The following is a 144,179-nucleotide window of genomic DNA, read 5'->3' as shown; positions in this document are numbered from 1 at the left end:
CCAATTGCAGTTTCTACAGAAAGAGTGTTTCAGAACGGCTCAATCAAAAGTAAGGTTCAACTCTGTTAGTTGAATGCACAGAACAGAAAGAAGTTTCATACAATGCTTCTGTGTAGTTCATATTTGAACATATTCTTTTTTCCACTATTACCCAATTAGCGCTACGAATGTCCAGTTGCATTTCCTACAGACAGAGTGTTTCAAAACTGCTCAATCAAAAGTATGGTTTAACTCTGTTAGCTGAATGCTCAGATCAGAAAAAAGTTTCACAGAATGCTTCTGTGTAGTTTATATTTGAATATATTCCTTTTTCCACTACTACGCTCTTAGCGCTCCAAATGTCCAGTTGCATTTTCTACAGAAAGAGTGTTCAGATCTGCTCAATCAAAAGTATGGTTTAACTCTGTTAGCTGAATGCACAGATCAGAAAGAAGTTTCACCGAATGATTCTGTGTAGTTTATATTTGAAGACATTCCTTTTTCCCCTATTACCCACTTAGCGCTCCGAATCTCCACTTGCATTTTCTACAAAAAGAGTGTTTCATAACTGCTCAATCAAAAATATGTTTTATCTCTGTTAACTGAATTTACAGATCAGAAATAAGTTTCACAGAATGCATCTGTGTAGTTTTTATTTGAAAATATTCTTTTTCCCAATGTAGGCCTCTTAGCGCTTAGCATGTCCAATTGCAGTTTCTACAGAAAGAGTGTTTCAGAACGGCTCAATCAAAAGTAAGGTTCAACTCTGTTAGTTGAATGCACAGAACAGAAAGAATTTTCACATAATTCTACTGTGTAGTTTATATTTGAATATATTCCTTTTTCCACTATTACCCTCTTAGCGCTCCGAATGTACACTTGCATTTTCTACAGAAAGAGTGTTCAGAACTGCGCAATCCAAAGTATGGTTTAACTCTGTTAGCTTAATGAACATATCAGAAATAAGTTTCACACAATACTTCAGTGTAGTTTTTATTTGAAGGTATTATTTTTCCCAATAGAGGGCTCTTAGCGCTCAGAATGTCCAATTTTAGTTTCTACGGAAAGAGTGTTTCAGAAAGGCTCAATCAAAAGTAAGGTTCAACTCTGTTAGTTGAATGCACAAAACAGAAAGAATTTTCACAGAATGCTACTGTGTAGTTTATATTTGAACATATTCTTTTTTCCACTATTACCCACTTAGCGCTACGAATGTCCAGTTGCATTTTCTACAGACAGAGTGTTTCAAAACTGCTCAATCAAAAGTATGGTTTAACTCTGTTAGCTGAATGCTCAGATCAGAAAGAAGTTTCACAGAATGCTTCTGTGTAGTTTATATTTGAATATATTCCTTTTTCCACTAATACTCTCTTAGCGCTCCAAATGTCCAGTTGCATTTTATACAGAAAGAGTGTTCAGATATGCTCAATCAAAAGTATGGTTTAACTCTGTTAGCTGAATTCACAGATCAGAAAGAAGTTTCACAGAATGATTCTGTGTAGTTTATATTTGGAGACATTCCTTTTTCCACTATTACCCTCTTAGCGCTCCGAATCTCCACTTGCATTTTCTACAGAAAGAGTGTTTCAGAACGGCTCAATCAAAACTAAGGTTCAACTCTTTTAGTTGAACAAACAGAACAGAAAGAAGTTTCACACAATTCTTCTGTGTAGTTTTTATTTGTAGACATTCTTTTTCCCAATATAGGCTTCTTAGCGCTCAGAATGTCTAATTGCATTTTCTACAGAAAGAGTGTTTCAGAACGGCTCAATCAAAAGTAAGGTTCAACTCTGTTAGTTGAATGCACAGAACAGAAAGAAGTTTCATACAATGATTCTGTGTAGTTTATATTTGAACATGTTCTTTTTTCCACTATTACCCACTTGGCGCTACGAATGTCCAGTTGCATTTTCTACAGACAGAGTGTTTTAAAACTGCTCAATCAAAAGTATGGTTTAACTCTGTTAGCTGAATGCTCAGATCAGAAAGAAGTTTCACAGAATGCTTCTGTGTAGTTTATATATGAATATATTCCTTTTTCCACTACTACTCTCTTAGCGTTCCAAATGTCCAGTTGCATTTTCTACAGAAAGAGTGTTCAGATCTGCTCAATCAAAAGTATGGTTTAACTCTGTTAGCTGAATGCACAGATCAGAAAGAAGTTTCACAGAATGATTCTGTGTAGTTTATATTTGGAGACATTCCTTTTTCCACTATTACCCTCTTAGCGCTCCGAATCTCCACTTGCATTTTCTACAGAAAGATTGTTTCAGAACGGCTCAATCAAAACTAAGGTTCAACTCTTTTAGTTGAACAAACAGAACAGAAAGAAGTTTCACACAATTCTTCTGTGTAGTTTTTATTTGTAGACATTCTTTTTCCCAATATAGGCCTCTTAGCGCTCAGAATGTCCAATTGCAGTTTCTACAGAAAGAGTGTTTCAAAACGGCTCAATCAAAAGTAAGGTTCAACTCTGTTAGTTGAATGCACAGTACAGAAAGAAGTTTCATACAATGCTTCTGTGTAGTTTATATTTGAACATATTCTTTTTTCCACTATTACCCACTTAGCGCTACGAATGTCCAGTTGCATTTTCTACAGACAGAGTGTTTCAAAACTGCTCAATCAAAAGTATGGTTTAACTGTGTTAGCTGAATGCTCAGATCAGAAAGAAGTTTCACAGAATGCTTCTGTGTAGTTTATATTTGAATATATTCCTTTTTCCACTACTACGCTCTTAGCGCTCCAAATGTCCAGTTGCATTTTCTACAGAAAGAGTGTTCAGATCTGCTCAATCAAAAGTATGGTTTAACTCTGTTAGCTGAATGCACAGATCAGAAAGAAGTTTCACCGAATGATTCTGTGTAGTTTATATTTGAAGACATTCCTTTTTACACTATTACCCTCTTAGCGCTCCGAATCTCCAATTGCATTTTCTACAAAAAGAGTGTTTCATAACTGCTCAATCAAAAATATGTTTTATCTCTGTTAACTGAATTTACAGATCAGAAATAAGTTTCACAGAATGCATCTGTGTAGTTTTTATTTGAAGATATTCTTTTTCCCAATGTAGGCCTCTTAGCGCTTAGCATGTCCAATTGCAGTTTCTACAGAAAGAGTGTTTCAGAACGGCTCAATCAAAAGTAAGGTTCAACTCTGTTAGTTGAATGCACAGAACAGAAAGAATTTTCACATAATGCTACTGTGTAGTTTATATTTGAATATATTCCTTTTTCCACTATTACCCTCTTAGCGCTCCGAATGTCCACTTGCATTTTCTACAGAAAGAGTGTTCAGAACTGCGCAATCAAAAGTATGGTTTAACTCTGTTAGCTTAATGAACATATCAGAAATAAGTTTCACACAATGCTTCTGTGTAGTTTTTATTTGAAGATATTATTTTTCCCAATAGAGGCCTCTTAGCGCTCAGAATGTCCAATTGCAGTTTCTACAGAAAGAGTGTTTCAGAAAGGCTCAATCAAAAGTAAGGTTCAACTCTGTTAGTTGAATGCACAGAACAGAAAGAAGTTTCATACAATGCTTCTGTGTAGTTTATATTTGAACATATTCTTTTTTCCACTATTACCCACTTGGCGCTACGAATGTCCAGTTGCATTTTCTACAGACAGAGTGTTTCAAAACTGCTCAATCAAAAGTATGGTTTAACTCTGTTAGCTGAATGCTCAGATCAGAAAGAAGTTTCACAGAATGCTTCTGTGTAGTTTATATTTGAATATATTCCTTTTTCCACTACTACGCTCTTAGCGCTCCAAAAGTCCAGTTGCATTTCCTACAGAAAGAGTGTTCAGATCTGCTCAATCAAAAGTATGGTTTAACTCTGTTAGCTGAATGCACGGATCAGAAAGAAGTTTCACCGAATGATTCTGTGTAGTTTATATTTGAAGACATTCCTTTTTCCACTATTACCCTCTTAGCGCTCCGAATATCCACTTGCATTTACTACAAAAAGAGTCTTTCATAACTGCTCAATCAAAAATATGTTTTATCTCTGTTAACTGAATTTACAGATCAGAAATAAGTTTCACAGAATGCATCTGTGTAGTTTTTATTTGAAGATATTCTTTTTCCCAATGTAGGCCTCTTAGCGCTTAGCATGTCCAATTGCAGTTTCTACAGAAAGAGTGTTTCAGAACGGCTCAATCAAAAGTAAGGTTCAACTCTGTTAGTTGAATGCACAGAACAGAAAGAATTTTCACAGAATGCTACTGTGTAGTTTATATTTGTATATATTCCTTTTTCCACTATTACCCTCTTAGCGCTCCGAATGTCCACTTGCATTTTCTACAGAAAGAGTGTTCAGAACTGCGCAATCAAAACTATGGTTTAACTCTGTTAGCTTAATGAACATATCAGAAATAAGTTTCACACAATGCTTCTGTGTAGTTTTTATTTGAAGATATTATTTTTCCCAATAGAGGCCTCTTAGCGCTCAGAATGTCCAATTGCAGTTTCTACAGAAAGAGTGTTTCAGAAAGGCTCAATCAAAAGTAAGGTTCAACTCTGTTAGTTGAATGCACAGAACAGAAAGAAGTTTCATACAATGCTTCTGTGTAGTTTATATTTGAAAATATTTTTTTTTCCACTATTACCCACTTAGCGCTACGAATGTCCAGTTGCATTTTCTACAGACAGAGTGTTTCAAAACTGCTCAATCAAAAGTATGGTTTAACTCTGTTAGCTGAATGCACAGATCAGAAAGGAGTTTCACAGAATGATTCTGTGTAGTTTATATTTGGAGGCATTCCTTTTTCCACTATTACCCTCTTAGCACTCCGAATCTCCACTTGCATTTTCTACAGAAAAAGTGTTTCAGAACGGCTCAATCAAAACTAAGGTTCAACTCTTTTAGTTGAACAAACAGAACCGAAAGAAGTTTCACACAATTCTTCTGTGTAGTTTTTATTTGTAGACATTCTTTTTCCCAATATAGGCCTCTTAGCGCTCAGAATGTCCAATTGCAGTTTCTACAGAAAGAGTGTTTCAGAACGGCTCAATCAAAAGTAAGGTTCCACTCTGTTAGTTGAATGCACAGAACAGAAAGAAGTTTCATACAATGCTTCTGTGTAGTTTATATTTGAACATATTCTTTTTTCCACTATTACCCACTTAGCGCTACGAATGTCCAGTTGCATTTTCTACAGACAGAGTGTTTCAAAACTGCTCAATCAAAAGTATGGTTTAACTCTGTTAGCTGAATGCTCAGATCAGAAAGAAGTTTCACAGAATGCTTCTGTGTAGTTTATATTTGAATATATTCCTTTTTCCACTACTACGCTCTTAGCGCTCCAAATGTCCAGTTGCATTTTCTACAGAAAGAGTGTTCAGATCTGCTCAATCAAAAGTATGGTTTAACTCTGTTAGCTGAATGCACAGATCAGAAAGAAGTTTCACCGAATGATTCTGTGTAGTTTATATTTGAAGACATTCCTTTTTCCACTATTACCCTCTTAGCGCTCCGAATCTCCACTTGCATTTTCTACAAAAAGAGTGTTTCATAACTGCTCAATCAAAAATATGTTTTATCTCTGTTAACTGAATTTACAGATCAGAAATAAGTTTCACAGAATGCATCTGTGTAGTTTTTATTTGAAGATATTCTTTTTCCCAATGTAGGCCTCTTTGCGCTTAGCATGTCCAATTGCAGTTTCTACAGAAAGAGTGTTTCAGAACGGCACAATCAAAAGTAAGGTTCAACTCTGTTAGTTGAATGCACAGAACAGAAAGAATTTTCACAGAATGCTACTGTGTAGTTTATATTTGAATATATTCCTTTTTCCACTATTACCCTCTTAGCGCTCATAATGTCCACTTTCATTTTCTACAGAAAGAGTGTTCAGAACTGCGCAATCAAAAGTATGCTTTAACTCTGTTAGCTTAATGAACATATCAGAAATAAGTTTCACAAAAAGCTTCTGTGTAGTTTTTATTTGAAGATATTATTTTTCCCAATAGAGGCCTCTTAGCGCTCAGAATGTCCAATTGCAGTTTCTACAGAAAGAGTGATTCAGAAAGGCTCAATCAAAAGTAAGGTTCAACTCTGTTAGTTGAATGCAGAGAACAGAAAGAAGTTTCATACAATGCTTCTGTGTAGTTTATATTTGAACATGTTCTTTTTTCCACTATTACCCACTTGGCGCTACGAATGTCCAGTTGCATTTTCTACAGACAGAGTGTTTTAAAACTGCTCAATCAAAAGTATGGTTTAACTCTGTTAGCTGAATGCTCAGATCAGAAAGAAGTTTCACAGAATGCTTCTGTGTAGTTTATATTTGAATATATTCCTTTTTCCACTACTACTCTCTTAGCGTTCCAAATGTCCAGTTGCATTTTCTACAGAAAGAGTGTTCAGATCTGCTCAATCAAAAGTATGGTTTAACTCTGTTAGCTGAATGCACAGATCAGAAAGAAGTTTCACAGAATGATTCTGTGTAGTTTATATTTGGAGACATTCCTTTTTCCACTATTACCCTCTTAGCGCTCCGAATCTCCACTTGCATTTTCTACAGAAAGATTGTTTCAGAACGGCTCAATCAAAACTAAGGTTCAACTCTTTTAGTTGAACAAACAGAACAGAAAGTAGTTTCACACAATTCTTCTGTGTAGTTTTTATTTGTAGACATTCTTTTTCCCAATATAGGCCTCTTAGCGCTCAGAATGTCCAATTGCAGTTTCTACAGAAAGAGTGTTTCAGAACGGCTCAATCAAAAGTAAAGTTCAACTCTGTTAGTTGAATGCACAGTACAGAAAGAAGTTTCATACAATGCTTCTGTGTAGTTTATATTTGAACATATTCTTTTTTCCACTATTACCCACTTAGCGCTACGAATGTCCAGTTGCATTTTCTACAGACAGAGTGTTTCAAAACTGCTCAATCAAAAGTATGGTTTAACTGTGTTAGCTGAATGCTCAGATCAGAAATAAGTTTCACAGAATGCTTCTGTGTAGTTTATATTTGAATATATTCCTTTTTCCACTACTACGCTCTTAGCGCTCCAAATGTCCAGTTGCATTTCCTACAGAAAGAGTGTCCAGATCTGCTCAATCAAAAGTATGGTTTAACTCTGTTAGCTGAATGCACAGATCAGAAAGAAGTTTCACCGAATGATTCTGTGTAGTTTATATTTGAAGACATTCCTTTTTCCACTATTACCCACTTAGCGATCCGAATCTCCACTTGCATTTTCTACAAAAAGAGTGTTTCATAACTGCTCAATCAAAAATATGTTTTATCTCTGTTAACTGAATTTACAGATCAGAAATAAGTTTCACGGAGTGCATCTGTGTAGTTTTTATTTGAAGATATTCTTTTTCCCAATGTAGGCCTCTTAGCGCTTAGCATGTCCAATTGCAGTTTCTACAGAAAGAGTGTTTCAGAACGGCTCAATCAAAAGTAAGGTTCAACTCTGTTAGTTGAATGCACAGAACAGAAAGGATTTTCACAGAATGCTACTGTGTAGTTTATATTTTAATATATTCCTTTTTCCACTATTACCCTCTTAGCGCTCTGAATGTCCACTTGCATTTTCTACAGAAAGAGTGTTCAGAACTGCGCAATCAAAAGTATGGTTTAACTCTGTTAGCTTAATGAACATATCAGAAATAAGTTTCACACAATGCTTCTGTGTAGTTTTTATTTGAAGATATTATTTTTCCCAATAGAGGCCTCTTAGCGCTCAGAATGTCCAATTGCAGTTTCTACAGAAAGAGTGTTTCAGAAAGGCTCAATCAAAAGTAAGGTTCAACTCTGTTAGTTGAATGCACATAACAGAAAGAAGTTTCATACAATGCTTCTGTGTAGTTTATATTTGAAAATATTCTTTTTTCCACTATTACCCACTTAGCGCTATGAATGTCCAGTTGCATTTTCTACAGACAGAGTGTTTCAAAACTGCTCAATCAAAAGTATGGTTTAACTCTGTTAGCTGAATGCACAGATCAGAAAGAAGTTTCACAGAATGATTCTGTGTAGTTTATATTTGGAGGCATTCCTTTTTCCACTATTACCCTCTTAGCACTCCGAATCTCCACTTGCATTTTCTACAGAAAGAGTGTTTCAGAACGGCTCAATCAAAACTAAGGTTCAACTCTTTTAGTTGAACAAACAGAACAGAAAGAAGTTTCACACAATTCTTCTGTGTAGTTTTTATTTGTAGACATTCTTTTTCCCAATATAGGCCTCTTAGCGCTCAGAATGTCCAATTGCAGTTTCTACAGAAAGAGTGTTTCAGAACGGCTCAATCAAAAGTAAGGTTCAACTCTGTTAGTTGAATGCACAGAACAGAAAGAAGTTTCATACAATGATTCTGTGTACTTTATATTTGAACATATTCTTTTTTCCACTATTACCCACATAGCGCTACGAATGTCCAGTTGCATTTTCTACAGACAGAGTGTTTCAAAACTGCTCAATCAAAAGTATGGTTTAACTCTGTTAGCTGAATGCTCAGATCAGAAAGAAGTTTCACAGAATGCTTCTGTGTAGTTTATATTTGAATATATTCCTTTTTCCACTACTACGCTCTTAGCGCTCCAAATGTCCAGTTGCATTTTCTACAGAAAGAGTGTTCAGATCTGCTCAATCAAAAGTATGGTTTAACTCTGTTAGCTGAATGCACAGATCAGAAAGAAGTTTCACCGAATGATTCTGTGTAGTTTATATTTGAAGACATTCCTTTTTCCACTATTACCCTCTTAGCGCTCCGAATCTCCACTTGCATTTTCTACAAAAAGAGTGTTTCATAACTGCTCAATCAAAAATATGTTTTATCTCAGTTATCTGAATTTACAGATCAGAAATAAGTTTCACAGAATGTATCTGTGTAGTTTTTATTTGAAGATATTCTTTTTCCCAATGTAGGCCTCTTAGCGCTTAGCATGTCCAATTGCAGTTTCTACAGAAAGAGTGTTTCAGAACGGCTCAATCAAAACTGAGGTTCAACTCTTTTATTTGAACAAACAGAACAGAAAGAAGTTTCACACAATTCTTCTGTGTAGTTTTTATTTGTAGACATTCTTTTTCCCAATATAGGCCTCTTAGCGCTCAGAATGTCCAATTGCAGTTTCTACAGAAAGAGTGTTTCAGAACGGCTCAATCAAAAGTAAGGTTCAACTCTGTTAGTTGAATGCACAGAACAGAAAGAAGTTTCATACAATGCTTCTGTGTAGTTTATATTTGAACATATTCTTTTTTCCACTATTACCCACTTAGCGCTACGAATGTCCAGTTGCATTTTCTACAGACAGAGTGTTTCAAAACTGCTCAATCAAAAGTATGGTTTAACTCTGTTAGCTGAATGCTCAGATCAGAAAGAAGTTTCACAGAATGCTTCTGTGTAGTTTATATTTGAATATATTCCTTTTTCCACTACTACGCTCTTAGCGCTCCAAATGTCCAGTTGCATTTTCTACAGAAAGAGTGTTCAGATCTGCTCAATCAAAAGTATGGTTTAACTCTGTTAGCTGAATGCACAGATCAGAAAGAAGTTTCACCAAATGATTCTGTGTAGTTTATATTTGAAGACATTCCTTTTTCCACTATTACCCACTTAGCGCTCCGAATCTCCACTTGCATTTTCTACAAAAAGAGTGTTTCATAACTGCTCAATCAAAAATATATTTTATCTCTGTTAACTGAATTTACAGATCAGAAATAAGTTTCACAGAATGCATCTGTGTAGTTTTTATTTGAAGATATTCTTTTTCCCAATGTAGGCCTCTTAGCGCTTAGCATGTCCAATTGCAGTTTCTACAGAAAGAGTGTTTCAGAACGGCTCAATCAAAAGTAAGGTTCAACTCTGTTAGTTGAATTCACAGAACAGAAAGAATTTTCACAGAATGCTACTGTGTAGTTTATATTTGAATATATTCCTTTCTCCACTATTACCCTCTTAGCGCTCCGAATGTCCACTTGCATTTTCTACAGAAAGAGTGTTCAGAACTGCGCAATCAAAAGTATGTTTTAACTCTGTTAGCTTAATGAACATATCAGAAATAAGTTTCACACAATGCTTCTGTGTAGTTTTTATTTGAAGATATTATTTTTCCCAATATAGGCCTCTTAGCGCTCAGAATGTCCAATTGCAGTTTCTACAGAAAGAGTGTTTCAGAAAGGCTCAATCAAAAGTAAGGTTCATCTCTGTTAGTTGAATGCACAGAACAGAAAGAAATTTCATACAATGCTTCTGTGTAGTTTATATTTGAACATATTCTTTTTCCCACTATTACACACTTAGCGCTACGAATGTCCAGTTGCATTTTCTACAGACAGAGAGTTTCAAAACTGCTCAATCAAAAGTATGGTTTAACTCTGTTAGCTGAATGCTCAGATCAGAAAGAAGTTTCACAGAATGCTTCTGTGTAGTTTATATTTGAATATATTCCTTTTTCCACTACTACTCTCTTAGCGCTCCAAATGTCCGGTTGCATTTTCTACAGAAAGAGTGTTCAGATCTGCTCAATCAAAAGTATGGTTTAACTCTGTTAGCTGAATGCACAGATCAGAAAGAAGTTTCACAGAATGATTCTGTGTAGTTTATATTTGGAGGCATTCCTTTTTCCACTATTACCCTCTTAGCGCTCCGAATCTCCACTTGCATTTTCTACACAAAGAGTGTTTCAGAACGGCTCAATCAAAACTAAGGTTCAACTCTTTTAGTTGAACAAACAGAACAGAAAGAAGTTTCACACAATTCTTCTGTGTAGTTTTTATTTGTAGACATTCTTTTTCCCAATATAGGCCTCTTAGCGCTCAGAATGTCCAATTGCAGTTTCTACAGAAAGAGTGTTTCAGAACGGCTCAATCAAAAGTAAGGTTCAACTCTGTTAGTTGAATGCACAGAACAGAAAGAAGTTTCATACAATGCTTCTGTGTAGTTTATATTTGAACATATTCTTTTTTCCACTATTACCCACTTAGCGCTACGAATGTCCAGTTGCATTTTCTACAGACAGAGTGTTTCAAAACTGCTCAATCAAAAGTATGGTTTAACTCTGTTAGCTGAATGCTCAGATCAGAAAGAAGTTTCACAGAATGCTTCTGTGTAGTTTATATTTGAATATATTCCTTTTTCCACTACTACGCTCTTAGCGCTCCAAATGTCCAGTTGCATTTTCTACAGAAAGAGTGTTCAGATCTGCTCAATCAAAAGTATGGTTTAACTCGGTTCGCTGAATGCACAGATCAGAAAGAAGTTTCACCGAATGATTCTGTGTAGTTTATATTTGAAGACATTCCTTTTTCCACTATTTCCCTCTTAGCGCTCCGAATCTCCACTTGCATTTTCTACAAAAAGAGTGTTTCATAACTGCTCAATCAAAAATATGTTTTATCTCTGTTAACTGAATTTACAGATCAGAAATAAGTTTCACAGAATGCATCTGTGTAATTTTTATTTGATGATATTCTTTTCCCAATGTAGGCCTCTTAGCGCTTACCATGTCCAATTGCAGTTTCTACAGAAAGAGTGTTTCAGAACGGCTCAATCAAAAGTAAGGTTCAACTCTGTTAGTTGAATGCACAGAACAGAAAGAATTTTCACAGAATGCTACTGTGTAGTTTATATTTGAATATATTCCTTTCTCCACTATTACCCTCTTAGCGCTCCGAATGTCCACTTGCATTTTCTACAGAAAGAGTGTTCAGAACTGCGCAATCAAAAGTAAGGTTTAACTCTGTTAGCTTAATGAACATATCATAAATAAGATTCACACAATGCTTCTGTGTAGTTTTTATTTGAAGATATTATTTTTCCCAATATAGGCCTCTTAGCGCTCAGAATGTCCAATTGCAGTTTCTACAGAAAGAGTGTTTCAGAAAGGCTCAATCAAAAGTAAGGTTCAACTCTGTTTGTTGAATGCACAGAACAGAAAGAAATTTCATACAATGCTTCTGTGTAGTTTATATTTGAAGATATTCTTTTTTCCACTATTACCCACTTGGCGCTACGAATGTCCAGTTGCATTTCCTACAGACAGAGTGTTTCAAAACTGCTCAATCAAAAGTATGGTTTAACTCTGTTAGCTGAATGCTCAGATCAGAAAGAAGTTTCACAGAATGCTTCTGTGTAGTTTATATTTGAATATATTCCTTTTTCCACTACTACTCTTCTAGTGCTCCAAATGTCCAGTTGCATTTTCTACAGAAAGAGTGTTCAGATCTGCTCAATCAAAAGTATGGTTTAACTCTGTTAGCTGAATACACAGATCAGAAAGAATTTTCACAGAATGATTCTGTGTAGTTTATATTTGGAGATATTCCTTTTTCCACTATTACCCTCTTAGCGCTCCGAATCTCCACTTGCATTTTCTACAGAAAGAGTGTTTCAGAACGGCTCAATCAAAACTAAGGTTCAACCCTTTTAGTTGAACAAACAGAACAGAAAGAAGTTTCACACAATTCTTCTGTGTAGTTTTTATTTGTAGACATTCTTTTTCCCAATATAGGCCTCTTAGCGCTCAGAATGTCCAATTGCAGTTTCTACAGAAAGAGTGTTTCAGAACGGCTCAATCAAAAGTAAGGTTCAACTCTGTTAGTTGAATGCACAGAACAGAAAGAAGTTTCATACAATGCTTCTGTGTAGTTTATATTTGAACATATTATTTTTTCCACTATTACCCACTTAGCGCTACGAATGTCCAGTTGCATTTTCTACAGACAGAGTGTTTCAAAACTGCTCAATCAAAAGTATGGTTTAACTCTGTTAGCTGAATGCTCAGATCAGAAAGAAGTTTCACAGAATGCTTCTGTGTAGTTTATATTTGAATATATTCCTTTTTCCACTACTACGCTCTTAGCGCTCCAAATGTCCAGTTGCATTTTCTACAGAAAGAGTGTTCAGATCTGCTCAACCAAAAGTATGGTTTAACTCTGTTAGCTGAATGCACAGATCAGAAAGAAGTTTCACCGAATGATTCTGTGTAGTTTATATTTGAAGACATTCCTTTTTCCACTATTACCCTCTTAGCGCTCCGAATCTCCACTTGCATTTTCTACAAAAAGAGTGTTTCATAACTGCTCAATCAAAAATATGTTTTATCTCTGTTAACTGAATTTACAGATCAGAAATAAGTTTCACAGAATGCATCTGTGTAGTTTTTATTTGAAGATATTCTTTTTCCCAATGTAGGCATCTTAGCGCTTAGCATGTCCAATTGCAGTTTCTACAGAAAGAGTGTTTCAGAACGGCTCAATCAAAAGTAAGGTTCAACTCTGTTAGTTGAATGCACAGAACAGAAAGAATTTTCACAGAATGCTACTGTGTAGTTTATATTTGAATATATTCCTTTCTCCACTATTACCCTCTTAGCGCTCCGAATGTCCACTTGCATTTTCTACAGAAAGAGTGTTCAGAACTGCGCAATCAAAAGTATGTTTTAACTCTGTTAGCTTAATGAACATATCAGAAATAAGTTTCACACAATGCTTCTGTGTAGTTTTTATTTGAAGATATTATTTTTCCCAATATAGGCCTCTTAGCGCTCAGAATGTCCAATTGCAGTTTCTACAGAAAGAGTGTTTCAGAAAGGCTCAATCAAAATTAAGGTTCAACTCTGTTAGTTGAATGCACAGAACAGAAAGAAGTTTCATACAATGCTTCTGTGTAGTTTATATTTGAACACATTATTTTTTCCACTATTACCCACTTAGCGCTACGAATGTCCAGTGGCATTTTCTACAGACAGAGTGTTTCAAAACTGCTCAATCAAAAGTCTGGTTTAACTCTGTTAGCTGAATTCTCAGATCAGAAAGAAGTTTCACAGAATGCTTCTGTGTAGTTTATATTTGAATATATGCCTTTTTCCACTAATACGCTCTTAGCGCTCAAAATGTCCAGTTGCATTTTCTACAGAAAGAGTGTTCAGATCTGCTCAATCAAAAGTATGGTTTAACTCTGTTAGCTGAATGCACAGATCAGAAAGAAATTTCACCGAATTATTCTGTGTAGTTTATATTTGAAGACATTCCTTTTTCCACTATTTCCCTCTTAGCGCTCCGAATCTCCACTTGCATTTTCTACAAAAAGAGTGTTTCATAACTGCTCAATCAAAAATATGTTTTATCTCTGTTAACTGAATTTACAGATCAGAAATAAGTTTCACAGAATGCATCTGTGTAGTTTTTATTTGAAGATATTCTTTTTCCCAATGTAGGCCTCTTAGCGCTTAGCATGTCCAATTGCAGTTTCTACAGAAAGAGTGTTTCAGAACGGCTCAATCAAAAGTAAGGTTCAACTCTGTTAGTTGAATGCACAGAACAGAAAGTATTTTCACAGAATGCTACTGTGTAGTTTATATTTGAATATATTCCTTTCTCCACTATTACCCTCTTAGCGCTCCAAATGTCCACTTGCATTTTCTACAGAAAGAGTGTTAAGAACTGCGCAATCAAAAGTATGGTTTAACTCTGTTAGCTTAATGAACATATCAGAAATAAGTTTCACACAATGCTTCTGAGTACTTTTTATTTGAAGATATTATTTTTCCCAATAGAGGCCTCTTAGCGCTCAGAATGTCCAATTGCAGTTTCTACAGAAAGAGTGTTTCAGAAAGGCTCAATCAAAAGTAAGGTTCAACTCTGTTAGTTGAATGCACAGAACAGAAAGTAATTTCATACAATGCTTCTGTGTAGTTTATATTTGAACATATTCTTTTTTCCACTCTTACCGACTTGGCGCTACGAATGTCCAGTTGCATTTTCTACAGACAGAGTGTTTCAAAACTGCTCAATCAAAAGTATGGTTTAACTCTGTTAGCTGAAAGCTCAGATCAGAAATAAGTTTCACAGAATGCTTCTGTGTAGTTTATATTTGAATATATTCCTTTTTCCTCTACTACTCTCTTAGCGCTCCAAATGTCCAGTTGCATTTTCTACAGAAAGAGTGTTCAGATCTGCTCAATCAAAAGTATGCTTTTACTCTGTTAGCTGAATGCACAGATCAGAAAGAAGTTTCACAGAATGATTCTGTGTAGTTTATATTTGGAGACATTCCTTTTTCCACTATTACCCTCTTAGCGCTCCGAATCTCCACTTGCATTTTCTACAGAAAGAGTGTTTCAGAACGGCTCAATCAAAACTAAGGTTCAACTCTTTTAGTTGAACAAACAGAACAGAAAGAAGTTTCACACAATTCTTCTGTGTAGTTTTTATTTGTAGACATTCTTTTTCCCAATATAGGCCTCTTAGCGCTCAGAATGTCCAATTGCAGTTTCTACAGAAAGTGTGTTTCAGAACGGCTCAATCAAAAGTAAGGTTCAACTCTGTTAGTTGAATGCACAGAACAGAAAGAAGTTTCATACAATGCTTCTGTGTAGTTTATATTTGAACATGTTCTTTTTTCCACTATTACCCACTTGGCGCTACGAATGTCCAGTTGCATTTTCTACAGACAGAGTGTTTTAAAACTGCTCAATCAAAAGTATGGTTTAACTCTGTTAGCTGAATGCTCAGATCAGAAAGAAGTTTCACAGAATGCTTCTGTGTAGTTTATATTTGAATATATTCCTTTTTCCACTACTACTCTCTTAGCGTTCCAAATGTCCAGTTGCATTTTCTACAGAAAGAGTGTTCAGATCTGCTCAATCAAAAGTATGGTTTAACTCTGTTAGCTGAATGCACAGATCAGAAAGAAGTTTCACCGAATGATTCTGTGTAGTTTATATTTGGAGACATTCCTTTTTCCACTATTACCCTCTTAGCGCTCCGAATCTCCAATTGCATTTTCTACAGAAAGAGTGTTTCAGAACGGCTCAATCAAAACTAAGGTTCAACTCTTTTAGTTGAACAAACAGAACAGAAAGAAGTTTCACACAATTCTTCTGTGTAGTTTTTATTTGTAGACATTCTTTTTCCCAATATAGGCCTCTTAGCGCTCAGAATGTCCAATTGCAGTTTCTACAGAAAGAGTGTTTCAGAACGGCTCAATCAAAAGTAAGGTTCAACTCTGTTAGTTGAATGCACAGAACAGAAAGAAGTTTCATACAATGCTTCTGTGTAGTTTATATTTGAACACATTATTTTTTCCACTATTACCCACTTAGCGCTACGAATGTCCAGTGGCATTTTCTACAGACAGAGTGTTTCAAAACTGCTCAATCAAAAGTATGGTTTAACTCTGTTAGCTGAATGCTCAGATCAGAAAGAAGTTTCACAGAATGCTTCTGTGTAGTTTATATTTGAATATATTCCTTTTTCCACTACTACGCTCTTAGCGCTCCAAATGTCCAGTTGCATTTTCTACAGAAAGTGTGTTCAGATCTGCTCAATCAAAAGTATGGTTTAACTCTGTTAGCTGAATGCACAGATCAGAAAGAAGTTTCACCGAATGATTCTGTGTAGTTTATATTTGAAGACATTCCTTTTTCCACTATTACCCACTTAGCGCTCCGAATCTCCACTTGCATTTTCTACAAAAAGAGTGTTTCTTAACTGCTCAATCAAAAATATGTTTTATCTCTGTTAACTGAATTTACAGATCAGAAATAAGTTTCACAGAATGCATCTGTGTAGTTTTTATTTGAAGATATTCTTTTTCCCAATGTAGGCCTCTTAGCGCTTAGCATGTCCAATTGCAGTTTCTACAGAAAGAGTGTTTCAGAACGGCTCAATCAAAAGTAAGGTTCAACTCTGTTAGTTGAATGCACAGAACAGAAAGAATTTTCACAGAATGCTACTGTGTAGTTTATATTTGAATATATTACTTTCTCCACTATTACCCTCTTAGCGCTCCGAATGTCCACTTGAATTTTCTACAGAAAGAGTGTTCAGAACTGCGCAATCAAAAGTATGGTTTAACTCTGTTAGCTTAATGAACATATCAGAAATAAGTTTCACACAATGCTTCTGTGTAGTTTTTATTTGAAGATATTTTTTTCCCAATATAGGCCTCTTAGCGCTCAGAATGTCCAATTGCAGTTTCTACAGAAAGAGTGTTTCAGAAAGGCTCAATCAAAAGTAAGGTTCAACTCTGTTAGTTGAATGCACAGAACAGAAAGAAATTTCATACAATGCTTCTGTGTAGTTTATATTTGAAGATATTCTTTTTTCCACTATTACCCACTTGGCGCTACGAATGTCCAGTTGCATTTTCTACAGACAGAGTGTTTCAAAACTGCTCAATCAAAAGTATGGTTTAACTCTGTTAGCTGAATGCTCAGATCAGAAAGAAGTTTCACAGAATGCTTCTGTGTAGTTTATATTTGAATATATTCCTTTTTCCACTACTACTCTCTTAGCGCTCCAAATGTCCAGTTGCATTTTCTACAGAAAGAGTGTTCAGATCTGCTCAATCAAAAGTATGGTTTAACTCTGTTAGCTGAATGCACAGATCAGAAAGAAGTTTCACCGAATGATTCTGTGTAGTTTATATTTGGAGACATTCCTTTTTCCACTATTACCCTCTTAGCGCTCCGAATCTCCACTTGCATTTTCTACAGAAAGAGTGTTTCAGAACGGCTCAATCAAAACTAAGGTTCAACTCTTTTAGTTGAACAAACAGAACAGAAAGAAGTTTCACACAATTCTTCTGTGTAGTTTTTATTTGTAGACATTCTTTTTCCCAATATAGGCCTCTTAGCGCTCAGAATGTCCAATTGCAGTTTCTACAGAAAGAGTGTTTCAGAACGGCTCAATCAAAAGTAAGGTTCAACTCTGTTAGTTGAATGCACAGAACAGAAAGAAGTTTCATACAATGCTTCTGTGTAGTTTATATTTGAACACATTATTTTTTCCACTATTACCCACTTAGCGCTACGAATGTCCAGTGGCATTTTCTACAGACAGAGTGTTTCAAAACTGCTCAATCAAAAGTATGGTTTAACTCTGTTAGCTGAATGCTCAGATCAGAAAGAAGTTTCACAGAATGCTTCTGTGTAGTTTATATTTGAATATATTCCTTTTTCCACTACTACGCTCTTAGCGCTCCAAATGTCCAGTTGCATTTTCTACAGAAAGTGTGTTCAGATCTGCTCAATCAAAAGTATGGTTTAACTCTGTTAGCTGAATGCACAGATCAGAAAGAAGTTTCACCGAATGATTCTGTGTAGTTTATATTTGAAGATATTCCTTTTTCCACTATTACCCACTTAGCGCTCCGAATCTCCACTTGCATTTTCTACAAAAAGAGTGTTTCATAACTGCTCAATCAAAAATATGTTTTATCTCTGTTAACTGAATTTACAGATCAGAAATAAGTTTCACAGAATGCATCTGTGTAGTTTTTATTTGAAGATATTCTTTTTCCCAATGTAGGCCTCTTAGCGCTTAGCATGTCCAATTGCAGTTTCTACAGAAAGAGTGTTTCAGAACGGCTCAATCAAAAGTAAGGTTCAACTCTGTTAGTTGAATGCACAGAACAGAAAGAATTTTCACAGAATGCTACTGTGTAGTTTATATTTGAATATATTCCTTTCTCCACTATTACCCTCTTAGCGCTCCGAATGTCCACTTGAATTTTCTACAGAAAGAGTGTTCAGAACTGCGCAATCAAAAGTATGGTTTAAATCTGTTAGCTTAATGAACATATCAGAAATAAGTTTCACACAATGCTTCTGTGTAGTTTTTATTTGAAGATATTCTTTTTACCAATATAGGCCTCTTAGCGCTCAGAATGTCCAATTGCAGTTTCTACAGAAAGAGTGTTTCAGAAAGGCTCAATCAAAAGTAAGGTTCAACTCTGTTAGTTGAATGCACAGAACAGAAAGAAATTTCATACAATGCTTCTGTGTAGTTTATATTTGAAGATATTCTTATTTCCACTATTACCCACTTGGCGCTACGAATGTCCAGTTGCATTTTCTACAGACAGAGTGTTTCAAAACTGCTCAATCAAAAGTATGGTTTAACTCTGTTAGCTGAATGCTCAGATCAGAAAGAAGTTTCACAGAATGCTTCTGTGTAGTTTATATTTGAATATATTCCTTTTTACACTACTACTCTCTTAGCGCTCCAAATGTCCAGTTGCATTTTCTACAGAAAGAGTGTTCAGATCTGCTCAATCAAAAGTATGGTTTTACTCTGTTAGCTGAATGCACAGATCAGAAAGAAGTTTCACAGAATGATTCTGTGTAGTTTATATTTGGAGACATTCCTTTTTCCACTATTACCCTCTTAGCGCTCCGAATCTCCACTTGCATTTTCTACAGAAAGAGTGTTTCAGAACGGCTCAATCAAAACTAAGGTTCAACTCTTTTAGTTGAACAAACAGAACAGAAAGAAGGTTCACACAATTCTTCTGTGTAGTTTTTATTTGTAGACATTCTTTTTCCCAATATAGGCCTCTTAGCGCTCAGAATGTCCAATTGCAGTTTCTACAGAAAGAGTGTTTCAGAACGGCTCAATCAAAAGTAAGGTTCAACTCTGTTAGTTGAATGCACAGAACAGAAAGTAGTTTCATACAATGCTTCTGTGTAGTTTATATTTGAACCTATTCTTTTTTCCACTATTACCAACTTAGCGCTACGAATGTCCAGTTGCATTTTCTACAGACAGAGTGTTTCAAAACTGCTCAATCAAAAGTATGGTTTAACTCTGTTAGCTGAATGCTCAGATCAGAAAGAAGTTTCACAGAATGCTTCTGTGTAGTTTATATTTGAATATATTCCTTTTTCCACTACTACGCTCTTAGCGCTCCAAATGTCCAGTTGCATTTTCTACAGAAAGAGTGTTCAGATCTGCTCAATCAAAAGTATGGTTTAACTCTGTTAGCTGAATGCACAGATCAGAAAGAAGTTTCACCGAATGATTCTGTGTAGTTTATATTTGAAGACATTCCTTTTTCCACTATTACCCTCTTAGCGCTCCGAATCTCCACTTGCATTTTCTACAAAAAGAGTGTTTCATAACTGCTCAATCAAAAATATGTTTTATCTCTGTTAACTGAATTTACAGATCAGAAATAAGTTTCACAGAATGCATCTGTGTAGTTTTTATTTGAAGATATTATTTTTCCCAATGTAGGCCTCTTAGCGCTTAGCATGTCCAATTGCAGTTTCTACAGAAAGAGTGTTTCAGAACGGCTCAATCAAAAGTAAGGTTCAACTCTGTTAGTTGAATGCACAGAACAGAAAGAATTTTCACAGAATGCTACTGTGTAGTTTATATTTGAATATATTCATTTCTCCACTATTACCCTCTTAGCGCTCCGAATGTCCACTTGCATTTTCTACAGAAAGAGTGTTCAGAACTGCGCAATCAAAAGTATGGTTTAACTCTGTTAGCTTAATGAACATATCAGAAATAAGTTTCACACAATGCTTCTGTGTAGTTTTTATTTGAAGATATTATTTTTCCCAATAGAGGCCTCTTAGCGCTCAAAATGTCCAATTGCAGTTTCTACAGAAAGAGTGTTTCAGAAAGGCTCAATCAAAACTAAGGTTCAACTCTGTTAGTTGAATGCACAGAACAGAAATAAATTTCATACAATGCTTCTGTGTAGTTTATATTTGAACATATTCTTTTTTCCACTATTACCCACTTGGCGCTACGAATGTCCAGTTGCATTTTCTACAGACAGAGTGTTTCAAAACTGCTCAATCAAAAGTATGGTTTAATTCTGTTAGCTGAATGCTCAGATCAGAAAGAAGTTTCACAGAATGCTTCTGTGTAGTTTATATTTGAATATATTCCTTTTTCCACTACTACTCTCTTAGCGCTCCAAATGTCCAGTTGCATTTTCTACAGAAAGAGTGTTCAGATCTGCTCAATCAAAAGTATGGTTTTACTCTGTTAGCTGAATGCACAGATCAGAAAGAAGTTTCACAGAATGATTCTGTGTAGTTTATATTTGGAGACATTCCTTTTTCCACTATTACCCTCTTAGCGCTCCGAATCTCCACTTGCATTTTCTACAGAAATAGTGTTTCAGAACGGCTCAATCAAAACTAAGGTTCAACTCTTTTAGTTGAACAAACAGAACAGAAAGAAGGTTCACACAATTCTTCTGTGTAGTTTTTATTTGTAGACATTCTTTTTCCCAATATAGGCCTCTTAGCGCTCAGAATGTCCAATTGCAGTTTCTACAGAAAGAGTGTTTCAGAACGGCTCAATCAAAAGTAAGGTTCAACTCTGTTAGTTGAATGCACAGAACAGAAAGTAGTTTCATACAATGCTTCTGTGTAGTTTATATTTGAACCTATTCTTTTTTCCACTATTACCAACTTAGCGCTACGAATGTCCAGTTGCATTTTCTACAGACAGAGTGTTTCAAAACTGCTCAATCAAAAGTATGGTTTAACTCTGTTAGCTGAATGCTCAGATCAGAAAGAAGTTTCACAGAATGCTTCTGTGTAGTTTATATTTGAATATATTCCTTTTTCCACTACTACGCTCTTAGCGCTCCAAATGTCCAGTTGCATTTTCTACAGAAAGAGTGTTCAGATCTGCTCAATCAAAAGTATGGTTTAACTCTGTTAGCTGAATGCACAGATCAGAAAGAAGTTTCACCGAATGATTCTGTGTAGTTTATATTTGAAGACATTCCTTTTTCCACTATTACCCTCTTAGCGCTCCGAATCTCCACTTGCATTTTCTACAAAAAGAGTGTTTCATAACTGCTCAATCAAAAATATGTTTTATCTCTGTTAACTGAATTTACAGATCAGAAATAAGTTTCACAGAATGCATCTGTGTAGTTTTTATTTGAAGATATTATTTTTCCCAATGTAGGCCTCTTAGCGCTTAGCAGGTCCAATTGCAGTTTCTACAGAAAGAGTGTTTCAGAACGGCTCAATCAAAAGTAAGGTTCAACTCTGTTAGTTGAATGCACAGAACAGAAAGAATTTTCACAGAATGCTACTGTGTAGTTTATATTTGAATATATTCCTTTCTCCACTATTACCCTCTTAGCGCTCTGAATGTCCACTTGCATTTTCTACAGAAAGAGTGTTCAGAACTGCGCAATCAAAAGTATGGTTTAACTCTGTTAGCTTAATGAACATATCAGAAATAAGTTTCACACAATGCTTCTGTGTAGTTTTTATTTGAAGATATTATTTTTCCCAATAGAGGCCTCTTAGCGCTCAAAATGTCCAATTGCAGTTTCTACAGAAAGAGTGTTTCAGAAAGGCTCAATCAAAACTAAGGTTCAACTCTGTTAGTTGAATGCACAGAACAGAAATAAATTTCATACAATGCTTCTGTGTAGTTTATATTTGAACATATTCTTTTTTCCACTATTACCCACTTGGCGCTACAAATGTCCAGTTGCATTTTCTACAGACAGAGTGTTTCAAAACTGCTCAATCAAAAGTATGGTTTAATTCTGTTAGCTGAATGCTCAGATCAGAAAGAAGTTTCACAGAATGCTTCTGTGTAGTTTATATTTGAATATATTCCTTTTTCCACTACTACTCTCTTAGCGCTCCAAATGTCCAGTTGCATTTTCTACAGAAAGAGTGTTCAGATCTGCTCAATCAAAAGTATGGTTTAACTCTGTTAGCTGAATGCACAGATCTGAAAGAAGTTTCACAGAATGATTCTGTGCACTTTATATTTGGAGACATTCCTTTTTCCACTATTACCCTCTTAGCGCTCCGAATCTCCACTTGCATTTTCTACAGAAAGAGTGTTTAAGAACGGCTCAATCAAAACTAAAGCTCAACTATTTTAGTTGAACAAACAGAACAGAAAGAAGTTTCACACAATTCTTCTGTGTAGTTTTTATTTGTAGACATTCTTTTTCCCAATATAGGCCTCTTAGCGCTCAGAATGTCCAATTGCAGTTTCTACAGAAAGAGTGTTTCAGAACGTCTCAATCAAAAGTAAGGTTCAACTCTGTTAGTTGAATGCACAGAACAGAAAGAAGTTTCATACAATGCTTCTGTGTAGTTTATATTTGAACATATTATTTTTTCCACTATTACCCACTTAGCGCTACGAATGTCCAGTTGCATTTTCTACAGACAGAGTGTTTCAAAACTGCTCAATCAAAAGTATGGTTTAACTCTGTTAGCTGAATGCTCAGATCAGAAAGAAGTTTCACAGAATGCTTCTGTGTAGTTTATATTTGAATATATTCCTTTTTCCACTACTACGCTCTTAGCGCTCCAAATGTCCAGTTGCATTTTCTACAGAAAGAGTGTTCAGATCTGCTCAATCAAAAGTATGGTTTAACTCTGTTAGCTGAATGCACAGATCAGAAAGAAGTTTCACAGAATGATTCTGTGTAGTTTATATTTGGAGACATTCCTTTTTCCACTATTACCCTCTTAGCGCTCCAAATCTCCACTTGCATTTTCTACAGAAAGAGTGTTTCAGAATGGCTCAATCAAAACTAAAGTTCAACTCTTTTAGTTGAACAAACAGAACAGAAAGTAGTTTCACACAATTCTTCTGTGTAGTTTTTATTTGTAGACATTCTTTTTCCCAATATAGGCCTCTTAGCGCTCAGAATGTCCAATTGCAGTTTCTACAGAAAGAGTGTTTCAGAACGGCTCAATCAAAAGTAAGGTTCAACTCTGTTAGTTGAATGCACAGAACAGAAAAAAGTTTCATACAATGCTTCTGTGTAGTTTATATTTGAACATATTGTTTTTTCCACTATTACCCACTTAGCGCTACGAATGTCCAGTTGCATTTTCTACAGACAGAGTGTTTTAAAACTGCTCAATCAAAAGTATGGTTTAACTCTGTTTGCTGAATGCTCAGATCAGAAAGAAGTTTCACAGAATGCTTCTGTGTAGTTTATATTTGAATATATTCCTTTTTCCACTACTACTCTCTTAGCGCTCCAAATGTCCAGTTGCATTTTCTACAGAAAGAGTGTTCAGATCTGCTCAATCAAAAGTATGGTTTAACTCTGTTAGCTGAATGCACAGATCAGAAAGAAGTTTCACCGAACGATTCTGTGTAGTTTATATTTGAAGACATTCCTTTTTCCACTATTACCCTCTTAGCGCTCCGAATCTCCACTTGCATTTTCTACAAAAAGAGTGTTTCATAACTGCTCAATCAAAAATATGTTTTATCTCTGTTAACTGAATTTACAGATCAGAAATAAGTTTCACAGAATGCATCTGTGTAGTTTTTATTTGAAGATATTCTTTTTCCCAGTGTAGGCCTCTTAGCGCTTAGCATGTCCAATTGCAGTTTCTACAGAAAGAGTGTTTCAGAACGGCTGAATCAAAAGTAAGGTTCAACTCTGTTAGTTGAAAGCACAGAACAGAAAGAATTTTCACAGAATGCTACTGTGTAGTTTATATTTGAATATATTCCTTTCTCCACTATTACCCTCTTAGCGCTCCGAATGTCCACTTGCATTTTCTACAGAAAGAGTGTTCAGAACTGCGCAATCAAAAGTATGGTTTAACTCTGTTAGCTTAATGAACATATCAGAAATAAGTTTCACACAATGCTTCTGTGTAGTTTTTATTTGAAGATATTATTTTTCCCAATATAGGCCTCTTAACGCTCAGAATGTCCAATTGCAGTTTCTACAGAAAGAGTGTTTCAGAAAGGCTCAATCAAAACTAAGTTTCAACTCTGTTAGTTGAATGCACAGAACAGAAATAAATTTCATACAATGCTTCTGTGTAGTTTATATTTGAACATATTCTTTTTTCCACTATTACCCACTTGGCGCTACGAATGTCCAGTTGCATTTTCTACAGACAGAGTGTTTCAAAACTGCTCAATCAAAAGTATGGTTTAATTCTGTTAGCTGAATGCTCAGATCAGAAAGAAGTTTCACAGAATGCTTCTGTGTAGTTTATATTTGAATATATTCCTTTTTCCACTACTACTCTCTTAGCGCTCCAATGTCCAGTTGCATTTTCTACAGAAAGAGTGTTCAGATCTGCTCAATCAAAAGTATGGTTTAACTCTGTTAGCTGAATGCACAGATCAGAAAGAAGTTTCACCGAATGATTCTGTGTAGTTTATATTTGGAGACATTCCTTTTTCCACTATTACCCTCTTAGCGCTCCGAATCTCCACTTGCATTTTCTACAGAAAGAGTGTTTCAGAATGGCTCAATCAAAACTAACGTTCAACTCTTTTAGTTGAACAAACAGAACAGAAAGAAGTTTCACACAATTCTTCTGTGTAGTTTTTATTTGTAGACATTCTTTTTCCCAATATAGGCCTCTTAGCGCTCAGAATGTCCAATTGCAGTTTCTACAGAAAGAGTGTTTCAGAACGGCTCAATCAAAAGTAAGGTTCAACTCTGTTAGTTGAATGCACAGAACAGAAAGAAGTTTCATACAATGCTTCTGTGTAGTTTATATTTGAACATATTATTTTTTCCACTATTACCCACTTAGCGCTACGAATGTCCAGTTGCATTTTCTACAGACAGAGTGTTTCAAAACTGCTCAATCAAAAGTATGGTTTAACTCTGTTAGCTGAATGCTCAGATCAGAAAGAAGTTTCACAGAATGCTTCTGTGTAGTTTATATTTGAATATATTCCTTTTTCCACTACTACGCTCTTAGCGCTCCAAATGTCCAGTTGCATTTTCTACAGAAAGAGTGTTCAGATCTGCTCAATCAAAAGTATGGTTTAACTCTGTTAGCTGAATGCACAGATCAAAAAGAAGTTTCACCGAACGATTCTGTGTAGTTTATATTTGAAGACATTCCTTTTTCCACTATTACCCTCTTAGCGCTCCGAATCTCCACTTGCATTTTCTACAAAAAGAGTGTTTCATAACTGCTCAATCAAAAATATGTTTTATCTCTGTTAACTGAATTTACAGATCAGAAATAAGTTTCACAGAATGCATCTGTGTAGTTTTTATTTGAAGATATTCTTTTTCCCAATGTAGGCCTCTTAGCGCTTAGCATGTCCAATTGCAGTTTCTACAGAAAGAGTGTTTCAGAACGGCTCAATCAAAAGTAAGGTTCAACTCTGTTAGTTGAATGCACAGAACAGAAAGAATTTTCACAGAATGCTACTGTGTAGTTTATATTTGAATATATTCCTTTTTCCATTATTACCCTCTTAGCGCTCCGAATGTCCACTTGCATTTTCTACAGAAAGAGTGTTCAGAACTGCGCAATCAAAAGTATGGTTTAACTCTGTTAGCTTAATGAACATATCAGAAATAAGTTTCACACAATGCTTCTGTGTAGTTTTTATTTGAAGATATTATTTTTCCCAATAAAGGCCACTTAGCGCTCAGAATGTCCAATTGCAGTTTCTACAGAAAGAGTGTTTCAGAAAGGCTCAATCAAAAGTAAGGTTCAACTCTGTTAGTTGAATGCACAGAACAGAAAGAAGTTTCATACAATGCTTCTGTGTAGTTTATATTTGAACATATTCTTTTTTCCACTCTTACCCACTTAGCGCTACGAATGTCCAGTTGCATTTTCTACAGACAGAGTGTTTCAAAACTGCTCAATCAAAAGTATGGTTTAACTCTGTTAGCTGAATGCTCAGATCAGAAAGAAGTTTCACAGAATGCTTCTGTGTAGTTTATATTTGAATATATTCCTTTTTCCACTAGTACTCTCTTAGCGCTCCAAATGTCCAGTTGCATTTTCTACAGAAAGAGTGTTCAGATCTGCTCAATCAAAAGTATGGTTTAACTCTGTTAGCTGAATGCACAGATCAGAAAGAAGTTTCACCGAACGATTCTGTGTAGTTTATATTTGAAGACATTCCTTTTTCCACTATTACCCTCTTAGCGCTCCGAATCTCCACTTGCATTTTCTACAAAAAGAGTGTTTCATAACTGCTCAATCAAAAATATGTTTTATCTCTGTTAACTGAATTTACAGATCAGAAATAAGTTTCACAGAATGCATCTGTGTAGTTTTTATTTGAAGATATTCTTTTTCCCAATGTAGGCCTCTTAGCGCTTAGCATGTCCAATTGCAGTTTCTACAGAAAGAGTGTTTCAGAACGGCTCAATCAAAAGTAAGGTTCAACTCTGTTAGTTGAATGCACAGAACAGAAAGAATTTTCACAGAATGCTACTGTGTAGTTTATATTTGAATATATTCCTTTTTCCACTATTACCCTCCTAGCGCTCCGAATGTCCACTTGCATTTTCTACAGAAAGAGTGTTCAGAACTGCGCAATCAAAAGTATGGTTTAACTCTGTTAGCTTAATGAACATATCAGAAATAAGTTTCACACAATGCTTCTGTGTAGTTTTTATTTGAAGATGTTATTTTTCCCAATAAAGGCCACTTAGCGCTCAGAATGTCCAATTGCAGTTTCTACAGAAAGAGTGTTTCAGAAAGGCTCAATCAAAAGTAAGGTTCAACTCTGTTAGTTGAATGCACAGAACAGAAAGAAGTTTCATACAATGCTTCTGTGTAGTTTATATTTGAACATATTCTTTTTTCCACTCTTACCCACTTAGCGCTACGAATGTCCAGTTGCATTTCCTACAGACAGAGTGTTTCAAAACTGCTCAATCAAAAGTATGGTTTAACTCTGTTAGCTGAATGCTCAGATCAGAAAGAAGTTTCACAGAATGCTTCTGTGTAGTTTATATTTGAATATATTCCTTTTTCCACTAGTACTCTCTTAGCGCTCCAAATGTCCAGTTGCATTTTCTACAGAAAGAGTGTTCAGATCTGCTCAATCAAAAGTATGGTTTAACTCTGTTAGCTGAATGCACAGATCAGAAAGAAGTTTCACAGAATGATTCTGTGTAGTTTATATTTGAAGACATTCCTTTTTCCACTATTACCCCCTTAGCGCTCCGAATCTCCACTTGCATTTTCTACAAAAAGAGTGTTTCATAACTGCTCAATCAAAAATATGTTTTATCTCTGTTAACTGAATTTACAGATCAGAAATAAGTTTCACAGAATGCATCTGTGTAGTTTTTATTTGAAGATATTCTTTTTCCCAATGTAGGCCTCTTAGCGCTTAGCATGTCCAATTGCAGTTTCTACAGAAAGAGTGTTTCAGAACGGCTCAATCAAAAGTAAGGTTCAACTCTGTTAGTTGAATGCACAGAACAGAAAGAATTTTCACAGAATGCTACTGTGTAGTTTATATTTGAATATATTCCTTTCTCCACTATTACCCTCTTAGCGCTCCGAATGTCCACTTGCATTTTCTACAGAAAGAGTGTTCAGAACTGCGCAATCAAAAGTATGGTTTAACTCTGTTAGCTTAATGAACATATCAGAAATAAGTTTCACAAAATGCTTCTGTGTAGTTTTTATTTGAAGATATTATTTTTCCCAATATAGGCCTCTTAGCGCTCAGAATGTCCAATTGCAGTTTCTACAGAAAGAGTGTTTCAGAAAGGCTCAATCAAAACTAAGTTTCAACTCTGTTAGTTGAATGCACAGAACAGAAATAAATTTCATACAATGCTTCTGTGTAGTTTATATTTGAACATATTGTTTTTTCCACTATTACCCACTTGGCGCTACGAATGTCCAGTTGCATTTTCTACAGACAGAGTGTTTCAAAACTGCTCAATCAAAAGTATGGTTTAATTCTGTTAGCTGAATGCTCAGATCAGAAAGAAGTTTCACAGAATGCTTCTGTGTAGTTTATATTTGAATATATTCCTTTTTCCACTACTACTCTCTTAGCGCTCCAAATGTCCAGTTGCATTTTCTACAGAAAGAGTGTTCAGATCTGCTCAATCAAAAGTATGGTTTAACTCTGTTAGCTGAATGCACAGATCAGAAAGAAGTTTCACAGAATGATTCTGTGTAGTTTATATTTGGAGACATTCCTTTTTCCACTATTACCCTCTTAGCGCTCCGAATCTCCACTTGCATTTTCTACAGAAAGAGTGTTTCAGAATGGCTCAATCAAAATTAAAGTTCAACTCTTTTAGTTGAACAAACAGAACAGAAAGTAGTTTCACACAATTCTTCTGTGTAGTTTTTATTTGTAGATATTCTTTTTCCCAATATAGGCCTCTTAGTGCTCAGAATGTCCAATTGCAGTTTCTACAGAAGGAGTGTTTCAGAACGGCTCAATCAAAATTAAGGTTCAACTCTGTTAGTTGAATACACAGAACAGAAAGAAGTTTCATACAATGCTTCTGTGTAGTTTATATTTGAACATATTCTTTTTTCCACTATTACCCACTTAGCGCTACGAATGTCCAGTTGCATTTTCTACAGACAAAGTGTTTCAAAACTGCTCAATCAAAAGTATGGTTTAACTCTGTTAGCTGAATGCTCAGATCAGAAAGAAGTTTCACAGAATGCTTCTGTGTAGTTTATATTTGAATATATTCCTTTTTCCACTACTACGCTCTTAGCGCTCCAAATGTCCAGTTGCATTTTCTACAGAAAGAGTGTTCAGATCTGCTCAATCAAAAGTATGGTTTAACTCTGTTAGCTGAATGCACAGATCAGAAAGAAGTTTCACCGAATGATTCTGTGTAGTTTATATTTGAAGACATTCCTTTTTCCACTATTACCCTCTTAGCGCTCCGAATCTCCACTTGCATTTTCTACAAAAAGAGTGTTTCATAACTGCTCAATCAAAAATATGTTTTATCTCTGTTAACTGAATTTACAGATCAGAAATAAGTTTCACAGAATGCATCTGTGTAGTTTTTATTTGAAGATATTCTTTTTCCCAATGTAGGCCTCTTAGCGCTTAGCATGTCCAATTGCAGTTTCTACAGAAAGAGTGTTTCACAACGGCTCAATCAAAAGTAAGGTTCAACTCTATTAGTTGAATGCACAGAACAGAAAGAATTTTCACAGAATGCTACTGTGTAGTTTATATTTGAATATATTCCTTTTTCCACTATTACCCTCTTAGCGCTCCGAATGTCCACTTGCATTTTCTACAGAAAGAGTGTTCAGAACTGCGCAATCAAAAGTATGGTTTAACTCTGTTAGCTTAATGAACATATCAGAAATAAGTTTCACACAATGCTTCTGTGTAGTTTTTATTTGAAGATATTATTTTTCCCAATAGAGGCCTCTTAGCGCTCAGAATATCCAATTGCAGTTTCTACAGAAAGAGTGTTTCAGAAAGGCTCAATCAAAAGTAAGGTTCAACTCTGTTAGTTGAATGCACAGAACAGAAAGTAGTTTCATACAATGCTTCTGTGTAGTTTATATTTGAACATATTCATTTTTCCAATATTACCCACTTAGCGCTACGAATGTCCAGTTGCATTTTCTACAGACAGAGTGTTTTAAAACTGCTCAATCAAAAGTATGGTTTAACTCTGTTTGCTGAATGCTCAGATCAGAAAGAAGTTTCACAGAATGCTTTTGTGTAGTTTATATTTGAATATATTCCTTTTTCCACTACTACTCTCTTAGCGCTCCAAATGTCCAGTTGCATTTTCTACAGAAAGAGTGTTCAGATCTGCTCAATCAAAAGTATGGTTTAACTCTGTTAGCTGAATGCACAGATCAGAAAGAAGTTTCACAGAATGATTCTGTGTAGTTTATATTTGGAGACATCCCTTTTTCCACTATTACCCTCTTAGCGCTCCGAATCTCCACCTGCATTTTCTACAGAAAGAGTGTTTCAGAACGGCTCAATCAAAACTAAGGTTCAACTCTTTTAGTTGAACAAACAGAACAGAAAGAAGTTTCACACAATTCTTCTGTGTAGTTTTTATTTGTAGACATTCTTTTTCCCAATATAGGCCTCTTAGCGCTCAGAATGTCCAATTGCAGTTTCTAAAGAAAGAGTGTTTCAGAGCGGCTCAATCAAAAGTAAGGTTCAACTCTGTTAGTTGAATGCACAGAACAGAAAGAAGTTTCATACAATGCTTCTGTGTAGTTTATATTTGAACATATTTTTTTTCCACTATTACCCACTTAGCGCTACGAATGTCCAGTTGCATTTTCTATAGACAGAGTGTTTCAAAACTGCTCAATCAAAAGTATGGTTTAACTCTGTTAGCTGAATGCTCAGATCAGAAAGAAGTTTCACAGAATGCTTCTCTGTAGTTTATATTTGAATATATTCCTTTTTCCACTACTACTCTCTTAGCGCTCCAAATGTCCAGTTGCATTTTCTACAGAAAGAGTGTTCAGATCTGCTCAATCAAAAGTATGGTTTAACTCTGTTAGCTGAATGCACAGATCAGAAAGAAGTTTCACAGAATGATTCTGTGTAGTTTATATTTGGAGACATTCCTTTTTCCACTATTACCCTCTTAGCGCTCCGAATCTCCACTTGCATTTTCTACAGAAAGAGTGTTTCAGAACGGCTCAATCAAAACTAAAGTTCAACTCTTTTAGTTGAACAAACAGAACAGAAAGAAGTTTCACACAATTCTTCGGTGTAGTTTTTATTTGTAGACCTCCTTTTTCCCAATATAGGCCTCTTAGCGCTCAGAATGTCCAATTGCAGTTTCTACAGAAAGAGTGTTTCAGAACGGCTCAATCAAAAGTAAGGTTCAACTCTGTTAGTTGAATGCACAGAACAGAAAGAAGTTTCATACAATGCTTCTGTGTAGTTTATATTTGAACATATTCTTTTTTCCACTATTACCCACTTAGCGCTACGAATGTCCAGTTGCATTTTCTACAGACAGAGTGTTTCAAAACTGCTCAATCAAAAGTATGGTTTAACTCTGTTAGCTGAATGCTCAGATCAGAAAGAAGTTTCACAGAATGCTTCTGTGTAGTTTATATTTGAATATATTCCTTTTTCCACTATTACGCTCTTAGCGCTCCAAATGTCCAGTTGCATTTTCTACAGAAAGAGTGTTCAGATCTGCTCAATCAAAAGTATGGTTTAACTCTGTTAGCTGAATGCACAGATCAGAAAGAAGTTTCACAGAATGATTCTGTGTAGTTTATATTTGGAGACATTCCTTTTTCCACTATTACCCTCTTAGCGCTCCGAATCTCCACTTGCATTTTCTACAGAAAGAGTGTTTCAGAATGGCTCAATCAAAACTAAAGTTCAACTCTTTTAGTTGAACAAACAGAACAGAAAGTAGTTTCACACAATTCTTCTGTGTAGTTTTTATTTGTAGATATTCTTTTTCCCAATATATGCCTCTTAGTGCTCAGAATGTCCAATTGCAGTTTCTACAGAAGGAGTGTTTCAGAACGGCTCAATCAAAAGTAAGGTTCAACTCTGTTAGTTGAATACACAGAACAGAAAGAAGTTTCATACAATGCTTCTGTGTAGTTTATATTTGAACATATTCTTTTTTCCACTCTTACCCACTTAGCGCTACGAATGTCCAGTTGCATTTTCTACAGACAGAGTGTTTCAAAACTGCTCAATCAAAAGTATGGTTTAACTCTGTTAGCTGAATGCTCAGATCAGAAAGAAGTTTCACAGAATGCTTCTGTGTAGTTTATATTTGAATATATTCCTTTTTCCACTAGTACTCTCTTAGCGCTCCAAATGTCCAGTTGCATTTTCTACAGAAAGAGTGTTCAGATCTGCTCAATCAAAAGTATGGTTTAACTCTGTTAGCTGAATGCACAGATCAGAAAGAAGTTTCACCGAACGATTCTGTGTAGTTTATATTTGAAGACATTCCTTTTTCCACTATTACCCTCTTAGCGCTCCGAATCTCCACTTGCATTTTCTACAAAAAGAGTGTTTCATAACTGCTCAATCAAAAATATGTTTTATCTCTGTTAACTGAATTTACAGATCAGAAATACGTTTCACAGAATGCATCTGTGTAGTTTTTATTTGAAGATATTCTTTTTCCCAATGTAGGCCTCTTAGCGCTTAGCATGTCCAATTGCAGTTTCTACAGAAAGAGTGTTTCAGAACGGCTCAATCAAAAGTAAGGTTCAACTCTGTTAGTTGAATGCACAGAACAGAAAGAATTTTCACAGAATGCTACTGTGTAGTTTATATTTGAATATATTCCTTTTTCCACTATTACCCTCTTAGCGCTCCGAATGTCCACTTGCATTTTCTACAGAAAGAGTGTTCAGAACTGCGCAATCAAAAGTATGGTTTAACTCTGTTAGCTTAATGAACATATCAGAAATAAGTTTCACACAATGCTTCTGTGTAGTTTTTATTTGAAGATATTATTTTTCCCAATAGAGGCCTCTTAGCGCTCAGAATGTCCAATTGCAGTTTCTACAGAAAGAGTGTTTCAGAAAGGCTCAATCAAAACTAAGTTTCAACTCTGTTAGTTGAATGCACAGAACAGAAATAAATTTCATACAATGCTTCTGTGTAGATTATATTTGAACATATTCTTTTTTCCACTATTACCCACTTGGCGCTACGAATGTCCAGTTGCATTTTCTACAGACAGAGTGTTTCAAAACTGCTCAATCAAAAGTATGGTTTAATTCTGTTAGCTGAATGCTCAGATCAGAAAGAAGTTTCACAGAATGCTTCTGTGTAGTTTATATTTGAATATATTCCTTTTTCCACTACTACTCTCTTAGCGCTCCAAATGTCCAGTTGCATTTTCTACAGAAAGAGTGTTCAGATCTGCTCAATCAAAAGTGTGGTTTAACTCTGTTAGCTGAATGCACAGATCAGAAAGAAGTTTCACCGAATGATTCTGTGTAGTTTATATTTGGAGACATTCCTTTTTCCACTATTACCCTCTTAGCGCTCCGAATCTCCACTTGCATTTTCTACAGAAAGAGTGTTTCAGAACGGCTCAATCAAAACTAACGTTCAACTCTTTTAGTTGAACAAACAGAACAGAAAGAAGTTTCACACAATTCTTCTGTGTAGTTTTTATTTGTAGACATTCTTTTTCCCAATATAGGCCTCTTAGCGCTCAGAATGTCCAATTGCAGTTTCTACAGAAAGAGTGTTTCAGAACGGCTCAATCAAAAGTAAGGTTCAACTCTGTTAGTTGAATGCACAGAACAGAAAGAAGTTTCATACAATGCTTCTGTGTAGTTTATATTTGAACATATTCTTTTTTCCACTATTACCCACTTAGCGCTACGAATGTCCAGTTGCATTTTCTACAGACAGAGTGTTTCAAAACTGCTCAATCAAAAGTATGGTTTAACTCTGTTAGCTGAATGCTCAGATCAGAAAGAAGTTTCACAGAATGCTTCTGTGTAGTTTATATTTGAATATATTCCTTTTTCCACTACTACGCTCTTAGCGCTCCAAATGTCCAGTTGCATTTTCTACAGAAAGAGTGTTCAGATCTGCTCAATCAAAAGTATGGTTTAACTCTGTTAGCTGAATGCACAGATCAAAAAGAAGTTTCACCGAACGATTCTGTGTAGTTTATATTTGAAGACATTCCTTTTTCCACTATTACCCTCTTAGCGCTCCGAATCTCCACTTGCATTTTCTACAAAAAGAGTGTTTCATAACTGCTCAATCAAAAATATGTTTTATCTCTGTTAACTGAATTTACAGATCAGAAATAAGTTTCACAGAATGCATCTGTGTAGTTTTTATTTGAAGATATTCTTTTTCCCAATGTAGGCCTCTTAGCGCTTAGCATGTCCAATTGCAGTTTCTACAGAAAGAGTGTTTCAGAACGGCTCAATCAAAAGTAAGGTTCAACTCTGTTAGTTGAATGCACAGAACAGAAAGAATTTTCACAGAATGCTACTGTGTAGTTTATATTTGAATATATTCCTTTTTCCATTATTACCCTCTTAGCGCTCCGAATGTCCACTTGCATTTTCTACAGAAAGAGTGTTCAGAACTGCGCAATCAAAAGTATGGTTTAACTCTGTTAGCTTAATGAACATATCAGAAATAAGTTTCACACAATGCTTCTGTGTAGTTTTTATTTGAAGATATTATTTTTCCCAATAAAGGCCACTTAGCGCTCAGAATGTCCAATTGCAGTTTCTACAGAAAGAGTGTTTCAGAAAGGCTCAATCAAAAGTAAGGTTCAACTCTGTTAGTTGAATGCACAGAACAGAAAGAAGTTTCATACAATGCTTCTGTGTAGTTTATATTTGAACATATTCTTTTTTCCACTCTTACCCACTTAGCGCTACGAATGTCCAGTTGCATTTTCTACAGACAGAGTGTTTCAAAACTGCTCAATCAAAAGTATGGTTTAACTCTGTTAGCTGAATGCTCAGATCAGAAAGAAGTTTCACAGAATGCTTCTGTGTAGTTTATATTTGAATATATTCCTTTTTCCACTAGTACTCTCTTAGCGCTCCAAATGTCCAGTTGCATTTTCTACAGAAAGAGTGTTCAGATCTGCTCAATCAAAAGTATGGTTTAACTCTGTTAGCTGAATGCACAGATCAGAAAGAAGTTTCACCGAACGATTCTGTGTAGTTTATATTTGAAGACATTCCTTTTTCCACTATTACCCTCTTAGCGCTCCGAATCTCCACTTGCATTTTCTACAAAAAGAGTGTTTCATAACTGCTCAATCAAAAATATGTTTTATCTCTGTTAACTGAATTTACAGATCAGAAATACGTTTCACAGAATGCATCTGTGTAGTTTTTATTTGAAGATATTCTTTTTCCCAATGTAGGCCTCTTAGCGCTTAGCATGTCCAATTGCAGTTTCTACAGAAAGAGTGTTTCAGAACGGCTCAATCAAAAGTAAGGTTCAACTCTGTTAGTTGAATGCACAGAACAGAAAGAATTTTCACAGAATGCTACTGTGTAGTTTATATTTGAATATATTCCTTTTTCCACTATTACCCTCTTAGCGCTCCGAATGTCCACTTGCATTTTCTACAGAAAGAGTGTTCAGAACTGCGCAATCAAAAGTATGGTTTAACTCTGTTAGCTTAATGAACATATCAGAAATAAGTTTCACACAATGCTTCTGTGTAGTTTTTATTTGAAGATATTATTTTTCCCAATAAAGGCCACTTAGCGCTCAGAATGTCCAATAGCAGTTTCTACAGAAAGAGTATTTCAGAAAGGCTCAATCAAAAGTAAGGTTCAACTCTGTTAGTTGAATGCACAGAACAGAAAGAAGTTTCATACAATGCTTCTGTGTAGTTTATATTTGAACATATTCTTTTTTCCACTCTTACCCACTTAGCGCTACGAATGTCCAGTTGCATTTTCTACAGACAGAGTGTTTCAAAACTGCTCAATCAAAAGTATGGTTTAACTCTGTTAGCTGAATGCTCAGATCAGAAAGAAGTTTCACAGAATGCTTCTGTGTAGTTTATATTTGAATATATTCCTTTTTCCACTAGTACTCTATTAGCGCTCCAAATGTCCAGTTGCATTTTCTACAGAAAGAGTGTTCAGATCTGCTCAATCAAAAGTATGGTTTAACTCTGTTAGCTGAATGCACAGATCAGAAAGAAGTTTCACAGAATGATTCTGTGTAGTTTATATTTGAAGACATTCCTTTTTCCACTATTACCCTCTTAGCGCTCCGAATCTCCACTTGCATTTTCTACAAAAAGAGTGTTTCATAACTGCTCAATCAAAAATATGTTTTATCTCTGTTAACTGAATTTACAGATCAGAAATAAGTTTCACAGAATGCATCTGTGTAGTTTTTATTTGAAGATATTATTTTTCCCAATGTAGGCCTCTTAGCGCTTAGCATGTCCAATTGCAGTTTCTACAGAAAGAGTGTTTCAGAACGGCTCAATCAAAAGTAAGGTTCAACTCTGTTAGTTGAATGCACAGAACAGAAAGAATTTTCACAGAATGCTACTGTGTAGTTTATATTTGAATATATTCCTTTCTCCACTATTACCCTCTTAGCGCTCCGAATGTCCACTTGCATTTTCTACAGAAAGAGTGTTCAGAACTGCGCAATCAAAAGTATGGTTTAACTCTGTTAGCTTAATGAACATATCAGAAATAAGTTTCACAAAATGCTTCTGTGTAGTTTTTATTTGAAGATATTATTTTTCCCAATATAGGCCTCTTAGCGCTCAGAATGTCCAATTGCAGTTTCTACAGAAAGAGTGTTTCAGAAAGGCTCAATCAAAACTAAGTTTCAACTCTGTTAGTTGAATGCACAGAACAGAAATAAATTTCATACAATGCTTCTGTGTAGTTTATATTTGAACATATTGTTTTTTCCACTATTACCCACTTGGCGCTACGAATGTCCAGTTGCATTTTCTACAGACAGAGTGTTTCAAAACTGCTCAATCAAAAGTATGGTTTAATTCTGTTAGCTGAATGCTCAGATCAGAAAGAAGTTTCACAGAATGCTTCTGTGTAGTTCATATTTGAATATATTCCTTTTTCCACTACTACACTCTTAGCGCTCCAAATGTCCAGTTGCATTTTCTACAGAAAGATTGTTCAGATCTGCTCAATCAAAAGTATGGTTTAAATCTGTTAGCTGAATGCACAGATCAGAAAGAAGTTTCACAGAATGATTCTGTGTAGTTTATATTTGGAGACATTCCTTTTTCCACTATTACCCTCTTAGCGCTCCGAATCTCCACTTGCATTTTCTACAGAAAGAGTGTTTCAGAACGGCTCAATCAAAACTAAAGTTCAACTCTTTTAGTTGAACAAACAGAACAGAAAGAAGTTTCACACAATTCTTCGGTGTAGTTTTTATTTGTAGACCTCCTTTTTCCCAATATAGGCCTCTTAGCGCTCAGAATGTCCAATTGCAGTTTCTACAGAAAGAGTGTTTCAGAACGGCTCAATCAAAAGTAAGGTTCAACTCTGTTAGTTGAATGCACAGAACAGAAAGAAGTTTCATACAATGCTTCTGTGTAGTTTATATTTGAACATATTCTTTTTTCCACTATTACCCACTTAGCGCTACGAATGTCCAGTTGCATTTTCTACAGACAGAGTGTTTCAAAACTGCTCAATCAAAAGTATGGTTTAACTCTGTTAGCGGAATGCTCAGATCAGAAAGAAGTTTCACAGAATGCTTCTGTGTAGTTTATATTTGAATATATTCCTTTTTCCACTACTACTCTCTTAGCGCTCCAAATGTCCAGTTGCATTTTCTACAGAAAGAGTGTTCAGATCTGCTCAATCAAAAGTGTGGTTTAACTCTGTTAGCTGAATGCACAGATCAGAAAGAAGTTTCACCGAATGATTCTGTGTAGTTTATATTTGGAGACATTCCTTTTTCCACTATTACCCTCTTAGCGCTCCGAATCTCCACTTGCATTTTCTACAGAAAGAGTGTTTCAGAACGGCTCAATCAAAACTAACGTTCAACTCTTTTAGTTGAACAAACAGAACAGAAAGAAGTTTCACACAATTCTTCTGTGTAGTTTTTATTTGTAGACATTCTTTTTCCCAATATAGGCCTCTTAGCGCTCAGAATGTCCAATTGCAGTTTCTACAGAAAGAGTGTTTCAGAACGGCTCAATCAAAAGTAAGGTTCAACTCTGTTAGTTGAATGCACAGAACAGAAAGAAGTTTCATACAATGCTTCTGTGTAGTTTATATTTGAACATATTCTTTTTTCCACTATTACCCACTTAGCGCTACGAATGTCCAGTTGCATTTTCTACAGACAGAGTGTTTCAAAACTGCTCAATCAAAAGTATGGTTTAACTCTGTTAGCTGAATGCTCAGATCAGAAAGAAGTTTCACAGAATGCTTCTGTGTAGTTTATATTTGAATATATTCCTTTTTCCACTACTACGCTCTTAGCGCTCCAAATGTCCAGTTGCATTTTCTACAGAAAGAGTGTTCAGATCTGCTCAATCAAAAGTATGGTTTAACTCTGTTAGCTGAATGCACAGATCAAAAAGAAGTTTCACCGAACGATTCTGTGTAGTTTATATTTGAAGACATTCCTTTTTCCACTATTACCCTCTTAGCGCTCCGAATCTCCACTTGCATTTTCTACAAAAAGAGTGTTTCATAACTGCTCAATCAAAAATATGTTTTATCTCTGTTAACTGAATTTACAGATCAGAAATAAGTTTCACAGAATGCATCTGTGTAGTTTTTATTTGAAGATATTCTTTTTCCCAATGTAGGCCTCTTAGCGCTTAGCATGTCCAATTGCAGTTTCTACAGAAAGAGTGTTTCAGAACGGCTCAATCAAAAGTAAGGTTCAACTCTGTTAGTTGAATGCACAGAACAGAAAGAATTTTCACAGAATGCTACTGTGTAGTTTATATTTGAATATATTCCTTTTTCCATTATTACCCTCTTAGCGCTCCGAATGTCCACTTGCATTTTCTACAGAAAGAGTGTTCAGAACTGCGCAATCAAAAGTATGGTTTAACTCTGTTAGCTTAATGAACATATCAGAAATAAGTTTCACACAATGCTTCTGTGTAGTTTTTATTTGAAGATATTATTTTTCCCAATAAAGGCCACTTAGCGCTCAGAATGTCCAATTGCAGTTTCTACAGAAAGAGTGTTTCAGAAAGGCTCAATCAAAAGTAAGGTTCAACTCTGTTAGTTGAATGCACAGAACAGAAAGAAGTTTCATACAATGCTTCTGTGTAGTTTATATTTGAACATATTCTTTTTTCCACTATTACCCACTTAGCGCTACGAATGTCCAGTTGCATTTTCTACAGACAGAGTGTTTCAAAACTGCTCAATCAAAAGTATGGTTTAACTCTGTTAGCTGAATGCTCAGATCAGAAAGAAGTTTCACAGAATGCTTCTGTGTAGTTTATATTTGAATATATTCCTTTTTCCACTAGTACTCTCTTAGCGCTCCAAATGTCCAGTTGCATTTTCTACAGAAAGAGTGTTCAGATCTGCTCAATCAAAAGTATGGTTTAACTCTGTTAGCTGAATGCACAGATCAGAAAGAAGTTTCACCGAACGATTCTGTGTAGTTTATATTTGAAGACATTCCTTTTTCCACTATTACCCTCTTAGCGCTCCGAATCTCCACTTGCATTTTCTACAAAAAGAGTGTTTCATAACTGCTCAATCAAAAATATGTTTTATCTCTGTTAACTGAATTTACAGATCAGAAATACGTTTCACAGAATGCATCTGTGTAGTTTTTATTTGAAGATATTCTTTTTCCCAATGTAGGCCTCTTAGCGCTTAGCATGTCCAATTGCAGTTTCTACAGAAAGAGTGTTTCAGAACGGCTCAATCAAAAGTAAGGTTCAACTCTGTTAGTTGAATGCACAGAACAGAAAGAATTTTCACAGAATGCTACTGTGTAGTTTATATTTGAATATATTCCTTTTTCCACTATTACCCTCTTAGCGCTCCGAATGTCCACTTGCATTTTCTACAGAAAGAGTGTTCAGAACTGCGCAATCAAAAGTATGGTTTAACTCTGTTAGCTTAATGAACATATCAGAAATAAGTTTCACACAATGCTTCTGTGTAGTTTTTATTTGAAGATATTATTTTTCCCAATAAAGGCCACTTAGCGCTCAGAATGTCCAATAGCAGTTTCTACAGAAAGAGTATTTCAGAAAGGCTCAATCAAAAGTAAGGTTCAACTCTGTTAGTTGAATGCACAGAACAGAAAGAAGTTTCATACAATGCTTCTGTGTAGTTTATATTTGAACATATTCTTTTTTCCACTCTTACCCACTTAGCGCTACGAATGTCCAGTTGCATTTTCTACAGACAGAGTGTTTCAAAACTGCTCAATCAAAAGTATGGTTTAACTCTGTTAGCTGAATGCTCAGATCAGAAAGAAGTTTCACAGAATGCTTCTGTGTAGTTTATATTTGAATATATTCCTTTTTCCACTAGTACTCTCTTAGCGCTCCAAATGTCCAGTTGCATTTTCTACAGAAAGAGTGTTCAGATCTGCTCAATCAAAAGTATGGTTTAACTCTGTTAGCTGAATGCACAGATAAGAAAGAAGTTTCACAGAATGATTCTGTGTAGTTTATATTTGAAGACATTCCTTTTTCCACTATTACCCTCTTAGCGCTCCGAATCTCCACTTGCATTTTCTACAAAAAGAGTGTTTCATAACTGCTCAATCAAAAATATGTTTTATCTCTGTTAACTGAATTTACAGATCAGAAATAAGTTTCACAGAATGCATCTGTGTAGTTTTTATTTGAAGATATTATTTTTCCCAATGTAGGCCTCTTAGCGCTTAGCATGTCCAATTGCAGTTTCTACAGAAAGAGTGTTTCAGAACGGCTCAATCAAAAGTAAGGTTCAACTCTGTTAGTTGAATGCACAGAACAGAAAGAATTTTCACAGAATGCTACTGTGTAGTTTATATTTGAATATATTCCTTTCTCCACTATTACCCTCTTAGCGCTCCGAATGTCCACTTGCATTTTCTACAGAAAGAGTGTTCAGAACTGCGCAATCAAAAGTATGGTTTAACTCTGTTAGCTTAATGAACATATCAGAAATAAGTTTCACAAAATGCTTCTGTGTAGTTTTTATTTGAAGATATTATTTTTCCCAATATAGGCCTCTTAGCGCTCAGAATGTCCAATTGCAGTTTCTACAGAAAGAGTGTTTCAGAAAGGCTCAATCAAAACTAAGTTTCAACTCTGTTAGTTGAATGCACAGAACAGAAATAAATTTCATACAATGCTTCTGTGTAGTTTATATTTGAACATATTGTTTTTTCCACTATTACCCACTTGGCGCTACGAATGTCCAGTTGCATTTTCTACAGACAGAGTGTTTCAAAACTGCTCAATCAAAAGTATGGTTTAATTCTGTTAGCTGAATGCTCAGATCAGAAAGAAGTTTCACAGAATGCTTCTGTGTAGTTCATATTTGAATATATTCCTTTTTCCACTACTACACTCTTAGCGCTCCAAATGTCCAGTTGCATTTTCTACAGAAAGATTGTTCAGATCTGCTCAATCAAAAGTATGGTTTAAATCTGTTAGCTGAATGCACAGATCAGAAAGAAGTTTCACAGAATGATTCTGTGTAGTTTATATTTGGAGACATTCCTTTTTCCACTATTACCCTCTTAGCGCTCCGAATCTCCACTTGCATTTTCTACAGAAAGAGTGTTTCAGAACGGCTCAATCAAAACTAAAGTTCAACTCTTTTAGTTGAACAAACAGAACAGAAAGAAGTTTCACACAATTCTTCGGTGTAGTTTTTATTTGTACACCTCCTTTTTCCCAATATAGGCCTCTTAGCGCTCAGAATGTCCAATTGCAGTTTCTACAGAAAGAGTGTTTCAGAACGGCTCAATCAAAAGTAAGGTTCAACTCTGTTAGTTGAATGCACAGAACAGAAAGAAGTTTCATACAATGCTTCTGTGTAGTTTATATTTGAACATATTCTTTTTTCCACTATTACCCACTTAGCGCTACGAATGTCCAGTTGCATTTTCTACAGACAGAGTGTTTCAAAACTGCTCAATCAATAGTATGGTTTAACTCTGTTAGCGGAATGCTCAGATCAGAAAGAAGTTTCACAGAATGCTTCTGTGTAGTTTATATTTGAATATATTCCTTTTTCCACTATTACGCTCTTAGCGCTCCAAATGTCCAGTTGCATTTTCTACAGAAAGAGTGTTCAGATCTGCTCAATCAAAAGTATGGTTTAACTCTGTTAGCTGAATGCACAGATCAGAAAGAAGTTTCACAGAATGATTCTGTGTAGTTTATATTTGGAGACATTCCTTTTTCCACTATTACCCTCTTAGCGCTCCGAATCTCCACTTGCATTTTCTACAGAAAGAGTGTTTCAGAATGGCTCAATCAAAACTAAAGTTCAACTCTTTTAGTTGAACAAACAGAACAGAAAGTAGTTTCACACAATTCTTCTGTGTAGTTTTTATTTGTAGATATTCTTTTTCCCAATATAGGCCTCTTAGTGCTCAGAATGTCCAATTGCAGTTTCTACAGAAGGAGTGTTTCAGAACGGCTCAATCAAAAGTAAGGTTCAACTCTGTTATTTGAATACACAGAACAGAAAGAAGTTTCATACAATGCTTCTGTGTAGTTTATATTTGAACATATTCTTTTTTCCACTATTACCCACTTAGCGCTACGAATGTCCAGTTGCATTTTCTACAGACAGAGTGTTTCAAAACTGCTCAATCAAAAGTATGGTTTAACTCTGTTAGCTGAATGCTCAGATCAGAAAGAAGTTTCACAGAATGCTTCTGTGTAGTTTATATTTGAATATATTCCTTTTTCCACTACTACGCTCTTAGCGCTCCAAATGTCCAGTTGCATTTTCTACAGAAAGAGTGTTCAGATCTGCTCAATCAAAAGTATGGTTTAACTCTGTTAGCTGAATGCACAGATCAGAAAGAAGTTTCACCGAATGATTCTGTGTAGTTTATATTTGAAGACATTCCTTTTTCCACTATTACCCTCTTAGCGCTCCGAATCTCCACTTGCATTTTCTACAAAAAGAGTGTTTCATAACTGCTCAATCAAAAATATGTTTTATCTCTGTTAACTGAATTTACAGATCAGAAATAAGTTTCACAGAATGCATCTGTGTAGTTTTTATTTGAAGATATTCTTTTTCCCAATGTAGGCCTCTTAGCGCTTAGCATGTCCAATTGCAGTTTCTACAGAAAGAGTGTTTCACAACGGCTCAATCAAAAGTAAGGTTCAACTCTATTAGTTGAATGCACAGAACAGAAAGAATTTTCACAGAATGCTACTGTGTAGTTTATATTTGAATATATTCCTTTTTCCACTATTACCCTCTTAGCGCTCCGAATGTCCACTTGCATTTTCTACAGAAAGAGTGTTCAGAACTGCGCAATCAAAAGTATGGTTTAACTCTGTTAGCTTAATGAACATATCAGAAATAAGTTTCACACAATGCTTCTGTGTAGTTTTTATTTGAAGATATTATTTTTCCCAATAGAGGCCTCTTAGCGCTCAGAATGTCCAATTGCAGTTTCTACAGAAAGAGTGTTTCAGAAAGGCTCAATCAAAACTAAGTTTCAACTCTGTTAGTTGAATGCACAGAACAGAAATAAATTTCATACAATGCTTCTGTGTAGTTTATATTTGAACATATTCTTTTTTCCACTATTACCCACTTGGTGCTACGAATGTCCAGTTGCATTTTCTACAGACAGAGTGTTTCAAAACTGCTCAATCAAAAGTATGGTTTAATTCTGTTAGCTGAATGCTCAGATCAGAAAGAAGTTTCACAGAATGCTTCTCTGTAGTTTATATTTGAATATATTCCTTTTTCCACTACTACTCTCTTAGCGCTCCAAATGTCCAGTTGCATTTTCTACAGAAAGAGTGTTCAGATCTGCTCAATCAAAAGTATGGTTTAACTCTGTTAGCTGAATGCACAGATCAGAAAGAAGTTTCACAGAATGATTCTGTGTAGTTTATATTTGGAGACATTCCTTTTTCCACTATTTCCCTCTTAGCGCTCCGAAACTCCACTTGCATTTTCTACAGAAAGAGTGTTTCAGAACGGCTCAATCAAAACTAAAGTTCAACTCTTTTAGTTGAACAAACAGAACAGAAAGAAGTTTCACACAATTCTTCGGTGTAGTTTTTATTTGTAGACCTCCTTTTTCCCAATATAGGCCTCTTAGCGCTCAGAATGTCCAATTGCAGTTTCTACAGAAAGAGTGTTTCAGAACGGCTCAATCAAAAGTAAGGTTCAACTCTGTTAGTTGAATGCACAGAACAGAAAGAAGTTTCATACAATGCTTCTGTGTAGTTTATATTTGAACATATTCTTTTTTCCACTATTACCCACGTAGCGCTACGAATGTCCAGTTGCATTTTCTACAGAAAGAGTGTTTCACAACGGCTCAATCAAAGTAAGGTTCAACTCTATTAGTTGAATGCACAGAACAGAAAGAATTTTCACAGAATGCTACTGTGTAGTTTATATTTGAATATATTCCTTTTTCAACTATTACCCTCTTAGCGCTCCGAATGTCCACTTGCATTTTCTACAGAAAGAGTGTTCAGAACTGCGCAATCAAAAGTATGGTTTAACTCTGTTAGCTTAATGAACATATCAGAAATAAGTTTCACACAATGCTTCTGTGTAGTTTTTATTTGAAGATATTATTTTTCCCAATAGAGGCCTCTTAGCGCTCAGAATGTCCAATTGCAGTTTCTACAGAAAGAGTGTTTCAGAAAGGCTCAATCAAAACTAAGTTTCAACTCTGTTAGTTGAATGCACAGAACAGAAATAAATTTCATACAATGCTTCTGTGTAGTTTATATTTGAACATATTCTTTTTTCCACTATTACCCACTTGGCGCTACGAATGTGCAGTTGCATTTTCTACAGACAGAGTGTTTCAAAACTGCTCAATCAAAAGTATGGTTTAATTCTGTTAGCTGAATGCTCAGATCAGAAAGAAGTTTCACAGAATGCTTCTGTGTAGTTTATATTTGAATATATTCCTTTTTCCACTACTACTCTCTTAGCGCTCCAAATGTCCAGTTGCATTTTCTACAGAAAGAGTGTTCAGATCTGCTCAATCAAAAGTATGGTTTAACTCTGTTAGCTGAATGCACAGATCAGAAAGAAGTTTCACCGAATGATTCTGTGTAGTTTATATTTGGAGACATTCCTTTTTCCACTATTACCCTCTTAGCGCTCCGAATCTCCACTTGCATTTTCTACAGAAAGAGTGTTTCAGAACGGCTCAATCAAAACTAACGTTCAACTCTTTTAGTTGAACAAACAGAACAGAAAGAAGTTTCACACAATTCTTCTGTGTAGTTTTTATTTGTAGACATTCTTTTTCCCAATATAGGCCTCTTAGCGCTCAGAATGTCCAATTGCAGTTTCTACAGAAAGAGTGTTTCAGAACGGCTCAATCAAAAGTAAGGTTCAACTCTGTTAGTTGAATGCACAGAACAGAAAGAAGTTTCATACAATGCTTCTGTGTAGTTTATATTTGAACATATTCTTTTTTCCACTATTACCCACTTAGCGCTAGGAATGTCCAGTTGCATTTTCTACAGACAGAGTGTTTCAAAACTGCTCAATCAAAAGTATGGTTTAACTCTGTTAGCTGAATGCTCAGATCAGAAAGAAGTTTCACAGAATGCTTCTGTGTAGTTTATATTTGAATATATTCCTTTTTCCACTACTACGCTCTTAGCGCTCCAAATGTCCAGTTGCATTTTCTACAGAAAGAGTGTTCAGATCTGCTCAATCAAAAGTATGGTTTAACTCTGTTAGCTGAATGCACAGATCAAAAAGAAGTTTCACCGAATGATTCTGTGTAGTTTATATTTGAAGACATTCCTTTTTCCACTATTACCCTCTTAGCGCTCCGAATCTCCACTTGCATTTTCTACAAAAAGAGTGTTTCATAACTGCTCAATCAAAAATATATTTTATCTCTGTTAACTGAATTTACAGATCAGAAATAAGTTTCACAGAATGCATCTGTGTAGTTTTTATTTGAAGATATTCTTTTTCCCAATGTAGGCCTCTTAGCGCTTAGCATGTCCAATTGCAGTTTCTACAGAAAGAGTGTTTCAGAACGGCTCAATCAAAAGTAAGGTTCAACTCTGTTAGTTGAATGCACAGAACAGAAAGAATTTTCACAGAATGCTACTGTGTAGTTTATATTTGAATATATTCCTTTTTCCATTATTACCCTCTTAGCGCTCCGAATGTCCACTTGCATTTTCTACAGAAAGAGTGTTCAGAACTGCGCAATCAAAAGTATGGTTTAACTCTGTTAGCTTAATGAACATATCAGAAATAAGTTTCACACAATGCTTCTGTGTAGTTTTTATTTGAAGATATTATTTTTCCCAATAAAGGCCACTTAGCGCTCAGAATGTCCAATTGCAGTTTCTACAGAAAGAGTGTTTCAGAAAGGCTCAATCAAAAGTAAGGTTCAACTCTGTTAGTTGAATGCACAGAACAGAAAGAAGTTTCATACAATGCTTCTGTGTAGTTTATATTTGAACATATTCTTTTTTCCACTCTTACCCACTTAGCGCTACGAATGTCCAGTTGCATTTTCTACAGACAGAGTGTTTCAAAACTGCTCAATCAAAAGTATGGTTTAACTCTGTTAGCTGAATGCTCAGATCAGAAAGAAGTTTCACAGAATGCTTCTGTGTAGTTTATATTTGAATATATTCCTTTTTCCACTAGTACTCTCTTAGCGCTCCAAATGTCCAGTTGCATTTTCTACAGAAAGAGTGTTCAGATCTGCTCAATCAAAAGTATGGTTTAACTCTGTTAGCTGAATGCACAGATCAGAAAGAAGTTTCACCGAACGATTCTGTGTAGTTTATATTTGAAGACATTCCTTTTTCCACTACTACCCTCTTAGCGCTCCGAATCTCCACTTGCATTTTCTACAAAAAGAGTGTTTCATAACTGCTCAATCAAAAATATGTTTTATCTCTGTTAACTGAATTTACAGATCAGAAATAAGTTTCACAGAATGCATCTGTGTAGTTTTTATTTGAAGATATTCTTTTTCCCAATGTAGGCCTCTTAGCGCTTAGCATGTCCAATTGCAGTTTCTACAGAAAGAGTGTTTCAGAACGGCTCAATCAAAAGTAAGGTTCAACTCTGTTAGTTGAATGCACAGAACAGAAAGAATTTTCACAGAATGCTACTGTGTAGTTTATATTTGAATATATTCCTTTTTCCACTATTACCCTCTTAGCGCTCCGAATGTCCACTTGCATTTTCTACAGAAAGAGTGTTCAGAACTGCGCAATCAAAAGTATGGTTTAACTCTGTTAGCTTAATGAACATATCAGAAATAAGTTTCACACAATGCTTCTGTGTAGTTTTTATTTGAAGATATTATTTTTCCCAATAAAGGCCACTTAGCGCTCAGAATGTCCAATTGCAGTTTCTACAGAAAGAGTGTTTCAGAAAGGCTCAATCAAAGTAAGGTTCAACTCTGTTAGTTGAATGCACAGAACAGAAAGAAGTTTCATACAATGCTTCTGTGTAGTTTATATTTGAACATATTCTTTTTTCCACTCTTACCCACTTAGCGCTACGAATGTCCAGTTGCATTTTCTACAGACAGAGTGTTTCAAAACTGCTCAATCAAAAGTATGGTTTAACTCTGTTAGCTGAATGCTCAGACCAGAAAGAAGTTTCACAGAATGCTTCTGTGTAGTTTATATTTGAATATATTCCTTTTTCCACTAGTACTCTCTTAGCGCTCCAAATGTCCAGTTGCATTTTCTACAGAAAGAGTGTTCAGATCTGCTCAATCAAAAGTATGGTTTAACTCTGTTAGCTGAATGCACAGATCAAAAAGAAGTTTCACAGAATGATTCTGTGTAGTTTATATTTGAAGACATTCCTTTTTCCACTATTACCCTCTTAGCGCTCCGAATCTCCACTTGCATTTTCTACAAAAAGAGTGTTTCATAACTGCTCAATCAAAAATATGTTTTATCTCTGTTAACTGAATTTACAGATCAGAAATAAGTTTCACAGAATGCATCTGTGTAGTTTTTATTTGAAGATATTATTTTTCCCAATGTAGGCCTCTTAGCGCTTAGCATGTCCAATTGCAGTTTCTACAGAAAGAGTGTTTCAGAACGGCTCAATCAAAAGTAAGGTTCAACTCTGTTAGTTGAATGCACAGAACAGAAAGAATTTTCACAGAATGCTACTGTGTAGTTTATATTTGAATATATTCCTTTCTCCACTATTACCCTCTTAGCGCTCCGAATGTCCACTTGCATTTTCTACAGAAAGAGTGTTCAGAACTGCGCAATCAAAACTATGGTTTAACTCTGTTAGCTTAATGAACATATCAGAAATAAGTTTCACAAAATGCTTCTGTGTAGTTTTTATTTGAAGATATTATTTTTCCCAATATAGGCCTCTTAGCGCTCAGAATGTCCAATTGCAGTTTCTACAGAAAGAGTGTTTCAGAAAGGCTCAATCAAAACTAAGTTTCAACTCTGTTAGTTGAATGCACAGAACAGAAATAAATTTCATACAATGCTTCTGTGTAGTTTATATTTGAACATATTGTTTTTTCCACTATTACCCACTTGGCGCTACGAATGTCCAGTTGCATTTTCTACAGACAGAGTGTTTCAAAACTGCTCAATCAAAAGTATGGTTTAATTCTGTTAGCTGAATGCTCAGATCAGAAAGAAGTTTCACAGAATGCTTCTGTGTAGTTTATATTTGAATATATTCCTTTTTCCACTACTACTCTCTTAGCGCTCCAAATGTCCAGTTGCATTTTCTACAGAAAGAGTGTTCAGATCTGCTCAATCAAAAGTATGGTTTAAATCTGTTAGCTGAATGCACAGATCAGAAAGAAGTTTCACAGAATGATTCTGTGTAGTTTATATTTGGAGACATTCCTTTTTCCACTATTACCCTCTTAGCGCTCCGAATCTCCACTTGCATTTTCTACAGAAAGAGTGTTTCAGAACGGCTCAATCAAAACTAAAGTTCAACTCTTTTAGTTGAACAAACAGAACAGAAAGAAGTTTCACACAATTCTTCGGTGTAGTTTTTATTTGTAGACCTCCTTTTTCCCAATATAGGCCTCTTAGCGCTCAGAATGTCCAATTGCAGTTTCTAGAGAAAGAGTGTTTCAGAACGGCTCAATCAAAAGTAAGGTTCAACTCTGTTAGTTGAATGCACAGAACAGAAAGAAGTTTCATACAATGCTTCTGTGTAGTTTATATTTGAACATATTCTTTTTTCCACTATTACCCACTTAGCGCTACGAATGTCCAGTTGCATTTTCTACAGACAGAGTGTTTCAAAACTGCTCAATCAAAAGTATGGTTTAACTCTGTTAGCTGAATGCTCAGATCAGAAAGAAGTTTCACAGAATGCTTCTGTGTAGTTTATATTTGAATATATTCCTTTTTCCACTATTACGCTCTTAGCGCTCCAAATGTCCAGTTGCATTTTCTACAGAAAGAGTGTTCAGATCTGCTCAATCAAAAGTATGGTTTAACTCTGTTAGCTGAATGCACAGATCAGAAAGAAGTTTCACAGAATGATTCTGTGTAGTTTATATTTGGAGACATTCCTTTTTCCACTATTACCCTCTTAGCGCTCCGAATCTCCACTTGCATTTTCTACAGAAAGAGTGTTTCAGAATGGCTCAATCAAAACTAAAGTTCAACTCTTTTAGTTGAACAAACAGAACAGAAAGTAGTTTCACACAATTCTTCTGTGTAGTTTTTATTTGTAGATATTCTTTTTCCCAATATAGGCCTCTTAGTGCTCAGAATGTCCAATTGCAGTTTCTACAGAAGGAGTGTTTCAGAACGGCTCAATCAAAATTAAGGTTCAACTCTGTTAGTTGAATACACAGAACAGAAAGAAGTTTCATACAATGCTTCTGTGTAGTTTATATTTGAACATATTCTTTTTTCCACTATTACCCACTTAGCGCTACGAATGTCCAGTTGCATTTTCTACAGACAGAGTGTTTCAAAACTGCTCAATCAAAAGTATGGTTTAACTCTGTTAGCTGAATGCTCAGATCAGAAAGAAGTTTCACAGAATGCTTCTGTGTAGTTTATATTTGAATATATTCCTTTTTCCACTACTACGCTCTTAGCGCTCCAAATGTCCAGTTGCATTTTCTACAGAAAGAGTGTTCAGATCTGCTCAATCAAAAGTATGGTTTAACTCTGTTAGCTGAATGCACAGATCAGAAAGAAGTTTCACCGAATGATTCTGGGTAGTTTATATTTGAAGACATTCCTTTTTCCACTATTACCCTCTTAGCGCTCCGAATCTCCACTTGCATTTTCTACAAAAAGAGTGTTTCATAACTGCTCAATCAAAAATATGTTTTATCTCTGTTAACTGAATTTACAGATCAGAAATAAGTTTCACAGAATGCATCTGTGTAGTTTTTATTTGAAGATATTCTTTTTCCCAATGTAGGCCTCTTAGCGCTTAGCATGTCCAATTGCAGTTTCTACAGAAAGAGTGTTTCACAACGGCTCAATCAAAAGTAAGGTTCAACTCTATTAGTTGAATGCACAGAACAGAAAGAATTTTCACAGAATGCTACTGTGTAGTTTATATTTGAATATATTCCTTTTTCCACTATTACCCTCTTAGCGCTCCGAATGTCCACTTGCATTTTCTACAGAAAGAGTGTTCAGAACTGCGCAATCAAAAGTATGGTTTAACTCTGTTAGCTTAATGAACATATCAGAAATAAGTTTCACACAATGCTTCTGTGTAGTTTTTATTTGAAGATATTATTTTTCCCAATAGAGGCCTCTTAGCGCTCAGAATATCCAATTGCAGTTTCTACAGAAAGAGTGTTTCAGCAAGGCTCAATCAAAAGTAAGGTTCAACTCTGTTAGTTGAATGCACAGAACAGAAAGTAGTTTCATACAATGCTTCTGTGTAGTTTATATTTGAACATATTCATTTTTCCAATATTACCCACTTAGCGCTACGAATGTCCAGTTGCATTTTCTACAGACAGAGTGTTTTAAAACTGCTCAATCAAAAGTATGGTTTAACTCTGTTTGCTGAATGCTCAGATCAGAAAGAAGTTTCACAGAATGCTTTTGTGTAGTTTATATTTGAATATATTCCTTTTTCCACTACTACTCTCTTAGCGCTCCAAATGTCCAGTTGCATTTTCTACAGAAAGAGTGTTCAGATCTGCTCAATCAAAAGTATGGTTTAATTCTGTTAGCTGAATGCACAGATCAGAAAGAAGTTTCACAGAATGATTCTGTGTAGTTTATATTTGGAGACATCCCTTTTTCCACTATTACCCTCTTAGCGCTCCGAATCTCCACCTGCATTTTCTACAGAAAGAGTGTTTCAGAACGGCTCAATCAAAACTAAGGTTCAACTCTTTTAGTTGAACAAACAGAACAGAAAGAAGTTTCACACAATTCTTCTGTGTAGTTTTTATTTGTAGACATTCTTTTTCCCAATATAGGCCTCTTAGCGCTCAGAATGTCCAATTGCAGTTTCTAAAGAAAGAGTGTTTCAGAGCGGCTCAATCAAAAGTAAGGTTCAACTCTGTTAGTTGAATGCACAGAACAGAAAGAATTTTCACAGAATGCTACTGTGTAGTTTATATTTGAACATATTCTTTTTTCCACTATTACCCACTTAGCGCTACGAATGTCCAGTTGCATTTTCTACAGACAGAGTGTTTCAAAACTGCTCAATCAAAAGTATGGTTTAACTCTATTAGCTGAATGCTCAGATCAGAAAGAAGTTTCACAGAATGCTTCTGTGTAGTTTATATTTGAATATATTCCGTTTTCCACTACTACACTCTTAGCGCTCCAAATGTCCAGTTGCATTTTCTACAGAAAGAGTGTTCAGATCTGCTCAATCAAAAGTATGGTTTAACTCTGTTAGCTGAATGCACAGATCAGAAAGATGTTTCACCGAATGATTCTGTGTAGTTTATATTTGAAGACATTCCTTTTTCCATTATTACCCTCTTAGCGCTCCGAATCTCCACTTGCATTTTCTACAAAAAGAGTGTTTCATAACTGCTCAATCAAAAATATGTTTTATCTCTGTTAACTGAATTTACAGATCAGAAATAAGTTTCACAGAATGCATCTGTGTAGTTTTTATTTGAAGATATTCTTTTTCCCAATGTAGGCCTCTTAGCGCTTAGCATGTCCAATTGCAGTTTCTACAGAAAGAGTGTTTCAGAACGGCTCAATCAAAGTAAGGTTCAACTCTGTTAGTTGAATGCACAGAACAGAAAGAATTTTCACAGAATGCTACTGTGTAGTTTATATTTGAATATATTCCTTTTTCCACTATTACCCTCTTAGCGCTCCGAATGTCCACTTGCATTTTCTACAGAAAGAGTGTTCAGAACTGCGCAATCAAAAGTATGGTTTAACTCTGTTAGCTTAATGAACATATCAGAAATAAGTTTCACACAATGCTTCTGTGTAGTTTTTATTTGAAGATATTATTTTTCCCAATAGAGGCCTCTTAGCGCTCAGAATGTCCAATTGCAGTTTCTACAGAAAGAGTGTTTCAGAAAGGCTCAATCAAAAGTAAGGTTCAACTCTGTTAGTTGAATGCACATAACAGAAAGAAGTTTCATACAATGCTTCTGTGTAGTTTATATTTGAACATATTCTTTTTTCCACTATTACCCACTTAGCGCTACGAATGTCCAGTTGCATTTTCTATAGACAGAGTGTTTCAAAACTGCTCAATCAAAAGTATGGTTTAACTCTGTTAGCTGAATGCTCAGATCAGAAAGAAGTTTCACAGAATGCTTCTCTGTAGTTTATATTTGAATATATTCCTTTTTCCACTACTACTCTCTTAGCGCTCCAAATGTCCAGTTGCATTTTCTACAGAAAGTGTGTTCAGATCTGCTCAATCAAAAGTATGGTTTAACTCTGTTAGCTGAATGCACAGATCAGAAAGAAGTTTCACAGAATGATTCTGTGTAGTTTATATTTGGAGACATTCCTTTTTCCACTATTACCCTCTTAGCGCTCCGAATCTCCACTTGCATTTTCTACAGAAAGAGTGTTTCAGAACGGCTCAATCAAAACTAAGGTTCAACTCTTTTAGTTGAACAAACAGAACAGAAAGAAGTTTCACACAATTCTTCTGTGTAGTTTTTATTTGTAGACATTCTTTTTCCCAATATAGGCCTCTTAGCGCTCAGAATGTCCAATTGCAGTTTCTACAGAAAGAGTGTTTCAGAACGGCTCAATCAAAAGTAAGGTTCAACTCTGTTAGTTGAATGCACAGAACAGAAAGATGTTTCATACAATGCTTCTGTGTAGTTTATATTTGAACATATTCTTTTTTCCACTATTACCCACTTAGCGCTACGAATGTCCAGTTGCATTTTCTACAGACAGAGTGTTTCAAAACTGCTCAATCAAAAGTATGGTTTAACTCTGTTAGCTGAATGCTCAGATCAGAAAGAAGTTTCACAGAATGCTTCTGTGTAGTTTATATTTGAATATATTCCTTTTTCCACTACTACGCTCTTAGCGCTCCAAATGTCCAGTTGCATTTTCAACAGAAAGAGTGTTCAGATCTGCTCAATCAAAAGTATGGTTTAACTCTGATAGCTGAATGCACAGATCAGAAAGAAGTTTCACCGAATGATTCTGTGTAGTTTATATTTGAAGACATTCCTTTTTCCACTATTACCCTCTTAGCGCTCCGAATCTCCACTTGCATTTTCTACAAAAAGAGTGTTTCATAACTGCTCAATCAAAAATATGTTTTATCTCTGTTAACTGAATTTACAGATCAGAAATAAGTTTCACAGAGTGCATCTGTGTAGTTTTTATTTGAAGATATTCTTTTTCCCAATGTAGGCCTCTTAGCGCGTAGCATGTCCAATTGCAGTTTCTACAGAAAGAGTGTTTCAGAACGGCTCAATCAAAAGTAAGGTTCAACTCTGTTAGTTGAATGCACAGAAGAGAAAGAATTTTCACAGAATGCTACTGTGTAGTTTATATTTGAATATATTCCTTTTTCCACTATTACCCTCTTAGCGCTCCGAATGTCCACTTGCATTTTCTACAGAAAGAGTGTTCAGAACTGCGCAATCAAAAGTATGGTTTAACTCTGTTAGCTTAATGAACATATCAGAAAGAAGTTTCACAGAATGATTCTGTGTAGTTTATATTTGGAGACATTCCTTTTTCCACTATTACCCTCTTAGCGCTCTGAATCTCCACTTGCATTTTCTACAGAAAGAGTGTTTCAGAACGGCTCAATCAAAACTAAGGTTCAACTCTTTTAGTTGAACAAACAGAACAGAAAGAAGTTTCACACAATTCTTCTGTGTAGTTTTTATTTGTAGACATTCTTTTTCCCAATATAGGCCTCTTAGCGCTCAGAATGTCCATTTGCAGTTTCTACAGAAAGAGTGTTTCAGAACGGCTCAATCAAATGTAAGGTTCAACTCTGTTAGTTGAATGCACAGAACAGAAAGAAGTTTCATACAATGCTTCTGTGTAGTTTATATTTGAACATATTATTTTTTCCACTATTACCCACTTAGCGCTACGAATGTCCAGTTGCATATTCTACAGACAGAGTGTTTCAAAACTGCTCAATCAAAAGTATGGTTTAACTCTGTTAGCTGAATGCTCAGATCAGAAAGAAGTTTCAGAGAATGCTTCTGTGTAGTTTATATATGAATATATTCCTTTTTCCACTACTACGCTCTTAGCGCTCCAAATGTCCAGTTGCATTTTCTACAGAAAGATTGTTCAGATCTGCTCAATCAAAAGTATGGTTTAACTCTGTTAGCTGAATGCACAGATCACAAAGAAGTTTCACAGAATGATTCTGTGTAGGTTATATTTGGAGACATTCCTTTTTCCACTATTACCCTCTTAGCGCTCCGAATCTCCACTTGCTTTTTCTACAGAAAGAGTGTTTCAGAACGGCTCAATCAAAACTAAGGTTCAACTCTTTTAGTTGAACAAACAGAGCAGAAAGAAGTTTCACACAATTCTTCTGTGTAGTTTTTATTTGTAGACATTCTTTTTCCCAATATAGGCCTCTTAGCGTTCAGAATGTCCAATTGCAGTTTCTACAGAAAGAGTGTTTCAGAACGGCTCAATCAAAACTAAGGTTCAACTCTTTTAGTTGAACAAACAGAACAGAAAGAAGTTTCATACAATGCTTCTGTGTAGTTTATATTTGAACATATTCTTTTTTCCACTATTACCCACTTAGCGCTACGAATGTCCAGTTGCATTTTCTACAGACAGAGTGTTTCAAAACTGCTCAATCAAAAGTATGGTTTAACTCTGTTAGCTGAATGCTCAGATCAGAAAGTAGTTTCACAGAATGCTTCTGTGTAGTTTATATTTGAATATATTCCTTTTTCCACTACTACGCTCTTAGCGCTCCAAATGTCCAGTTGCATTTTCTACAGAAAGAGTGTTCAGATCTGCTCAATCAAAAGTATGGTTTAACGCTGTTAGCTGAATGCACAGATCAGAAATAACTTTCACAGAATGCATCTGTGTAATTTTTATTTGAAGATATTCTTTTTCCCAATGTAGGCCTCTTAGCGCTTAGCATGTCCAATTGCAGTTTCTACAGAAAGAGTGTTTCAGAACGGCTCAATTAAAAGTAAGGTTCAACTCTGTTAGTTGAATGCACAGAACAGAATGATTTTTCACAGAATGCTACTGTGTAGTTTATATTTGAATATATTCCTTTTTCCACTATTACCCTCTTAGCGCTCCGAATGTCCACTTGCATTTTCTACAGAAAGAGTGTTCAGAACTGCGCAATCAAAAGTATGTTTTAACTCTGTTAGCTTAATGAACATATCAGAAATAAGTTTCACACAATGCTTCTGTGTAGTTTTTATTTGAAGATATTATTTTTCCCAATAGAGGCCTCTTAGCGCTCAGAATGTCCAATTGCAGTTTCTACAGAAAGAGTGTTTCAGAAAGGCTCAATCAAAAGTAAGGTTGAACTCTGTTAGTTGAATGCACAGAACAGAAAGAAGTTTCATACAATGCTTCTGTGTAGTTTATATTTGAACATATTCTTTTTTCCACTATTACCCACTTAGCGCTACGAATGTCCAGTTGCATTTTCTACAGACAGAGTGTTTCAAAACTGCTCAATCAAAAGTATGGTTTAACTCTGTTAGCTGAATGCTCAGATCAGAAAGAAGTTTCACAGAATGCTTCTGTGTAGTTTATATTTGAATATATTCCTTTTTCCACTACTACTCTCTTAGCGCTCCAAATGTCCAGTTGCATTTTCTACAGAAAGAGTGTTCAGATCTGCTCAATCAAAAGTATGGTTTAACTCTGTTAGCTGAATGCACAGATCAGAAAGAAGTTTCACAGAATGATTCTGTGTAGTTTATATTTGGAGACATTCCTTTTTCCACTATTACCCTCTTAGCGCTCCGAATCTCCACTTGCATTTTCTACAGAAAGAGTGTTTCAGAACGGCTCAATCAAAACTAAGGTTCAACTCTTTTAGTTGAACAAACAGAACAGAAAGAAGTTTCACACAATTCTTCTGTGTAGTTTTTATTTGTAGACATTCTTTTTCCCAATATAGGCCTCTTAGCGCTCAGAATGTCCAATTGCAGTTTCTACAGAAAGAGTGTTTCAGAACGGCTCAATCAAAAGTAAGGTTCAACTCTGTTAGTTGAATGCACAGAACAGAAAGTAGTTTCATACAATGCTTCTGTGTAGTTTATATTTGAACATATTCTTTTTTCCACTATTACCCACTTAGCGCTACGAATGTCCAGTTGCATTTTCTACAAAGAGAGTGTTTCAAAACTGCTCAATCAAAAGTATGGTTTAACTCTGTTAGCTGAATGCTCAGATCAGAAAGAAGTTGCACAGAATGCTTCTGTGTAGTTTATATTTGAATATATTCCTTTTTCCACTACTAAGCTCTTAGCGCTCCAAATGTCCAGTTGCATTTTCAACAGAAAGAGTGTTCAGATCTGCTCAATCAAAAGTATGGTTTAACTCTGTTAGCTGAATGCACAGAACAGAAAGAAGTTTCACCTAATGATTCCGTGTAGTTTATATTTGAAGACATTCCTTTTTCCACTATTACCCTCTTAGCGCTCCGTATCTCCACTTGCATTTTCTACAAAAAGAGTGTTTCATAACTGCTCAATCAAAAATATGTTTTATCTCTGTTAACTGAATTTACAGTTCAGAAATCAGTTTCACAGAATGCATCTGTGTAGTTTTTATTTGAAGATATTCTTTTTCCCAATGTAGGCCTCTTAGCGCTTAGCATGTCCAATTGCTGTTTCTACAGAAAGAGTGTTTCAGAACGGCTCCATCAAAAGTAAGGTTCAAATCTGTTAGTTGAATGCACAGAACAGAAAGAATTTTCAAAGAATGCTACTGTGTAGTTTATATTTGAATATATTCCTTTTTCCACTATTACACTCTTAGCGCTCCGAATGTCCACTTGCATTTTCTACAGAAAGAGTGTTCAGAACTGCACAATCAAAACTATGGTTTAACTCTGTTAGCTTAATGAACATATCAGAAATAAGTTTCACACAATGCTTCTGTGTAGTTTTTATTTGAAGATATTATTTTTCCCAATAGAGGCCTCTTAGCGCTCAGAATGTCCAATTGCAGTTTCTACAGAAAGAGTGTTTCAGAAGGGCTCAATCAAAAGTAAGATTAAACTCTGTTAGTTGAATGCACAGAACAGAAAGAAGTTTCATACAATGCTTCTGTGTAGTTTATATTTGAACATATTCTTTTTTCCACTATTACCCACTTAGCGCTACGAATGTCCAGTTGCATTTTCTACAGACAGAGTGTTTCAAAACTGCTCAATCAAAAGTATGGTTTAACTCTGTTAGCTGAATGCTCAGATCAGAAAGAAGTTTCACAGAATGCTTCTGTGTAGTTTATATTTGACTATATTCCTTTTTCCACTACTACTCTCTTAGCGCTCCAAATGTCCAGTTGCATTTTCTACAGAAAGAGTGTTCAGATCTGCTCAATCAAAAGTATGGTTTAACTCTGTTAGCTGAATGCACAGATCAGAAAGAAGTTTCACAGAATGATTCTGTGTAGTTTATATTTGGAGACATTCCTTTTTCCACTATTACCCTCTTAGCGCTCCGAATCTCCACTTGCATTTTCTACAGAAAGAGTGTTTCAGAACGGCTCAATCAAAATTAAGGTTCAACTCTTTTAGTTGAACGAACAGAACAGAAAGAAGTTTCACACAATTCTTCTGTGTAGTTTTTATTTGTAGACATTCTTTTTCCCAATATAGGCCTCTTAGCGCTCAGAATGTCCAATTGCAGTTTCTAAAGAAAGAGTGTTTCAGAGCGGCTCAATCAAAAGTAAGGTTCAACTCTGTTAGTTGAATGCACAGAACAGAAAGAATTTTCACAGAATGCTACTGTGTAGTTTATATTTGAACATATTCTTTTTTCCACTATTACCCACTTGGCGCTACGAATGTCCAGTTGCATTTTCTACAGACAGAGTGTTTCAAAACTGCTCAATCAAAAGTATGGTTTAATTCTGTTAGCTGAATGCTCAGATCAGAAAGAAGTTTCACAGAATGCTTCTGTGTAGTTTATATTTGAATATATTCCTTTTTCCACTACTACTCTCTTAGCGCTCCAAATGTCCAGTTGCATTTTCTACAGAAAGAGTGTTCAGATCTGCTCAATCAAAAGTATGGTTTAACTCTGTTAGCTGAATGCACAGATCAGAAAGAAGTTTCACCGAATGATTCTGTGTAGTTTATATTTGGAGACATTCCTTTTTCCACTATTACCCTCTTAGCGCTCCGAATCTCCACTTGCATTTTCTACAGAAAGAGTGTTTCAGAACGGCTCAATCAAAACTAACGTTCAACTCTTTTAGTTGAACAAACAGAACAGAAAGAAGTTTCACACAATTCTTCTGTGTAGTTTTTATTTGTAGACATTCTTTTTCCCAATATAGGCCTCTTAGCGCTCAGAATGTCCAATTGCAGTTTCTACAGAAAGAGTGTTTCAGAACGGCTCAATCAAAAGTAAGGTTCAACTCTGTTAGTTGAATGCACAGAACAGAAAGAAGTTTCATACAATGCTTCTGTGTAGTTTATATTTGTACATATTCTTTTTTCCACTATTACCCACTTAGCGCTACGAATGTCCAGTTGCATTTTCTACAGACAGAGTGTTTCAAAACTGCTCAATCAAAAGTATGGTTTAACTCTGTTAGCTGAATGCTCAGATCAGAAAGAAGTTTCACAGAATGCTTCTGTGTAGTTTATATTTGAATATATTCCTTTTTCCACTACTACGCTCTTAGCGCTCCAAATGTCCAGTTGCATTTTCTACAGAAAGAGTGTTCAGATCTGCTCAATCAAAAGTATGGTTTAACTCTGTTAGCTGAATGCACAGATCAAAAAGAAGTTTCACCGAACGATTCTGTGTAGTTTATATTTGAAGACATTCCTTTTTCCACTATTACCCTCTTAGCGCTCCGAATCTCCACTTGCATTTTCTACAAAAAGAGTGTTTCATAACTGCTCAATCAAAAATATGTTTTATCTCTGTTAACTGAATTTACAGATCAGAAATAAGTTTCACAGAATGCATCTGTGTAGTTTTTATTTGAAGATATTCTTTTTCCCAATGTAGGCCTCTTAGCGCTTAGCATGTCCAATTGCAGTTTCTACAGAAAGAGTGTTTGAGAACGGCTCAATCAAAGTAAGGTTCAACTCTGTTAGTTGAATGCACAGAACAGAAAGAATTTTCACAGAATGCTACTGTGTAGTTTATATTTGAATATATTCCTTTTTCCACTATTACCCTATTAGCGCTCCGAATGTCCACTTGCATTTTCTACAGAAAGAGTGTTCAGAACTGCGCAATCAAAAGTATGGTTTAACTCTGTTAGCTTAATGAACATATCAGAAAGAAGTTTCACAGAATGATTCTGTGTAGTTTATATTTGGAGACATTCCTTTTTCCACTATTACCCTCTTAGCGCTCTGAATCTCCACTTGCATTTTCTACAGAAAGAGTGTTTCAGAACGGCTCAATCAAAACTAAGGTTCAACTCTTTTAGTTGAACAAACAGAACAGAAAGAAGTTTCACACAATTCTTCTGTGTAGTTTTTATTTGTAGACATTCTTTTTCCCAATATAGGCCTCTTAGCGCTCAGAATGTCCAATTGCAGTTTCTACAGAAAGAGTGTTTCAGAACGGCTCAATCAAATGTAAGGTTCAACTCTGTTAGTTGAATGCACAGAACAGAAAGAAGTTTCATACAATGCTTCTGTGTAGTTTATATTTGAACATATTATTTTTTCCACTATTACCCACTTAGCGCTACGAATGTCCAGTTGCATATTCTACAGACAGAGTGTTTCAAAACTGCTCAATCAAAAGTATGGTTTAACTCTGTTAGCTGAATGCTCAGATCAGAAAGAAGTTTCAGAGAATGCTTCTGTGTAGTTTATATTTGAATATATTCCTTTTTCCACTACTACGCTCTTAGCGCTTCAAATGTCCAGTTGCATTTTCAACAGAAAGAGTGTTCAGATCTGCTCAATCAAAAGTATGGTTTAACTCTGTTAGCTGAATGCACAGATCAGAAAGAAGTTTCACCGAATGATTCTGTGTAGTTTATATTTGAAGACATTCCTTTTTCCACTATTACCCTCTTAGCGCTCCGAATCTCCACTTGCATTTTCTACAAAAAGAGTGTTTCATAACTGCTCAATCAAAAATATGTTTTATCTCTGTTAACTGAATTTACAGATCAGAAATAAGTTTCACAGAATGCATCTGTGTAGTTTTTATTTGAAGATATTCTTTTTCCCAATGTAGGCCTCTTAGCGCTTAGCATGTCCAATTGCAGTTTCTACAGAAAGAGTGTTTCAGAACGGCTCAATCAAAGTAAGGTTCAACTCTGTTAGTTGAATGCACCGAAGAGAAAGAATTTTCACAGAATTCTACTGTGTAGTTTATATTTGAATATATTCCTTTTTCCACTATTACCCTCTTAGCGCTCCGAATGTCCACTTGCATTTTCTACAGAAAGAGTGTTCAGAACTGCGCAATCAAAAGTATGGTTTAACTCTGTTAGCTTAATGAACATATCAGAAAGAAGTTTCACAGAATGATTCTGTGTAGTTTATATTTGGAGACATTCCTTTTTCCACTATTACCCTCTTAGCGCTCTGAATCTCCACTTGCATTTTCTACAGAAAGAGTGTTTCAGAACGGCTCAATCAAAACTAAGGTTCAACTCTTTTAGTTGAACAAACATAACAGAAAGAAGTTTCACACAATTCTTCTGTGTAGTTTTTATTTGTAGACATTCTTTTTCCCAATATAGGCCTCTTAGCGCTCAGAATGTCCAATTGCAGTTTCTACAGAAAGAGTGTTTCAGAACGGCTCAATCAAAAGTAAGGTTCAACTCTGTTAGTTGAATGCACAGAACAGAAAGAAGTTTCATACAATGCTTCTGTTTAGTTTATATTTGAACATATTATTTTTTCCACTATTACCCACTTAGCGCTACGAATGTCCAGTTGCATTTTCTACAGAGTGTTTCAAAACTGCTCAATCAAAAGTATGGTTTAACTCTGTTAGCTGAATGCTCAGATCAGAAAGAAGTTTCACAGAATGCTTCTGTGTAGTTTATATTTGAATATATTCCTTTTTCCACTACTACTCTCTTAGCGCTCCAAATGTCCAGTTGCATTTTCTACAGAAAGAGAGTTCAGATCTGCTCAATCAAAAGTATGGTTTAGCTCTGTTAGCTGAATGCACAGATCAGAAAGAAGTTTCACAGAATGATTCTGTGTAGTTTATATTTGGAGACATTCCTTTTTCCACTATTACCCTCTTAGCGCTCCGAATCTCCACTTGCATTTTCTACAGAAAGAGTGTTTCAGAACGGCTCAATCAAAACTAAGGTTCAACTCTTTTAGTTGAACAAACAGAACAGAAAGAAGTTTCACACAATTCTTCTGTGTAGTTTTTATTTGTAGACATTCTTTTTCCCAATATAGGCCTCTTAGCGCTCAGAATGTCCAATTGCAGTTTCTACAGAAAGAGTGTTTCAGAGCGACTCAATCAAAAGAAAGGTTCAAATCTGTTAGTTGAATGCACAGAACAGAAAGAAGTTTCATACAATGTTTCTGTGTAGTTTATGTTTGAACATATTCTTTTTTCCACTATTACCCACTTAGCGCTACGAATGTCCAGTTGCATTTTCTACAGACAGAGTGTTTCAAAACTGCTCAATCAAAAGTATGGTTTAAGTCTGTTAGCTGAATGCTCAGATCAGAAAGAAGTTTCACAGAATGCTTCTGTGTAGTTTATATTTGAATATATTCCTTTTTCCACTAGTACTCTCTTAGCGCTCCAAATGTCCAGTTGCATTTTCTACAGAAAGAGTGTTCAGATCTGCTCAATCAAAAGTATGGTTTAACTCTGTTAGCTGAATGCACAGATCAGAAAGAAGTTTCACAGAATGATTCTGTGTAGTTTATATTTGGAGACATTCCTTTTTCCACTATTACCCTCTTAGCGCTCCGAATCTCCACTTGCATTTTCTACAAAAAGAGTGTTTCATATCTGCTCAATCAAAAATATGTTTTATCTCTGTTAACTGAATTTACAGATCAGAAATAAGTTTCACAGAATGCATCTGTGTAGTTTTTATTTGAAGATATTATTTTTCCCAGTGTAGGCCTCTTAGCGCTTAGCATGTCCAATTGCAGTTTCTACAGAAAGAGTGTTTCAGAACGGCTCAATCAAAAGTAAGGTTCAACTCTGTTAGTTGAATGCACAGAACAGAAAGAATTTTCACAGAATGCTACTGTGTAGTTTATATTTGAATATATTCCTTTCTCCACTATTACCCTCTTAGCGCTCCGAATGTCCACTTGCATTTTCTACAGAAAGAGTGTTCAGAACTGCGCAATCAAAAGTATGGTTTAACTTTGTTAGCTTAATGAACATATCAGAAATCAGTTTCACACAATGCTTCTGTGTAGTTTTTATTTGAAGATATTATTTTTCCCAATATAGGCCTCTTAGCGCTCAGAATGTCCAATTGCAGTTTCTACAGAAAGAGTGTTTCAGAAAGGCTCAATCAAAACTAAGTTTCAACTCTGTTAGTTGAATGCACAGAACAGAAATAAATTTCATACAATGCTTCTGTGTAGTTTATATTTGAACATATTCTTTTTTCCACTATTACCCACTTGGCGCTACGAATGTCCAGTTGCATTTTCTACAGACAGAGTGTTTCAAAACTGCTCAATCAAAAGTATGGTTTAATTCTGTTAGCTGAATGCTCAGATCAGAAAGAAGTTTCACAGAATGCTTCTGTGTAGTTTATATTTGAATATATTCCTTTTTCCACTACTACTCTCTTAGCGCTCCAAATGTCCAGTTGCATTTTCTACAGAAAGAGTGTTCAGATCTGCTCAATCAAAAGCATGGTTTAACTCTGTTAGCTGAATGCACAGATCAGAAAGAAGTTTCACCGAATGATTCTGTGTAGTTTATATTTGGAGACATTCCTTTTTCCACTATTACCCTCTTAGCGCTCCGAATCTCCACTTGCATTTTCTACAGAAAGAGTGTTTCAGAACGGCTCAATCAAAACTAACGTTCAACTCTTTTAGTTGAACAAACAGAACAGAAAGTAGTTTCACACAATTCTTCTGTGTAGTTTTTATTTGTAGACATTCTTTTTCCCAATATAGGCCTCTTAGCGCTCAGAATGTCCAATTGCAGTTTCTACAGAAAGAGTGTTTCAGAACGGCTCAATCAAAAGTAAGGTTCAACTCTGTTAGTTGAATGCACAGAACAGAAAGGAGTTTCATACAATGCTTCTGTGTAGTTTATATTTGAACATATTCTTTTTTCCACTATTACCCACTTAGCGCTACGAATGTCCAGTTGCATTTTCTACAGACAGAGTGTTTCAAAACTGCTCAATCAAAAGTATGGTTTAACTCTGTTAGCTGAATGCTCAGATCAGAAAGAAGTTTCACAGAATGCTTCTGTGTAGTTTATATTTGAATATATTCCTTTTTCCACTACTACGCTCTTAGCGCTCCAAATGGCCAGTTGCATTTTCTACAGAAAGAGTGTTCAGATCTGCTCAATCAAAAGTATGGTTTAACTCTGTTAGCTGAATGCACAGATCAAAAAGAAGTTTCACCGAACGATTCTGTGTAGTTTATATTTGAAGACATTCCTTTTTCCACTATTACCCTCTTAGCGCTCCGAATCTCCACTTGCATTTTCTACAAAAAGAGTGTTTCATAACTGCTCAATCAAAAATATGTTTTATCTCTGTTAACTGAATTTACAGATCAGAAATAAGTTTCACAGAATGCATCTGTGTAGTTTTTATTTGAAGATATTCTTTTTCCCAATGTAGGCCTCTTAGCGCTTAGCATGTCCAATTGCAGTTTCTACAGAAAGAGTGTTTCAGAACGGCTCAATCAAAAGTAAGGTTCAACTCTGTTAGTTGAATGCACAGAACAGAAAGAATTTTCACAGAATGCTACTGTGTAGTTTATATTTGAATATATTCCTTTTTCCATTATTACCCTCTTAGCGCTCCGAATGTCCACTTGCATTTTCTACAGAAAGAGTGTTCAGAACTGCGCAATCAAAAGTATGGTTTAACTCTGTTAGCTTAATGAACATATCAGAAATAAGTTTCACACAATGCTTCTGTGTAGTTTTTATTTGAAGATATTATTTTTCCCAATAAAGGCCACTTAGCGCTCAGAATGTCCAATTGCAGTTTCTACAGAAAGAGTGTTTCAGAAAGGCTCAATCAAAAGTAAGGTTCAACTCTGTTAGTTGAATGCACAGAACAGAAAGAAGTTTCATACAATGCTTCTGTGTAGTTTATATTTGAACATATTCTTTTTTCCACTCTTACCCACTTAGCGCTACGAATGTCCAGTTGCATTTTCTACAGACAGAGTGTTTCAAAACTGCTCAATCAAAAGTATGGTTTAACTCTGTTAGCTGAATGCTCAGATCAGAAAGAAGTTTCACAGAATGCTTCTGTGTAGTTTATATTTGAATATATTCCTTTTTCCACTAGTACTCTCTTAGCGCTCCAAATGTCCAGTTGCATTTTCTACAGAAAGAGTGTTCAGATCTGCTCAATCAAAAGTATGGTTTAACTCTGTTAGCTGAATGCACAGATCAGAAAGAAGTTTCACCGAACGATTCTGTGTAGTTTATATTTGAAGACATTCCTTTTTCCACTATTACCCTCTTAGCGCTCCGAATCTCCACTTGCATTTTCTACAAAAAGAGTGTTTCATAACTGCTCAATCAAAAATATGTTTTATCTCTGTTAACTGAATTTACAGATCAGAAATAAGTTTCACAGAATGCATCTGTGTAGTTTTTATTTGAAGATATTCTTTTTCCCAATGTAGGCCTCTTAGCGCTTAGCATGTCCAATTGCAGTTTCTACAGAAAGAGTGTTTCAGAACGGCTCAATCAACAGTAAGGTTCAACTCTGTTAGTTGAATGCACAGAACAGAAAGGATTTTCACAGAATGCTACTGTGTAGTTTATATTTGAATATATTCCTTTTTCCACTATTACCCTCTTAGCGCTCCGAATGTCCACTTGCATTTTCTACAGAAAGAGTGTTCAGAACTGCGCAATCAAAAGTATGGTTTAACTCTGTTAGCTTAATGAACATATCAGAAATAAGTTTCACACAATGCTTCTGTGTAGTTTTTATTTGAAGATATTATTTTTCCCAATAAATGCCACTTAGCGCTCAGAATGTCCAATTGCAGTTTCTACAGAAAGAGTGTTTCAGAAAGGCTCAATCAAAAGTAAGGTTCAACTCTGTTAGTTGAATGCACAGAACAGAAAGAAGTTTCATACAATGCTTCTGTGTAGTTTATATTTGAACATATTCTTTTTTCCACTCTTACCCACTTAGCGCTACGAATGTCCAGTTGCATTTTCTACAGACAGAGTGTTTCAAAACTGCTCAATCAAAAGTATGGTTTAACTCTGTTAGCTGAATGCTCAGATCAGAAAGAAGTTTCACAGAATGCTTCTGTGTAGTTTATATTTGAATATATTCCTTTTTCCACTAGTACTCTCTTAGCGCTCCAAATGTCCAGTTGCATTTTCTACAGAAAGAGTGTTCAGATCTGCTCAATCAAAAGTATGGTTTAACTCTGTTAGCTGAATGCACAGATCAGAAAGAAGTTTCACAGAATGATTCTGTGTAGTTTATATTTGAAGACATTCCTTTTTCCACTATTACCCTCTTAGCGCTCCGAATCTCCACTTGCATTTTCTACAAAAAGAGTGTTTCATAACTGCTCAATCAAAAATATGTTTTATCTCTGTTAACTGAATTTACAGATCAGAAATAAGTTTCACAGAATGCATCTGTGTAGTTTTTATTTGAAGATATTATTTTTCCCAATGTAGGCCTCTTAGCGCTTAGCATGTCCAATTGCAGTTTCTACAGAAAGAGTGTTTCAGAACGGCTCAATCAAAAGTAAGGTTCAACTCTGTTAGTTGAATGCACAGAACAGAAAGAATTTTCACAGAATGCTACTGTGTAGTTTATATTTGAATATATTCCTTTCTCCACTATTACCCTCTTAGCGCTCCAAATGTCCACTTGCATTTTCTACAGAAAGAGTGTTCAGAACTGCGCAATCAAAAGTATGGTTTAACTCTGTTAGCTTAATGAACATATCAGAAATAAGTTTCACAAAATGCTTCTGTGTTGTTTTTATTTGAAGATATTATTTTTCCCAATATAGGCCTCTTAGCGCTCAGAATGTCCAATTGCAGTTTCTACAGAAAGAGTGTTTCAGAAAGGCTCAATCAAAACTAAGTTTCAACTCTGTTAGTTGAATGCACAGAACAGAAATAAATTTCATACAATGCTTCTGTGTAGTTTATATTTGAACATATTCTTTTTTCCACTATTACCCACTTGGCGCTACGAATGTCCAGTTGCATTTTCTACAGACAGAGTGTTTCAAAACTGCTCAATCAAAAGTATGGTTTAATTCTGTTAGCTGAATGCTCAGATCAGAAAGAAGTTTCACAGAATGCTTCTGTGTAGTTTATATTTGAATATATTCCTTTTTCCACTACTACTCTCTTAGCGCTCCAAATGTCCAGTTGCATTTTCTACAGAAAGAGTGTTCAGATCTGCTCAATCAAAAGTATGGTTTAAATCTGTTAGCTGAATGCACAGATCAGAAAGAAGTTTCACAGAATGATTCTGTGTAGTTTATATTTGGAGACATTCCTTTTTCCACTATTACCCTCTTAGCGCTCCGAATCTCCACTTGCATTTTCTACAGAAAGAGTGTTTCAGAACGGCTCAATCAAAACTAAAGTTCAACTCTTTTAGTTGAACAAACAGAACAGAAAGAAGTTTCACACAATTCTTCGGTGTAGTTTTTATTTGTAGACCTCCTTTTTCCCAATATAGGCCTCTTAGCGCTCAGAATGTCCAATTGCAGTTTCTACAGAAAGAGTGTTTCAGAACGGCTCAATCAAAAGTAAGGTTCAACTCTGTTAGTTGAATGCACAGAACAGAAAGAAGTTTCATACAATGCTTCTGTGTAGTTTATATTTGAACATATTCTTTTTTCCACTATTACCCACTTAGCGCTACGAATGTCCAGTTGCATTTTCTACAGACAGAGTGTTTCAAAACTGCTCAATCAAAAGTATGGTTTAAATCTGTTAGCTGAATGCTCAGATCAGAAAGAAGTTTCACAGAATGCTTCTGTGTAGTTTATATTTGAATATATTCCTTTTTCCACTATTACGCTCTTAGCGCTCCAAATGTCCAGTTGCATTTTCTACAGAAAGAGTGTTCAGATCTGCTCAATCAAAAGTATGGTTTAACTCTGTTAGCTGAATGCACAGATCAGAAAGAAGTTTCACAGAATGATTCTGTGTAGTTTATATTTGGAGACATTCCTTTTTCCACTATTACCCTCTTAGCGCTCCGAATCTCCACTTGCATTTTCTACAGAAAGAGTGTTTCAGAATGGCTCAATCAAAACTAAAGTTCAACTCTTTTAGTTGAACAAACAGAACAGAAAGTAGTTTCACACAATTCTTCTGTGTAGTTTTTATTTGTAGATATTCTTTTTCCCAATATAGGCCTCTTAGTGCTCAGAATGTCCAATTGCAGTTTCTACAGAAGGAGTGTTTCAGAACGGCTCAATCAAAAGTAAGGTTCAACTCTGTTAGTTGAATACACAGAACAGAAAGAAGTTTCATACAATGCTTCTGTGTAGTTTATATTTGAACATATTCTTTTTTCCACTATTACCCACTTAGCGCTACGAATGTCCAGTTGCATTTTCTACAGACAGAGTGTTTCAAAACTGCTCAATCAAAAGTATGGTTTAACTCTGTTAGCTGAATGCTCAGATCAGAAAGAAGTTTCACAGAATGCTTCTGTGTAGTTTATATTTGAATATATTCCTTTTTCCACTACTACGCTCTTAGCGCTCCAAATGTCCAGTTGCATTTTCTACAGAAAGAGTGTTCAGATCTGCTCAATCAAAAGTATGGTTTAACTCTGTTAGCTGAATGCACAGATCAGAAAGAAGTTTCACCGAATGATTCTGTGTAGTTTATATTTGAAGACATTCCTTTTTCCACTATTACCCTCTTAGCGCTCCGAATCTCCACTTGCATTTTCTACAAAAAGAGTGTTTCATAACTGCTCAATCAAAAATATGTTTTATCTCTGTTAACTGAATTTACAGATCAGAAATAAGTTTCACAGAATGCATCTGTGTAGTTTTTATTTGAAGATATTCTTTTTCCCAATGTAGGCCTCTTAGCGCTTAGCATGTCCAATTGCAGTTTCTACAGAAAGAGTGTTTCACAACGGCTCAATCAAAAGTAAGGTTCAACTCTATTAGTTGAATGCAGAGAACAGAAAGAATTTTCACAGAATGCTACTGTGTAGTTTATATTTGAATATATTCCTTTTTCCACTATTACCCTCTTAGCGCTCCGAATGTCCACTTGCATTTTCTACAGAAAGAGTGTTCAGAACTGCGCAATCAAAAGTATGGTTTAACTCTGTTAGCTTAATGAACATATCAGAAAAAAGTTTCACACAATGCTTCTGTGTAGTTTTTATTTGAAGATATTATTTTTCCCAATAGAGGCCTCTTAGCGCTCAGAATATCCAATTGCAATTTCTACAGAAAGAGTGTTTCAGAAAGGCTCAATCAAAAGTAAGGTTCAACTCTGTTAGTTGAATGCACAGAACAGAAAGTAGTTTCATACAATGCTTCTGTGTAGTTTATATTTGAACATATTCATTTTTCCAATATTACCCACTTAGCGCTACGAATGTCCAGTTGCATTTTCTACAGACAGAGTGTTTTAAAACTGCTCAATCAAAAGTATGGTTTAACTCTGTTTGCTGAATGCTCAGATCAGAAAGAAGTTTCACTGAATGCTTTTGTGTAGTTTATATTTGAATATATTCCTTTTTCCACTACTACTCTCTTAGCGCTCCAAATGTCCAGTTGCATTTTCTACAGAAAGAGTGTTCAGATCTGCTCAATCAAAAGTATGGTTTAACTCTGTTAGCTGAATGCACAGATCAGAAAGAAGTTTCACAGAATGATTCTGTGTAGTTTATATTTGGAGACATCACTTTTTCCACTATTACCCTCTTAGCGCTCCGAATCTCCACCTGCATTTTCTACAGAAAGAGTGTTTCAGAACGGCTCAATCAAAACTAAGGTTCAACTCTTTTAGTTGAACAAACAGAACAGAAAGAAGTTTCACACAATTCTTCTGTGTAGTTTTTATTTGTAGACATTCTTTTTCCCAATATAGGCCTCTTAGCGCTCAGAATGTCCAATTGCAGTTTCTAAAGAAAGAGTGTTTCAGAGCGGCTCAATCAAAAGTAAGGTTCAACTCTGTTAGTTGAATGCACAGAACAGAAAGAATTTTCACAGAATGCTACTGTGTAGTTTATATTTGAACATATTCTTTTTTCCACTATTACCCACTTAGCGCTACGAATGTCCAGTTGCATTTTCTACAGACAGAGTGTTTCAAAACTGCTCAATCAAAAGTATGGTTTAACTCTATTAGCTGAATGCTCAGATCAGAAAGAAGTTTCACAGAATGCTTCTGTGTAGTTTATATTTGAATATATTCCGTTTTCCACTACTACACTCTTAGCGCTCCAAATGTCCAGTTGCATTTTCTACAGAAAGAGTGTTCAGATCTGCTCAATCAAAAGTATGGTTTAACTCTGTTAGCTGAATGCACAGATCAGAAAGATGTTTCACCGAATGATTCTGTGTAGTTTATATTTGAAGACATTCCTTTTTCCACTATTACCCTCTTAGCGCTCTGAATCTCCACTTGCATTTTCTACAGAAAGAGTGTTTCAGAACGGCTCAATCAAAACTAAGGTTCAACTCTTTTAGTTGAACAAACAGAACAGAAAGAAGTTTCACACAATTCTTCTGTGTAGTTTTTATTTGTAGACATTCTTTTTCCCAATATAGGCCTCTTAGCGCTCAGAATGTCCAATTGCAGTTTCTACAGAAAGCGTGTTTCAGAACGGCTCAATCAAATGTAAGGTTCAACTCTGTTAGTTGAATGCACAGAACAGAAAGAAGTTTCATACAATGCTTCTGTGTAGTTTATATTTGAACATATTATTTTTTCCACTATTACCCACTTAGCGCTACGAATGTCCAGTTGCATATTCTACAGACAGAGTGTTTCAAAACTGCTCAATCAAAAGTATGGTTTAACTCTGTTAGCTGAATGCTCAGATCAGAAAGAAGTTTCAGAGAATGCTTCTGTGTAGTTTATATATGAATATATTCCTTTTTCCACTACTACGCTCTTAGCGCTCCAAATGTCCAGTTGCATTTTCTACAGAAAGATTGTTCAGATCTGCTCAATCAAAAGTATGGTTTAACTCTGTTAGCTGAATGCACAGATCACAAAGAAGTTTCACAGAATGATTCTGTGTAGTTTATATTTGGAGACATTCCTTTTTCCACTATTACCCTCTTAGCGCTCCGAATCTCCACTTGCTTTTTCTACAGAAAGAGTGTTTCAGAACGGCTCAATCAAAACTAAGGTTCAACTCTTTTAGTTGAACAAACAGAACAGAAAGAAGTTTCACACAATTCTTCTGTGTAGTTTTTATTTGTAGACATTCTTTTTCCCAATATAGGCCTCTTAGCGCTCAGAATGTCCAATTGCAGTTTCTACAGAAAGAGTGTTTCAGAACGGCTCAATCAAAACTAAGGTTCAACTCTTTTAGTTGAACAAACAGAACAGAAAGAAGTTTCATACAATGCTTCTGTGTAGTTTATATTTGAACATATTCTTTTTTCCACTATTACCCACTTAGCGCTACGAATGTCCAGTTGCATTTTCTACAGACAGAGTGTTTCAAAACTGCTCAATCAAACGTATGGTTTAACTCTGTTAGCTGAATGCTCAGATCAGAAAGTAGTTTCACAGAATGCTTCTGTGTAGTTTATATTTGAATATATTCCTTTTTCCACTACTACGCTCTTAGCGCTCCAAATGTCCAGTTGCATTTTCTACAGAAAGAGTGTTCAGATCTGCTCAATCAAAAGTATGGTTTAACTCTGTTAGCTGAATGCACAGATCAGAAAGAAGTTTCACAGAATGATTCTGTGTAGTTTATATTTGGAGACATTCCTTTTTCCACTATTACCCTCTTAGCGCTCCGAATCTCCACTTGCATTTTCTACAGAAAGAGTGTTTCAGAACGGCTCAATCAAAACTAAGGTTCAACTCTTTTAGTTGAACAAACAGAACAGAAAGAAGTTTCACACAATTCTTCTGTGTAGTTTTTATTTGTAGACATTCTTTTTCCCAATATAGGCCTCTTAGCGCTCAGAATGTCCAATTGCAGTTTCTACAGAAAGAGTGTTTCAGAACGGCTCAATCAAAAGTAAGGTTCAACTCTGTTAGTTTAATGCACAGAACAGAAAGTAGTTTCATACAATGCTTCTGTGTAGTTTATATTTGAACATATTCTTTTTTCCACTATTACCCACTTAGCGCTACGAATGTCCATTTGCATTTTCTACAGAGAGAGTGTTTCAAAACTGCTCAATCAAAAGTATGGTTTAACTCTGTTAGCTGAATGCTCAGATCAGAAAGAAGTTGCACAGAATGCTTCTGTGTAGTTTATATTTGAATATATTCCTTTTTCCACTACTACGCTCTTAGCGCTCCAAATGTCCAGTTGCATTTTCTACAGAAAGAGTGTTCAGATCTGCTCAATCAAAAGTATGGTTTAACTCTGTTAGCTGAATGCACAGAACAGAAAGAAGTTTCACCGAATGATTCCGTGTAGTTTATATTTGAAGACATTCCTTTTTCCACTATTACCCTCTTAGCGCTCCGTATCTCCACTTGCATTTTCTACAAAAAGAGTGTTTCATAACTGCTCAATCAAAAATATGTTTTATCTCTGTTAACTGAATTTACAGTTCAGAAATAAGTTTCACAGAATGCATCTGTGTAGTTTTTATTTGAAGATATTCTTTTTCCCAATGTAGGCCTCTTAGCGCTTAGCATGTCCAATTGCTGTTTCTACAGAAAGAGTGTTTCAGAAAGGCTCCATCAAAAGTAAGGTTCAAATCTGTTAGTTGAATGCACAGAACAGAAAGAATTTTCACAGAATGCTACTGTGTAGTTTATATTTGAATATATTCCTTTTTCCACTATTACCCTCTTAGCGCTCCGAATGTCCACTTGCATTTTCTACAGAAAGAGTGTTCAGAACTGCGCAATCAAAACTATGGTTTAACTCTGTTAGCTTAATGAACATATCAGAAATAAGTTTCACACAATGCTTCTGTGTAGTTTTTATTTGAAGATATTATTTTTCCCAATATAGGCCTCTTAGCGCTCAGAATGTCCAACTGCAGATTCTACAGAAAGAGTGTTTCAGAAAGGCTCAATCAAAAGTAAGGTTCAACTCTGTTAGTTGAATGCACAGAACAGAAAGAAGTTTCATACAATGCTTCTGTGTAGTTTATATTTGAACATATTCTTTTTTCCACTATTACCCACTTAGCGCTACGAATGTCCAGTTGCATTTTCTACAGAGTGTTTCAAAACTGCTCAATCAAAATTATGGTTTAACTCTGTTAGCTGAATGCTCAGATCAGAAAGAAGTTTCACAGAATGCTTCTGTGTAGTTTATATTTGAATATATTCCTTTTTCCACTACTACTCTCTTAGCGCTCCAAATGTCCAGTTGCATTTTCTACAGAAAGAGAGTTCAGATCTGCTCATTCAAAAGTATGATTTAGCTCTGTTAGCTGAATGCACAGATCAGAAAGAAGTTTCACAGAATGATTCTGTGTAGTTTATATTTGGAGACATTCCTTTTTCCACTATTACCCTCTTAGCGCTCCTAATCTCCACTTGCATTTTCTACAGAAAGAGTGTTTCAGAACGGCTCAATCAAAACTAAGGTTCAACTCTTTTAGTTGAACAAACAGAACAGAAAGAAGTTTCACACAATTCTTCTGTGTAGTTTTTATTTGTAGACATTCTTTTTCCCAATATAGGCCTCTTAGCGCTCAGAATGTCCAATTGCAGTTTCTACAGAAAGAGTGTTTCAGAACGACTCAATCAAAAGTAAGGTTCAACTCTGTTAGTTGAATGCACAGAACAGAAAGAAGTTTCATACAATGCTTCTGTGTAGTTTATGTTTGAACATATTCTTTTTTCCACTATTACCCACTTAGCGCTACGAATGTCCAGTTGCATTTTCTACAGAGTGTTTCAAAACTGCTCAATCAAAAGTATGGTTTAACTCTGTTAGCTGAATGCTCAGATCAGAAAGAAGTTTCTCAGAATGCTTCTGTGTAGTTTATATTTGAATATATTCCTTTTTCCACTACTACTCTCTTAGCGCTCCAAATGTCCAGTTGCATTTTCTACAGAAAGAGAGTTCAGATCTGCTCAATCAAAAGTATGGTTTAGCTCTGTTAGCTGAATGCACAGATCAGAAAGAAGTTTCACAGAATGATTCTGTGTAGTTTATATTTGGAGACATTCCTTTTTCCACTATTACCCTCTTAGCGCTCCGAATCTCCACTTGCATTTTCTACAGAAAGAGTGTTTCAGAACGGCTCAATCAAAACTAAGGTTCAACCCTTTTAGTTGAACAAACAGAACAGAAAGAAGTTTCACACAATTCTTCTGTGTAGTTTTTATTTGTAGACATTCTTTTTCCCAATATAGGCCTCTTAGCGCTCAGAATGTCCAATTGCAGTTTCTACAGAAAGAGTGTTTCAGAACGACTCAATCAAAAGTAAGGTTCAACTCTGTTAGTTGAATGCACAGAACAGAAAGAAGTTTCATACAATGCTTCTGTGTAGTTTATGTTTGAACATATTCTTTTTTCCACTATTACCCACTTAGCGCTACGAATGTCCAGTTGCATTTTCTACAGACAGAGTGTTTCAAAACTGCTCAATCAAAAGTATGGTTTAACTCTGTTAGCTGAATGCTCAGATCAGAAAGAAGTTTCACAGAATGCTTCTGTGTAGTTTATATTTGAATACATTCCTTTTTCCACTACTACTCTCTTAGCGCTCCAAATGTCCAGTTGCATTTTCTACAGAAAGAGAGTTCAGATCTGCTCAATCAAAAGTATGGTTTAACTCTGTTAGCTGAATGCACAAATCAGAAAAAGTTTCACCGAATGATTCTGTGTAATTTATATTTGAAGACATTCCTTTTTCCACTATTACCCACTTAGCGCTCCGAATCTCCACTTGCATTTTCTACAAAAAGAGTGTTTCATAACTGGTCAATAAAAAATATGTTTTATCTCTGTTAACTGAATTTACAGATCAGAAATAAGTTTCACAGAATGCATCTGTGTAGTTTTTATTTGAAGATATTCTTTTTCCCAATGTAGGCCTCTTAGCTCTTAGCATGTCCAATTGCAGTTTCTACAGAAAGAGTGTTTCAGAACGGCTCAATCAAAAGTAAGTTTCAACTCTGTTAGTTGAATGCAGAGAACAGAAAGAATTTTCACAGAATGCTACTGTGTAGTTTATATTTGAATATATTCCTTTTTCCACTATTACCCTCTTAGCGCTCCGAATGTCCACTTGCATTTTCTACAGAAAGAGTGTTCAGAACTGCGCAATCAAAAGTATGGTTTAACTCTGTTAGCTTAATGAACATATCATAAATAAGTTTCACACAATGCTTCTGTGTAGTTTTTATTTGAATATATTCCTTTTTCCACTAATACGCTCTTAGCGCTCCAAATGTCCAGTTGCATTTTCAACAGAAAGAGTGTTCAGATCTGCTCAATCAAAAATATGGTTTAACTCTGTTAGCTGAATGCACAGATCATAAAGAATTTTCACCGAATGATTCTGTGTAGTTTATATTTGAAGACATTCCTTTTTCCACTATTACCCTCTTAGCGCTCCGAATCTCCACTTGCATTTTCTACAAAAAGAGTGTTTCATAACTGCTCAATCAAAAATATGTTTTATCTCTGTTAACTGAATTTACAGATCAGAAATAAGTTTCACGGAATGCATCTGTGTAGTTTTTATTTGAAGATATTATTTTTCCCAATGTAGGCCTCTTAGCGCTTAGCATGTCCAATTGCAGTTTCTACAGAAAGAGTGTTTCAGAACGGCTCAATCAAAAGTAAGGTTCAACTCTGTTAGTTGAATGCACAGAACAGAAAGAATTTTCACAGAATGCTACTGTGTAGTTTATATTTGAATATATTCCTTTTTCCACTATTACCCTCTTAGCGCTCCGAATGTCCACTTGAAATTTCTACAGAAAGAGTGTTCAGAACTGCGCAATCAAAAGTATGGTTTAACTCTGTTAGCTTAGTGAACATATCAGAAATAATTTTCACACAATGCTTCTGTGTAGTTTTTATTTGAAGATATTATTTTTCCCAATATAGGCCTCTTAGCGCTCAGAATGTCCAATTGCAGATTCTACAGAAAGAGTGTTTCAGAAAGGCTCAATCAAAAGTAAGGTTCAACTCTGTTAGTTGAATGCACAGAACAGAAAGAAGTTTCATACAATGCTTCTGTGTAGTTTATATTTGAACATATTCTTTTTTCCACTATTACCCACGTAGCGCTACTAATGTCCAGTTGCATTTTCTACAGACAGAGTGTTTCAAAACTGCTCAATCAAAAGTATGGTTTAACTCTGTTAGCTGAATGCTCAGATCAGAAAGAAGTTTCACAGAATGCTTCTGTGTAGTTTATATTTGAATATATTCCTTTTTCCACTACTACTCTCTTAGCGTTCCAAATGTCCAGTTGCATTTTCTACAGAAAGAGTGTTCAGATCTGCTCAATCAAAAGTATGTTTTAACTCTGTTAGCTGAATGCACAGATCAGAAAGAAGTTTCACAGAATGATTCTGTGTAGTTTATATTTGGAGACATTCCTTTTTCCACTATTACCCTCTTAGCGCTCCGAATCTCCACTTGCATTTTCTACAGAAAGAGTGTTTCAGAACGGCTCAATCAAAACTAAGGTTCAACTCTTTTAGTTGAACAAACAGAACAGAAAGAAGTTTCAGACAATTCTTCTGTGTAGTTTTTATTTGTAGACATTCTTTTTCCCAATATAGGCCTCTTAGCGCTCAGAATGTCCAATTGCAGTTTCTACAGAAAGAGTGTTTCAGAACGGCTCAATCAAAAGTAAGGTTCAACTCTGTTAGTTGAATGCACAGAACAGAAAGTAGTTTCATACAATGCTTCTGTGTAGTTTATATTTGAATATATTCTCTTTTCCACTATTACCCACTTAGCGCTACGAATGTCCAGTTGCATTTTCTACAGACAGAGTGTTTCAAAACTGCTCAATCAAAAGTATGGTTTAACTCTGTTAGCTGAATGCTCAGATCAGAAAGAAGTTTCACAGAATGCTTCTGTGTAGTTTATATTTGAATATATTCCTTTTTCCACTAATACGCTCTTAGCGCTCCAAATGTCCAGTTGCATTTTCAACAGAAAGAGTGTTCAGATCTGCTCAATCAAAAGTATGGTTTAACTCTGTTAGCTGAATGCACAGATCAGAAAGAAGTTTCACCGAATGATTCTGTGTAGTTTATATTTGAAGACATTCCTTTTTCCACTATTACCCTCTTAGCGCTCCGAATCTCCACTTGCATTTTCTACAAAAAGAGTGTTTCATAACTGCTCAATCAAAAATATGTTTTATCTCTGTTAACTGAATTTACAGATCAGAAATAAGTTTCACAGAATGCATCTGTGTAGTTTTTATTTGAAGATATTCTTTTTCCCAATGTAGGCCTCTTAGCGCTCAGCATGTCCAATTGCAGTTTCTACAGAAAGAGTGTTTCAGAACGGCTCAATCAAAAGTAAGGTTCAATTCTGTTAGTTGAACGCACAGAACAGAAAGAATTTTCACAGAATGCTACTGTGTAGTTTATATTTGAATATATTCCTTTTTCCACAATTACCCTCTTAGCGCTCCGAATGTCCACTTGCATTTTCTACAGAAAGAGTGTTCAGAACTGCGCAATCAAAAGTATGGTTTAACTCTGTTAGCTTAATGAACATATCAGAAATAAGTTTCACACAATGCTTCTGTGTAGTTTTTATTTGAATATATTCCTTTTTCCACTAATACGCTCTTAGCGCTCCAAATGTCCAGTTGCATTTTCAACAGAAAGAGTGTTCAGATCTGCTCAATCAAAAGTATGGTTTAACTCTGTTAGCTGAATGCACAGATCAGAAAGAAGTTTCACCGAATGATTCTGTGTAGTTTATATTTGAAGACATTCCTTTTTCCACTATTACCCTCTTAGCGCTCCGAATCTCCACTTGGATTTTCTACAAATAGTGTTTCATAACTGCTCAATCAAAAATATGTTTTATCTCTGTTAACTTAATTTACAGATCAGAAATAAGTTTCACGGAATGCATCTGTGTAGTTTTTATTTGAAGATATTCTTTTTCCCAATGTAGGCCTCTTAGCGCTTAGCATGTCCAATTGCAGTTTCTACAGAAAGAGTGTTTCAGAACGGCTCAATCAAAAGTAAGGTTCAACTCTGTTAGTTGAATGCACAGAACAGAAAGAATTTTCACAGAATGCTACTGTGTAGTTTATATTTGAATATATTCCTTTTTCCACTATTACCCTCTTAGCGCTCCGAATGTCCACTTGCAATTTCTACAGAAAGAGTGTTCAGAACTGCGCAATCAAAAGTATGGTTTAACTCTGTTAGCTTAGTGAACATATCAGAAATAAGTTTCACACCATGCTTCTGTGTAGTTTTTATTTGAAGATATTATTTTTTACAATATAGGCCTCTTAGCGCTCAGAATGTCCAATTGCAGTTTCTACAGAAAGAGTGTTTCAGAACGGCTCAATCAAAAGTAAGGTTCAACTCTGTTAGTTGAATGCACAGAACAGAAAGAAGTTTCATACAATGCTTCTGTGTAGTTTATATTTGAACATATTGTTTTTCCTCTATTACCCACTTAGCGCTACGAATGTCCAGTTGCATTTTCTACAGACAGAGTGTTTCAAAACTGCTCAATCAAAAGTATGGTTTAACTCTGTTAGCTGAATGCTCAGATCAGAAAGAAGTCTCACAGAATGCTTCTGTGTAGTTTATATTTGAATATATTCCTTTTTCCACTACTACGCTCTTAGCGCTCCAAATGTACAGTTGCATTTTCTACAGAAAGAGTGTTCAGATCTGCTCAATCAAAAGTATGGTTTAACTCTGTTAGCTGAATGCACAGATCAGAAAGAAGTTTCACCGAATGATTCCGTGTAGTTTATATTTGAAGACATTCCTTTTTCCATTATGACCCTATTAGCGCTCCGAATCTCCACTTGCATTTTCTACAAAAAGAGTGTTTCATAACTGCTCAATCAAAAATATGTTTTATCTCTATTAACTGAATTTACAGATCAGAAATAAGTTTCACAGAATGCATCTGTGTAGTTTTTATTTGAAGATATTCTTTTCCCAATGTAGGCCTCTTAGCGCTTAGCATGTCCAATTGCAGTTTCTACAGAAAGAGTGTTTCAGAACGGCTCAATCAAAAGTAAGGTTCAACTCTGTTAGTTGAATGCACAGAACAGAAAGAGTTTTCACAGAATGCTACTGTGTAGTTTATATTTGAATATATTCCTTTTTCCACTATTACCCTCTTAGCGCTCCGAATGTCCACTTGCATTTTCTACAGAAAGAGTGTTCAGAACTGCGCAATCAAAAGTATGGTTTAACTCTGTTAGCTTAATGAACATATCAGAAATAAGTTTCACACAATGCTTCTGTGTAGTTTTTATTTGAAGGTATTATTTTCCCCAATAGAGACCTCTTAGCGCTCAGAATGTCCAATTGCAGTTTCTACAGAAAGAGTGTTTCAGAAAGGCTCAATCAAAAGTAAGGTTCAACTCTGTTAGTTGAATGCACAGAACAGAAAGAAGTTTCATACAATGCTTCTGTGTAGTTTATATTTGAACATATTCTTTTTTCCACTATTACCCACTTAGCGCTACGAATGTCCAGTTGCATTTTCTACAGACAGAGTGTTTCAAAACTGCTCAATCAAAAGTATGGTTTAACTCTGTTAGCTGAATGCTCAGATCAGAAAGAAGTTTCACAGAATGCTTCTGTGTAGTTTATATTTGAATATATTCCTTTTTCCACTACTACTCTCTTAGCCCTCCAAATGTCCAGTTGCATTTTCTACAGAAAGAGTGTTCAGATCTGCTCAATCAAAAGTATGGTTTAACTCCGTTAGCTGAATGCACAGATCAGAAAGAAGTTTCACAGAATGATTCTCTGTAGTTTATTTTTGGAGACATTCCTTTTTCCACTATTACCCTCTTAGCGCTCCGAATCTTCACTTGCATTTTCTACAAAAAGAGTGTTTCATAACTGCTCAATCAAAAATATGTTTTATCTCTGTTAACTGAATTTACAGATCAGAAATAAGTTTCAAGGAATGCATCTGTGTAGTTTTTATTTGAAGATATTCTTTTTCCCAATGTAGGCCTCTTAGCGCTTAGCATGTCCAATTGCAGTTTCTACAGAAGGAGTGTTTCAGAACGGCTCAATCAAAAGTAAGGTTCAACTCTGTTAGTTGAATGCACAGAACAGAAAGAATTTTCACAGAATGCTACTGTGTAGTTTTTATTTGAATATATTCCTTTTTCCACTATTACCCTCTTAGCGCTCCGAATGTCCACTTGCATTTTCTACAGAAAGAGTGTTCAGAACTGCGCAATCAAAAGTATGGTTTAACTCTGTTAGCTTAATGAACATATCAAAAATAAGTTTCACACAATGCTTCTGTGTAGTTTTTATTTGAAGATATTATTTTTCCCAATAGAGGCCTCTTAGCGCTCAGAATGTCCAATTGCAGTTTCTACAGAAAGAGTGTTTCAGAAAGGCTCAATCAAAAGTAAGGTTCAACTCTGTTAGTTGAATGCACAGAACAGAAAGAAGTTTCATACAATGCTTCTGTGTAGTTTATATTTGAACATATTCTTTTTTCCACTATTACCCACTTAGCGCTACGAATGTCCAGTTGCATTTTCTACAGACAGAGTGTTTCAAAACTGCTCAATCAAAAGTATGGTTTAACTCTGTTAGCTGAATGCTCAGATCAGAAAGAAGTTTCACAGAATGCTTCTCTGTAGTTTATATTTGAATATATTCCTTTTTCCACTACTACTCTCTTGGCGCTCCAAATGTCCAGTTGCATTTTCTACAGAAAGAGTGTTCAGATATGCTCAATCAAAAGTATGGTTTAACTCTGTTAGCTGAATGCACAGATCAGAAAGAAGTTTCACAGAATGATTCTGTGTAGTTTATATTTGGAGACATTCCTTTTTCCACTATTACCCTCTTAGCGCTCCGAATCTCCACTTGCATTTTCTACAGAAAGAGTGTTTCAGAACGGCTCAATCAAAACTAAGGTTCAACTCCTTTAGTTGAACAAACAGAACAGAAAGAAGTTTCACACAATTCTTCTGTGAAGTTTTTATTTGTAGACATTCTTTTTCCCAATATAGGCCTCTTAGCGCTCAGAATGTCCAATTGCAGTTTCTACAGAAAGAGTGTTTCAGAACGGCTCAATCAAAAGTAAGGTTCAACTCTGTTAGTTGAATGCACAGAACAGAAAGTAGTTTCATACAATGCTTCTGTGTAGTTTATATTTGAACATATTCTTTTTTCCACTATTACCCACTTAGCGCTACGAATGTCCAGTTGCATTTTCTACAGACAGAGTGTTTCAAAACTGCTCAATCAAAAGTATGGTTTAACTCTGTTAGCGGAATGCTCAGATCAGAAAGAAGTTTCACAGAATGCTTCTGTGTAGTTTATATTTGAATATATTACTTTTTCCACTACTACGCTCTTAGCGCTACAAATGTCCAGTTGCATTTTCAACAGCAAGAGTGTTCAGATCTGCTCAATCAAAAGTATGGTTTAACTCTGTTAGCTGAATGCACAGATCAGAAAGAAGTTTCACCGAATGATTCTGTGTAGTTTATATTTGAAGACATTCCTTTTTCCACTATTACCCTCTTAGCGCTCCGAATCTCCACTTGCATTTTCTACAAAAAGAGTGTTTCATAACTGCTCAATCAAAAATATGTTTTATCTCTGTTAACTGAATTTACAGATCAGAAATAAGTTTCACAGAGTGCATCTGTGTAGTTTTTATTTGAAGATATTCTTTTTCCCAATGTAGGCCTCTTAGCGCTTAGCATGTCCAATTGCAGTTTCTACAGAAAGAGTGTTTCAGAACGGCTCAATCAAAAGTAAGGTTCAACTCTGTTAGTTGAATGCACAGAACAGAAAGAATTTTCACAGAATGCTACTGTGTAGTTTATATTTGAATATATTACTTTTTCCACTATTACCCTCTTAGCGCTCCGAATGTCCACTTGCATTTTCTACAGAAAGAGTGTTCAGAACTGCGCAATCAAAAGTATGGTTTAACTCTGTTAGCTTAATGAACATATCAGAAACAAGTTTCACACAATGCTTCTGTGTAGTTTTTATTTGAAGATATTATTTTTCCCAATAGAGGCCTCTTAGCGCTCAGAATGTCCAATTGCAGTTTCTACAGAAAGAGTGTTTCAGAAAGGCTCAATCAAAAGTAAGGTTCAACTCTGTTAGTTGAATGCACAGAACAGAAAGAAGTTTCATACAATGCTTCTGTGTAGTTTATATTTGAACATATTCTTTTTTCCACTATTACCCACTTAGCGCTACGAATGTCCAGTTGCATTTTCTACAGACAGAGTGTTTCAAAACTGCTCAATCAAAAGTATGGTTTAACTCTGCTAGCTGAATGCTCAGATCAGAAAGAAGTTTCACAGAATGCTTCTGTGTAGTTTATATTTGAATATATTCCTTTTTCCACTACTACTCTCTTGGCGCTCCAAATGTCCAGTTGCATTTTCTACAGAAAGAGTGTTCAGATCTGCTCAATCAAAAGTATGGTTTAACTCTGTTAGCTGAATGCACAGATCAGAAAGAAGTTTCACAGAATGATTCTGTGTAGTTTGTATTTGGAGACATTCCTTTTTCCACTATTACACTCTTAGCGCTCCTAATCTCCACTTGCATTTTCTACAGAAAGAGTGTTTCAGAACGGCTCAATCAAAACTAAGGTTCAAATCCTTTAGTTGAACAAACAGAACAGAAAGATGTTTCACACAATTCTTCTGTGTAGTTTTTATTTGTAGACATTCTTTTTCCCAATATAGGCCTCTTAGCGCTCAGAAAGTCCAATTGCAGTTTCTACAGAAAGAGTGTTTCAGAACGGCTCAATCAAAAGTAAAGTTCAACTCTGTTAGTTGAATGCACAGAACAGAAAGAAGTTTCATACAATGCTTCTGTGTAGTTTATATTTGAACATATTCTTTTTTCCACTATTACCCACTTAGCGCTACGAATGTCCAGTTGCATTTTCTACAGACAGAGTGTTTCAAAACTGCTCAATCAAAAGTATGGTTTAAGTCTGTTAGCTGAATGCTCAGATCAGAAAGAAGTTTCACAGAATGCTTCTGTGTAGTTTATATTTGAATATATTCCTTTTTCCACTACTACGCTCTTAGCGCTCCAAATGTCCAGTTGCATTTTCAACAGAAAGAGTGTTCAGATCTGCTCAATCAAAAGTATGGTTTAACTCTGTTAGCTGAATGCACAGAACAGAAAGAAGTTTCACCGAATGATTCTGTCTAGTTTATATTTGAAGACATTACTTTTTCCACTATTACCCTCTTAGCGCTCCGAATCTCCACTTGCATTTTCTACAAAAAGAGTGTTTCATAACTGCTCAATCAAAAATATGTTTTATCTCTGTTAACTGAATTTACAGATCAGAAATAAGTTTCACAGAGTGCATCTGTGTAGTTTTTATTTGAAGATATTCTTTTTCCCAATATAGGCCTCTTAGCGCTTAGCATGTCCAATAGCAGTTTCTACAGAAAGAGTGTTTCAGAACGGCTCAATCAAAAGTAAGGTTCAACTCTGTTAGTTGAATGCACAGAACAGAAAGAATTTTCACAGAATGCTACAGTGTAGTTTATATTTGAATATATTCCTTTTTCCACTATTACCCTCTTAGCGCTCCGAATGTCCACTTGCATTTTCTACAGAAAGAGTGTTCAGAACTGCGCAATCAAAAGTATGTTTTAACCCTGTTAGCTTAATGAACATATCAGAAATAAGTTTCACACAATGCTTCTGTGTAGTTTTTATTTGAAGATATTATTTTTCCCAATAGAGGCCTCTTAGCGCTCAGAATGTCCAATTGCAGTTTCTACAGAAAGAGTGTTTCAGAAAGGCTCAATCAAATGTAAGGTTCAACTCTGTTATTTGAATGCACAGAACAGAAAGAAGTTTCATACAATGCTTCTGTGTAGTTTATATTTGAACATATTCTTTTTTCCACTATTACCCACTTAGCGCTACGAATGTCCAGTTGCATTTTCTATAGACAGAGTGTTTCAAAACTGCTCTATCAAAAGTATGGTTTAACTCTGTTAGCTGAATGCTCAGATCAGAAAGAAGTTTCACAGAATGCTTCTGTGTAGTTTATATTTGAATATATTCCTTTTTCCACTACTATTCTCTTAGCGCTCCAAATGTCCAGTTGCATTTTCTACAGAAAGAGTGTTCAGATATGCTCAATCAAAAGTATGGTTTAACTCTGTTAGCTGAATGCACAGATCAGAAAGAAGTTTCACAGAATGATTCTGTGTAGTTTATATTTGGAGACATTCCTTTTTCCACTATTACCCTCTTAGCGCTCCGAATCTCCACTTGCATTTTCTACAGAAAGAGTGTTTCAGAACGGCTCAATCAAAACTAAGGTTCAACTCCTTTAGTTGAACAAACAGAACAGAAAGAAGTTTCACACAACTCTTCTGTGAAGTTTTTATTTGTAGACATTCTTTTTCCCAATATAGGCCTCTTAGCGCTCAGAATGTCCAATTGCAGTTTCTACAGAAAGAGTGTTTCAGAACGGCTCAATCAAAAGTAAGGTTCAACTCTGTTAGTTGAATGCACAGAACAGAAAGTAGTTTCATACAATGCTTCTGTGTAGTTTATATTTGAACATATTCTTTTTTCCACTATTACCCACTTAGCGCTACGAATGTCCAGTTGCATTTTCTACAGACAGAGTGTTTCAAAACTGCTCAATCAAAAGTATGGTTTAACTCTGTTAGCGGAATGCTCAGATCAGAAAGAAGTTTCACAGAATGCTTCTGTGTAGTTTATATTTGAATATATTACTTTTTCCACTACTACGCTCTTAGCGCTACAAATGTCCAGTTGCATTTTCAACAGCAAGAGTGTTCAGATCTGCTCAATCAAAAGTATGGTTTAACTCTGTTAGCTGAATGCACAGATCAGAAAGAAGTTTCACCGAATGATTCTGTGTAGTTTATATTTGAAGACATTCCTTTTTCCACTATTACCCTCTTAGCGCTCCGAATCTCCACTTGCATTTTCTACAAAAAGAGTGTTTCATAACTGCTCAATCAAAAATATGTTTTATCTCTGTTAACTGAATTTACAGATCAGAAATAAGTTTCACAGAGTGCATCTGTGTAGTTTTTATTTGAAGATATTCTTTTTCCCAATGTAGGCCTCTTAGCGCTTAGCATGTCCAATTGCAGTTTCTACAGAAAGAGTGTTTCAGAATGGCTCAATCAAAAGTAAGGTTCAACTCTGTTAGTTGAATGCACAGAACAGAAAGAATTTTCACAGAATGTTACTGTGTAGTTTATATTTGAATATATTCCTTTTTCCACTATTACCCTCTTAGCGCTCCGAATGTCCACTTGCATTTTCTACAGAAAGAGTGTTCAGAACTGCGCAATCAAAAGTATGGTTTAACTCTGTTAGCTTAATGAACATATCAGAAACAAGTTTCACACAATGCTTCTGTGTAGTTTTTATTTGAAGATATTATTTTTCCCAATAGAGGCCTCTTAGCGCTCAGAATGTCCAATTGCAGTTTCTACAGAAAGAGTGTTTCAGAAAGGCTCAATCAAAAGTAAGGTTCAACTCTGTTAGTTGAATGCACAGAACAGAAAGAAGTTTCATACAATGCTTCTGTGTAGTTTATATTTGAACATATTCTTTTTTCCACTATTACCCACTTAGCGCTACGAATGTCCGGTTGCATTTTCTACAGACAGAGTGTTTCAAAACTGCTCAATCAAAAGTATGGTTTAACTCTGCTAGCTGAATGCTCAGATCAGAAAGAAGTTTCACAGAATGCTTCTGTGTAGTTTATATTTGAATATATTCCTTTTTCCACTACTACTCTCTTGGCGCTCCAAATGTCCAGTTGCATTTTCTACAGAAAGAGTGTTCAGATCTGCTCAATCAAAAGTATGGTTTAACTCTGTTAGCTGAATGCTCAGATCAGAAAGAAGTTTCACAGAATGCTTCTGTGTAGTTTATATTTGAATATATTCCTTTTTCCACTACTACGCTCTTAGCGCTCCAAATGTCCAGTTGCATTTTCAACAGAAAGAGTGTTCAGATCTGCTCAATCAAAAGTATGGTTTAACTCTGTTAGCTGAATGCACAGAACAGAAAGAAGTTTCACCGAATGATTCTGTCTAGTTTATATTTGAAGACATTACTTTTTCCACTATTACCCTCTTAGCGCTCCGAATCTCCACTTGCATTTTCTACAAAAAGAGTGTTTCATAACTGCTCAATCAAAAATATGTTTTATCTCTGTTAACTGAATTTACAGATCAGAAATAAGTTTCACAGAGTGCATCTGTGTAGTTTTTATTTGAAGATATTCTTTTTCCCAATATAGGCCTCTTAGCGCTTAGCATGTCCAATAGCAGTTTCTACAGAAAGAGTGTTTCAGAACGGCTCAATCAAAAGTAAGGTTCAACTCTGTTAGTTGAATGCACAGAACAGAAAGAATTTTCACAGAATGCTACTGTGTAGTTTATATTTGAATATATTCCTTTTTCCACTATTACCCTCTTAGCGCTCCGAATGTCCACTTGCATTTTCTACAGAAAGAGTGTTCAGAACTGCGCAATCAAAAGTATGTTTTAACTCTGTTAGCTTAATGAACATATCAGAAATAAGTTTCACACAATGCTTCTTTGTAGTTTTTATTTGAAGATATTATTTTTCCCAATAGAGGCCTCTTAGCGCTCAGAATGTCCAATTGCAGTTTCTACAGAAAGAGTGTTTCAGAAAGGCTCAATCAAATGTAAGGTTCAACTCTGTTATTTGAATGCACAGAACAGAAAGAAGTTTCATACAATGCTTCTGTGTAGTTTATATTTGAACATATTCTTTTTTCCACTATTACCCACTTAGCGCTACGAATGTCCAGTTGCATTTTCTACAGACAGAGTGTTTCAAAACTGCTCTATCAAAAGTATGGTTTAACTCTGTTAGCTGAATGCTCAGATCAGAAAGAAGTTTCACAGAATGCTTCTGTGTAGTTTATGTTTGAATATATTCCTTTTTCCACTACTATTCTCTTAGCGCTCCAAATGTCCAGTTGCATTTTCTACAGAAAGAGTGTTCAGATATGCTCAATCAAAAGTATGGTTTAACTCTGTTAGCTGAATGCACAGATCAGAAAGAAGTTTCACAGAATGATTCTGTGTAGTTTATATTTGGAGACATTCCTTTTTCCACTATTACCCTCTTAGCGCTCCGAATCTCCACTTGCATTTTCTACAGAAAGAGTGTTTCAGAACGGCTCAATCAAAACTAAGGTTCAACTCCTTTAGTTGAACAAACAGAACAGAAAGAAGTTTCACACAACTCTTCTGTGAAGTTTTTATTTGTAGACATTCTTTTTCCCAATATAGGCCTCTTAGCGCTCAGAATGTCCAATTGCAGTTTCTACAGAAAGAGTGTTTCAGAACGGCTCAATCAAAAGTAAGGTTCAACTCTGTTAGTTGAATGCACAGAACAGAAAGTAGTTTCATACAATGCTTCTGTGTAGTTTATATTTGAACATATTCTTTTTTCCACTATTACCCACTTAGCGCTACGAATGTCCAGTTGCATTTTCTACAGACAGAGTGTTTCAAAACTGCTCAATCAAAAGTATGGTTTAACTCTGTTAGCGGAATGCTCAGATCAGAAAGAAGTTTCACAGAATGCTTCTGTGTAGTTTATATTTGAATATATTACTTTTTCCACTACTACGCTCTTAGCGCTACAAATGTCCAGTTGCATTTTCAACAGCAAGAGTGTTCAGATCTGCTCAATCAAAAGTATGGTTTAACTCTGTTAGCTGAATGCACAGATCAGAAAGAAGTTTCACCGAATGATTCTGTGTAGTTTATATTTGAAGACATTCCTTTTTCCACTATTACCCTCTTAGCGCTCCGAATCTCCACTTGCATTTTCTACAAAAAGAGTGTTTCATAACTGCTCAATCAAAAATATGTTTTATCTCTGTTAACTGAATTTACAGATCAGAAATAAGTTTCACAGAGTGCATCTGTGTAGTTTTTATTTGAAGATATTCTTTTTCCCAATGTAGGCCTCTTAGCGCTTAGCATGTCCAATTGCAGTTTCTACAGAAAGAGTGTTTCAGAACGGCTCAATCAAAAGTAAGGTTCAACTCTGTTAGTTGAATGCACAGAACAGAAAGAATTTTCACAGAATGCTACTGTGTAGTTTATATTTGAATATATTCCTTTTTCCACTATTACCCTCTTAGCGCTCCGAATGTCCACTTGCATTTTCTACAGAAAGAGTGTTCAGAACTGCGCAATCAAAAGTATGGTTTAACTCTGTTAGCTTAATGAACATATCAGAAACAAGTTTCACACAATGCTTCTGTGTAGTTTTTATTTGAAGATATTATTTTTCCCAATAGAGGCCTCTTAGCGCTCAGAATGTCCAATTGCAGTTTCTACAGAAAGAGTGTTTCAGAAAGGCTCAATCAAAAGTAAGGTTCAACTCTGTTAGTTGAATGCACAGAACAGAAAGAAGTTTCATACAATGCTTCTGTGTAGTTTATATTTGAACATATTCTTTTTTCCACTATTACCCACTTAGCGCTACGAATGTCCAGTTGCATTTTCTACAGACAGAGTGTTTCAAAACTGCTCAATCAAAAGTATGGTTTAACTCTGCTAGCTGAATGCTCAGATCAGAAAGAAGTTTCACAGAATGCTTCTGTGTAGTTTATATTTGAATATATTCCTTTTTCCACTACTACTCTCTTGGCGCTCCAAATGTCCAGTTGCATTTTCTACAGAAAGAGTGTTCAGATCTGCTCAATCAAAAGTATGGTTTAACTCTGTTAGCTGAATGCACAGATCAGAAAGAAGTTTCACAGAATGATTCTGTGTAGTTTGTATTTGGAGACATTCCTTTTTCCACTATTACCCTCTTAGCGCTCCTAATCTCCACTTGCATTTTCTACAGAAAGAGTGTTTCAGAACGGCTCAATCAAAACTAAGGTTCAAATCCTTTAGTTGAACAAACAGAACAGAAAGATGTTTCACACAATTCTTCTGTGTAGTTTTTATTTGTAGACATTCTTTTTCCCAATATAGGCCTCTTAGCGCTCAGAAAGTCCAATTGCAGTTTCTACAGAAAGAGGGTTTCAGAACGGCTCAATCAAAAGTAAAGTTCAACTCTGTTAGTTGAATGCACAGAACAGAAAGAAGTTTCATACAATGCTTCTGTGTAGTTTATATTTGAACATATTCTTTTTTCCACTATTACCCACTTAGCGCTACGAATGTATAGTTGCATTTTCTACAGACAGAGTGTTTCAAAACTGCTCTATCAAAAGTATGGTTTAACTCTGTTAGCTGAATGCTCAGATCAGAAAGAAGTTTCACAGAATGCTTCTGTGTAGTTTATATTTGAATATATTCCTTTTTCCACTACTATTCTCTTAGCGCTCCAAATGTCCAGTTGCATTTTCTACAGAAAGAGTGTTCAGATATGCTCAATCAAAAGTATGGTTTAACTCTGTTAGCTGAATGCACAGATCAGAAAGAAGTTTCACAGAATGATTCTGTGTAGTTTATATTTGGAGACATTCCTTTTTCCACTATTACCCTCTTAGCGCTCCGAATCTCCACTTGCATTTTCTACAGAAAGAGTGTTTCAGAACGGCTCAATCAAAACTAAGGTTCAACTCCTTTAGTTGAACAAACAGAACAGAAAGAAGTTTCACACAACTCTTCTGTGAAGTTTTTATTTGTAGACATTCTTTTTCCCAATATAGGCCTCTTAGCGCTCAGAATGTCCAATTGCAGTTTCTACAGAAAGAGTGTTTCAGAACGGCTCAATCAAAAGTAAGGTTCAACTCTGTTAGTTGAATGCACAGAACAGAAAGTAGTTTCATACAATGCTTCTGTGTAGTTTATATTTGAACATATTCTTTTTTCCACTATTACCCACTTAGCGCTACGAATGTCCAGTTGCATTTTCTACAGACAGAGTGTTTCAAAACTGCTCAATCAAAAGTATGGTTTAACTCTGTTAGCGGAATGCTCAGATCAGAAAGAAGTTTCACAGAATGCTTCTGTGTAGTTTATATTTGAATATATTACTTTTTCCACTACTACGCTCTTAGCGCTACAAATGTCCAGTTGCATTTTCAACAGCAAGAGTGTTCAGATCTGCTCAATCAAAAGTATGGTTTAACTCTGTTAGCTGAATGCACAGATCAGAAAGAAGTTTCACCGAATGATTCTGTGTAGTTTATATTTGAAGACATTCCTTTTTCCACTATTACCCTCTTAGCGCTCCGAATCTCCACTTGCATTTTCTACAAAAAGAGTGTTTCATAACTGCTCAATCAAAAATATGTTTTATCTCTGTTAACTGAATTTACAGATCAGAAATAAGTTTCACAGAGTGCATCTGTGTAGTTTTTATTTGAAGATATTCTTTTTCCCAATGTAGGCCTCTTAGCGCTTAGCATGTCCAATTGCAGTTTCTACAGAAAGAGTGTTTCAGAACGGCTCAATCAAAAGTAAGGTTCAACTCTGTTAGTTGAATGCACAGAACAGAAAGAATTTTCACAGAATGCTACTGTGTAGTTTATATTTGAATATATTCCTTTTTCCACTATTACCCTCTTAGCGCTCCGAATGTCCACTTGCATTTTCTACAGAAAGAGTGTTCAGAACTGCGCAATCAAAAGTATGGTTTAACTCTGTTAGCTTAATGAACATATCAGAAACAAGTTTCACACAATGCTTCTGTGTAGTTTTTATTTGAAGATATTATTTTTCCCAATAGAGGCCTCTTAGCGCTCAGAATGTCCAATTGCAGTTTCTACAGAAAGAGTGTTTCAGAAAGGCTCAATCAAAAGTAAGGTTCAACTCTGTTAGTTGAATGCACAGAACAGAAAGAAGTTTCATACAATGCTTCTGTGTAGTTTATATTTGAACATATTCTTTTTTCCACTATTACCCACTTAGCGCTACGAATGTCCAGTTGCATTTTCTACAGACAGAGTGTTTCAAAACTGCTCAATCAAAAGTATGGTTTAACTCTGCTAGCTGAATGCTCAGATCAGAAAGAAGTTTCACAGAATGCTTCTGTGTAGTTTATATTTGAATATATTCCTTTTTCCACTACTACTCTCTTGGCGCTCCAAATGTCCAGTTGCATTTTCTACAGAAAGAGTGTTCAGATCTGCTCAATCAAAAGTATGGTTTAACTCTGTTAGCTGAATGCACAGATCAGAAAGAAGTTTCACAGAATGATTCTGTGTAGTTTGTATTTGGAGACATTCCTTTTTCCACTATTACCTTCTTAGCGCTCCGAATCTCCACTTGCATTTTCTACAGAAAGAGTGTTTCAGAACGGCTCAATCAAAACTAAGGTTCAACTCCTTTAGTTGAACAAACAGAACAGAAAGAAGTTTCACACAACTCTTCTGTGAAGTTTTTATTTGTAGACATTCTTTTTCCCAATATAGGCCTCTTAGCGCTCAGAATGTCCAATTGCAGTTTCTACAGAAAGAGTGTTTCAGAACGGCTCAATCAAAAGTAAGGTTCAACTCTGTTAGTTGAATGCACAGAACAGAAAGTAGTTTCATACAATGCTTCTGTGTAGTTTATATTTGAACATATTCTTTTTTCCACTATTACCCACTTAGCGCTACGAATGTCCAGTTGCATTTTCTACAGACAGAGTGTTTCAAAACTGCTCAATCAAAAGTATGGTTTAACTCTGTTAGCGGAATGCTCAGATCAGAAAGAAGTTTCACAGAATGCTTCTGTGTAGTTTATATTTGAATATATTACTTTTTCCACTACTACGCTCTTAGCGCTACAAATGTCCAGTTGCATTTTCAACAGCAAGAGTGTTCAGATCTGCTCAATCAAAAGTATGGTTTAACTCTGTTAGCTGAATGCACAGATCAGAAAGAAGTTTCACCGAATGATTCTGTGTAGTTTATATTTGAAGACATTCCTTTTTCCACTATTACCCTCTTAGCGCTCCGAATCTCCACTTGCATTTTCTACAAAAAGAGTGTTTCATAACTGCTCAATCAAAAATATGTTTTATCTCTGTTAACTGAATTTACAGATCAGAAATAAGTTTCACAGAGTGCATCTGTGTAGTTTTTATTTGAAGATATTCTTTTTCCCAATGTAGGCCTCTTAGCGCTTAGCATGTCCAATTGCAGTTTCTACAGAAAGAGTGTTTCAGAACGGCTCAATCAAAAGTAAGGTTCAACTCTGTTAGTTGAATGCACAGAACAGAAAGAATTTTCACAGAATGCTACTGTGTAGTTTATATTTGAATATATTCCTTTTTCCACTATTACCCTCTTAGCGCTCCGAATGTCCACTTGCATTTTCTACAGAAAGAGTGTTCAGAACTGCGCAATCAAAAGTATGGTTTAACTCTGTTAGCTTAATGAACATATCAGAAACAAGTTTCACACAATGCTTCTGTGTAGTTTTTATTTGAAGATATTATTTTTCCCAATAGAGGCCTCTTAGCGCTCAGAATGTCCAATTGCAGTTTCTACAGAAAGAGTGTTTCAGAAAGGCTCAATCAAAAGTAAGGTTCAACTCTGTTAGTTGAATGCACAGAACAGAAAGAAGTTTCATACAATGCTTCTGTGTAGTTTATATTTGAACATATTCTTTTTTCCACTATTACCCACTTAGCGCTACGAATGTCCAGTTGCATTTTCTACAGACAGAGTGTTTCAAAACTGCTCAATCAAAAGTATGGTTTAACTCTGCTAGCTGAATGCTCAGATCAGAAAGAAGTTTCACAGAATGCTTCTGTGTAGTTTATATTTGAATATATTCCTTTTTCCACTACTACTCTCTTGGCGCTCCAAATGTCCAGTTGCATTTTCTACAGAAAGAGTGTTCAGATCTGCTCAATCAAAAGTATGGTTTAACTCTGTTAGCTGAATGCACAGATCAGAAAGAAGTTTCACAGAATGATTCTGTGTAGTTTGTATTTGGAGACATTCCTTTTTCCACTATTACCCTCTTAGCGCTCCTAATCTCCACTTGCATTTTCTACAGAAAGAGTGTTTCAGAACGGCTCAATCAAAACTAAGGTTCAAATCCTTTAGTTGAACAAACAGAACAGAAAGATGTTTCACACAATTCTTCTGTGTAGTTTTTATTTGTAGACATTCTTTTTCCCAATATAGGCCTCTTAGCGCTCAGAAAGTCCAATTGCAGTTTCTACAGAAAGAGTGTTTCAGAACGGCTCAATCAAAAGTAAAGTTCAACTCTGTTAGTTGAATGCACAGAACAGAAAGAAGTTTCATACAATGCTTCTGTGTAGTTTATATTTGAACATATTCTTTTTTCCACTATTACCCACTTAGCGCTACGAATGTCCAGTTGCATTTTCTACAGACAGAGTGTTTCAAAACTGCTCAATCAAAAGTATGGTTTAACTATGTTAGCTGAATGCTCAGATCAGAAAGAAGTTTCACAGAATGCCTCTGTGTAGTTTATATTTGAATATATTCCTTTTTCCACTACTACGCTCTTAGCGCTCCAAATGTCCAGTTGCATTTTCAACAGAAAGAGTGTTCAGATCTGCTCAATCAAAAGTATGGTTTAACTCTGTTAGCTGAATGCACAGAACAGAAAGAAGTTTCACCGAATGATTCTGTCTAGTTTATATTTGAAGACATTACTTTTTCCACTATTACCCTCTTAGCGCTCCGAATCTCCACTTGCATTTTCTACAAAAAGAGTGTTTCATAACTGCTCAATCAAAAATATGTTTTATCTCTGTTAACTGAATTTACAGATCAGAAATAAGTTTCACAGAGTGCATCTGTGTAGTTTTTATTTGAAGATATTCTTTTTCCCAATATAGGCCTCTTAGCGCTTAGCATGTCCAATAGCAGTTTCTACAGAAAGAGTGTTTCAGAACGGCTCAATCAAAAGTAAGGTTCAACTCTGTTAGTTGAATGCACAGAACAGAAAGAATTTTCACAGAATGCTACTGTGTAGTTTATATTTGAATATATTCCTTTTTCCACTATTACCCTCTTAGCGCTCCGAATGTCCACTTGCATTTTTTACAGAAAGAGTGTACAGAACTGCGCAATCAAAAGTATGTTTTAACTCTGTTAGCTTAATGAACATATCAGAAATATGTTTCACACAATGATTCTTTGTAGTTTTTATTTGAAGATATTATTTTTCCCAATAGAGGCCTCTTAGCGCTAAGAATGTCCAATTGCAGTTTCTACAGAAAAAGTGTTTCAGAAAGGCTCAATCAAAGTAAGGTTCAACTCTGTTAGTTGAATGCACAGAACAGAAAGAAGTTTCATACAATGCTTCTGTGTAGTTTATATTTGAACATATTCTTTTTTCCACTATTACCCACTTAGCGCTACGAATGTCCAGTTGCATTTTCTACAGACAGAGTGTTTCAAAACTGCTCAATCAAAAGTATGGTTTAACTCTGTTAGCTGAATGCTCAGATCAGAAAGAAGTTTCACAGAATGCTTCTGTGTAGTTTATATTTGAATATATTCCTTTTTCCACTACTATTCTCTTAGCGCTCCAAATGTCCAGTTGCATTTTCTACAGAAAGAGTGTTCAGATATGCTCAATCAAAAGTATGGTTTAACTCTGTTAGCTGAATGCACAGATCAGAAAGAAGTTTCACAGAATGATTCTGTGTAGTTTATAATTGGAGACATTCCTTTTTCCAGTATTACCCTTTAGCGCTCCGAATCTCCACTTGCATTTTCTACAGAAAGAGTGTTCAGAACTGCGCAATCAAAAGTATGGTTTAACTCTGTTAGCTTAATGAACATATCAGAAATAAGTTTCACACAATGCTTCTGTGTAGTTTTTATTTGAAGATATTATTTTTCCCAATAGAGGCCTCTTAGCGCTCAGAATGTCCAATTGCAGTTTCTACAGAAAGAGTGTTTCAGAAAGGCTCAATCAAATGTAAGGTTCAACTCTGTTAGTTGAATGCACAGAACAGAAAGAAGTTTCATACAATGCTTCTGTGTAGTTTATATTTGAACATATTCTTTTTTCCACTATTACCCACTTAGCGCTACGAATGTCCAGTTGCATTTTCTACAGACAGAGTGTTTCAAAACTGCTCAATCAAAAGTATGGTTTAACTCTGTTAGCTGAATGCTCAGATCAGAAAGAAGTTTCACAGAATGCTTCTGTGTAGTTCATATTTGAATATATTCCTTTTTCCACTACTACTCTCTTAGCGCTCCAAATGTACAGTTGCATTTTCTACAGAAAGAGTGTTCAGATCTGCTCAATCAAAAGTATGGTTTAACTCTGTTAGCGGAATGCACAGATCAGAAAGAAGATTCACAGAATGATTCTGTGTAGTTTATATTTGGAGACATTCCTTTTTCCACTAGTACCCCCTTAGCGCTCCGAATCTCCACTTGCATTTTCTACAGAAAGAGTGTTTCAGAACGGCTCAATCAAAACTAAGGTTCAAATCTTTTAGTTGAACAAACAGAACAGAAAGAAGTTTCACACAATTCTTCTCTGTAGTTTTTATTTGTAGACATTCTTTTTCCCAATATAGGCCTCTTAGCGCTCAGAATGTCCAATTGCAGTTTCTACAGAAAGAGTGTTTCAGAACGGCTCAATCAAAAGTAAGGTTCAACTCTGTTAGTTGAATGCACAGAACAGAAAGAAGTTTCATACAATGCTTCTGTGTAGTTTATATTTGAACATATTCTTTTTTCCACTATTACCCACTTAGCGCTACGAATGTCCGGTTGCATTTTCTACAGACAGAGTGTTACAAAACTGCTCAATCAAAAGTATGGTTTAACTCTGTTAGCTGAATGCTCAGATCAGAAAGAAGTTTCACAGAATGCTTCTGTGTAGTTTATATTTGAATATATTCCTTTTTCCACTACTACGCTCTTAGCGCTCCAAATGTCCAGTTGGATTTTCAACAGAAAGAGTGTTCAGATCTGCTCAATCAAAAGTATGGTTTAACTCTGTTAGCTGAATGCACAGATCAGAAAGAAGTTTCACCGATTGATTCTGTGTAGTTTATATTTGAAGACATTCCTTTTTCCACTATTACCCACTTAGCGCTCCGAATCTCCACTTGCATTTTCTACAAAAAGAGTGTTTCATAACTGCTCAATCAAAAATATGTTTTATCTCTGTTAACTGAATTTACAGATCAGAAATAAGTTTCACAGAGTGCATCTGTGTAGTTTTTATTTGAAGATATTCTTTTTCCCAATGTAGGCCTCTTAGCGCTTAGCATGTCCAATTGCAGTTTCTACAGAAAGAGTGTTTCAGAACGGCTCAATCAAAAGTAAGGTTCAACTCTGTTAGTTGAATGCACAGAACAGAAAGAATTTTCACAGAATGCTACTGTGTAGTTTATATTTGAATATATTCCTTTTTCCACTATTAACCTCTTAGCGCTCCGAATGTCCACTTGAATTTTCTACAGAAAGAGTGTTCAGAACTGCGCAATCAAAAGTATGGTTTAACTCTGTTAGCTTAATGAACATATCAGAAACAAGTTTCACACAATGCTTCTGTGTAGTTTTTATTTGAAGATATTATTTTTCCCAATAGAGGCCTCTTAGCGCTCAGAATGTCCAATTGCAGTTTCTACAGAAAGAGTGTTTCAGAAAGGCTCAATCAAAAGTAAGGTTCAACTCTGTTAGTTGAATGCACAGAACAGAAAGAAGTTTCATACAATGCTTCTGTGTAGTTTATATATGAACATATACTTTTTTCCACTATTACCCACTTAGCGCTACGAATGTCCAGTTGCATTTTCTACAGACAGAGTGTTTCAAAACTGCTCAATCAAAAGTATGGTTTAACTCTGTTAGCTGAATGCTCAGATCAGAAAGAAGTTTCACAGAATGCTTCTGTGTAGTTTGTATTTGAATATATTCCTTTTTCCACTACTACTCTCTTGGCGCTCCAAATGTCCAGTTGCATTTTCTACAGAAAGAGTGTTCAGATCTGCTCAATCAAAAGTATGGTTTAACTCTGTTAGCTGAATGCACAGATCAGAAAGAAGTTTCACAGAATGATTCTGTGTAGTTTGTATTTGGAGACATTCCTTTTTCCACTATTACCCTCTTAGCGCTCCTAATCTCCACTTGCATTTTCTACAGAAAGAGTGTTTCAGAACGGCTCAATCAAAACTAAGGTTCAAATCTTTTAGTTGAACAAACAGAACAGAAAGAAGTTTCACACAATTCTTCTGTGTAGTTTTTATTTGTAGACATTCTTTTTACCAATATAGGCCTCTTAGCGCTCTTAATGTCCAATTGCGGTTTCTACAGAAAGAGTGTTTCAGAACGGCTCAATCAAAAGTAAGGTTCAACTCTGTTAGTTGAATGCACAGAACAGAAAGAAGTTTCATACAATGCTTCTGTGTAGTTTATATTTGAACATATTCTTTTTCCACTATTACCCACTTAGCGCTACGAATGTCCAGTTGCATTTTCTACAGACAGAGTGTTTCAAAACTGCTCAATCAAAAGTATGGTTTAACTCTGTTAGCTGAATGCTCAGATCAGAAAGAAGTTTCACAGAATGCTTCTGTGTAGTTTATATTTGAATATATTCCTTTTTCCACTACTACGCTCTTAGCGCTCCAAATGTCCAGTTGCATTTTCAACAGCAAGAGTGTTCAGATCTGCTCAATCAAAAGTATGGTTTAACTCTGTTAGCTGAATGCACAGATCAGAAAGAAGTTTCACCGAATAATTCTGTGTAGTTTATATTTGAAGACATTCCTTTTTCCACTATTACCCTCTTAGCGCTCCGAATCTCCACTTGCATTTTCTACAAAAAGAGTGTTTCATAACTGCTCAATCAAAAATATGTTTTATCTCTGTTAACTGAATTTACAGATCAGAAATAAGTTTCACAGAGTGCATCTGTGTAGTTTTTATTTGAAGATATTCTTTTTCCCATTGTAGGCCTCTTAGCGCTTAGCATGTCCAATTGCAGTTTCTACAGAAAGAGTGTTTCAGAACGGCTCAATCAAAAGTAAGGTTCAACTCTGTTAGTTGAATGCACAGAACAGAAAGAATTTTCACAGAATGCTACTGTGTAGTTTTTATTTGAATATATTCCTTTTTCCCCTATTACCCTCTTAGCGCTCCGAATGTCCACTTGCATTTTCTACAGAAAGAGTGTTCAGAACTGCGCAATCAAAAGTATGGTTTAACTCTGTTAGCTTAATGAACATATCAGAAATAATTTTCACACAATGCTTCTGTGTAGTTTTTATTTGAAGATATTATTTTTCCCAATAGAGGCCTCTTAGCGCTCAGAATGTCCAATTGCCGTTTCTACAGAAAGAGTGTTTCAGAAAGGCTCAATCAAAAGTAAGGTTCAACTCTGTTAGTTGAATGCACAGAACAGAAAGAAGTTTCATACAATGCTTCTGTGTAGTTTATATTTGAACATATTCTTTTTTCCACTATTACCCACTTAGCGCTACGAATGTCCAGTTGCATTTTCTACAGACAGAGTGTTTCAAAACTGCTCAATCAAAAGTATGGTTTAACTCTGTTAGCTGAATGCTCAGATCAGAAAGAATTTTCACAGAATGCTTATGTGTAGTTTATATTTGAATATATTCCTTTTTCCACTACTACTCTCTTGGCGCTCCAAATGTCCAGTTGCATTTTCTACAAAAAGAGTGTTCAGATCTGCTCAATCAAAAGTATGGTTTAACTCTGTTAGCTGAATGCACAGATCAGAAAGAAGTTTCACAGAATGATTCTGTGTAGTTTATATTTGGAGACATTCCTTTTTCCACTATTACCCTCTTAGCGCTCCGAATCTCCACTTGCATTTTCTACAGAAAGAGTGTTTCAGAACGGCTCAATCAAAACTAAAGTTCAAATCTTTTAGTTGAACAAACAGAACAGAAAGAATTTTCACACAATTCTTCTGTGTAGTTTTTATTTGTAGACATTCTTTTTCCCAATATAGGCCTCTTAGCGCTCAGAATGTCCAATTGCAGTTTCTACAGAAAGAGTGTTTCAGAACGGCTCAATCAAAAGTAAGGTTCAACTCTGTTAGTTGAATGCACAGAACAGAAAGAAGTTTCATACAATGATTCTGTGTAGTTTATATTTGAACATATTCTTTTTTCCACTATTACCCACTTAGCGCTACGAATGTCCAGTTGCATTTTCTACAGACAGAGTGTTTCAAAACTGCTCAATCAAAAGTATGGTTTAACTCTGTTAGCTGAATGCTCAGATCAGAAAGAAGTTTCACAGAATGCTTCTGTGTAGTTTATATTTGAATATATTCCTTTTTCCACTACTACGCTCTTAGCGCTCCAAATGTCCAGTTGCATTTTCAACAGAAAGACTGTTCAGATCTGCTCAATCAAAAGTATGGTTTAATTCTGTTAGCTGAATGCACAGAACAGAAAGAAGTTTCACCGAATGATTCTGTAGGGTTTATATTTGAAGACATTACTTTTTCCACTATTACCCTCTTAGCGCTCCGAATCTCCACTTGCATTTTCTACAAAAAGAGTGTTTCATAACTGCTCAATCAAAAATATGTTTTATCTCTGTTAACTGAATTTACAGATCAGAAATAAGTTTCACAGAGTGCATCTGTGTAATTTTTATTTGAAGATGTTCTTTTTCCCAATGTAGGCCTCTTAGCGCTTAGCATGTCCAATTGCAGTTTCTACAGAAAGAGTGTTTCAGAACGGCTCAATCAAAAGTAAGGTTCATCTCTGTTAGTTGAATGCACAGAACAGAAAGAATTTTCACCGAATGCTACTGTGTAGTTTATAATTGAATATATTCCTTTTTCCACTATTACCCTCTTAGCGCTCCGAATGTCCACTTGCATTTTCTACAGAAAGAGTGTTCAGAACTGCGCAATCAAAAGTATGGTTTAACTCTGTTAGCTTAATGAACATATCAGAAATAAGTTTCACACAATGCTTCTGTGTAGTTTTTATTTGAAGATATTATTTTTCCCAATAGAGGCCTCTTAGCGCTCAGAATGTCCAATTGCAGTTTCTACAGAAAGAGTTTTTCAGAAAGGCTCAATCAAAAGTAAGGTTCAACTCTGTTAGTTGAATGCACAGAACAGAAAGAAGTTTCATACAATGCTTCTGTGTAGTTTATATTTGAACATATTCTTTTTTCCACTATTACCCACTTAGCGCTACGAATGTCCAGTTGCATTTTCTACAGACAGAGTGTTTCAAAACTGCTCAATCAAAAGTATGGTTTAACTCTGCTAGCTGAATGCTCAGATCAGAAAGAAGTTTCACAGAATGCTTCTGTGTAGTTTATATTTGAATATATTCCTTTTTCCACTACTACTCTCTTGGCGCTCCAAATGTCCAGTTGCATTTTCTACAGAAAGAGTGTTCAGATCTGCTCAATCAAAAGTATGGTTTAACTCTGTTAGCTGAATGCACAGATCAGAAAGAAGTTTCACAGAATGATTCTGTGTAGTTTGTATTTGGAGACATTCCTTTTTCCACTATTACCCTCTTAGCGCTCCTAATCTCCACTTGCATTTTCTACAGAAAGAGTGTTTCAGAACGGCTCAATCAAAACTAAGGTTCAAATCCTTTAGTTGAACAAACAGAACAGAAAGATGTTTCACACAATTCTTCTGTGTAGTTTTTATTTGTAGACATTCTTTTTCCCAATATAGGCCTCTTAGCGCTCAGAAAGTCCAATTGCAGTTTCTACAGAAAGAGTGTTTCAGAACGGCTCAATCAAAAGTAAAGTTCAACTCTGTTAGTTGAATGCACAGAACAGAAAGAAGTTTCATACAATGCTTCTGTGTAGTTTATATTTGAACATATTCTTTTTTCCACTATTACCCACTTAGCGCTACGAATGTCCAGTTGCATTTTCTACAGACAGAGTGTTTCAAAACTGCTCAATCAAAAGTATGGTTTAACTATGTTAGCTGAATGCTCAGATCAGAAAGAAGTTTCACAGAATGCTTCTGTGTAGTTTATATTTGAATATATTCCTTTTTCCACTACTACGCTCTTAGCGCTCCAAATGTCCAGTTGCATTTTCAACAGAAAGAGTGTTCAGATCTGCTCAATCAAAAGTATTGTTTAACTCTGTTAGCTGAATGCACAGAACAGAAAGAAGTTTCACCGAATGATTCTGTCTAGTTTATATTTGAAGACATTACTTTTTCCACTATTACCCTCTTAGCGCTCCGAATCTCCACTTGCATTTTCTACAAAAAGAGTGTTTCATAACTGCTCAATCAAAAATATGTTTTATCTCTGTTAACTGAATTTACAGATCAGAAATAAGTTTCACAGAGTGCATCTGTGTAGTTTTTATTTGAAGATATTCTTTTTCCCAATATAGGCCTCTTAGCGCTTAGCATGTCCAATAGCAGTTTCTACAGAAAGAGTGTTTCAGAACGGCTCAATCAAAAGTAAGGTTCAACTCTGTTAGTTGAATGCACAGAACAGAAAGAATTTTCACAGAATGCTACTGTGTAGTTTATATTTGAATATATTCCTTTTTCCACTATTACCCTCTTAGCGCTCCGAATGTCCACTTGCATTTTCTACAGAAAGAGTGTTCAGAACTGCGCAATCAAAAGTATGTTTTAACTCTGTTAGCTTAATGAACATATCAGAAATATGTTTCACACAATGATTCTTTGTAGTTTTTATTTGAAGATATTATTTTTCCCAATAGAGGCCTCTTAGCGCTAAGAATGTCCAATTGCAGTTTCTACAGAAAAAGTGTTTCAGAAAGGCTCAATCAAAGTAAGGTTCAACTCTGTTAGTTGAATGCACAGAACAGAAAGAAATTTCATACAATGCTTCTGTGTAGTTTATATTTGAACATATTCTTTTTTCCACTATTACCCACTTAGCGCTACGAATGTCCAGTTGCATTTTCTACAGACAGAGTGTTTCAAAACTGCTCAATCAAAAGTATGGTTTAACTCTGTTAGCTGAATGCTCAGATCAGAAAGAAGTTTCACAGAATGCTTCTGTGTAGTTTATATTTGAATATATTCCTTTTTCCACTACTATTCTCTTAGCGCTCCAAATGTCCAGTTGCATTTTCTACAGAAAGAGTGTTCAGATATGCTCAATCAAAAGTATGGTTTAACTCTGTTAGCTGAATGCACAGATCAGAAAGAAGTTTCACAGAATGATTCTGTGTAGTTTATAATTGGAGACATTCCTTTTTCCAGTATTACCCTTTAGCGCTCCGAATCTCCACTTGCATTTTCTACAGAAAGAGTGTTCAGAACTGCGCAATCAAAAGTATGGTTTAACTCTGTTAGCTTAATGAACATATCAGAAATAGGTTTCACACAATGCTTCTGTGTAGTTTTTATTTGAAGATATTATTTTTCCCAATAGAGGCCTCTTAGCGCTCAGAATGTCCAATTGCAGTTTCTACAGAAAGAGTGTTTCAGAAAGGCTCAATCAAAAGTAAGGTTCAACTCTGTTAGTTGAATGCACAGAACAGAAAGAAGTTTCATACAATGCTTCTGTGTAGTTTATATTTGAACATATTCTTTTTTCCACTATTACCCACTTAGCGCTACGAATGTCCAGTTGCATTTTCTACAGACAGAGTGTTTCAAAACTGCTCAATCAAAAGTATGGTTTAACTCTGTTAGCTGAATGCTCAGATCAGAAAGAAGTTTCACAGAATGCTTCTGTGTAGTTCATATTTGAATATATTCCTTTTTCCACTACTACTCTCTTAGCGCTCCAAATGTACAGTTGCATTTTCTACAGAAAGAGTGTTCAGATCTGCTCAATCAAAAGTATGGTTTAACTCTGTTAGCGGAATGCACAGATCAGAAAGAAGATTCACAGAATGATTCTGTGTAGTTTATATTTGGAGACATTCCTTTTTCCACTAGTACCCCCTTAGCGCTCCGAATCTCCACTTGCATTTTCTACAGAAAGAGTGTTTCAGAACGGCTCAATCAAAACTAAGGTTCAAATCTTTTAGTTGAACAAACAGAACAGAAAGAAGTTTCACACAATTCTTCTCTGTAGTTTTTATTTGTAGACATTCTTTTTCCCAATATAGGCCTCTTAGCGCTCAGAATGTCCAATTGCAGTTTCTACAGAAAGAGTGTTTCAGAACGGCTCAATCAAAAGTAAGGTTCAACTCTGTTAGTTGAATGCACAGAACAGAAAGAAGTTTCATACAATGCTTCTGTGTAGTTTATATTTGAACATATTCTTTTTTCCACTATTACCCACTTAGCGCTACGAATGTCCAGTTGCATTTTCTACAGACAGAGTGTTACAAAACTGCTCAATCAAAAGTATGGTTTAACTCTGTTAGCTGAATGCTCAGATCAGAAAGAAGTTTCACAGAATGCTTCTGTGTAGTTTATATTTGAATATATTCCTTTTTCCACTACTACGCTCTTAGCGCTCCAAATGTCCAGTTGGATTTTCAACAGAAAGAGTGTTCAGATCTGCTCAATCAAAAGTATGGTTTAACTCTGTTAGCTGAATGCACAGATCAGAAAGAAGTTTCACCGATTGATTCTGTGTAGTTTATATTTGAAGACATTCCTTTTTCCACTATTACCCACTTAGCGCTCCGAATCTCCACTTGCATTTTCTACAAAAAGAGTGTTTCATAACTGCTCAATCAAAAATATGTTTTATCTCTGTTAACTGAATTTACAGATCAGAAATAAGTTTCACAGAGTGCATCTGTGTAGTTTTTATTTGAAGATATTCTTTTTCCCAATGTAGGCCTCTTAGCGCTTAGCATGTCCAATTGCAGTTTCTACAGAAAGAGTGTTTCAGAACGGCTCAATCAAAAGTAAGGTTCAACTCTGTTAGTTGAATGCACAGAACAGAAAGAATTTTCACAGAATGCTACTGTGTAGTTTATATTTGAATATATTCCTTTTTCCACTATTAACCTCTTAGCGCTCCGAATGTCCACTTGAATTTTCTACAGAAAGAGTGTTCAGAACTGCGCAATCAAAAGTATGGTTTAACTCTGTTAGCTTAATGAACATATCAGAAACAAGTTTCACACAATGCTTCTGTGTAGTTTTTATTTGAAGATATTATTTTTCCCAATAGAGGCCTCTTAGCGCTCAGAATGTCCAATTGCAGTTTCTACAGAAAGAGTGTTTCAGAAAGGCTCAATCAAAAGTAAGGTTCAACTCTGTTAGTTGAATGCACAGAACAGAAAGAAGTTTCATACAATGCTTCTGTGTAGTTTATATATGAACATATACTTTTTTCCACTATTACCCACTTAGCGCTACGAATGTCCAGTTGCATTTTCTACAGACAGAGTGTTTCAAAACTGCTCAATCAAAAGTATGGTTTAACTCTGTTAGCTGAATGCTCAGATCAGAAAGAAGTTTCACAGAATGCTTCTGTGTAGTTTGTATTTAAATATATTCCTTTTTCCACTACTACTCTCTTGGCGCTCCAAATGTCCAGTTGCATTTTCTACAGAAAGAGTGTTCAGATCTGCTCAATCAAAAGTATGGTTTAACTCTGTTAGCTGAATGCACAGATCAGAAAGAAGTTTCACAGAATGATTCTGTGTAGTTTGTATTTGGAGACATTCCTTTTTCCACTATTACCCTCTTAGCGCTCCTAATCTCCACTTGCATTTTCTACAGAAAGAGTGTTTCAGAACGGCTCAATCAAAACTAAGGTTCAAATCTTTTAGTTGAACAAACAGAACAGAAAGAAGTTTCACACAATTCTTCTGTGTAGTTTTTATTTGTAGACATTCTTTTTACCAATATAGGCCTCTTAGCGCTCTTAATGTCCAATTGCGGTTTCTACAGAAAGAGTGTTTCAGAACGGCTCAATCAAAAGTAAGGTTCAACTCTGTTAGTTGAATGCACAGAACAGAAAGAAGTTTCATACAATGCTTCTGTGTAGTTTATATTTGAACATATTCTTTTTCCACTATTACCCACTTAGCGCTACGAATGTCCAGTTGCATTTTCTACAGACAGAGTGTTTCAAAACTGCTCAATCAAAAGTATGGTTTAACTCTGTTAGCTGAATGCTCAGATCAGAAAGAAGTTTCACAGAATGCTTCTGTGTAGTTTATATTTGAATATATTCCTTTTTCCACTACTACGCTCTTAGCGCTCCAAATGTCCAGTTGCATTTTCAACAGCAAGAGTGTTCAGATCTGCTCAATCAAAAGTATGGTTTAACTCTGTTAGCTGAATGCACAGATCAGAAAGAAGTTTCACCGAATAATTCTGTGTAGTTTATATTTGAAGACATTCCTTTTTCCACTATTACCCCCTTAGCGCTCCGAATCTCCACTTGCATTTTCTACAAAAAGAGTGTTTCATAACTGCTCAATCAAAAATATGTTTTATCTCTGTTAACTGAATTTACAGATCAGAAATAAGTTTCACAGAGTGCATCTGTGTAGTTTTTATTTGAAGATATTCTTTTTCCCATTGTAGGCCTCTTAGCGCTTAGCATGTCCAATTGCAGTTTCTACAGAAAGAGTGTTTCAGAACGGCTCAATCAAAAGTAAGGTTCAACTCTGTTAGTTGAATGCACAGAACAGAAAGAATTTTCACAGAATGCTACTGTGTAGTTTTTATTTGAATATATTCCTTTTTCCCCTATTACCCTCTTAGCGCTCCGAATGTCCACTTGCATTTTCTACAGAAAGAGTGTTCAGAACTGCGCAATCAAAAGTATGGTTTAACTCTGTTAGCTTAATGAACATATCAGAAATAATTTTCACACAATGCTTCTGTGTAGTTTTTATTTGAAGATATTATTTTTACCAATAGAGGCCTCTTAGCGCTCAGAATGTCCAATTGCCGTTTCTACAGAAAGAGTGTTTCAGAAAGGCTCAATCAAAAGTAAGGTTCAACTCTGTTAGTTGAATGCACAGAACAGAAAGAAGTTTCATACAATGCTTCTGTGTAGTTTATATTTGAACATATTCTTTTTTCCACTATTACCCACTTAGCGCTACGAATGTCCAGTTGCATTTTCTACAGACAGAGTGTTTCAAAACTGCTCAATCAAAAGTATGGTTTAACTCTGTTAGCTGAATGCTCAGATCAGAAAGAAGTTTCACAGAATGCTTATGTGTAGTTTATATTTGAATATATTCCTTTTTCCACTACTACTCTCTTGGCGCTCCAAATGTCCAGTTGCATTTTCTACAAAAAGAGTGTTCAGATCTGCTCAATCAAAAGTATGGTTTAACTCTTTTAGCTGAATGCACAGATCAGAAAGAAGTTTCACAGAATGATTCTGTGTAGTTTATATTTGGAGACATTCCTTTTTCCACTATTACCCTCTTAGCGCTCCGAATCTCCACTTGCATTTTCTACAGAAAGAGTGTTTCAGAACGGCTCAATCAAAACTAAAGTTCAAATCTTTTAGTTGAACAAACAGAACAGAAAGAATTTTCACACAATTCTTCTGTGTAGTTTTTATTTGTAGACATTCTTTTTCCCAATATAGGCCTCTTAGCGCTCAGAATGTCCAATTGCAGTTTCTACAGAAAGAGTGTTTCAGAACGGCTCAATCAAAAGCAAGGTTCAACTCTGTTAGTTGAATGCACAGAACAGAAAGAAGTTTCATACAATGATTCTGTGTAGTTTATATTTGAACATATTCTTTTTTCCACTATTACCCACTTAGCGCTACGAATGTCCAGTTGCATTTTCTACAGACAGAGTGTTTCAAAACTGCTCAATCAAAAGTATGGTTTAACTCTGTTAGCTGAATGCTCAGATCAGAAAGAAGTTTCACAGAATGCTTCTGTGTAGTTTATATTTGAATATATTCCTTTTTCCACTACTACGCTCTTAGCGCTCCAAATGTCCAGTTGCATTTTCAACAGAAAGACTGTTCAGATCTGCTCAATCAAAAGTATGGTTTAATTCTGTTAGCTGAATGCACAGAACAGAAAGAAGTTTCACCGAATGATTCTGTAGGGTTTATATTTGAAGACATTACTTTTTCCACTATTACCCTCTTAGCGCTCCGAATCTCCACTTGCATTTTCTACAAAAAGAGTGTTTCATAACTGCTCAATCAAAAATATGTTTTATCTCTGTTAACTGAATTTACAGATCAGAAATAAGTTTCACAGAGTGCATCTGTGTAATTTTTATTTGAAGATGTTCTTTTTCCCAATGTAGGCCTCTTAGCGCTTAGCATGTCCAATTGCAGTTTCTACAGAAAGAGTGTTTCAGAACGGCTCAATCAAAAGTAAGGTTCATCTCTGTTAGTTGAATGCACAGAACAGAAAGAATTTTCACAGAATGCTACTGTGTAGTTTATAATTGAATATATTCCTTTTTCCACTATTACCCTCTTAGCGCTCCGAATGTCCACTTGCATTTTCTACAGAAAGAGTGTTCAGAACTGCGCAATCAAAAGTATGGTTTAACTCTGTTAGCTTAATGAACATATCAGAAATAAGTTTCACACAATGCTTCTGTGTAGTTTTTATTTGAAGATATTATTTTTCCCAATAGAGGCCTCTTAGCGCTCAGAATGTCCAATTGCAGTTTCTACAGAAAGGGTGTTTCAGAAAGGCTCAATCAAAAGTAAGGTTCAACTCTGTTAGTTGAATGCACAGAACAGAAAGAAGTTTCATACAATGCTTCTGTGTAGTTTATATTTGAACATACTCTTTTTTCCACTATTACCCACTTAGCGCTACGAATGTCCAGTTGCATTTTCTACAGACAGAGTGTTTCAAAACTGCTCAATCAAAAGTATGGTTTAACTCTGTTAGCTGAATGCTCAGATCAGAAAGAAGTTTCACAGAATGCTTCTGTGTAGTTTATATTTGAATATATTCCTTTTTCCACTACTACTCTCTTAGCGCTCCAAATGTGCAGTTGCATTTTCTACAGAAAGAGTGTTCAGATCTGCTCAATCAAAAGTATGGTTTAACTCTGTTAGCTGAATGCACAGATCAGAAAGAAGTTTCACAGAATGATTCTGTGTAGTTTATATTTGGAGACATTCCTTTTTCCACTATTACCCTCTTAGCGCTCCGAATCTCCACTTGCATTTTCTACAGAAAGAGTGTTTCAGAACGGCTCAATCAAAACTAAGGTTCAACTCTTTTAGTTGAACAAACAGAACAGAAAGAAGTTTCACACAATTCTTCTGTGTAGTTTTTATTTGTAGACATTCTTTTTCCCAATATAGGCCTCTTAGCGCTCAGAATGTCCAATTGCAGTTTCTACAGAAAGAGTGTTTCAGAACGGCTCAATCAAATGTAAGGTTCAACTCTGTTAGTTGAATGCACAGAACAGAAAGAAGTTTCATACAATGCTTCTGTGTAGTTTATATTTGAACATATACTTTTTTCCACTATTACCCACTTAGCGCTACGAATGTCCAGTTGCATTTTCTACAGACAGAGTGTTTCAAAACTGCTCAATCAAAAGTATGGTTTAACTCTGTTAGCTGAATGCTCAGATCAGAAAGAAGTTTCACAGAATGCTTCTTTGTAGTTTATATATGAATATATTCCTTTTTCCACTAATACGCTCTTAGCGCTCCAAATGTCCAGTTGCATTTTCAACAGAAAGAGTGTTCAGATCTGCTCAATCAAAAGTATGTTTTAACTCTGTTAGCTGAATGCACAGATCAGAAAGAACTTCCACCGAATGATTCTGTGTAGTTTATATTTGAAGACATTCCTTTTTCCACTATTACCCTCTTAGCGCTCCGAATCTCCACTTGCATTTTCTACAAAAAGAGTGTTTCATAACTGCTCAATCAAAAATATGTTTTATCTCTGTTAACTGAATTTACAGATCAGAAATAAGTTTCACAGAATGCATCTGTGTAGTTTTTATTTGAAGATATTCTTTTTCCCAATGTAGGCCTCTTAGCGCTTAGCATGTCCAATTGCAGTTTCTACAGAAAGAGTGTTTCAGAACGGCTCAATCAAAAGTAAGGTTCAACTCTGTTAGCTGAATGCACAGAACAGAAAGAGTTTTCACAGAATGCTACTGTGTAGTTTATATTTGAATATATTCCTTTTTCCACTATTACCCTCTTAGCGCTCCGAATGTCCAATTGCATTTTCTACAGAAAGAGTGTTCAGAACTGCGCAATCAAAAGTATGGTTTAACTCCGTTAGCTTAATGAACATATCAGAAATAAGTTTCACACAATGCTTCTGTGTAGTTTTTATTTGAAGATATTATTTTTCCCAATATAGGCCTCTTAGTGCTCAGAATGTCCAATTGCAGTTTCTACAGAAAGAGTGTTTCAGAAAGGCTCAATCAAAAGTAAGGTCCAACTCTGTTAGTTGAATGCACAGAACAGAAAGAGTTTTCACAGAATGCTACTGTGTAGTTTATATTTGAATATATTCCTTTTTCCACTATTACCCTCTTAGCGCTCCGAATGTCCACTTGCATTTTCTACAGAAAGAGTGTTCAGAACTGCGCAATCAAAAGTATGGTTTAACTCTGTTAGCTTAATGAACATATCAGAAATAAGTTTCACACAATGCTTCTGTGTAGTTTTTATTTGAAGATATTATTTTTCCCAATATAGGCCTCTTAGCGCTCAGAATGTCCAATTGCAGTTTCTACAGAAAGAGTGTTTCAGAAAGGCTCAATCAAAGGTAAGGTTAAACTCTGTTAGTTGAATGCACAGAACAGAAAGAAGTTTCATACAACGCTTCTGTGTAGTTTATATTTGAACATATTCTTTTTTCCACTATTACCCACTTAGCGCTACGAATGTCCATTTGCATTTTCTACAGAGAGAGTGTTTCAAAACTGCTCATTCAAAAGTATGGTTTAACTCTGTTAGCTGAATGCTCAGATCAGAAAGAAGTTTCACAGAATGCTTCTGTGTAGTTTATATTTGAATATATTCCTTTTTCCACTACTACTCTCTTAGCGCTCCAAATGTCCAGTTGCATTTTCTACAGAAAGAGTGTTCAGATCTGCTCAATCAAAAGTATGGTTTAACTCTGTTAGCTGAATGCACAGATCAGAAAGAAGTTTCACAGAATGATTCTGTGTAGTTTATATTTGGAGACATTCCTTTTTCCACTATTACCCTCTTAGTGCTCCGAATCTCCACTTGCATTTTCTACAAAAAGAGTGTTTCATAACTGGTCAATCAAAAATATGTTTTATCTCTGTTAACTGAATTTACAGATCAGAAATAAGTTTCACAGAATGCATCTGTGTAGTTTTTATTTGAAGATATTCTTTTTCCCAATGTAGGCCTCTTAGCGCTTAGCATGTCCAATTGCAGTTTCTACAGAAAGAGTGTTTCAGAACGGCTCAATCAAAAGTAAGGTTCAACTCTGTTAGTTGAATGCACAGAACAGAAAGAATTTTCACAGAATGCTACTGTGTAGTTTATATTTGAATATATTACTTATTCCACTATTACCCTCTTAGCGCTCCGAATGTCCACTTGCATTTTCTACAGAAAGAGTGTTCAGAACTGCGCAATCAAAAGTATGGTTTAACTCTGTTAGCTTAATGAACATATCAGAAATAAGTTTCACACAATGCTTCTGTGTAGTTTTTATTTGAAGATATTATTTTTCCCAATATAGGCCTCTTAGCGCTCAGAATGTCCAATTGCAGATTCTACAGAAAGAGTGTTTCAGAAAGGCTCAATCAAAAGTAAGGTTCAACTCTGTTAGTTGAATGCACAGAACAGAAAGAGGTTTCATACAATGCTTCTGTGTAGTTTATATTTGAACATATTCTTTTTTCCACTATTAGCCAGTTAGCGCTACGAATGTCCAGTTGCATTTTCTACAGACAGAGTGTTTCAAAACTGCTCAATCAAAAGTATGGTTTAACTCTGTTAGCTGAATGCTCAGATCAGAAAGAAGTTTCACAGAATGCTTCTGTGTAGTTTATATTTGAATATATTCCTTTTTCCACTACTACTCTCTTAGCGCTCCAAATGTCCATTTGCATTTTCTACAGAAAGAGTGTTCAGATCTGCTCAATCAAAAGTATGGTTTGACTCTGTTAGCTGAATGCACAGATCAGAAAGAAGTTTCACAGAATGATTCTGTGTAGTTTATATTTGGAGACATTCCTTTTTCCACTATTACCCTCTTAGCGCTCCGAATCTCCACTTGCATTTTCTACAGAAAGAGTGTTTCAGAACGGCTGAATCAAAACTAAGGTTCAACTCTTTTAGTTGAACAAACAGAACAGAAAGAAGTTTCACACAATTCTTCTGTGTAGTTTTTAGTTGTAGACATTCTTTTTCCCAATATAGGCCTCTTAGCGCTCAGAATGTCCAATTGCAGTTTCTACAGAAAGAGTGTTTCAGAACGGCTCAATCAAAAGTAAGGTTCAACTCTGTTAGTTGAATGCACAGAACAGAAAGAAGTTTCATACAATGCTTCTGTGTAGTTTATATTTGAACATATTCTTTTTTCCACTATTACCCACTTAGCGCTACGAATGTCCAGTTGCATTTTCTACAGACAGAGTGTTTCAAAACTGCTCAATCAAAAGTATGGTTTAACTCTGTTAGCTGAATGCTCAGATCAGAAAGAAGTTTCACAGAATGCTTCTGTGTAGTTTATATTTGAATATATTCCTTTTTCCACTACTACTCTCTTAGCGCTCCAAATGTCCAGTTGCATTTTCTACAGAAAGAGTGTTCAGATCTGCTCAATCAAAAGTATGGTTTAACTCTGTTAGCTGAATGCACAGATCAGAAAAAGTTTCACAGAATGATTCTGTGTAGTTTATATTTGGAGACATTCCTTTTTCCACTATTACCCTCTTAGCGCTTCGAATCTCCACTTGCATTTTCTACAGAAAGAGTGTTTCAGAACGGCTCAATCAAAACTAAGGTTCAACTCTTTTAGTTGAACAAACAGAACAGAATGAAGTTTCACACAATTCTTCTGTGTAGTTTTTATTTGTAGACATTTTTTTCCCAATATAGGCCTCTTAGCGCTCAGAATGTCCAATTGCAGTTTCTACAGAAAGAGTGTTTCAGAACGGCTCAATCAAAAGTAAGGTTCAACTCTGTTAGTTGAATGCACAGAACAGAAAGAAGTTTCATACAATGCTTCTGTGTAGTTTATATTTGAACATATTCTTTTTTCCACTATTACCCACTTAGCGCTACGAATGTCCAGTTGCATTTTCTACAGACAGAGTGTTTCAAAACTGCTCAATCAAAAGTATGGTTTAACTCTGTTAGCTGAATGCTCAGATCAGAAAGAAGTTTCACAGAATGCTTCTGTGTAGTTTATATTTGAATATATTCCATTTTCCACTACTACGCTCTTAGCGCTCCAAATGTCCAGTTGCATTTTCAACAGCAAGAGTGTTCAGATCTGCTCAATCAAAAGTATGGTTTAACTCTGTTAGCTGAATGCACAGATCAGAAAGAAGTTTCACCGAATGATTCTGTGTAGTTTATATTTGAAGACATTACTTTTTCCACTATTAACCTCTTAGCGCTCCGAATCTCCACTTGCATTTTCTACAAAAAGAGTGTTTCATAACTGCTCAATCAAAAATATGTTTTATCTCTGTTAACTGAATTTACAGATCAGAAATAAGTTTCACAGAGTGCATCTGTGTAGTTTTTATTTGAAGATATTCTTTTTCCCAATGTAGGCCTCTTAGCGCTTAGCATGTCCAATTGCAGTTTCTACAGAAAGAGTGTTTCAGAACGGCTCAATCAAAAGTAAGGTTCAACTCTGTTAGTTGAATGCACAGAACAGAAAGAATTTTCACAGATTGCTACTGTGTAGTTTTTATTTGAATATATTACTTTTTCCACTATTACCCTCTTAGCGCTCCGAATGTCCACTTGCATTTCTACAGAAAGAGTGTTCAGAACTGCGCAATCAAAAGTATGGTTTAACTCTGTTAGCTTAATGAACATATCAGAAATAAGTTTCACACAATGCTTCTGTGTAGTTTTTATTTGAAGATATTATTTTTCCCAATAGAGGCCTCTTAGCGCTCAGAATGTCCAATTGCAGTTTCTACAGAAAGAGTGTTTCAGAAAGGCTCAATCAAAAGTAAGGTTCAACTCTGTTAGTTGAATGCACAGAACAGAAAGAAGTTTCATACAATGCTTCTGTGTAGTTTATATTTGAACATATTCTTTTTTCCACTATTACCCACTTAGCGCTACGAATGTCCAGTTGCATTTTCTACAGACAGAGTGTTTCAAAACTGCTCAATCAAAAGTATGGTTTAACTCTGTTAGCTGAATGCTCAGATCAGAAAGAAGTTTCACAGAATGCTTCTGTGTAGTTTATATTTGAACATATTCCTTTTTCCACTACTACTCTCTTAGCGCTCCAAATGTCCAGTTGCATTTTCTACAGAAAGAGTGTTCAGATCTGCTCAATCAAAAGTATGTTTTAACTCTGTTAGCTGAATGCACAGATCAGAAAGAAGTTTCACAGAATGATTCTGTGTAGTTTATATTTGGAGACATTCCTTTTTCCACTATTACCCTCTTAGCGCTCCGAATCTCCACTTGCATTTTCTACAGAAAGAGTGTTTCAGAACGGCTCAATCAAAACTAAGGTTCAAATCTTTTAGTTGAACAAACAGAACAGAAAGAAGTTTCACACAATTCTTCTGTGTAGTTTTTATTTGTAGACATTCTTTTTCCCAATATAGGCCTCTTAGCGCTCAGAATGTCCAATTGCAGTTTCTATAGAAAGAGTGTTTCAGAACGGCTCAATCAAAAGTAAGGTTCAACTCTGTTAGTTGAATGCACAGAACAGAAAGTAGTTTCATACAATGCTTCTGTGTAGTTTATATTTGAACATATTCTTTTTTCCACTATTACCCACTTAGCGCTACGAATGTCCAGTTGCATTTTCTACAGACAGAGTGTTTCAAAACTGCTCAATCAAAAGTATGGTTTAACTCTGTTAGCTGAATGCTCAGATCAGAAAGAAGTTTCACAGAATGCTTCTGTGTAGTTTATATTTGAATATATTCCTTTTTCCACTACTACGCTCTTAGCGCTCCAAATGTCCAGTTGCATTTTCAACAGAAAGAGTGTTCAGATCTGCTCAATCAAAAGTATGGTTTAACTCTGTTAGCTGAATGCACAGATCAGAAAGAAGTTTCACCGAATGATTCTGTGTAGTTTATATTTGAAGACATTCCTTTTTCCACTATTACCCTCTTAGCGCTCCGAATCTCCACTTGCATTTTCTACAAAAAGAGTGTTTCATAACTGCTCAATCAAAAATATGTTTTATCTCTGTTAACTGAATTTACAGATCAGAAATAAGTTTCACAGAATGCATCTGTGTAGTTTTTATTTGAAGATATTCTTTTTCCCAATGTAGGCCTCTTAGCGCTTAGCATGTCCAATTGCAGTTTCTACAGAAAGAGTGTTTCAGAACGGCTCAATCAAAAGTAAGGTTCAACTCTGTTAGCTGAATGCACAGAACAGAAAGAGTTTTCACAGAATGCTACTGTGTAGTTTATATTTGAATATATTTCTTTTTCCACTATTACCCTCTTAGCGCTCCGAATGTACACTTGAATTTTCTACAGAAAGAGTGTTCAGAACTGCGCAATCAAAAGCATGGTTTAACTCTGTTAGCTTAATGAACATATCAGAAATAAGTTTCACACAATGCTACTGTGTAGTTTTTATTTGAAGATATTATTTTTCCCAATATAGGCCTCTTAGCGCTCTGAATGTCCAGTTGCAGTTTCTACAGAAAGAGTGTTTCAGAAAGGCTCAATCAAAAGTAAGGTTCAACTCTGTTAGTTGAATGCACAGAACAGAAAGAAGTTTCATACAATGCTTCTGTGTAGTTTATATTTGAACATATTCTTTTTTCCACTATTACCCACTTAGCGCTACGAATGTCCAGTTGCATTTTCTACAGACAGAGTGTTTCAAAACTCCTCAATCAAAAGTATGGTTTAAATCTGTTAGCTGAATGCTCAGATCAGAAAGAAGTTTCACAGAATGCTTCTGTGTAGTTTATATTTGAATATATTCCTTTTTCCACTACTACTCTCTTAGCGCTCCAAATGTCCAGTTGCATTTTCTACAGAAAGAGTGTTCAGATCTGCTCAATCAAAAGTATGGTTTAACTCTGTTAGCTGAATGCACAGATCCGAAAGAAGTTTCACAGAATGATTCTGTGTAGTTTATATTTGGAGACATTCCTTTTTCCACTATTACCCTCTTAGCGCTCCGAATCTCCACTTGCATTTTCTACAAAAAGAGTGTTTCATAACTGCTCAATCAAAAATATGTTTTATCTCTGTTAACTGAATTTACAGATCAGAAATAAGTTTCACAGAATGCATCTGTGTAGTTTTTATTTGAAGATATTCTTTTTCCCAATGTAGGCCTCTTAGCGCTTAGCATGTCCAATTGCAGTTTCTACAGAAAGAGTGTTTCAGAACGGCTCAATCAAAAGTAAGGTTCAACTCTGTTAGCTGAATGCACAGAACAGAAAGAGTTTTCACAAAATGCTACTGTGTAGTTTATATTTGAATATATTCCTTTTTCCACTATTACCCTCTTAGCGCTCCGAATGTCCACTTGCATTTTCTACAGAAAGAGTGTTCAGAACTGCGCAATCAAAAGTATGGTTTAACTCTGTTAGCTTAATGAACATATCAGAAATAAGTTTCACACAATGCTTCTGTGTAGTTTTTATTTGAAGATATTATTTTTCCCAATAGAGGCCTCTTAGCGCTCAGAATGTCCAATTGCAGTTTCTACAGAAAGAGTGTTTCAGAAAGGCTCAATCAAAAGTAAGGTTCAACTCTGTTAGTTGAATGCACAGTACAGAAAGAAGTTTCATACAATGCTTCTGTGTAGTTTATATTTGAACATATTCTTTTTTCCACTATTACCCACTTAGCGCTACGAATGTCCAGTTGCATTTTCTACAGACAGAGTGTTTCAAAACTGCTCAATCAAAAGTATGGTTTAACTCTGTTAGCTGAATGCTCAGATCAGAAAGAAGTTTCACAGAATGCTTCTGTGTAGTTTATATTTGAATATATTCCTTTTTCCACTACTACTCTCTTAGCGCTCCAAATGTCCAGTTGCATTTTCTACAGAAAGAGTGTTCAGATCTGCTCAATCAAAAGTATGGTTTAACTCTGTTAGCTGAATGCACAGATCAGAAAGAAGTTTCACAGAATGATTCTGTGTAGTTTATATTTGGAGACATTCCTTTTTCCACTATTACCCTTTTAGCGCTCCGAATCTCCACTTGCATTTTCTACAGAAAGAGTGTTTCAGAACGGCTCAATCAAAACTAAGGTTCAACTCTTTTAGTTGAACAAACAGAACAGAAAGAAGTTTCACACAATTCTTCTGTGTAGTTTTTATTTGTAGACATTCTTTTTCCCAATATAGGCCTCTTAGCGCTCAGAATGTCCAATTGCAGTTTCTACAGAAAAAGTGTTTCAGAAAGGCTCAATCAAAAGTAAGGTTCAACTCTGTTAGTTGAATGCACAGAACAGAAAGAAGTTTCATACAATGCTTCTGTGTAGTTTATATTTGAACATATTCTCTTTTCCACTATTACCCACTTAGCGCTACGAATGTCCAGTTGCATTTTCTACAGACAGAGTGTTTCAAAACTGCTCAATCAAAAGTATGGTTTAACTCTGTTAGCTGTATGCTCAGATCAGAAAGAAGTTTCACAGAATGCTTCTGTGTAGTTTATATTTGAATATATTCCTTTTTCCACTACTACGCTCTTAGCGCTCCAAATGTCCAGTTGCATTTTCAACAGAAAGAGTGTTCAGATCTGCTCAATCAAAAGTATGGTTTAACTCTGTTAGCTGAATGCACAGATCAGAAAGAAGTTTCACCGAATGATTCTGTGTAGTTTATATTTGAAGACATTCCTTTTTCCACTATTACCATCTTAACGCTCCGAATCTCCACTTGCATTTTCTACAAAAAGAGTGTTTCATAACTGCTCAATCAAAAATATGTTTTATCTCTGTTAACTGAATTTACAGATCAGAAATAAGTTTCACAGAATGCATCTGTGTAGTTTTTATTTGAAGACATTCTTTTTCCCAATATAGGCCTCTTAGCGCTCAGAATGTCCAATTGCAGTTTCTACAGAAAGAGTGTTTCAGAACGGCTCAATCAAAAGTAAGGTTCAACTCTGTTAGTTGAATGCACAGAACAGAAAGAAGTTTCATACAATGCTTCTGTGTAGTTTATATTTGAACATATTCTTTTTTCCACTATAACCCACTTAGCGCTACGAATGTCCAGTTGCATTTTCTACAGACAGAGTGTTTCAAAACTGCTCAATCAAATGTATGGTTTAACTCTGTTAGCTGAATGCTCAGATCAGAAAGAAGTTTCACAGAATGCTTCTGTGTAGTTTATATTTGAAAATATTCCTTTTTCCACTACTACGCTCTTAGCGCTCCAAATGTCCAGTTGCATTTTCTACAGAAAGAGTGTTCAGATTTGCTCAATCAAAAGTATGGTTTAACTCTGTTAGCTGAATGCACAGATCAGAAAGAAGTTTCACCGAATGATTCTGTGTAGTTTATATTTGAAGATATTCCTTTTTCCACTATTACCCTCTTAGCGCTCCGAATCTCCACTTGCATTTTCTACAAAAAGAGTGTTTCATAACTGCTCAATCAAAAATATGTTTTATCTCTGTTAACTGAATTTACAGATCAGAAATAAGTTTCACAGAATGCATCTGTGTAGTTTTTATTTGAAGATATTCTTTTTCCCAATGTAGGCCTCTTAGCGCTTAGCATGTCCAATTGCAGTTTCTACAGAAAGAGTGTTTCAGAACGGCTCAATCAAAAGTAAGGTTCAACTCTGTTAGTTGAATGCACAGAACAGAAAGAATTTTCACAGAATGCTACTGTGTAGTTTATATTTGAATATATTCCTTTCTCCACTATTACCCTCTTAGCGCTCCGAATGTCCACTTGCATTTTCTACAGAAAGAGTGTTCAGAACTGCGCAATCAAAGTATGGTTTAACTCTGTTAGCTTAATGAACATATCAGAAATAAGTTTCACACAATGCTTCTGTGTAGTTTTTATTTGAAGATATTATTTTTCCCAATAGAGGCCTCTTAGCGCTCAGAATGTCCAATTGCAGTTTCTACAGAAAGAGTATTTCAGAAAGGCTCAATCAAAAGTAAGGTTCAACTCTGTTAGTTGAATGCACAGAACAGAAAGAAGTTTCATACAATGCTTCTGTGTAGTTTATATTTGAACATATTCTTTTTTCCACTATTACTCACTTAGCGCTACGAATGTCCAGTTGCATTTTCTACAGACAGAGTGTTTCAAAACTGCTCAATCAAAAGTATGGTTTAACTCTGTTAGCTGAATGCTCAGATCAGAAAGAATTTTCACAGAATGCTTCTGTGTAGTTTATATTTGAAAATATTCCTTTTTCCACTACTACGCTCTTAGCGCTCCAAATGTCCAGTTGCATTTTCTACAGAAAGAGTGTTTAAGAACGGCTCAATCAAAACTAAGGTTCAACTCTTTTAGTTGAACAAACAGAACAGAAAGAAGTTTCACACAATTCTTCTGTGTAGTTTTTATTTGTAGACATTCTTTTTCCCAATATAGGCCTCTTAGCGCTCAGAATGTCCAATTGCAGTTTCTACAGAAAGAGTGTTTCAGAACGGCTCAATCAAAAGTAAGGTTCAACTCTGTTAGTTGAATGCACAGAACAGAAAGAAGTTTCATACAATGCTTCTGTGTAGTTTATATTTAAACCTATTCTTTTTTCCACTATTACCCACTTAGCGCTACGAATGTCCAGTTGCATTTTCTACAGACAGAGTGTTTCAAAACTGCTCAATCAAAAGTATGGTTTAACTCTGTTAGCTGAATGCTCAGATCAGAAAGAAGTTTCACAGAATGCTTCTGTGTAGTTTATATTTGAATATATTCCTTTTTCCACTACTACGCTCTTAGCGCTCCAAATGTCCAGTTGCATTTTCTACAGAAAGAGTGTTCAGATCATCTCAATCAAAAGTATGGTTTAACGCTGTTAGCTGAAGGCACAGATGAGAAAGAAGTTTCACCGAATGATTCTGTGTAGTTTATATTTGAAGACATTCCTTTTTCCACTATTACCATCTTAGCGCTCCGAATCTCCACTTGCATTTTCTACAAAAAGAGTGTTTCATAACTGCTCAATCAAAAATATGTTTTATCTCTGTTAACTGAATTAACAGATCAGAAATAAGTTTCACAGAATGCATCTGTGTAGTTTTTATTTGAAGATATTCTTTTTCCCAATGTAGGCCTCTTAGCGCTTAGCATGTCCAATTGCAGTTTCTACAGAAAGAGTGTTTCAGAACAGCTCAATCAAAAGTAAGGTTCAACTCTGTTAGTTGAATGCACAGAACAGAAAGAATTTTCACAGAATGCTACTGTGTAGTTTATATTTGAATATATTCCTTTTTCCACTATTACCCTCTTAGCGCTCCGAATGTCCACTTGCATTTTCTACAGAAAGAGTGTTCAGAACTGCGCAATCAAAAGTATGGTTTAACTCTGTTAGCTTAATGAACATATCAGAAATAAGTTTCACACAATGCTTCTGTGTAGTTTTTATTTGAAGATATTATTCTTCCCAATAGAGGCCTCTTAGCACTCAGAATGTCCAATTGCAGTTTCTACAGAAAGAGTGTTTCAGAAAGGCTCAATCAAAAGTAAGGTTCAACTCTGTTAGTTGAATGCACAGAACAGAAAGAAGTTTCATACAATGCTTCTGTGTAGTTTATATTTGAACATATTCTTTTTTCCACTATTACTCACTTAGCGCTACGAATGTCCAGTTGCATTTTCTACAGACAGAGTGTTTCAAAACTGCTCAATCAAAAGTATGGTTTAACTCTGTTAGCTGAATGCTCAGATCAGAAAGAAGTTTCACAGAATGCTTCTGTGTAGTTTATATTTGAATATATTACTTTTTCCACTACTACTCTCTTAGCGCTCCAAATGTCCAGTTGCATTTTCTACAGAAAGAGTGTTCAGATCTGCTCAATCAAAAGTATGGTTTAACTCTGTTAGCTGAATGCACAGATCAGAAAGAAGTTTCAGAGAATGATTCTGTGTAGTTTATATTTGGAGACATTCCTTTTTCCACTATTACCCTCTTAGCGCTCCGAATCTCCACTTGCATTTTCTACAGAAAGAGTGTTTCAGAACGGCTCAATCAAAACTAAGGTTCAACTCTTTTAGCTGAACGAACAGAACAGAAAGAAGTTTCACACAATTCTTCTGGGTAGTTTTTATTTGTAGACATTATTTTTCCCAATATAGGCCTCTTAGCGCTCAGAATGTCCAATTGCAGTTTCTACAGAAAGAGTGTTTCAGAACGGCTCAATCAAAAGTGAGGTTCAACTCTGTTAGTTGAATGCACAGAACAGAAAGAAGTTTCATACATTGCTTCTGTGTAGTTTATATTTGAACATATTCTTTTTTCCTCTATTACCCACTTAGCGCTACGAATGTCCAGTTGCATTTTCTACAGACAGAGTGTTTCAAAACTGCTCAATCAAATGTATGGTTTAAATCTGTTAGCTGAATGCTCAGATCAGAAAGAAGTTTCACAGAATGCTTCTGTGTAGTTTATATTTGAATATATTCCTTTTTCCACTACTACGATCTTAGCGCCCCAAATGTCCAGTTGCATTTTCTACAGAAAGAGTGTTCAGATCTGCTCAATCAAAAGTATGGTTTAACTCTGTTAGCTGAATGCACAGATCAGAAAGAAGTTTCACCGAATGATTCCGTGTAGTTTATATTTGAAGACATTACTTTTTCCACTATGACCCTCTTAGCGCTCCGAATCTCCACTTGCATTTTCTACAAAAAGAGTGTTTCATAACTGCTCAATCAAAAATATGTTTTATCTCTGTTAACTGAATTTACAGATCAGAAATAAGTTTCACAGAATGCATCTGTGTAGTTTTTATTTGAAGATATTCTTTTTCCCAATGTAGGCCTCTTAGCGCTTAGCATGTCCAATTGCAGTTTCTACAGAAAGAGTGTTTCAGAACGGCTCAATCAAAAGTAAGGTTCAACTCTGTTAGCTGAATGCACAGAACAGAAAGAGTTTTCACAGAATGCTACTGTGAAGTTTATATTTGAATGTATTCCTTTTTCCACTATTACCCTCTTAGCGCTCCGAATGTCCACTTGCATTTTCTACAGAAAGAGTGTACAGAACTGCGCAATCAAAAGTATGGTTTAACTCTGTTATCTTAATGAACATATCAGAAATAAGTTTCACACAATGCTTCTGTGTAGTTTTTATTTGAAGTTATTATTTTTCCCAATATAGGTCTCTTAGCGCTCAGAATGTCCAATTGCAGTTTCTACAGAAAGAGTGTTTCAGAAAGGCTCAATCAAATGTAAGGTTCAACTCTGTTAGTTGAATGCACAGAACAGAAAGAAGTTTCATACAATGCTTCTGTGTAGTTTATATTTGAACATATTCTTTTTTCCACTATTACCCACTTAGCGCTACGAATGTCCAGTTGCATTTTCTACAGACAGAGTGTTTCAAAACTGCTCAATCAAAAGTATGGTTTAACTCTGTTAGCTGAATGCTCAGATCAGAAAGAAGTTTCACAGAATGCTTCTGTGTAGTTTATATTTGAATATATTCCTTTTTCCACTACTACTCTCTTAGCGCTCCAAATGTCCAGTTGCATTTTCTACAGAAAGAGTGTTCAGATCTGCTCAATCAAAATTATGGTTTAAATCTGTTAGCTGAATGCACAGATCAGAAAGAAGTTTCACAGAATGATTCTGTGTAGTTTATATTTTGAGACATTCCTTTTTCCACTATTACCCTCTTAGCGCTCCGAATCTCCACTTGCATTTTCTACAGAAAGAGTGTTTCAGAACGGCTCAATCAAAACTAAGGTTCAACTCTTTTAGTTGAACAAACAGAACAGAAAGAAGTTTCACACAATTCTTCTGTGTAGTTTTTATTTGTAGACAGTCTTTTTCCCAATATAGGCCTCTTAGCGCTCAGAATGTCCAATTGCAGTTTCTACAGAAAGAGTGATTCAGAAAGGCTCAATCAAAAGTGAGGTTCAACTCTGTTAGTTGAATGCACATAACAGAAAGAAGTTTCATACAATGCTTCTGTGTAGTTTATATTTGAACATATTCTCTTTTCCACTATTACCCACTTAGCGTTACGAATGTCCAGTTGCATTTTCTACAGACAGAGTGTTTCAAAACTGCTCAATCAAAAGTATGGTTTAACTCTGTTAGCTGTATGCTCAGATCAGAAAGAAGTTTCACAGAATGCTTCTGTGTAGTTTATATTTGAATATATTCCTTTTTCCACTACTACGCTCTTAGCGCTCCAAATGTCCAGTTGCATTTTCAACAGAAAGAGTGTTCAGATCTGCTCAATCAAAAGTATGGTTTAACTCTGTTAGCTGAATGCACAGATCAGAAAGAAGTTTCACCGAATGATTCTGTGTAGTTTATATTTGAAGACATTCCTTTTTCCACTATTACCCTCTTAGCGCTCCGAATCTCCACTTGCATTTTCTACAAAAAGAGTGTTTCATAACTGCTGAATCAAAAATATGTTTTATCTCTGTTAACTGAATTTACAGATCAGAAATAAGTTTCACAGAATGCATCTGTGTAGTTTTTATTTGAAGATATTCTTTTTCCCAATGTAGGCCTCTTAGCGCTTAGCATGTCCAATTGCAGTTTCTACAGAAGGAGTGTTTCAGAACGGCTCAATCAAAAGTAAGGTTCAACTCTGTTAGTTGAATGCACAGAACAGAAAGAATTTTCACAGAATGCTACTGTGTAGTTTATATTTGAATATATTCCTTTTTCCACTATTACCCTCTTAGCGCTCCGAATGTCCACTTGCATTTTCTACAGAAAGAGTGTTCAGAACTGCGCAATCAAAAGTATGGTTTAACTCTGTTAGCTTAATGAACATATCAGAAATAAGTTTCACACAATGCTTCTGTGTAGTTTTTATTTGAAGATATTATTTTTCCCAATAGAGGCCTCTTAGCGCTCAGAATGTCCAATTGCATTTTCTACAGAAAGAGTGTTTCAGAAAGGCTCAATCAAAAGTAAGGTTCAACTCTGTTAGTTGAATGCACAGAACAGAAAGAAGTTTCATACAATGCTTCGGTGTAGTTTATATTTGAACATATTCTTTTTTCCACTATTACCCACTTAGCGCTACGAATGTCCAGTTGCATTTTCTACAGACAGAGTGTTTCAAAACTGCTCAATCAAAAGTATGGTTTAACTCTGTTAGCTGAATGCTCAGATCAGAAAGAAGTTTCACAGAATGCTTCTGTGTAGTTTATATTTGAATATATTCCTTTTTCCACTACTACTCTCTTAGCGCTCCAAATGTCCAGTTGCATTTTCTACAGAAAGAGTGTTCAGATCTGCTCAATCAAAAGTATGGTTTAACTCTGTTAGCTGAATGCACAGATCAGAAAGAAGTTTCACAGAATGATTCTGTGTAGTTTATATATGGAGACATTCCTTTTTCCACTATTACCCTCTTAGCGCTCCGAATCTCCACCTGCATTTTCTACAGAAAGAGTGTTTCAGAACGGCTCAATCAAAACTAAGGTTCAACTCTTTTAGTTGAACAAACAGAACAGAAAGAAGTTTCACACAATTCTTCTGTGTAGTTTTTATTTGTAGACATTCTTTTTCCCAATATAGGCCTCTTAGCGCTCAGAATGTCCAATTGCAGTTTCTACAGAAAGAGTGTTTCAGAACGGCTCAATCAAAAGTGAGGTTCAACTCTGTTAGTTGAATGCACAGAACAGAAAGTAGTTTCATACAATGCTTCTTTGTAGTTTATATTTGAACATATTCTTTTTTCCACTATTACCCACTTAGCGCTACTAATGTCCAGTTGCATTTTCTACAGAAAGAGTGTTTCAAAACTGCTCAATGAAAAGTATGGTTTAACTCTGTTAGCTGAATGCTCAGATCAGAAAGAAGTTTCACACAATGCTTCTGTGTAGTTTATATTTGAATATATTCCTTTTTCCACTAATACGCTCTTAGCGCTCCAAATGTCCAGTTGCATTTTCAACAGAAAGAGTGTTCAGATCTGCTCAATCAAAAGTATGGTTTAACTCTGTTAGCTGAATGCACAGATCAGAAAGAAGTTTCACCGAATGATTCTGTGTAGTTTATATTTGAAGACATTCCTTTTTCCACTATTACCCTCTTAGCGCTCCGAATCTCCACTTGCATTTTCTACAAAAAGATTGTTTCATAACTGGTCAATCAAAAATATGTTTTATCTCTGTTAACTGAATTTACAGATCAGAAATAAGTTTCACAGAATGCATCTGTGTAGTTTTTATTTGAAGATATTCTTTTTCCCAATGTAGGCCTCTTAGCGCTTAGCATGTCCAATTGCAGTTTCTACAGAAGGAGTGTTTCAGAACGGCTCAATCAAATGTAAGGTTCAACTCTGTTAGTTGAATGCACAGAACAGAAAGTATTTTCACAGAATGCTACTGTGTAGTTTATATTTGAATATATTCCTTTTTCCACTATTACCCTCTTAGCGCTCCGAATGTCCACTTGCATTTTCTACAGAAAGAGTGTTCAGAGCTGCGCAATCAAAAGTATGGTTTAACTCTGTTAGCTTAATGAACATATCAGAAATAAGTTTCACACAATGCTTCTGTGTAGTTTTTATTTGAAGATATTATTTTTCCCAATAGAGGCCTCTTAGCGCTCAGAATGTCCAATTGCAGTTTCTACAGAAAGAGTGTTTCAGAAAGGCTCAATCAAAAGTAAGGTTCAACTCTGTTAGTTGAATGCACAGAACAGAAAGAAGTTTCATACAATGCTTCTGTGTAGTTTATATTTGAACATATTCTTTTTTCCACTATTACCCACTTAGCGCTACGAATGTCCAGTTGCATTTTCTACAGACAGAGTGTTTCAAAACTGCTCAATCAAAAGTATGGTTTAACTCTGTTAGCTGAATGCTCAGATCAGAAAGAAGTTTCACAGAATGCTTCTGTGTAGTTTATATTTGAATATATTCCTTTTTCCACTACTACTCTCTTAGCGCTCCAAATGTCCAGTTGCATTTTCTACAGAAAGACTGTTCAGATCTGCTCAATCAAAATTATGGTTTAACTCTGTTAGCTGAATGCACAGATCAGAAAGAAGTTTCACAGAATGATTCTGTGTAGTTTATATTTTGAGACATTCCTTTTTAAACTATTACCCTCTTAGCGCTCCGAATCTCCACTTGCATTTTCTACAGAAAGAGTGTTTCAGAACGGCTCAATCAAACTAAGGTTCAACTCTTTTAGTTGAACAAACAGAACAGAAAGAAGTTTCACACAATTCTTCTGTGTAGTTTTTATTTGTAGACATTCTTTTTCCCAATATAGGCCTCTTAGCGCTCAGAATGTCCAATTGCAGTTTCTACAGAAAGAGTGTTTCAGAAAGGCTCAATCAAAAGTGAGGTTCAACTCTGTTAGTTGAATGCACAGAACAGAAAGAAGTTTCATACAATGCTTCTGTGTAGTTTATATTTGAACATACTCTCTTTTCCACTATTACCCACTTAGCGTTATGAATGTCCAGTTGCATTTTCTACAGACAGAGTGTTTCAAAACTGCTCAATCAAAAGTATGGTTTAACTCTGTTAGCTGTATGCTCAGATCAGAACGAAGTTTCACAGAATGCTTCTGTGTAGTTTATATTTGAATATATTCCTTTTTCCACTACTACGCTCTTAGCGCTCCAAATGTCCAGTTGCATTTTCAACAGAAGGAGTGTTCAGATCTGCTCAATCAAAAGTATGGTTTAACTCTGTTAGCTGAATGCACAGATCAGAAAGAAGTTTCACCGAATGATTCTGTGTAGTTTATATTTGAAGAAATTCCTTTTTCCACTATTACCCTCTTAGCGCTCCGAATCTCCACTTGCATTTTCTACAAAAAGAGTGTTTCATAACTGCTGAATCAAAAATATGTTTTATCTCTGTTAACTGAATTTACAGATCAGAAATAAGTTTCACAGAATGCATCTGTGTAGTTTTTATTTGAAGATATTATTTTTCCCAATGTAGGCCTCTTAGCGTTTAGCATGTCCAATTGCAGTTTCTACAGAAGGAGTGTTTCAGAACGGCTCAATCAAAAGTAAGGTTCAACTCTGTTAGTTGAATGCACAGAACAGAAAGAATTTTCACAGAATGCTACTGTGTAGTTTATATTTGAATATATTCCTTTTTCCACTATTACCCTCTTAGCGCTCCGAATGTCCACTTGCATTTTCTACAGAAAGAGTGTTCAGAACTGCGCAATCAAAAGTATGGTTTAACTCTGTTAGCTTAATGAACATATCAGAAATAAGTTTCACACAATGCTTCTGTGTAGTTTTTATTTGAAGATATTATTTTTCCCAATAGAGGCCTCTTAGCGCTCAGAATGTCCAATTGCATTTTCTACAGAAAGAGTGTTTCAGAAAGGCTCAATCAAAAGTAAGGTTCAACTCTGTTAGTTGAATGCACAGAACAGAAAGAAGTTTCATACAATGCTTCGGTGTAGTTTATATTTGAACATATTCTTTTTTCCACTATTACCCACTTAGCGCTACGAATGTCCAGTTGCATTTCCTACAGACAGAGTGTTTCAAAACTGCTCAATCAAAAGTATGGTTTAACTCTGTTAGCTGAATGCTCAGATCAGAAAGAAGTTTCACAGAATGCTTCTGCGTAGTTTATATTTGAATATATTCCTTTTTCCACTACTACTCTCTTAGCGCTCCAAATGTCCAGTTGCATTTTCTACAGAAAGAGTGTTCAGATCTGCTCAATCAAAAGTATGGTTTAACTCTGTTAGCTGAATGCACAGATCAGAAAGAAGTTTCACAGAATGATTCTGTGTAGTTTATATTTGGAGACATTCCTTTTTCCACTATTACCCTCTTAGCGCTCCGAATCTCCACTTGCATTTTCTACAGAAAGAGTGTTTCAGAACGGCTCAATCAAAACTAAGGTTCAAGTCTTTTAGTTGAACAAACAGAACAGAAAGAAGTTTCACACAATTCTTCTGTGTAGTTTTTATTTGTAGACACTCTTTTTCCCAATATAGGCCTCTTAGCGCTCAGAATGTCCAATTGCAGTTTCTACAGAAAGAGTGTTTCAGAACGGCTCAATCAAAAGTAAGGTTCAACTCTGTTAGTTGAATGCACAGAACAGAAAGAAGTTTCATACAATGCTTCTGTGTAGTTTATATTTGAACATATACTTTTTTCCACTATTACCCACTTAGCGCTACGAATGCCAGTTGCATTTTCTACAGACAGAGTGTTTCAAAAATGCTCAATCAAAGGTATGGTTTAACTCTGTTAGCTGAATGCTCAGATCAGAAAGAAGTTTCACAGAATGCTTCTGTGTAGTTTATATTTGAATATATTCCTTTTTCCACTACTACGCTCTTAGCGCTTCAAATGTCCAGTTGCATTTTCAACAGAAAGAGTGTTCAGATCTGGTCAATCAAAAGTATGGTTTAACTCTGTTAGCTGAATGCACAGATCGGAAAGAAGTTTCACCGAATGATTCTGTGTAGTTTATATTTGAAGACATTCCTTTTTCCACTATTACCCTCTTAGCGCTCCGAATCTCCACTTGCATTTTCTACAAAAAGAGTGTTTCATAACTGCTCAATCAAAAATATGTTTTATCTCTGTTAACTGAATTTACAGATCAGAAATAAGTTTCACAGAATGCATCTGTGTAGTTTTTATTTGAAGATATTCTTTTACCCAATGTAGGCCTCTTAGCGCTTAGCATGTCCAATTGCAGTTTCTACAGAAAGAGTGTTTCAGAACGGCTCAATCAAAAGTAAGGTTCAACTCTGTTAGCTGAATGCACAGAACAGAAAGAGTTTTCACAGAATGCTACTGTGTAGTTTATATTTGAATATATTCCTTTTTCCACTATTACCCTCTTAGCGCTCCGAATGTCCACTTGCATTTTCTACAGAAAGAGTGTTCAGAGCTGCGCAATCAAAAGTATGGTTTAACTCTGTTAGCTTAATGAACATATCAGAAATAAGTTTCACACAATGCTTCTGTGTAGTTTTTATTTGAAGATATTATTTTTCCCAATAGAGTCCTCTTAGCGCTCAGAATGTCCAATTGCAGTTTCTACAGAAAGAGTGTTTCAGAAAGGCTCAATCAAAAGTAAGGTTCAACTCTGTTAGTTGAATGCACAGAACAGAAAGAAGTTTCATACAATGCTTCTGTGTAGTTTATATTTGAACATATTCTTTTTTCCACTATTACCCACTTAGCGCTACGAATGTCCAGTTGCATTTTCTACAGACAGAGTGTTTCAAAACTGCTCAATCAAAAGTATGGTTTAACTCTGTTAGCTGAATGCTCAGATCAGAAAGAAGTTTCACAGAATGCTTCTGTGTAGTTTATATTTGAATATATTCCTTTTTCCACTACTACTCTCTTAGCGCTCCAAATGTCCAGTTGCATTTTCTACAGAAAGAGTGTTCAGATCTGCTCAATCAAAAGTATGGTTTAACTCTGTTAGCTGAATGCACAGATCAGAAAGAAGTTTCACAGAATGATTCTGTGTAGTTTATATTTGGAGACATTCCTTTTTCCACTATTACCCTCTTAGCGCTCCGAATCTCCACTTGCATTTTCTACAGAAAGAGTGTTTCAGAACGGCTCAATCAAAACTAAGGTTCAAGTCTTTTAGTTGAACAAACAGAACAGAAAGAAGTTTCACACAATTCTTCTGTGTAGTTTTTATTTGTAGACACTCTTTTTCCCAATATAGGCCTCTTAGCGCTCAGAATGTCCAATTGCAGTTTCTACAGAAAGAGTGTTTCAGAACGGCTCAATCAAAAGTAAGGTTCAACTCTGTTAGTTGAATGCACAGAACAGAAAGAAGTTTCATACAATGCTTCTGTGTAGTTTATATTTGAACATATACTTTTTTCCACTATTACCCACTTAGCGCTACGAATGCCAGTTGCATTTTCTACAGACAGAGTGTTTCAAAAATGCTCAATCAAAGGTATGGTTTAACTCTGTTAGCTGAATGCTCAGATCAGAAAGAAGTTTCACAGAATGCTTCTGTGTAGTTTATATTTGAATATATTCCTTTTTCCACTACTACGCTCTTAGCGCTTCAAATGTCCAGTTGCATTTTCAACAGAAAGAGTGTTCAGATCTGGTCAATCAAAAGTATGGTTTAACTCTGTTAGCTGAATGCACAGATCGGAAAGAAGTTTCACCGAATGATTCTGTGTAGTTTATATTTGAAGACATTCCTTTTTCCACTATTACCCTCTTAGCGCTCCGAATCTCCACTTGCATTTTCTACAAAAAGAGTGTTTCATAACTGCTCAATCAAAAATATGTTTTATCTCTGTTAACTGAATTTACAGATCAGAAATAAGTTTCACAGAATGCATCTGTGTAGTTTTTATTTGAAGATATTCTTTTACCCAATGTAGGCCTCTTAGCGCTTAGCATGTCCAATTGCAGTTTCTACAGAAAGAGTGTTTCAGAACGGCTCAATCAAAAGTAAGGTTCAACTCTGTTAGCTGAATGCACAGAACAGAAAGAGTTTTCACAGAATGCTACTGTGTAGTTTATATTTGAATATATTCCTTTTTCCACTATTACCCTCTTAGCGCTCCGAATGTCCACTTGCATTTTCTACAGAAAGAGTGTTCAGAGCTGCGCAATCAAAAGTATGGTTTAACTCTGTTAGCTTAATGAACATATCAGAAATAAGTTTCACACAATGCTTCTGTGTAGTTTTTATTTGAAGATATTATTTTTCCCAATAGAGTCCTCTTAGCGCTCAGAATGTCCAATTGCAGTTTCTACAGAAAGAGTGTTTCAGAAAGGCTCAATCAAAAGTAAGGTTCAACTCTGTTAGTTGAATGCACAGAACAGAAAGAAGTTTCATACAATGCTTCTGTGTAGTTTATATTTGAACATATTCTTTTTTCCACTATTACCCACTTAGCGCTACGAATGTCCAGTTGCATTTTCTACAGACAGAGTGTTTCAAAACTGCTCAATCAAAAGTATGGTTTAACTCTGTTAGCTGAATGCTCAGATCAGAAAGAATTTTCACAGAATGCTTCTGTGTAGTTTATATTTGAATATATTCCTTTTTCCACTACTACTCTCTTAGCGCTCCAAATGTCCAGTTGCATTTTCTACAGAAAGAGTGTTCAGATCTGCTCAATCAAAAGTATGGTTTAACTCTGTTAGCTGAATGCACAGATCAGAAAGAAGTTTCACAGAATGATTCTGTGTAGTTTATATTTGGAGACATTCCTTTTTCCACTATTACCCTCTTAGCGCTCCGAATCTCCACTTGCATTTTCTACAGAAAGAGTGTTTCAGAACGGCTCAATCAAAACTAAGGTTCAAGTCTTTTAGTTGAACAAACAGAACAGAAAGAAGTTTCACACAATTCTTCTGTGTAGTTTTTATTTGTAGACACTCTTTTTCCCAATATAGGCCTCTTAGCGCTCAGAATGTCCAATTGCAGTTTCTACAGAAAGAGTGTTTCAGAACGGCTCAATCAAAAGTAAGGTTCAACTCTGTTAGTTGAATGCACAGAACAGAAAGAAGTTTCATACAATGCTTCTGTGTAGTTTATATTTGAACATATACTTTTTTCCACTATTACCCACTTAGCGCTACGAATGCCAGTTGCATTTTCTACAGACAGAGTGTTTCAAAAATGCTCAATCAAAGGTATGGTTTAACTCTGTTAGCTGAATGCTCAGATCAGAAAGAAGTTTCACAGAATGCTTCTGTGTAGTTTATATTTGAATATATTCCTTTTTCCACTACTACGCTCTTAGTGCTTCAAATGTCCAGTTGCATTTTCAACAGAAAGAGTGTTCAGATCTGGTCAATCAAAAGTATGGTTTAACTCTGTTAGCTGAATGCACAGATCGGAAAGAAGTTTCACCGAATGATTCTGTGTAGTTTATATTTGAAGACATTCCTTTTTCCACTATTACCCTCTTAGCGCTCCGAATCTCCACTTGCATTTTCTACAAAAAGAGTGTTTCATAACTGCTCAATCAAAAATATGTTTTATCTCTGTTAACTGAATTTACAGATCAGAAATAAGTTTCACAGAATGCATCTGTGTAGTTTTTATTTGAAGATATTCTTTTACCCAATGTAGGCCTCTTAGCGCTTAGCATGTCCAATTGCAGTTTCTACAGAAAGAGTGTTTCAGAACGGCTCAATCAAAAGTAAGGTTCAACTCTGTTAGCTGAATGCACAGAACAGAAAGAGTTTTCACAGAATGCTACTGTGTAGTTTATATTTGAATATATTCCTTTTTCCACTATTACCCTCTTAGCGCTCCGAATGTCCACTTGCATTTTCTACAGAAAGAGTGTTCAGAGCTGCGCAATCAAAAGTATGGTTTAACTCTGTTAGCTTAATGAACATATCAGAAATAAGTTTCACACAATGCTTCTGTGTAGTTTTTATTTGAAGATATTATTTTTCCCAATAGAGTCCTCTTAGCGCTCAGAATGTCCAATTGCAGTTTCTACAGAAAGAGTGTTTCAGAAAGGCTCAATCAAATGTAAGGTTCAACTCTGTTAGTTGAATGCACAGAACAGAAAGAAGTTTCATACAATGCTTCTGTGTAGTTTATATTTGAACATATTCTTTTTTCCACTATTACCCACTTAGCGCTACGAATGTCCAGTTGCATTTTCTACAGACAGAGTGTTTCAAAACTGCTCAATCAAAATTATGGTTTAACTCTGTTAGCTGAATGCTCAGATCAGAAAGAAGTTTCACAGAATGCTTCTGTGTAGTTTATATTTGAATATATTCCTTTTTCCACTACTACTCTCTTAGCGCTCCAAATGTCCAGTTGCATTTTCTACAGAAAGACTGTTCAGATCTGCTCAATCAAAATTATGGTTTAACTCTGTTAGCTGAATGCACAGATCAGAAAGAAGTTTCACAGAATGATTCTGTGTAGTTTATATTTTGAGACATTCCTTTTTCCACTATTACCCTCTTAGCGCTCCGAATCTCCACTTGCATTTTCTACAGAAAGAGTGTTTCAGAACGGCTCAATCAAAACTAAGGTTCAACTCTTTTAGTTGAACAAACAGAACAGAAAGAATTTTCACACAATTCTTCTGTGTAGTTTTTATTTGTAGACATTCTTTTTCCCAATATAGGCCTCTTAGCGCTCAGAATGTCCAATTGCAGTTTCTACAGAAAGAGTGTTTCAGAAAGGCTCAATCAAAAGTGAGGTTCAACTCTGTTAGTTGAATGCACAGAACAGAAAGAAGTTTCATACAATGCTTCTGTGTAGTTTATATTTGAACATACTCTCTTTTCCACTATTACCCACTTAGCGTTATGAATGTCCAGTTGCATTTTCTACAGACAGAGTGTTTCAAAACTGCTCAATCAAAAGTATGGTTTAACTCTGTTAGCTGTATGCTCAGATCAGAAAGAAGTTTCACAGAATGCTTCTGTGTAGTTTATATTTGAATATATTCCTTTTTCCACTACTACGCTCTTAGCGCTCCAAATGTCCAGTTGCATTTTCAACAGAAAGAGTGTTCAGATCTGCTCAATCAAAAGTATGGTTTAACTCTGTTAGCTGAATGCACAGATCAGAAAGAAGTTTCACCGAATGATTCTGTGTAGTTTATATTTGAAGAAATTCCTTTTTCCACTATTACCCTCTTAGCGCTCCGAATCTCCACTTGCATTTTCTACAAAAAGAGTGTTTCATAACTGCTGAATCAAAAATATGTTTTATCTCTGTTAACTGAATTTACAGATCAGAAATAAGTTTCACAGAATGCATCTGTGTAGTTTTTATTTGAAGATATTATTTTTCCCAATGTAGGCCTCTTAGCGTTTAGCATGTCCAATTGCAGTTTCTACAGAAGGAGTGTTTCAGAACGGCTCAATCAAAAGTAAGGTTCAACTCTGTTAGTTGAATGCACAGAACAGAAAGAATTTTCACAGAATGCTACTGTGTAGTTTATATTTGAATATATTCCTTTTTCCACTATTACCCTCTTAGCGCTCCGAATGTCCACTTGCATTTTCTACAGAAAGAGTGTTCAGAACTGCGCAATCAAAAGTATGGTTTAACTCTGTTAGCTTAATGAACATATCAGAAATAAGTTTCACACAATGCTTCTGTGTAGTTTTTATTTGAAGATATTATTTTTCCCAATAGAGGCCTCTTAGCGCTCAGAATGTCCAATTGCATTTTCTACAGAAAGAGTGTTTCAGAAAGGCTCAATCAAAAGTAAGGTTCAACTCTGTTAGTTGAATGCACAGAACAGAAAGAAGTTTCATACAATGCTTCGGTGTAGTTTATATTTGAACATATTCTTTTTTCCACTATTACCCACTTAGCGCTACGAATGTCCAGTTGCATTTCCTACAGACAGAGTGTTTCAAAACTGCTCAATCAAAAGTATGGTTTAACTCTGTTAGCTGAATGCTCAGATCAGAAAGAAGTTTCACAGAATGCTTCTGCGTAGTTTATATTTGAATATATTCCTTTTTCCACTACTACTCTCTTAGCGCTCCAAATGTCCAGTTGCATTTTCTACAGAAAGAGTGTTCAGATCTGCTCAATCAAAAGTATGGTTTAACTCTGTTAGCTGAATGCACAGATCAGAAAGAAGTTTCACAGAATGATTCTGTGTAGTTTATATTTGGAGACATTCCTTTTTCCACTATTACCCTCTTAGCGCTCCGAATCTCCACTTGCATTTTCTACAGAAACAGTGTTTCAGAACGGCTCAATCAAAACTAAGGTTCAAATCTTTTAGTTGAACAAACAGAACAGAAAGAAGTTTCACACAATTCTTCTGTGTAGTTTTTATTTGTAGACATTCTTTTTCCCAATATAGGCCTCTTAGCGCTCAGAATGTCCAATTGCAGTTTCTACAGAAAGAGTGTTTCAGAACGGCTCAATCAAAAGTGAGGTTCAACTCTGTTAGTTGAATGCACAGAACAGAAAGTAGTTTCATACAATGCTTCTTTGTAGTTTATATTTGAACATATTCTTTTTTCCACTATTACCCACTTAGCGCTACGAATGTCCAGTTGCATTTTCTACAGACAGAGTGTTTCAAAACTGCTCAATGAAAAGTATGGTTTAACTCTGTTAGCTGAATGCTCAGATCAGAAAGAAGTTTCACAGAATGCTTCTGTGTAGTTTATATTTGAATATATTCCTTTTTCCACTACTACGCTCTTAGCGCTCCAAATGTCCAGTTGCATTTTCAACAGAAAGAGTGTTCAGATCTGCTCAATCAAAAGTATGGTTTAACTCTGTTAGCTGAATGCACAGAGCAGAAAGACGTTTCACCGAATGATTCTGTGTAGTTTATATTTGAAGACATTCCTTTTTCCACTATTACCCTCTTAGCGCTCCGAATCTCCACTTGCATTTTCTACAAAAAGAGTGTTTCATAACTGGTCAATCAAAAATATGTTTTATCTCTGTTAACTGAATTTACAGATCAGAAATAAGTTTCACAGAATGCATCTGTGTAGTTTTTATTTGAAGATATTCTTTTTCCCAATGTAGGCCTCTTAGCGCTTAGCATGTCCAATTGCAGTTTCTACAGAAAGAGTGTTTCAGAACGGCTCAATCAAAAGTAAGGTTCAACTCTGTTAGCTGAATGCACAGAACAGAAAGAGTTTTCACAGAATTCTACTGTGTAGTTTATATTTGAATGTATTCCTTTTTCCACTATTACCCTCTTAGCGCTCCGCATGTCCACTTGCATTTTCTACAGAAAGAGTGTTCAGAACTGCGCAATCAAAAGTATGGTTTAACTCTGTTAGCTTAATGAACATATCAGAAATAAGTTTCACACAATGCTTCTGTGTAGTTTTTATTTGAAGTTATTTTTTTTCCCAATATAGGCCTCTTAGCGCTCAGAATGTCCAATTGCAGTTTCTACAGAAAGAGTGTTTCAGAAAGGCTCAATCAAAAGTAAGGTTCAACTCTGTTAGTTGAATGCACAGAACAGAAAGAAGTTTCATACAATGCTTCTGTGTAGTTTATATTTGAACATATTCTTTTTTCCACTATTACCCACTTAGCGCTACGAATGTCCAGTTGCATTTTCTACAGACAGAGTGTTTCAAAACTGCTCAATCAAAAGTATGGTTTAACTCTGTTAGCTGAATGCTCAGATCAGAAAGAAGTTTCACAGAATGCTTCTGTGTAGTTTATATTTGAATATATTCCTTTTTCCACTACTACTCTCTTAGCGCTCCAAATGTCCAGTTGCATTTTCTACAGAAAGAGTGTTCAGATCTGCTCAATCAAAAGTATGGTTTAACTCTGTTAGCTGAATGCACAGATCAGAAAGAAGTTTCACAGAATGATTCTGTGTAGTTTATATTTGGAGACATTCCTTTTTCCACTATTACCCTCTTAGCGCTCCGAATCTCCACTTGCATTTTCTACAGAAAGAGTGTTTCAGAACGGCTCAATCAAAACTAAGGTTCAAGTCTTTTAGTTGAACAAACAGAACAGAAAGAAGTTTCACACAATTCTTCTGTGTAGTTTTTATTTGTAGACACTCTTTTTCCCAATATAGGCCTCTTAGCGCTCAGAATGTCCAATTGCAGTTTCTACAGAAAGAGTGTTTCAGAACGGCTCAATCAAAAGTAAGGTTCAACTCTGTTAGTTGAATGCACAGAACAGAAAGAAGTTTCATACAATGCTTCTGTGTAGTTTATATTTGAACATATACTTTTTTCCACTATTACCCACTTAGCGCTACGAATGCCAGTTGCATTTTCTACAGACAGAGTGTTTCAAAAATGCTCAATCAAAAGTATGGTTTAACTCTGTTAGCTGAATGCTCAGATCAGAAAGAAGTTTCACAGAATGCTTCTGTGTAGTTTATATTTGAATATATTCCTTTTTCCACTACTACGCTCTTAGCGCTTCAAATGTCCAGTTGCATTTTCAACAGAAAGAGTGTTCAGATCTGCTCAATCAAAAGTATGGTTTAACTCTGTTAGCTGAATGCACAGATCGGAAAGAAGTTTCACCGAATGATTCTGTGTAGTTTATATTTGAAGACATTCCTTTTTCCACTATTACCCTCTTAGCGCTCCGAATCTCCACTTGCATTTTCTACAAAAAGAGTGTTTCATAACTGCTCAATCAAAAATATGTTTTATCTCTGTTAACTGAATTTACAGATCAGAAATAAGTTTCACAGAATGCATCTGTGTAGTTTTTATTTGAAGATATTCTTTTACCCAATGTAGGCCTCTTAGCGCTTAGCATGTCCAATTGCAGTTTCTACAGAAAGAGTGTTTCAGAACGGCTCAATCAAAAGTAAGGTTCAACTCTGTTAGCTGAATGCACAGAACAGAAAGAGTTTTCACAGAATGCTACTGTGTAGTTTATATTTGAATATATTCCTTTTTCCACTATTACCCTCTTAGCGCTCCGAATGTCCACTTGCATTTTCTACAGAAAGAGTGTTCAGAGCTGCGCAATCAAAAGTATGGTTTAACTCTGTTAGCTTAATGAACATATCAGAAATAAGTTTCACACAATGCTTCTGTGTAGTTTTTATTTGAAGATATTATTTTTCCCAATAGAGGCCTCTTAGCGCTCAGAATGTCCAATTGCAGTTTCTAAAGAAAGAGTGTTTCAGAAAGGCTCAATCAAAAGTAAGGTTCAACTCTGTTAGTTGAATGCACAGAACAGAAAGAAGTTTCATACAATGCTTCTGTGTAGTTTATATTTGAACATATTCTTTTTTCCACTATTACCCACTTAGCGCTACGAATGTCCAGTTGCATTTTCTACCGACAGAGTGTTTCAAAACTGCTCAATCAAAAGTATGGTTTAACTCTGTTAGCTGAATGCTCAGATCAGAAAGAAGTTTCACAGAATGCTTCTGTGTAGTTTATATTTGAATATATTCCTTTTTCCACTACTACACTCTTAGCGCTCCAAATGTCCAGTTGCATTTTCTACAGAAAGACTGTTCAGATCTGCTCAATCAAAATTATGGTTTAACTCTGTTAGCTGAATGCACAGATCAGAAAGAAGTTTCACAGAATGATTCTGTGTAGTTTATATTTTGAGACATTCCTTTTTCCACTATTACCCTCTTAGCGCTCCGAATCTCCACTTGCATTTTCTACAGAAAGAGTGTTTCAGAACGGCTCAATCAAAACTAAGGTTCAACTCTTTTAGTTGAACAAACAGAACAGAAAGAAGTTTCACACAATTCTTCTGTGTAGTTTTTATTTGTAGACATTCTTTTTCCCAATATAGGCCTCTTAGCGCTCAGAATGTCCAATTGCAGTTTCTACAGAAAGAGTGTTTCAGAAAGGCTCAATCAAAAGTGAGGTTCAACTCTGTTAGTTGAATGCACAGAACAGAAAGAAGTTTCATACAATGCTTCTGTGTAGTTTATATTTGAACATACTCTCTTTTCCACTATTACCCACTTAGCGTTATGAATGTCCAGTTGCATTTTCTACAGACAGAGTGTTTCAAAACTGCTCAATCAAAAGTATGGTTTAACTCTGTTAGCTGTATGCTCAGATCAGAAAGAAGTTTCACAGAATGCTTCTGTGTAGTTTATATTTGAATATATTCCTTTTTCCACTACTACGCTCTTAGCGCTCCAAATGTCCAGTTGCATTTTCAACAGAAAGAGTGTTCAGATCTGCTCAATCAAAAGTATGGTTTAACTCTGTTAGCTGAATGCACAGATCAGAAAGAAGTTTCACCGAATGATTCTGTGTAGTTTATATTTGAAGAAATTCCTTTTTCCACTATTACCCTCTTAGCGCTCCGAATCTCCACTTGCATTTTCTACAAAAAGAGTGTTTCATAACTGCTGAATCAAAAATATGTTTTATCTCTGTTAACTGAATTTACAGATCAGAAATAAGTTTCACAGAATGCATCTGTGTAGTTTTTATTTGAAGATATTATTTTTCCCAATGTAGGCCTCTTAGCGTTTAGCATGTCCAATTGCAGTTTCTAGAGAAGGAGTGTTTCAGAACGGCTCAATCAAAAGTAAGGTTCAACTCTGTTAGTTGAATGCACAGAACAGAAAGAATTTTCACAGAATGCTACTGTGTAGTTTATATTTGAATATATTCCTTTTTCCACTATTACCCTCTTAGCGCTCCGAATGTCCACTTGCATTTTCTACAGAAAGAGTGTTCAGAACTGCGCAATCAAAAGTATGGTTTAACTCTGTTAGCTTAATGAACATATCAGAAATAAGTTTCACACAATGCTTCTGTGTAGTTTTTATTTGAAGATATTATTTTTCCCAATAGAGGCCTCTTAGCGCTCAGAATGTCCAATTGCATTTTCTACAGAAAGAGTGTTTCAGAAAGGCTCAATCAAAAGTAAGGTTCAACTCTGTTAGTTGAATGCACAGAACAGAAAGAAGTTTCATACAATGCTTCGGTGTAGTTTATATTTGAACATATTCTTTTTTCCACTATTACCCACTTAGCGCTACGAATGTCCAGTTGCATTTCCTACAGACAGAGTGTTTCAAAACTGCTCAATCAAAAGTATGGTTTAACTCTGTTAGCTGAATGCTCAGATCAGAAAGAAGTTTCACAGAATGCTTCTGCGTAGTTTATATTTGAATATATTCCTTTTTCCACTACTACTCTCTTAGCGCTCCAAATGTCCAGTTGCATTTTCTACAGAAAGAGTGTTCAGATCTGCTCAATCAAAAGTATGGTTTAACTCTGTTAGCTGAATGCACAGATCAGAAAGAAGTTTCACAGAATGATTCTGTGTAGTTTATATTTGGAGACATTCCTTTTTCCACTATTACCCTCTTAGCGCTCCGAATCTCCACTTGCATTTTCTACAGAAACAGTGTTTCAGAACGGCTCAATCAAAACTAAGGTTCAAATCTTTTAGTTGAACAAACAGAACAGAAAGAAGTTTCACACAATTCTTCTGTGTAGTTTTTATTTGTAGACATTCTTTTTCCCAATATAGGCCTCTTAGCACTCAGAATGTCCAATTGCAGTTTCTACAGAAAGAGTGTTTCAGAACGGCTCAATCAAAAGTGAGGTTCAACTCTGTTAGTTGAATGCACAGAACAGAAAGTAGTTTCATACAATGCTTCTTTGTAGTTTATATTTGAACATATTCTTTTTTCCACTATTACCCACTTAGCGCTACGAATGTCCAGTTGCATTTCCTACAGACAGAGTGTTTCAAAACTGCTCAATGAAAAGTATGGTTTAACTCTGTTAGCTGAATGCTCAGATCAGAAAGAAGTTTCACAGAATGCTTCTGTGTAGTTTATATTTGAATATATTCCTTTTTCCACTACTACGCTCTTAGCGCTCCAAATGTCCAGTTGCATTTTCAACAGAAAGAGTGTTCAGATCTGCTCAATCAAAAGTATGGTTTAACTCTGTTAGCTGAATGCACAGAGCAGAAAGACGTTTCACCGAATGATTCTGTGTAGTTTATATTTGAAGACATTCCTTTTTCCACTATTACCCTCTTAGCGCTCCGAATCTCCACTTGCATTTTCTACAAAAAGAGTGTTTCATAACTGGTCAATCAAAAATATGTTTTATCTCTGTTAACTGAATTTACAGATCAGAAATAAGTTTCACAGAATGCATCTGTGTAGTTTTTATTTGAAGATATTCTTTTTCCCAATGTAGGCCTCTTAGCGCTTAGCATGTCCAATTGCAGTTTCTACAGAAAGAGTGTTTCAGAACGGCTCAATCAAAAGTAAGGTTCAACTCTGTTAGCTGAATGCACAGAACAGAAAGAGTTTTCACAGAATTCTACTGTGTAGTTTATATTTGAATGTATTCCTTTTTCCACTATTACCCTCTTAGCGCTCCGCATGTCCACTTGCATTTTCTACAGAAAGAGTGTTCAGAACTGCGCAATCAAAAGTATGGTTTAACTCTGTTAGCTTAATGAACATATCAGAAATAATTTTCACACAATGCTTCTGTGTAGTTTTTATTTGAAGTTATTTTTTTTCCCAATATAGGCCTCTTAGCGCTCAGAATGTCCAATTGCAGTTTCTACAGAAAGAGTGTTTCAGAAAGGCTCAATCAAAAGTAAGGTTCAACTCTGTTAGTTGAATGCACAGAACAGAAAGAAGTTTCATACAATGCTTCGGTGTAGTTTATATTTGAACATATTCTTTTTTCCACTATTACCCACTTAGCGCTACGAATGTCCAGTTGCATTTTCTACAGACAGAGTGTTTCAAAACTGCTCAATCAAAAGTATGGTTTAACTCTGTTAGCTGAATGCTCAGATCAGAAAGAAGTTTCACAGAATGCTTCTGTGTAGTTTATATTTGAATATATTCCTTTTTCCACTACTACTCTCTTAGCGCTCCAAATGTCCAGTTGCATTTTCTACAGAAAGAGTGTTCAGATCTGCTCAATCAAAAGTATGGTTTAACTCTGTTAGCTGAATGCACAGATCAGAAAGAAGTTTCACAGAATGATTCTGTGTAGTTTATATTTGGAGACATTCCTTTTTCCACTATTACCCTCTTAGCGCTCCGAATCTCCACTTGCATTTTCTACAGAAAGAGTGTTTCAGAACGGCTCAATCAAAACTAAGGTTCAAGTCTTTTAGTTGAACAAACAGAACAGAAAGAAGTTTCACACAATTCTTCTGTGTAGTTTTTATTTGTAGACACTCTTTTTCCCAATATAGGCCTCTTAGCGCTCAGAATGTCCAATTGCAGTTTCTACAGAAAGAGTGTTTCAGAACGGCTCAATCAAAAGTAAGGTTCAACTCTGTTAGTTGAATGCACAGAACAGAAAGAAGTTTCATACAATGCTTCTGTGTAGTTTATATTTGAACATATACTTTTTTCCACTATTACCCACTTAGCGCTACGAATGCCAGTTGCATTTTCTACAGACAGAGTGTTTCAAAAATGCTCAATCAAAAGTATGGTTTAACTCTGTTAGCTGAATGCTCAGATCAGAAAGAAGTTTCACAGAATGCTTCTGTGTAGTTTATATTTGAATATATTCCTTTTTCCACTACTACGCTCTTAGCGCTTCAAATGTCCAGTTGCATTTTCAACTGAAAGAGTGTTCAGATCTGCTCAATCAAAAGTATGGTTTAACTCTGTTAGCTGAATGCACAGATCGGAAAGAAGTTTCACCGAATGATTCTGTGTAGTTTATATTTGAAGACATTCCTTTTTCCACTATTACCCTCTTAGCGCTCCGAATCTCCACTTGCATTTTCTACAAAAAGAGTGTTTCATAACTGCTCAATCAAAAATATGTTTTATCTCTGTTAACTGAATTTACAGATCAGAAATAATTTTCACAGAATGCATCTGTGTAGTTTTTATTTGAAGATATTCTTTTACCCAATGTAGGCCTCTTAGCGCTTAGCATGTCCAATTGCAGTTTCTACAGAAAGAGTGTTTCAGAACGGCTCAATCAAAAGTAAGGTTCAACTCTGTTAGCTGAATGCACAGAACAGAAAGAGTTTTCACAGAATGCTACTGTGTAGTTTATATTTGAATATATTCCTTTTTCCACTATTACCCTCTTAGCGCTCCGAATGTCCACTTGCATTTTCTACAGAAAGAGTGTTGAGAACTGCGCAATCAAAAGTATGGTTTAACTCTGTTAGCTTAATGAACATATCAGAAATCAGTTTCACACAATGCTTCTGTGTAGTTTTTATTTGAAGATATTATTTTTCCCAATAGAGGCCTCTTAGCGCTCAGAATGTCCAATTGCAGTTTCTACAGAAAGAGTGTTTCAGAAAGGCTCAATCAAAAGTAAGGTTCAACTCTGTTAGTTGAATGCACAGAACAGAAAGAAGTTTCATACAATGCTTCTGTGTAGTTTATATTTGAACATATTCTTTTTTCCACTATTACCCAATTAGCGCTACGAATGTCCAGTTGCATTTTCTACAGACAGAGTGTTTCAAAACTGCTCAATCAAAAGTATGGTTTAACTCTGTTAGCTGAATGCTCAGATCAGAAAGAAGTTTCACAGAATGCTTCTGTGTAGTTTATATTTGAATATATTCCTTTTTCCACTACTACTCTCTTAGCGCTCCAAATGTCCAGTTGCATTTTCCACAGAAAGAGTGTTCAGATCTGCTCAATCAAAATTATGGTTTAACTCTGTTAGCTGAATGCACAGATCAGAAAGAAGTTTCACAGAATGATTCTGTGTAGTTTATATTTTGAGACATTCCTTTTTCCACAATTACCCTCTTTGCGCTCCGAATCTCCACTTGCATTTTCTACAGAAAGAGTGTTTCAGAACGGCTCAATCAAAACTAAGGTTCAACTCTTTTAGTTGAACAAACAGAACAGAAAGAAGTTTCACACAATTCCTCTGTGTTGTTTTTATTTGTAGACAGTCTTTTTCCCAATATAGGCCTCTTAGCGCTCAGAATGTCCAATTGCAGTTTCTACAGAAAGAGTGATTCAGAAAGGCTCAATCAAAAGTGAGGTTCAACTCTGTTAGTTGAATTCACATAACAGAAAGAAGTTTCATACAATGCTTCTGTGTAGTTTATATTTGAACATATTCTCTTTTCCACTATTACCCACTTAGCGTTACGAATGTCCAGTTGCATTTTCTACAGACAGAGTGTTTCAAAACTGCTCAATCAAAAGTATGGTTTAACTCTGTTAGCTGTATGCTCAGATCAGAAAGAAGTTTCACAGAATGCTTCTGTGTAGTTTATATTTGAATATATTCCTTTTTCCACTACTACGCTCTTAGCGCTCCAAATGTCCAGTTGCATTTTCAACAGAAAGAGTGTTCAGATCTGCTCAATCAAAAGTATGGTTTAACTCTGTTAGCTGAATGCACAGATCAGAAAGAAGTTTCACCGAATGATTCTGTGTAGTTTATATTTGAAGACATTCCTTTTTCCACTATTACCCTCTTAGCGCTCCGAATCTCCACTTGCATTTTCTACAAAAAGAGTGTTTCATAACTGCTGAATCAAAAATATGTTTTATCTCTGTTAACTGAATTTACAGATCAGAAATAAGTTTCACAGAATGCATCTGTGTAGTTTTTATTTGAAGATATTATTTTTCCCAATGTAGGCCTCTTAGCGTTTAGCATGTCCAATTGCAGTTTCTACAGAAGGAGTGTTTCAGAACGGCTCAATCAAAAGTAAGGTTCAACTCTGTTAGTTGAATGCACAGAACAGAAAGAATTTTCACAGAATGCTACTGTGTAGTTTATATTTGAATATATTCCTTTTTCCACTATTACCCTCTTAGCGCTCCGAATGTCCACTTGCATTTTCTACAGAAAGAGTGTTCAGAACTGCGCAATCAAAAGTATGGTTTAACTCTGTTAGCTTAATGAACATATCAGAAATAAGTTTCACACAATGCTTCTGTGTAGTTTTTATTTGAAGATATTATTTTTCCCAATAGAGGCCTCTTAGCGCTCAGAATGTCCAATTGCATTTTCTACAGAAAGAGTGTTTCAGAAAGGCTCAATCAAAAGTAAGGTTCAACTCTGTTAGTTGAATGCACAGAACAGAAAGAAGTTTCATACAATGCTTCGGTGTAGTTTATATTTGAACATATTCTTTTTTCCACTATTACCCACTTAGCGCTACGAATGTCCAGTTGCATTTCCTACAGACAGAGTGTTTCAAAACTGCTCAATCAAAAGTATGGTTTAACTCTGTTAGCTGAATGCTCAGATCAGAAAGAAGTTTCACAGAATGCTTCTGCGTAGTTTATATTTGAATATATTCCTTTTTCCACTACTACTCTCTTAGCGCTCCAAATGTCCAGTTGCATTTTCTACAGAAAGAGTGTTCAGATCTGCTCAATCAAAAGTATGGTTTAACTCTGTTAGCTGAATGCACAGATCAGAAAGAAGTTTCACAGAATGATTCTGTGTAGTTTATATTTGGAGACATTCCTTTTTCCACTATTACC

This window comes from Symphalangus syndactylus, chromosome 20 (assembly GCF_028878055.3).
Source record: "Symphalangus syndactylus isolate Jambi chromosome 20, NHGRI_mSymSyn1-v2.1_pri, whole genome shotgun sequence".
Classification (NCBI taxonomy): domain Eukaryota; kingdom Metazoa; phylum Chordata; class Mammalia; order Primates; family Hylobatidae; genus Symphalangus; species Symphalangus syndactylus.
This window is presented reverse-complemented; position numbering follows the sequence as displayed.